This window comes from Syzygium oleosum, unplaced genomic scaffold (assembly GCF_021117445.2).
Source record: "Syzygium oleosum isolate NSW1041296 unplaced genomic scaffold, Sole_v2.1 Sole_v2.01, whole genome shotgun sequence".
NCBI lineage: Eukaryota > Viridiplantae > Streptophyta > Magnoliopsida > Myrtales > Myrtaceae > Syzygium > Syzygium oleosum.
The window spans coordinates 26978370-27121726 of record NW_026607485.1 but is presented as its reverse complement, the minus strand read 5'-3'; the positions used below and the strand labels follow the sequence as shown (position 1 = coordinate 27121726).

The 143357-nt window shown below is 40.4% G+C and overlaps 9 protein-coding genes and 1 long non-coding RNA gene across 13 annotated transcripts; 5 read left to right on the top strand and 5 right to left on the bottom strand.

The window, feature by feature from the left end:
- Positions 1-37539: 37539 nt before the first annotated feature.
- Positions 37540-39863, top strand: LOC115686322 (polygalacturonase 1 beta-like protein 1). The gene is made up of 2 exons (XM_030611574.2): positions 37540-37618; positions 37709-39863. The coding sequence occupies exons 1-2, from the start codon at positions 37565-37567 to the stop codon at positions 39542-39544; spliced, it is 1890 nt and encodes a 629-aa protein (XP_030467434.2). The 5' UTR covers positions 37540-37564; the 3' UTR covers positions 39545-39863.
- Positions 39739-40374, bottom strand: LOC130140797 (uncharacterized). The gene is made up of 2 exons (XR_008818806.1): positions 40110-40374; positions 39739-40023 (listed from the first exon to the last, which is right to left on the bottom strand). It is a non-coding gene; the product is annotated as an uncharacterized LOC130140797 (long non-coding RNA).
- A 6266-nt stretch (positions 40375-46640) lies between these two features.
- Positions 46641-48962, top strand: LOC115686272 (uncharacterized). The gene is made up of 3 exons (XM_030611496.2): positions 46641-46868; positions 47170-47288; positions 48681-48962. Exons 1-3 carry the CDS (start codon positions 46672-46674, stop codon positions 48698-48700), a joined length of 336 nt encoding a protein of 111 aa, XP_030467356.1. The 5' UTR covers positions 46641-46671; the 3' UTR covers positions 48701-48962.
- Positions 48963-53954: 4992 nt separating this feature from the next.
- Positions 53955-65450, bottom strand: LOC115686297 (ubiquitin-like-specific protease 1D). 3 transcript variants are annotated; one of them, XM_056321204.1, is made up of 15 exons: positions 64875-65450; positions 63604-63655; positions 61433-61527; positions 61091-61359; positions 60675-60740; positions 60338-60386; positions 59464-59543; positions 59334-59366; positions 59162-59257; positions 58596-58698; positions 58089-58186; positions 56257-56379; positions 55336-55450; positions 54694-54801; positions 53955-54575 (listed from the first exon to the last, which is right to left on the bottom strand). In XM_056321204.1, the coding sequence occupies exons 1-15, from the start codon at positions 65232-65234 to the stop codon at positions 54405-54407; spliced, it is 1818 nt and encodes a 605-aa protein (XP_056177179.1). In that variant the 5' UTR covers positions 65235-65450; the 3' UTR covers positions 53955-54404. The 3 variants fall into 3 exon arrangements, with proteins under 3 accessions (XP_056177179.1, XP_056177184.1, XP_030467392.2); XM_056321209.1 differs by lacking the exon at positions 59162-59257; XM_030611532.2 differs by lacking the exon at positions 60675-60740.
- A 3932-nt stretch (positions 65451-69382) lies between these two features.
- Positions 69383-72191, top strand: LOC115686303 (probable LRR receptor-like serine/threonine-protein kinase At2g28960). The gene is made up of 8 exons (XM_056308397.1): positions 69383-70061; positions 70179-70229; positions 70335-70445; positions 70554-70667; positions 71072-71290; positions 71380-71495; positions 71601-71786; positions 71946-72191. Exons 1-8 carry the CDS (start codon positions 69383-69385, stop codon positions 72189-72191), a joined length of 1722 nt encoding a protein of 573 aa, XP_056164372.1.
- Positions 72192-74679, bottom strand: LOC115686291 (U-box domain-containing protein 19-like). Its single transcript, XM_030611522.2, has one exon. The coding sequence runs from the start codon at positions 74544-74546 to the stop codon at positions 72477-72479; it is 2070 nt and encodes a 689-aa protein (XP_030467382.2). The 5' UTR covers positions 74547-74679; the 3' UTR covers positions 72192-72476.
- Positions 74680-83716: 9037 nt separating this feature from the next.
- LOC115686292 (U4/U6 small nuclear ribonucleoprotein Prp31 homolog) lies at positions 83717-89494 on the top strand. The gene is made up of 8 exons (XM_030611523.2): positions 83717-84021; positions 84726-84791; positions 85052-85189; positions 86220-87112; positions 87193-87263; positions 87382-87484; positions 87596-87671; positions 89034-89494. Exons 1-8 carry the CDS (start codon positions 84019-84021, stop codon positions 89139-89141), a joined length of 1458 nt encoding a protein of 485 aa, XP_030467383.1. The 5' UTR covers positions 83717-84018; the 3' UTR covers positions 89142-89494.
- Positions 89495-91224: 1730 nt separating this feature from the next.
- Positions 91225-105900, top strand: LOC115686283 (signal peptide peptidase-like 2). 2 transcript variants are annotated; one of them, XM_030611515.2, is made up of 14 exons: positions 91225-91395; positions 93315-93473; positions 93592-93703; positions 93877-93993; positions 95517-95674; positions 95880-96059; positions 97216-97250; positions 97339-97495; positions 99893-99946; positions 100018-100110; positions 102862-103004; positions 104058-104128; positions 105349-105432; positions 105519-105900. In XM_030611515.2, the coding sequence occupies exons 1-14, from the start codon at positions 91225-91227 to the stop codon at positions 105617-105619; spliced, it is 1635 nt and encodes a 544-aa protein (XP_030467375.1). In that variant the 3' UTR covers positions 105620-105900. The 2 variants fall into 2 exon arrangements, with proteins under 2 accessions (XP_030467375.1, XP_056177168.1); XM_056321193.1 differs by having other exon boundaries at positions 97336-97495.
- Positions 105901-111201: 5301 nt separating this feature from the next.
- Positions 111202-114737, bottom strand: LOC115686282 (probably inactive leucine-rich repeat receptor-like protein kinase At3g28040). The gene is made up of 2 exons (XM_030611513.2): positions 112973-114737; positions 111202-112861 (listed from the first exon to the last, which is right to left on the bottom strand). The coding sequence occupies exons 1-2, from the start codon at positions 114538-114540 to the stop codon at positions 111391-111393; spliced, it is 3039 nt and encodes a 1012-aa protein (XP_030467373.2). The 5' UTR covers positions 114541-114737; the 3' UTR covers positions 111202-111390.
- A 10623-nt stretch (positions 114738-125360) lies between these two features.
- LOC115686281 (importin beta-like SAD2) lies at positions 125361-138357 on the bottom strand. Its single transcript, XM_030611512.2, has 22 exons — positions 137939-138357; positions 137449-137584; positions 137255-137342; positions 136866-137015; positions 134149-134311; positions 133818-134002; positions 133550-133723; positions 132571-132716; positions 132379-132502; positions 132083-132263; positions 131236-131395; positions 131063-131104; positions 130862-130980; positions 130585-130783; positions 128811-128942; positions 128137-128240; positions 127867-128046; positions 127587-127726; positions 127362-127501; positions 127067-127224; positions 126292-126418; positions 125361-126200 (listed from the first exon to the last, which is right to left on the bottom strand). The coding sequence occupies exons 1-22, from the start codon at positions 138026-138028 to the stop codon at positions 126040-126042; spliced, it is 3099 nt and encodes a 1032-aa protein (XP_030467372.2). The 5' UTR covers positions 138029-138357; the 3' UTR covers positions 125361-126039.
- Positions 138358-143357: the final 5000 nt, after the last annotated feature.

Genomic DNA, 143357 nt, shown 5'->3' with positions numbered 1-143357 from the left:
GGTGACTTTGACTTTATGGTGAAAGTGAGGTGTGTGTCAATAAACAATTTAAAGGAAAAAAGCAAAGAAATGTCCGAAGAAGTTTTCATCTCACTTACTCAATGGAGACGTTATGAGGAAAACTGCAAAATTTTGAAAATTAAAACTATTTCCTCTTCCATTTCTATGAACACACAAACTGAAAATGAGCCTTTAGATTTCCTTTCTCGACATGAAAAAGAAAATCTAGTCCACCACACGTGAGTTTTAGGATAAAAACAGTATTTATATGTGTGTGTCGCGCAGAGAGCGTCCACGTCTATCTAATTTTGAAAAATATTCCAGCATTCGTTTAGGTGAAAAAAGATGACTAGAAAATTTTATTTCCAATTTTTTCGAATAGATAAAAATATTTTTTTTATCGCAAACTCAAAGCGGCCTATTTCACTATCTTCCATCTACATCAAAATTGCAATTTCTTTTTTATAAAAAAGAAGAAGAATTAATGAGCTTCTAAGTTTATGGAAAATGAGCAAAGATGGACTATGAAAAGCGAACCAGTGAATTAGCAAGAGGCAGTTCCTACATTGACATTTAGAATAATATTGATGAAAAATTTTGGGACCTTAAAGTTAGGTGAGGCAATAATGACAATTATACTGAAAAACTCAAATACGAATTTGCAGTTTTTGGCAACTTCATAAGTATCAAAATGTCGAAAATTGAAGCTAAAGTTTGCTTTAATAATATTTAAAAATCTAAAGTAAAATGCTATTGGTTTGTTGTCACACATGAAATGGTGGGTATCGTTGATAGGTTTTAGCTATATAGTTAGAATTTAGCAACATTTTCCTAACATTTATTGAATATTTTTTCCGTTAACTAAACTTCGAAATCTCGTCGTTACTTTAACACGTCTTGTAAATTTTTTGGGAAGTAGCAAAAAAAATAAAAAAAAATTGATCCTTTTCTCTATTGCTCTCGTTCCATTTTGTTCCCCGTACTTAATTTTGATAATAAATTCGATCCCCGAACTAATTTTTGGGTCACAATTTTAAGGCAAATCTCTTTTTTTCCGCACAAATGAAAATAATAATAAAAATTGGATTGGGTGACAAAGGATACAAATGGGCAACGTGTTATGATTAGTGAAATTCACGACCTAATAGCTGTTCTCCTTAAATGGTCACCGCTTTGATTAATATTGTTGGATGATATGTCTTGGACAGGTTGGTTGCTTTTTAATCTCCATTTATTTCGTGAAAAATAAACGATTTAAAAAATATGATAATCTACAAAAATAATTAGATATAAATTGTGTTGATTATTTCGAGAGATAAAAACGATCATTTTTTAGAAAAATATTTTTCAAATCATTCATTTTTCGTGAAACGGACGGAGCTTTAACTTACGTCATTCGTTTTGTATAGTTTCATTCCATATTGATGCTCCCATGTCGGTCTCCCGACTTCTTCGGCGATTTCAATTTGCATCTCGACGGGAATCCGGAAATTTCTCTTCAAATCAGGATCAGAAATCAGTCGGCGGGTCAAATCCATCACGAAATAAAAAGTAAGAGGGACCTTAATTTTGAACGTGGGCGACAGCACGCGGACCCATCTTGTCTTTTCGAATTTTCTCGTCGATATCAGAATTCTATCACGCGATTAACTCCGCACGCACGCGTCGCCCTTATACAACGGTGACCGCGTGAAACTTCATTTACGCTGCCGACGGACCCAAAACGACGATCGGGAGTCCCCAGAAAATTCATCGACGGGCCCTTCCATTCCCGTTTCACACTAATCATCGGTCCATAGCTGACCGGAGATCGATTGGGAGAGAATTTCCGGCAAACATTCCGGCGATGCAGGAGGGGGGGGTGTTCAGACATTCTAATAATGCACCGTGGAAAATAAAATAAAAAAAAAATAAAAAGGAGAGAGAAAAGAAGGAAATTGGTGGTGGCTTTTGGCAACGTGAGAAAAAACAAAAGCGTGGGGGTGGAGTGTTAGCTGGCGCGTCGAAATCCACGGCGAAAGGGGACGGGCGGGCCAATGGGAGGCCGCCACGTCAGCAGAATGCGGCATCGAGAAAGGAACCCACACCGCCACACCCACCCCCATTTTTATTTTTCTTAGCATTATTGGAAAAGGAATTTATTAACGAGTGTCTCGAAGGCACACCTCGAAATGAGGAAATTTTCCAATTCTGATACCCAGTAATTTTTTTGGTAATGACGCGTATTGTCGGTGTTTAGGTAATCGGGAATCTTTTTCTTTTGACGGGAGCATCGCTCAGATGGTGTCGTTAGACTTACTACTCATCAATGCTGCGGTTGGTAGTAGGGGTGAGCGCGGTTCCAGGGTAGAACCGAGAACCGGAGAACCGGACCCGGTGGGTTCGGTTCGGTTCCAGGTTCCATGGACAGAGGGTCCGGTTCTCGGTTCCCCATTTTTAGGAACCGGTTGTCCGGTTCCGGTTCCCGGTTCCTATAGGAACCGGACCCGGAACCTGGAACCGGAACCTGAAACCGGAACCGGATTGGAACCAGGAACCGGAGCCGGAACCAAGAATCGGGACCAAGAACCGGATGCCTAAAAATTAAAATATAAACTAAACACTTGGTTATTTTAGAAACCCTAATTCCCAAATCCATCATTGTCCCTCCCGCTTCCACTTCCCGCCTCGCTCCGCTGCGCCGCCTTGCTCCTCGCTCCGCTTCCACTTCCGCCTCGCTCCCCGCTTTAGCCTCGCTCCCGCTTCGCCTCGCTCCCGCTTCACGCTTTCGCCTTGCTCCTCGCTCCCGCTTCCGCCTCGCTCTGCCTTCTTCGACGCAGGTCTCGTGATCTCCCCACGCGGATTCGCTCCGATTAGTCGGGCTCGTCGCCGTCTTCCTCCTCTGAAGCTCCGTTGCTCTGGTACGTAACGTGTTTGAACAACCCCTGCCATTCACGCCTTCTCTCTTTGAATTCCCGCTGTTGCTTCTGTTCATCTTTAGCATCGATCAATTGAATTCAGTCACGACGATCGTGTTCGTGCCTGAGTTGCGTGAAATCGTGCTCTTGTGTGCACATTCATCTGGATTCATCACCTAGTAGAAATGAGACGAGGAACAACGATGAACGGATGACGAAGCTGTTCCGAACTTGAAATTCCAGTCATTCGATTTCGATATTCAATCAAGATCACGCTCTTGCGCGCAATCGAAAAATGTAGGAAGCGACTGTGTTGTTCTCTGCTTCGATTTAAGTGACGGCATGTTTGATTCTGTGTAGAGTTGCTGTTGTTGGATCGCTGTTATATCAAGAGAAATTGCGCTTTTAACAGATACGTTTGAATCTGTTGTGTGTGTGCGCTTGTCGAGCGCGTACTTGTGCTCGTGAGTTGCATGATTGCTTGCTCTGAGGAAGTGCTCTCTTTTTCTTATATTTTCATGTGGAAGTCTTAATGTTGACAGTGTAAGTCATTTTCGTAGAGCATGAGAATTGGGGTTTAGAGTTCTTATTAGGAACTTGGACAGAATCAAAATGGATTGGTAAGGGGGATGACTAAGTTGATATCAATTTCTACAGATGAAGCAGAACAAAATTGCAATTAAAAGGCCTTGGAATCAAGTCATTCAATGATGGAAACGCTTCAAACTTAAGAGCTGGTGTTATGATCAGTGGGAATTATTTGATTTATGTGATATTCAAAAAGCAAAGCTACCAATTACCAAAGATGCAATTTGATTTGATAAAATTGTCTTAAGATATAGCAATCACTTTGTTTCACTTCTGTTGCTTTAAATCATCATTACTTTTGTTGTTGCTGTGAAATATAAATTGTATTTTTTGGGCAACTCATGTTTGTTTCCTTCCATACCTCTGTAGGTTGTTATAAATTGCAACATTCTTCTGGAATATGGCTGTCTGCTAGGGGTCTCATCGGTTAGGTGGATGGGTTCTTGTCTGTTCACTTGAAATTAGATGCATTCAGCATGTTATTAGTGGAAGATTATGAAAGCAGTGTCCCGAATGTTCTGAAATTGAAGATGCACGTACGACTCATTTATCATCCATGATTTATCGATCTACTTTTATATATGCTGCAATTTGTTGAGGAGTATGCTAATCCCTCCTTTAAATCAATGTAATCACAGCTTAAATAAGCTTGAGCCACATCCTAGAAATTTTTTGCTTCTTGAGCTCTCTCTGTCTGTCTCTCTCTCTCTCTCTCTCTCTCTCTCTCTCTCTCTCTCTCTGTCTCTCTCTCTCTCTCTCTCTCTCTCTCTCTCTCTCTCTCTCTATAAATATATTTATCGCTGTGTGTGTGTGTATCTTTCACCTAGAAGATACATACTGATGGATCAAATGGTTACTATCCTGTTGTGAATGCTCGCCTCGTTCCCAAATCAACTGCTGAATATAAAATCTTATTGTTGATCCTGGAAATGAGTTCTCCTTTCATTCTCAATTGCAGTTAGCGTGAGTGAAATAGAAGCATTATATGAACTTTTCAAGAAGATCAGCAGTGCTGTAGTTGATGACGGGCTGATCAACAAGGTAATGATGCATCTATTTCTGACCTTTTTCAGAAAGACTCCAATCATGTCCAGGTCTTTGTTGCTTTAACCTTATAATGGGCGAGTTTAAGGGGGAAGTGCGATTTTGTTCCAAATTATATCAACATTTTAATGTGAGCTTCTTTGCTTGAAATTTGATGCTCTCTAATTTCTGCTTTTGTTTTGTTCTGCAGGAGGAATTTCAATTAGCACTCTTTAAGACAAATAAAAAGGAGAGCCTGTTTGCAGATAGGGTAACTTTTTTTACTTAATCTTCTCTTGATTTAGTTTCGTGCTTGCCTTGGTTTTCCTCCTTCTTCACAAGGGCATCATGTTTGAACATTCTTGGACGTATATTTTAAACTGCGACAGAGGAAAAACATCTTGCACAATAAACCAGATGCAAACGTATGGCCTATGTGAGCTGCTGGATTGAAAGATATAATCCTTTTGTTCATTTTTAGGTAGTTTTGGCCTGGATTTATTAAAATAAACCCTACACAAGAAGTGCTGTAAGATTGTGCAATGACGTCCTTACATGCGCTTGTGCTTGTGCTTGTGCATGTGCAGGCACTTCTATGTTCTTGCATGTAAGAGAGACAGACTGTCCAATGTGGATGTCGTAGTCTACCAAAGTTCTGGTGGAAATTGACTAGCTCCATTCCGTCTAATGTGCTTCAAATTAGCTGCACCAGTGGAATGCAAGGGTATTGTGGGTAGTGACGACAGGTTATCCTCTTGGGACAGCTTATCTTACCTCTTTTTTGTTTGCTGGTTGATATGTGATCATTTTAAGTCTAACATCACCTTCTACTCACAATTTGTTTGAACAATGTGCTTTCATTGTTCATGCCATTTTGGATATTTTCATTATCTTGCTGCTTTCCTCCTCAATAATTGTTGCAATTATAGTTTAGTTCTATCCAGGCATTTGTAAACTTGGCATTATATCTCTTGAATATCACATCAGGGCATTGTGTATGTATCATTCAGATGATCTAATATTACGTTTATTTTTGTTTTGTTTAATTCAAAACAAAATAAAAAAAAAAGAACCTGTTGGAACCTGGAACCGACCCTGGAACCTATGACAGGGTAGGTTCCAGGTTCCACGTTCAGACGGGTAGGTTCCAGGTTCCTCAAAATGAGGAACCTGTACCCGAGGGTAGGTTCCAGGTTCCAGGCGGAACCTACCCGGAACCTGGAACCGCTCACCCCTATTTGGCAGGACTGAGGGTCTCTTCCAATTAGGGGAACGGGTCGCACTCAAATTCGAATTAAAGAATCCTAATCCCATCCCACGTGTCTGACCCCCCCAAAAAAAATGTTTGGCCGCTTTAACGCGCTGCGGGGGTGCGGAAAGTCTTAATACATCGATGACTAAAAGGACGTTGGGCATTCGATCGATATTAGCTATATCCGACCGAGAAAAGAGTCAATCGCCAGCTCGCACAGTATTTTTACCAAATTTCGTAAATCAGCATTCATTCGAGAGACCAATACGAACTATAAAGAAATGTCCTTTCAAAATTCACTCGAGATAATCAAAGGGGGCGCAATTGTCGATGGAGGCCCTTAAAAATCGGACCCCCTACTTTCAAGAGCACAGCCTGTGGGAGGAGGGGGGACAGATTAACCATAAACACCTTCAACTGCTCTAACTTAAATCCAGATTAAATGCTACTTTAAACCGCCCCCTTTTTGTTCAGTTCCTCCAGCCTATCCAACTCCCCTCAGCGAAAACCTCATAATTTAAGCCTACTACTACTCCTCCTCCGCTTTTGCCTCCTCGCGCCTACAACAACAACAACACACTCTCACGACACGACACGCACACACAGCTCCGTAATAATTAGCGGGGTTTCTCGCAAGAAGACACAAACAGAGAGAACTGGGTTCCACGAGAGTCCTTTGACATTTCTGCCCGAGTTAAGCCAAGAGAGAGAGAGACTCAGATAATCAAAAGCGTGTTTGGGGAGAGAAAGTCAGTCATGTCTTCTTGACTGGATTCACCACCCCCATCACCACCATCATCATGGTCGGATCACATTCCCTGCATTCTTTACCAAAAGAACTCTCCTCTGCCCCCATCCCCAAACACACCCCTACAGAAAGAGAGAGAGAAATAGCTTATAAATTTCTGGAATAGAGACCACCCAACAATACATCCCTCACCCACATCACACCCACCTCCTCTCATTCACTCTCACTCTCACTCTCCCTCTCTCTCTCTCTCTCTCTGCAAGAAAAATGCGGGTCCAAATCGATTCCGTTGACCTCCTCTGCTTCCTCCTCCTCTCTGTAAGTGTCTTGCTCTCTCTCTCTCTCTTACCTCATGATCATCCGCTATGCGACTCGCATTGAATCTGATTGTCTTTCTTTGGCCAATGCAGGTGGGCCTGGCCGGCGCCGGCGGAGGAGGAGGAGGAGGTGGTCAACGGAATTGATTTGGACCTGCATTTTTCTTGACATTACTTAGACTTTTAAAACGAAGCCTCATTTGTTAAGTGTGCCTGAGATTACTTTTTCCCCACATGATCTTCTTCCTCAGCTCTAGGCGTTTCGAACTCTCTGCCTTATTCGCCTCTTTCTGTCTGCTTATTTGAAGAACTATCATGCTTGCGGCAGGAAAAATTTAGCCAGGAAGGTCACCCTTAGTCTAGGAGCTGTCCCATATTTTTTCAGAATTGCTTAGGGGGTTTTCGGAGAAACATGCTGCTAAACCTACTTTTGGGACTAAATAGGAAATAGCACTGAAGTTTTACCCTTTTGCCTTTTCCATGTGGGCTATGTGATTGTAGGAACTTTCTCTAACCAACCTTTTTTATTGGTGGTTACATATTGAACTTCACCCATATAGAAGACTAATCTCTCTCTCTCTCTCTCTCTCTCTCTCACACACACACACACACACACACACACACACACACATCTTAGCCCACCAACCACCGTCGTACCCCACAGCCAACCTCTACTCCTCTGAGCACCATTCCTTTGTAAAGAAGTCACAAGTTGCTGGTGGAAGGCCCATGAATGACTGACACATGTACCTTGATTAGAGCGCCCACATAGCCCATTCCATATTTATGCATAGGCTCTGTGTAATATCCCCAATTTGGTATTAGTAGGGACCATACCTGTGTAAACTTATTTGCTGCTGTGAGGGTGTTATTTCTATTACGACCCTGGAATGGTAATGTAAATGAAATGCAATATAAACTCATTGTAGTACTAGCACGCAATACCAAGTAAGGGGCATGTTATCTCATGCTTCTTGAAGAACACGGGAATTTTAGTGTGGAAGAGTGTAAGGACTTAAAATTTCAATTTCTTAGAAGTCCAAAGTGATGCATACCTCCTAAACTTGCATTAGTATCCCTAGGTTCTCAGACAACTTTGGAAAAGAGAATTGGAGTGTTTTCTCTCATACTGTTGCCTCTGAAATGCATGTATGCCCTGTTTTGAATTGTTTAAGTGAACACAAGCGTAAATGGAGTCTTTTCTACTCAATCAGCCGCTTCTTGAATCCATATCTGCACTGTTACTTTGTGAAGCATGGTATTTAATTGCATTATCCACTTTTCTGAAGGAAGCTTACCTTGGGGGTGACATCATTTTTTTTTTGTTATGCCATTATCTATCATCGACAAGGCTTGGACAATTTGATGTGGATTATTTCTACTGTGGACTTGGAAATTTAGTGCTCACTAGTGCTTAACTCATTGGCTACTAATTTAATTGTCAATGAGGGAGCAAGATATAGTTCTGTCTAGACATTGGTTTTGAATAACGAGGGAGTCTAAAACCTAGGGGTACACAATTTTCATGTTAGTATATGGAAATTTAGCTTAAAAGTCAAATGAAATTCAAAAGTGCTTTACCTTTTCCTTTTTCTGTTTACATTAATTCAAATGCCATTGCAAGACTTCGACTATTTAGGACTGGCGCAAAATAAGAAGTTTGTGATAAACAGGATGTTCTCCAGTACTTACTTTCTTATCGGGCTTTTAATAATTCATTATAACTTCTTATCAAATTTATGGGAATAAGACAAATGGGTGCTGTGGAAACACAGAAAATTGGCCCAACAATTCATAACTATAACATGCTTGATTGCAAAATCTCAAACAGACATGAAACAAAATAAATTACTTGTGCCATACACTGGAGCATGAGGTATTATTTGGTGCAAAAGAGCTCACTCTGCATGGCAACTGTATTTTCCAAGCAAGATGAAAGATGAGCTTGTACAAGTATAATAAAATTTTTCTGAGATACTAAACATTATCGAGTAAGCTGCAGAAGCTACTTGCGTGCTGTTTGGGTCAAGTTGGGCAACTTGCGTGTTTTAATATTAAAAGTGTCCTAATATTTTACAGTTCTGTCAATTCTGTGTTTTACTTTTGAATTGTCTTTTACTACAAATTCTCTGTCTCAGGAAACAGTATGGTTTCTTCAGGTTAAATAGACATATATTGTTGCAAATATTTTTATGAAAATGATGCATTTATTTTGGGACGGTATTGTTTCTTTTTTTCTTATTGTCCTTTCTGACATACAAGAGTTCCTTTGGCTGTTTCACCACTTTTCACTCTAGAGGTTGAAACAAAAATCCTAGGTTAATACTTTTTCTCTTAAACTGAGACATGAATTAATGTGCACTTGCAATCATATGTTTTGATTTTAACTTCATATGACTGGCCAACAACTAAGCATTATGCTGTCGTACTCTAGCTATGAAGCATTAGTCTGTCTTACTTTCTATTCATCTTTTTTTTCTCTGTTGTCGATGTCCAGTTGACTTGATGGAAGAAGGCAGTACCTTAACCTTGCGAAATGCAAAGATCGAAATGTACAAAGGGTCGATGAGGCTTGCAGTAGACAGATGGGGCCGAATTGAAGTCGACGAACCTGCCAGTTTTACCGTGAAGACTGACAACAATATGTCGCTGGTTGAATTTGAAATGGTGAATGTTGTCGAATAGGGAGTTTTTGTTTTTTATGTTTCTGGATAGCTCCTTCTCCCTTCAGCATATCCAATACATTCAGCACTGACGGAACTTTCGTCCAAGTGGATCCTGGGGCTATTTGCATCAGAATATGATGTAATGTGCCTGTTTTGGCCTGAGCTTTTGCCAACTTCTTAGTCTAGATGTGAGGCTTTTTGAATTAATTATACAATAATATCTCATGAAGTTACAAGTTCCTTGAGAATCTTATCGTGTTCCAAATAGCCCATAATGCTGCTGTCGATGTTTGTTTATGATTTCAAATAGGTTGAGTTTGTTCATTAGAAACTGTACTTACTTTGGTTTGAGTAGTCTTTTAGGGCCAAAACTGAATGCTTAAGCTATGTACTTACCATTATGTGATTAGGCTGCTTTGTTGATAGATACCGTGCTCGAAGCTTGAACCCAGATCGGTTTTCCACAGTCTCGCTCGGCACGGTAAGAGCTAGTTAGGTTCTAGTAAGCACCTACAAGCCCCTTAAGCTTAATTGGCATATATCCAAAGTTGTAGCCTTTTTTATCTAACAGTTTAGCTCCATTTGGGTTTTCTAGAGTTCTTGGTAAATCCTTGTTGAAATGGAATGTGCAAATGTAGCAGAGTCGAACAAATCAGGTGACACTGTGGCAGAACCAAATTATTTATCGTTGGCTGTTCCGTGAGTGTAAGTCTTCTTGGCCGGCGGCCATGGCTGGAGCTCGACAAAGCTCAAGCAGCCATCGTGGAGCTTGGCCGCCAGCAATCTCTCAGCACCTCTTTTCAGTTTTTCTTTCCCTCGGGAGCGAGCACCTCTCTTCGACCGCACCAACTCTCAGCCACGGCAGAGCACCTCCTTTCAGTTTTCCTTTCAATTTCTTTTAATTTTCTTTTTCTAAAATGGCTGATGTAATTGCCACGCTAACACCTCTCTCTTCGAGAAATAATGTAAAAAGCCACACTAGCCTTTTCTTTTAGCTAAACTAACGGATGGACTTGATTGAAACAATTTGATAAATTTTAAGATTTGATCGCAGTTGCATGATAAGTTTTAAAGCTTCTGGTATACTTATTTGAGAGATTTGCATATCTCTATCAGCACCTCCTCCATTCACGAACAGTGGGAAAATTGTCAAAAAAGTCCTAAACCTATTGCACTTTTACCAATTCAGTCCTAAACCTTTTAAGTTTGTCAATTTAGTCATAAACATTTTCACTTTTTGCCAATTCAGTCCTAAACCTTTTCACTTCTTGCCAATTGAGTCCATTTGGCCGGCCGGCGCTGACGTGGCCGCCGGCCGTCCGGCCAACGCTGACGTGGTAAATTTTAAATATTTTTTAATTTTTTTTCTTTTTTTTCCCTTATTTTTTTCTCCCTTTTCCCTCTGGCCGGTCCGGCAACCGGCCAAAGGCACGGGCCGGCGAGGTCAACCTTGCCGGCCTCGCCATGGCTGGGCAAGGTCGAGCCTTGACCAACCATGGCGAGGCCGACCTCACCATCACTGGGCGAGTGAAACCCAGCGACGGCGAGGTCGGCCTCACCATGGCTGGTCGAGGCTCGACCTCGCCTAGATCCGAAGAGGCAGGCCTCACCGTTGTGAAACCCAGCGACGGCGAGGCCGGCCTCACCATAGTTGGGTGAGTGAAACCCAGTGACGGCGAGGCCAGCCTCGCCATGGCTGGGCAAGTGAAACCCAGTGACGACGAGGTCGAGCCTCGCCCAGCCAAGGTGAGGCCGGCCTTGCCATCACAAAACCAAGCGATGGTGAGGCTGGCCTCGCAGCAGTAGGCGAGGCTCGCCCTCGCCAGTGGCCAGTGGGGGTGAGCTTCGCCAGAGGCCGTGCCTCTAACCGGTCGCCAGATCGGCCAGAGGAAAAAGGGAGAAAAAAATAAGGAAAAAAAAGAAAAAATATTTAAAAATTGCCACATCAGCATTAGCCGGACGGCCGGCGGCCACGTCAGCGCCGGCCAGCCAAATGGACTGAATTGGCAAGAAGTGAAAAGGTTTAGGACTGAATTGGCAAACTTAAAAGGTTTAGGACTGAATTGGCAAAAGTGCAATAGGTTTAGGACTTTTTTGACAATTTTCCTCACGAACAATATTGAACAAACGCAATCCTTAGTTCACGCACATTGGGTTCCCGCACACTCAATTGGGATAGGTTTCGAACTCCTATTAGGAATCATCTTGGCACTACAAAAAAACATGAATTTTGCGACAGGGAATTTTTCGTCGCTAATTTGCGACAAACTTTGCGACGGATTTCTAAATTCGTCGCAAATTTGCGACGGAATTATTTTCTGTTGCAAATTTGCGACAGAATTATTTTCCGTCGCAAAAGTCGTCGCAAATTTGCGACGGATTATTTTCCGTCGCTAATTTCGTTGCGACAGAATAATTTTCCGTCGCAAAATTCGTCGCAAATTTGCGACGAAAAGTTGGTCGTCGCTAATTCTGTCGCAAATTAACGACGACTAATTTTCCGTCGCAAATTTGCGACGACTTTTGCGACGGATTTATTTTCCGTCGCTAATTTGTGCAACGAAATTTACCCTTTTGCGACGAAAGTAGCGACGAATATTTTATCCGTCGCAATTTGCGACGGATTTTGCGACGAAAACGGATTTGTTGCTAATTTGCGACGGAAAATTACTTTCGTCATATGCACCCCACCCGTCAATTTCTCTCTCTCGGTACTGATTCCTCACGTCGCCCGCTTTTCTCCCGCCTTCTCCCTCTTTCGTTTCTCTCAATAGTCCGTGCGCGCAGAAATCAATCTCGGTAAAGCTTTTCCAGCGGTAAGTATCGTAGCTAATTTCGTGACTAAACATGCGACTAATACGGTCATGTCCTTTCTATTCATCGCTGAATGCGAAAAAAAAAATTTATTGACTTTTTTTTCTTTTTTTGTTGTAACTTGGTGGCCGGTCGCCGGACTGGCGACCGGCCACCAGCGAGACCTCGCCGGCCATGGGCCTAGGCTGCTCGACCCCCCATGGCCGGCGAGGCCGCTCGGCCTCCCCATGGCTGCCGACCTCGCCGTCGCCCGCATCCGGGCGACGGCGAGGTCGATCGGCGGCCATGGCGAGGCCGGTTGGCCTCCCCGTGATCCGGGCGAGGCCGCCATGGCCGGGCGAGGTCGACCGGTGGCCTCCCCAGATCCGGGCGAGGCCGAGCGGCCTCGCCGGCGTCGGCCACCGGACCGCGGCCATGGCCGAGCCGCTCGGCCTCGCCAAGCTCAGCCGATTCTGGCCGAACCGACGACCGGAGAAAAATATAAGAAGAAAAAAAATTTAAAAAAAATTCAGGAAAAATAAAAAATTATTTAAAAATAAATGTTAAGTGATTTTGTTTTTATTTAGGTACGTGTCCAATTGAAGGTCTCGCAATCCAAGTGAACGTTGCAGTTCTCTTCAAATTGACCACTTTCTGCTATCAAGATTTCAGTCAAATATCTGGGTAAGTCTTCTTTACATGGTAATTTTTTCAATTTCAAAGTAATTGTTGCGTGAAAAACAAAATTTTAATTTTCATAATTTTATCGTTTTAATTAAGAACAGTAGATATGATATTTTAAATATTTTATGAGATTTTTTTATTTTAATACAGACACAATGCAAAGAGACATGACTTGGATGTATAATAAGAACTTACCTGGACGTCGAGGATTGACCGATGAGTTTCGTACTGGGTTGGAACTATTTTTAGACTTTGCTAGTACTAAATATGAGTTCATGGATGGAAATAAGTTAAGGTGTCCGTGTAAAAAGTGCAGTAATGGTAAATTTAATGTGTGTGATAAAGTTAGAGAACATCTTTGTAGATTTGGGTTTACTCCGAATTATTATAATTAGACTTGCCATGGTGAACCATTTATATCTGATGAAGGATATCGAAGAAGTGACCAATTTTTAGTTAGGGAAGAATGTAGCTATTATGACCAATTGAACCCATACGAGAGGATGGTGATTGATGCAACTGGTCAGAATTTTGTTTCAAAATCGAACCATGCAAGTACTAGTTTTACTCATACACTTGAACAAGTGGGTACTAGTCATGCATCACAATTGGAAGAGATATGAGTAACGGGTTTTGATGAGAATGTGTGTAATGGAGCTTTTTCATCTAATCAATTCGAGGAAGTGATGAAAGCAGCAGATGAACCTTTATGGGCAGGTTGTGACAACCATACTAAGTTATCAGTGACAGCAAAACTGTTAAATATCAAGGCAGAGCATAATGTGTCTGCGGATTACTTCAACTCTTTTGTTGAAGTAATGCGGGAAACAATGCCTCGTGATAACATCATGCCAAGTGATTTTTACGATATGAAAAAGCTAGTGGATAACTTAGGTCTTCCGGTTGTAAGGATTGATGTATGTAGGAGGGGTTGTATGTTATATTGGAGAGATGATGAAAATGCAGAATCTTGCAAATTCTGTAGCCAACCCAGGTACAAGATTAACAGGAGGCCGGGTCGTAATCAGAAGCGTAGACCATGCAAGTAAATGTTTTATTTGCCCTTAATCCTCAGATTGCAAAGGCTTTATGCGTCTCAAGCCACTGCTGAACACATGACTTGGCATGCAAATCATGAAACAGAAAAGGGTCTAATGTGTCATTCTTCATATGCAGAGGCATGGAAACATTTTGATGGAACATACCCTGAGTTTGCGATAGAGCCTCGAAACATCAGGTTAGGTCTATGTGCCGATGGATTTGCCCCATTTGGGAAATTAGGAAAAAGTTATTCATGTTGGCCAGTTATCTTAACGCTGTACAATCTTCCACCTGGTATGTGCATGAAGACACCTTATATGTTTTTGACATTGATCGTGATTGGCCCGCAAAATCAGAAAAAGTTAATAGATGTTTATATGCAACCATTGATTGAAGAGTTACAACGGCTATGGGAGGAAGGTGTCCTTACATAAGATGTTTCTACCGATCAAACATTTGTAATGAAGTCTGCTCTTCTTTAGACGATAAATGACTTTCCAGCTTACGGAATGTTATCTGGATGGAGTACAGCTGGGATCTTAGGATGTCCGATATGTTTGGAGAGATCAAAGTCATTTAGATTAAAACATGGAAAAAAGCCAAGCTATTTTGACTGTCACAGACAATTTTTACCAATAAATCATACATTCAGAAGGAATAAAAAAGAGTTCATCAAGAATAGGACTGAAAGAACACGTCCACCATTGAGGTTGACCGGCGAGCAAATTTGGGAGCGGGTGCAGGACTTTCCAACTGTTGTTCAGAACCCTCACGGTACGACTTTTGCGTACGGAAGTACACATAAGTTGACAAAACGTAGTATATTTTGGGATCTACCGTATTGGAAGGCCCATCTTATTCATCATAATCTTGACGTCATGCATATAGAAAAGAATGTTTTCGACAATGTCATAAATACTGTGATGGATGTCACCGGAAAAACAAAAGACAACTTGAACGCAAGAAAAGATATGAGAGATATTTGTGATCGGCCAACACTAGATGTGGATGCAAGCAGCAGGGGACTAAAACCAAAAGCAGTTTATACATTGGATAAGGAGCAGAGGCGAGTTGTTTGTCAATGGTTGAAATCTGTGCGGTTTCCTGATGGATATGCTTCGAACCTCGGGAGATGTGTTGATTTGAATGAATGCAAGTTGACAGGTTTGAAGAGTCATGATTGTCACATATTGATGGAAAGACTAATTCCAATAGCTTTCAAGGAAGTTCTACCGAACTTTGTATGGGGCGCCATTACAGAGTTAAGCAATTTCCTGCATGATATTTGCTCGATAGTGTTAAAAGCGGAACACATGGAAAAACTGGAGAGAGATATTCCAATTATTCTTTGCAACTTAGAAAGGATATTTCCTCCATCGTTTTTTGATTCGACGGAGCATCTCTTAGTTCACTTGCCTTATGAGGCCAAAGTTGCAGGTCCCGTCCAATTTCGAAGGATGTATCCATTTGAGAGGTAATTTTTTTTAAAAAATAAAGTTAAAATTACTTTATTATATATTATGTTCCGATAAGCTTCTTTCTATTGCAACTAGATTCTTATATCATTTGAAGAAAAAAGTGAAGAATAAGGCATGTGTTGAAGCTTCAATTTGTAATGCATATATTGTAGAAGAAGTGACAACATTTGCGTCATACTATTTTGAGCCGCACGTGCAATGCAAGAGGCGGAGAACAGGAAAAAATGATGAGGGCCCCAGTGATCCCAATTGCAAAGCATTCTCTATTTTCAATTATCTAGGTCGACCAAGCGGCACATGTCAGTTTTGTTACTTAACAGGTGAAGAATTGCATGCAGCCCATGCATATATTTTACTGAACTGCCCAGAAGTCGAGCCATACTTTGTGTAAATGTAAATTTGCAAATATATGTATTGTATGTCAAATATTTGCTAATATATAAATGGTATTTATTACTAGGATTTTCCAAACTTCAATGTATGGACTACCACCAAATGAGTTTGACCGTTTGTGCGATGAAGAATTTGCAGCATGGTTCAAAACATATGTAAGTTGCCTATGGACCAAAACCAAGTTATTTAAATTTTATACATCATTTATTAAAATATATAGTATTGACCTTGCGTGTAACCTTGGGTTCACAGTAATCATGATGAACTTAGAAAGCAAGGATTGCTATATCATCTGTCATGGGGTCCACAGTTAAGAGTATGAAGTTGGCCAGCATATTTCATAAATGGATATAATTTTCACACTAAAAAATATGGAATGGGAAAAGTCACAATGAATAGTGGTGTGTGTGTTCGGTCATCCAATGGTGGCAGTTCAAAAGATGATTTTTATGGCTTGTTGGATGAAATCATAGAGATAGAATACCCTGGACCTTTAATGATGCGGGTTGTGTTATTTAAGTGCAAGTGGTTCGACCCCGTCAAAGGAATGAAGGTGCATACGAAGTTTAATTTGGTTGAAATAAATCACAAGAAAAGGTATATGAAATATGAACCATTTGTCTTGGCACAATAAGCAATTCAAGTATGTTATGCATCATATCCTAGTTTGAAACGTGACAAAGCTGATTGATGGGCTGTATGTAAAATCAAAGCACAGAGAAAAATCGAGGAACACTGGAAGGATAGAGCCTATCAACAAGAGGAAGTTTGTAACACGGTTGAAACTGAGGAATATAACATTCCAACTTTACGAGATCCATATGGAGCAAAGATAGATGTGGATCCAACTGAAATTTGCGAATTAAATGTACAAGATGGTTCAGAATCTGATTTTGAGACAGATGATGAAGATGATGCTCATTAAGAAGATGAAGATGAAGATCAAGACGAGAACGAAGATGAAGACGAAGATGAAGATTAAAATTTTTGTGACAAAACACTAATGATGTGTAATTATTATTGCGACAAGTGATATTTTGGTTGTCATAATTATTATTATTGTTCTTGTTATTATTGTTATTGTTATTATCATTATTGTTGTTGTCATTATTGTTATTGTTATTATCATTATTGTTGTTGTCGATTATTCTTATTAATTTAATTGATCGTCGGAAAATTTGTCGCTAAATGACGACGACTCAAATATTATTCGTGCGATGACATTTGCGATATTCTATTTTCCATTGGATTTGGATCGTTGCTAATTTCGTCGCTCATTTTACGACAATAACTTATTCGTGGCTACTGTTGATCGAAGATTTATCGACGGAAGTGAAATTCACGGCAATTTTCCGAATCCGTCGCAAATTTGCGACGGATTCGAAAATCTCCTTTATTTTTGGAATCCGAAATAAATCCATCGGAAATTAGCGACGGAAAAATAATTCCATCGCAAATTTGCGCCGGACAATAATTCCGTCGCAAATTTGCGAAAGACAAAATGTTTCCGTCGCAAATTTGCGACGGACAATATGTTTACGTCGCAAAATTTTGGACGGCCAAAAAATTACGTCTAAAATTTGCGACGGACAAAAAAATCCGTCGCAAATTTGCGACGGAGAAAAAAATGTCTGTCGCAAATTTGCGACGGACAATATTTTTCCGTTGCAAAATTTTGGACGGACAAAAAATTACGTCCAAAATTTGCGACGGAGAAAATATCCGTTGCAAATTTGCGAAGGAGAAAAAAATGTCCGTCGCAAATTTGCGACGGACAAATAATGTCAGTCGCAAATTTGCGACGGAAAAAATGTCCGTCGCAAATTTGCGACGGAAAAAATGTCCGTCGCAAACTTGCGACGGAATGAAAAATCCGTCGCAAATTTACGACGGACAAAAAATGTTCGTCACAAATTTGCGACGGACAAAAAACTGTTCGTCGCAAATTTGCGATGGAAAAAACAATCCGTCGCAAAATTTTGGACTGCCAAAAAATTACGTCCAAAATTTTGGACGGACAAAAAATTACGTCCAAAATTTTGGACGGACAAAAAATTACGTCCAAAAATTGCGACGGACAAAATATCCGTCGCAAATTTGCGACGGAAAAAAAAATGTCCATCGCAAATTTGCGAAGGGAAAAAAATTCCCTCCCAAATTTGTGACGGACAAAAAAATCCGTCGGAAATTTGCGACAGACAAAAAAATCTGACGAAATGAAAAATCCGTCTCAAATTTGTGACGGAGAAAAAATTGTTCGTCGCAAATTTGCGACGGGAAAAAAATTCCCTCCCAAATTTGCGATGGACAAATATTGTCCGTCGCAAATTTGCGACGGACCAAAAATTCTCTGTCGCAAATTTGCAATGGACAAAAAATGTCCATCGCAAATTTGGGACGGGAAAAAAATTCCCACCCAAATTTGCGACGGACCAATGGTCCGTCGCAAATTTGCGACGGAATGAAAAATCCGTCCCAATTTTGCGACGGATTCGAAAATGCTCTTATTTTTTGGAATCCGTCGCAAATTTGCGACGGATCCTTTTTTTTTTATGTCCGTCGCAACCACATTCGCGCACGTTTCAAATTTTTTCACCCGTCTCTCTCTCTCTCCCCCTGCACGCGCACGTGCCCCCGTCACGTCCACTCTTCTTTTCAGACTTTGTCCCTTCTTCCTTTTCTTTTTCTTTTTCTCTTCCTCTTCTTCTTCTTCTTCTTCCCGTTGTCGTCGCTGAGTACCATGGACCATTTACGCCAGCCCGCCGACGCTGCTGTCGCCGCCCGCCCGGCAGCCTCTCCTCGCCGCTGTCGCTGCCGCTATCGCGCTGCCGCTGCTGCCATCCGCCCACACGTGTGCTCGCTCGCCCGGGTGCAGCTCGCCGCCGCCTCTAGCTCGCCCGCGCGCCTCGCAACCGCCCAACACCCCATCAAGCTGCCGCGCCTGGGCCTCGCCCCGAGCTCGCCGCCGCCAACAGCCGCCCGATGTCAGCCGCTGCTTAGCTTCGCTCATGCGAGGTTTCTCGCCTCTACAGCACGGCCACTCGCCGCCCCGCCGCAGCACCGATCAGTTGCCACCACCTGGGCCTCGCCCAAGCTCGCCGCGCGCTGCCAAGCCTGCCCGACGCCTGCCGCGCCCATCTCGCCCGAGCACTTGCCGTCGCTGTCGCCTCCTGGTTAGCCGCCGCCTAGCCACTGCCGCCGCGCCTAACGCCGCCGCTGCTGCGCCGCCCGACGCCGCCGCCGCCCAGCCACCGCTGTCGCCCAACGCCGTTGCCGCCCAGCCGCCGCCCAGCTCCACCGTCGTTTGCCCGGCCATGGCCGAGCGCCTGGCCGACTAGCCACCACTTGGGCCCGCGCCCGCGCCGAGCCCCCCACTGACCGACCTGCCAAAATATTATTATTGTTTGGTTTTTCTTGGCCTTGAACCAAGTAAGCGACTCCCTAAACCCTACCTAGTATAATGAGTATTAATTAGACTTGTTTAGGGATTGTTTAGTGTCGGATTGGTTGGCTAAGTTAAGGGCCGATTTCAGGATTGCATGTTGCTTTGATCGATATTCGCCTAGTTAATTTGTCGATTATGTCGCCGATTAAGCGTTCAATGACGATCGTGTGGTTGATTAAGCGTTTTTTCAGAAAGGGTTAATACCACGAAAAACCCTAAACTGGTACACTTATGACACATTTACCCCAAACTATTTTTTTGACCATAAAAACCCCAAACCCAGACACCCGTGATAATTTTATCTCGAACTATTTTTGACCACCAAAACTCAATCGACACTGCGATAATTTTACCTGAACTTACCACAAAACCCTAAACATATATGTGACAATTTTACCACTAATTAAAATTTTAATATTATTTTTTATTTTTTTCGAATTTTATTTATTTTTTATTCTTTTTTTTTTCATCTTCGACCACCGGTCGGCCGCTGTCCGCGACCGGCCAGAGCGGAAGCCGGCGAGGGCCGCCCTCGTCGGCGTCGGCGAGGGTGACCCTCGCTCGCACGGGGCGAGGGCCGCCTCGCTGACGCCGGGCGAGGGTCGTCCTCGCCCGCCCGTGGCAAGGGCGACCCTCGCCCGACGCAGCGAGGGTCGCCTGCGCGATCCGGCGAGGCGACCGCCGGATCGAGCAGTGGCTCGCTCGCTCGAGCCTGGCGAGGGTCGCCTGCCTCGGGCAAGAGAGACGGCCCTTGCCCGACGCAGGCGAGGGTCGCCCTCGCCAGATCCGGCGTCGGGCGAAGGTAGCCCTCGCCGGCTTCCGCCTCTGGCCGGTCGCCGGACCGGCGACCGGCCAAAGGTTGAAGGTGAAGGAAAAAAAAAAAAAGAAAAGAAAAAAGAAAAAATTCAAAAAAATTCAAAAAAATAATATTAAAAATTAGTTCGGGGTAAAATTGTCACACGCTGCATCGGCCAGGGTTTTTTGTGGTAGATGTTTGGGGTAAAATTGTCACAAGTGTATCACTGAGGGAGGTTTTTATGGTCAAAAAAATAGTTTGGGGTAAATGTGTCACAAGTGTACCAGTTTATGATTTTTCATGGTATTAACCCTTTCAGAAATGCATTAAAATTGATAAATTCTAGATAAATTCATAAAAATTTCCAGAAAATTAAAAAAGTCAGATTTTGGAAAAATATTAAATTTGGTGAATTTTTTTTTTAAAATAAATAAAAACCAAAATTTCAAAATATCACAAAATGGCTTAAAATAACTGTGGCCACCCACTTTGAGTGAAATTTAAATTTTTTTAGTTTCCCAAAAAAATTAAAAAATAATAATAAAATACAAAATTTCAAAACTTTAGAAAATGGCTTAAAATACCTGTGGCCACCTACTTTGAGTGAAATTTAAATTTTTAGGTGCAAAAAAAATTAAAAAATAATAATAAAATAAAAAATTTCAAAACTTCACAGAATGGCTTAGAATACTTGTGGCCACCCACTTTGAGTGAAATTTAAATTTTTTTAGGTGCCCAAAAAAAAATTTTAAAAATCAAAATTTTTAAAACTTCACATAATGGCTTATAATACATGTGGCCACCCACTTTTAGTGAAATTTACATTTTTTTATGTGCCCAAAAAAATTAAATAATAAAATAATTTCAAAACTTTACATAATGACTTAGAATACCTGTGGCCACCCACTTTGAGTGAAATTTAAATTTTTGTAGGTGCCCAAAAAAATAAAAAAATAAAAAATTTCAAAACTTCGCAGAATGGCTTATAATGCCCGTGGCCACCCACTTTGATTGATGATCGTGTGGCCGAGAACGAAGATCATGTGACTGAAATTGATGTTTCATGGTTGTTCTTGTATTTGATGAATTATTGTGTGGTTTGAAAGTGAATCGTGTGGTTAATTATGGCTATTGTCGGCTTAGCATGGCATATCATGCTCATATATTGATGTTTGATATCAAAATGAGTGCGATTCATAGTATATTTGTTCGTAGGAAATTGCACGTCATAAACACTTGGCATTGGCTAATTAAGAGGGAACATTTTCTGCTTCTGAACCAAAATGGTAAGCTTCGTCATGTAGGTCATTATGTGTCCGTAATACGTGTTCATATTTTTTTACATATTTGTCTAACCTTCCTACTTGTCAGTATAAACGTGGAGATTACATGCATAGAAGACCAGCCCCTTCCTCGTCCTCGTCCCCATCCCTTTCCTCTTCCCATGTCCTTTCATCTAACCCTCAACCACTATATGCTGATGGACAATATGGACACGTTGGCCATTCTTCCAACACTCAAGAACATGTTAGGGGACTTGGCCACATGCGAACTGAATCTCCTCCAGTTCCATCTCCTTTAGATCCATCTCCTTCCGTTCCACCTTCCGTTCCACCTTATTATTCAGCGCAACAATCGAATAATGACGGAAACACAGATGAAGAAGATGACCGATTCATGATATGTCCATTTGGAGATTCGTAAGTACTTCATTTTTTTTTTAGTATATGTAATATTTATGGCTTTAGATATGGATGTCAACTGAATTGTCGATGTTGCACAATATCCGTATGTTTGCAGATTTATGGATGCTCCGTTTGTTGTGAAGGAACTGAATAAAATAGTCAAAAACTATTGGATGAGGCAGTATATTAATTACAGAAGTGTTCCACAAGAAGTGAAAGATTTGTGGTGGAATGAGTTCAAGGTAAGTTTTAGATATTCTATTTTCTCACCAACTAAGTTCGGTGTAGTATATTGATGGTCAAAAATGATGTAAAGGGACCAGAACAACTCTTTAGTTTTCGGTACTAAAGGGACCAGATATTTTCCCCGAGATGAACTTAACAAAATCTATCGCCGAATTGTCTGGTGCATGGTGATGGATATGTGACCATCATAATAACTTTCAGTTTTTCTTGTATTGATTGCAGCGGAAGTTTAGGTGGATGAAGAGGAAGAGAACGAAGTGAGAAGAATTTTTCAGAAGAAAGTCAGTAATCACATACGAAATGTGATGAAAAGAGCGAAGATCAAGAAAGTGAAGCCGGCTTTCATTACAGCTGACAATTGGACGGAAATTAACAGAATTTGGGAATTTGAAAAGAGTCAGCAAATCAGTGAGCAGAATAAAAAGAATCGATCTTCTAGTTCTAGTGAAGGGTTTGCCACATATGCTGGGGGCTCTATCAATATTGGGGAGTATCGCAAACGACTGGTAAGTCTGTTAAATAAGTTATAAGTTAATTTAATTCAATTATTCATGTTTACATTTTGTAGGCACATGAATTGGGGACGGAACCGACATTTGCAGCTACATTTGAACGTACATTTCAAAAAAAAGATAAGACATGGACTGGCGATCGAGCAAAAGCTATTAAGGTATGTAAGGTTATACTTTGGGCTTTATGGAAACTAGAATGAAAACCATGAATGCTTTTAATATTTATGGTAGATATATATATATATATATATATGAAGTTATTTTATTTTCATCTATATTGTTAATGTAGGAAAAATATGATGAACTTTTAATGAGCAATGCTAGTGGTAGTGATGATTGTGCTGTGTCTGAGCCATCAGTTGACAGTATGGCATTATGGGTGGAGGCAACGGGTGGGATGAAAAAAGGAAAAATATTTGGGATGGGATCCTTGTCAAGGATGTACATGTCGAATAATGCTGGAACTTCATCATCTAATGCGGCTGGTCGAAGGAGGACACGACATGACGAGCAATTGACCCAAGAAGTGAACCAACTGAAAAATATAATTGTAGAGATGGACGAAGAAATAAATGACTTGAAACAACAAATGCAAATCGTTATGCGACACCTCAACATCAATCGCGGTGAGGTTCCTCCTATACCTCCCGCCAATCCAATAGGTGATGGGCACAATGATGAGCGACACAATGATGCTGAGATTGCTGATGATGATGATGATTTTCTCGGCCCTTTCTAGTTAAAATTCCCAAAATCGGGGGTAAGCTTGCTTCACAATCTTTTATGACATAAGTGCAGTTTCACCCAATATGTTCCTGCCCTACAATTACTTTTTGTGCACAACTTTCTTACAACTAGGTTCTTTGCTTGCGAAAAACTGAAAATTTAGAGATCCCAGGATGACATGCTTGTTAAAAAAAATCATGATATTTGAACATTGTAGAAATACATGCCTTAATTGACTTTGAGTCCTCTCTTCCTGGGAATTGGTGTTGGTAATTCACCTCTCTAAGTCATTAAACTGTTGAATGCTGTTTGGACAAGGATCTAATTTTTCCTAGGTGACAGAAATACGATTTACAAGGGTGAAAAAACTACAGTGGATGTCAAAGTTGACTCATATTCATATGTAAGAACATTGATGTTCGTCCTGAAACGTTTTTTTGTTAACCCTCTTACTTGTTTTTTTATACCTAGTTCCACATCCATGCATAAACACTTCTTTTATATTCTGGACTGATTGAATATCTTTATTTATGTATCCACATTTCATCAGGTGTCGACAAAAGTGACTGCTTTTGGTGTCCTGCCGAGTACCAAAGCTGCCCAATCTTGTGTCTGGTTTGTCGATTTTTCGTTTTTTAAGCAGAATCTATGGTTGTCCCGCCTCCTATGAATGTTTTGAATGTATTATAAGATTGGATATCAAAAAGCATCATGTCAGACTTTGCAACTTTGCATATATCATTATTTTTTGCGGACTAGCATCTTTCCTTCAGTTATATTTTTCAATTATATGGCATTGTGTCTGGTTTGTTCATTTTCTGCTTCTGAAGCGGAATCTATGGTTGTCTCGTGTCCTTTGATTGTTTTCAATGTATTACATGATATTCATTAATGCGTAGCTATTGATATGGACAAGATTTGATGGCCGAAATGGTGTAAAATTTGCGACGAATATTTAGAGACGAATTTTGCGACCGTTACAGTTCGTGGCTAATTTGCGACGAATACATTTTGCGATGAACAAAGTTCGTGGCTAATTTTGCGACGAATTTTGTGACAAATTTTGCAACGAATAAAGTTCGTGGCTAATTTTGCGACGGATTTTGTGACGAATTTTGCGACGAATTTCGTGACAAATTTTGCGACAAATAAAGTTCGTGGCTAATTTGCGACGAATTATTTGCGATGAATTTTGCGACGAATTTCGTGACGAATTTTGCGACGAAATGTGCGACTAAATTAGCGACGAAATTTGCGACGAAATTTGCGATGAAATTTGCGACGAATTTTGCGACGAATTTTGCGACGAATAAAGTTCGTGGCTAATTTGCGACGAATTTTGCGACGGATAATGTTCGTGGCTAATTTGCGACGAATTATTTGCGACGAATTTTTTTCCGTCGCAATTTTGCGACGGATTCAATTTGCGCAAATTGCGACGGATTTTTTCAAATTTTTCGTCGCAAAATTCGCCGCTAATCCCTTGTTTTTTTGTAGTGTGGGTTTGGATCCGAACGAGATTGATTACTAGCACGTACCCATGTGACTGCCATTCCTAGAAAGAGATTGGTTGTCAAGGTGGCGGTCAGGAGCATTAATTCATTGCTCTATAAGTGATTTGATGCCTTTGATAAGGTCCTTAATTTTTCCACTATATGTAATGAACTGATAAAAAGTACATTGAAAAGTCCCAACCCTCGACGACAAAAGCGCTTTTTACCACGCGAACAGTTAGGGTTGCACATAAGAAATATCAGAAGCTGGATGAAGTAAAGAAGCCATCAGAGAAGGTGCGGCGTCAGCCACTTCAATGGGATCTTTTATCCCGGTCGGCGGAGATATTACCAAACGTCTAGCATTCCCTCACACTTGGCGCCAATGAGGGTCGCCGGGCCTCGCTTGTGATGGGTAAGGGTGGGCCATCCCTCGCCGGACTTGATAGAAAAGAAAAAGGAAAAGAAAGAAAGAAAAAGAAAATAAAAGAAAAAAGAAAATAAAAATTCAATTTTTAAAAAATATAAAATATTGTCTATGTCAGCTCCGGCCGTCATATGTGACACTACTGGCATCCACGTTAGCGATTTCCAGTTAAAATTGGCTAGATGGACTCAATTGGCAAAACGTGAAAGTGTTTAGGACTTAGTTGGCACAATTAAAAGGTTTATGACTGAATTGGCACGGATGCAATAGGTTTATGACTTTTTTTGGGTAATTTCCCCTGTATCGGCATTTAAGTGCCGAAGCATCGATATCTCAAAATCTAGAGGTACCCAAATCAATGAATTAGTAAGGTATTTATATGAAAATGACTAGAATAGTCAACAAACAAGGTCGTGCCATGTGACAATCCTGATGTAGGAGGTTAGCAATGGATAGATCGTAACACATCAGAGGGACGCGCGCTAATGATGGTTTGCCACACGTCATGACTCATGAGGACACAAATCAATAGTGGGTTGACGAGTGTCAGGAGGATGCATGCCGAGATCGAGCCAAACGAAAAGGATTAGGGTTAGACCGATCCCATTGAGCTTGCTCCGATTCGACCCAGCCACAACTTTCTAAAACGTGTCTGTCGAACCGGGGAAAAACTCCGGATCCGCCGCTAATCCTAGTTTAATTTTTCCCTCAATGGATCAATGCTCCACGAAACAAAACCAACAACACATCCCCAAACGAAAGGGCCTCTACGATCGCAATTTCGGACAACACTTGCGCCCCGGCAGAATCGACAAGAGAAGCGGAACGAGATCCGTAGATTTATGTCGTTTGAGAATCACGTCAAGGCAACAGAATCGAGATCTGCATGGGCTAGTCCTTCAAGTACCAGCAGAAAGCAACGTAACAGCAGACGTTTAGGTGGAAGAGAATAGCATCTTCTTGCCCAACGTCCTCCGGATCCAATCTCTTCTGTTCTTCGTTTTTGCCCTAGTTTGTATAGAGAACTGAGTTATCTTTTGATGTGCTCGTCCTCTCATTTGCCACATTCACACAAGCTAACATAATCACACAGCTGGAGAGATTCCTTCGAACAAAACAAGAGTAAGAGAAATGATCGACATATTGCAATCTCAACTCGCTAACTCTGCGTCTCTTTCGAATTACTACAACCTTACATCAACTCAAGACACAAGTATTTGATTCTGTTCCTCGTCAAGTTGACAAGGAACGAAGTAATACTGTATAGTATTGAATGGAATTGAAGTAATTTTACGAAGTAATACTATATGGTATTGAATGGAATTGAAGTAATTTTACGAAGTAATACTATATGGTATTGAATGGAATTGAAGTAATTTTATGAAGTAATACAGTATAGTATTGAATGGGATTGAAGTAATTTTACTCTCCATAGTGTATTATATTGCTAGCAATGAAGTCAATTTTTCTCTTTGTATTATTCTATAGATATAGAGGAAGATTTTTACTGTAAATATATCACATTAGATATCATGCGTGATAGAGTCAATTTATGGAGAACTATAAATATGATTACTTTCTCATTCTCGTAGAGTTAATTTGACTACTTAGTACATTGGATATTATTACTAAGTTGATCTAATATCCATAACTGTTAAAAAAATTGATTTTCCTCTGTACTTTCACCTTTTTCTTGAAAGTGCTCTTTAAGTTTTCATTTGGAATAGGAATGGCTCCATTCATTAAAATTTAATGCATTTAATGCGCAAAAGTCACTTTTAGGTATATTTTACTGCTTATTACTTTAGATATTATGACTAAATAGATGTGATATCTATAACTACGTTAATATTATAAAAGAGTACGTCTTGATTCTTTTGAAAACACTTTCTCATTCTCACAGGTCAATTTCACTACCTATTGTCAATAGATTTTCCTCTAGACCTTCACTTTTCTTCGAAAAGCTCTTAGGTTTTCCAATCAGAAAAGAAACGACCCCCATCCATTAAAATTCAATACATGCAATGTGCAAAAGTCACTTTTAAGTTTTATATATTAGAATTAGATTAGATTAGATGTTGTCCATGTGATTGTGTGTAAGTACCCACAAACACAATCATACATACATTGGCCACGTCTCTTTGAAATAAGATTTGTTTATAGCAGTCCATCTCTTTTTAAACTCAAAAGGGTCGAAACAACATCTTCAAGCAATAGGTAATTGGCATAATACATGACGACAAGATGACCCAAGCTTTGCATCATCATTTTTTATTGGTGGGGGGAACATTGTGCTATATCATACAGAAAGCCCACATGACATGGTGCTTTTGTTGGCTATATAAAAGTAAGATCACTAAAGTACTATGAGATGTCGATCGAAACATTAGAAAAGAACATTGAGATCTTGTGGTTTGAGGCAACATCATTAGGTTGCATGGCCCTCCTTGATCTTTACCGAATCGATTGTAATTTCCGGCTTATTGAAGTATTGTATAGAACAGCAGCGACTGCCGATAGAAACCTCACGTTAGTAATTACTTGGTGCATGTAGGACCAAAGGTCGCCCGCATTAAAAATGGATGTGCATTTCCATCGTCACATTGAACTGTTCCTCTCTGCTAAGTGGACGCACGTTCTAGCAAAGAAAAGGCTAAGTGTTGCAACTGTAGATCGTGCAGATGCTCCCACTATTTCTGTAACTCATGATTCTGAAGCCTCACCGATCGTTCTTCTTCTTTTAGGCTACGCTCCATGGACGCTTTCTTTGTCAAGATGATGATAAATCCATGACCATCTTGGTATATCAGTAGAACATGGCACGTTCGGAAGCTGGGCCAACATATCGCACTGATTAACATTGTCAGAGTTTGGTCAATCATTGCCAAGAAAGCAATTTGGCCATTGCAACAATGTAGACAACCAGACTTTCGTGGACGTCCAAACTTTTGGTGTGCATCACATGGGAATAGATAAGTTAAACGCCGTTGTCGATGGAAACTTAGGTCGGAAGTTGAAATGCTATACATGTGAGATTATGGATTTCTTAAGTAGGACTCCATTTGACTTTGTTCATATAAGAAAATGTTTATAGTACTAAGGAGAGGTGGCGGGCTCCACGGATACGTTCCTTATTTTAACGTGCCGGTGCTCGCACTCCTTACATCCCCAAGTTGGAGGACTATCTTCCCACCTGTCCTTCAGAATACCCCCGAACTTTTATGTCCCAGAGTTCAGATGAAATAGTTTTAGGTCTTACTGAGGACCAACTTTATTCATATAAGAAAATGTTTATAGTGACTTGTACTTTTGATTTTTCACTTTTTATTTAAATTTTGCAGCGCATGCATTTTGACTCTTTTTAATCTTAAACTCCTAAAAAATTTCACAATATTTAAAGGTTGAGATGAATATATATAATTTTTGCCTAAATTTTGAGTAATATTATAAATTTTCAGTAGAAAGTAAAAAAAAATAACTTTTGACTAATTATAGGTTGCCACAAATAAATCCTAAAACAAGGCAAGTCAAAATTAATGTTAAGTAAACACTATGGACCCATTTCATATCAACTCTTGATGGATATGGTCGTTTGACTCATCAGAACACATGTGAAGAGCCCGAATCGTAACACATTCTCTCACTGGTGTTTAGTCAATTCTGCTAAGCATTGTACTAATTGTCTTATTGACGTTGTTATGTTTATATCCTGTGTTTGGAAAGCGACTTATTTCAACAAAGCAACTAACAGAAAAACAGACAAAAAACTCTAAACATAAATGCAAAAATACAAACATAGTCTCATTCGTTTTCGTATGTTTGCTTTACATTTTTTGGAAAGTGATGCATGCACATGCATGCATTATGTCCAAACATAATCTCATGCATTTTTGTATGTTTGCTTTGTATTTTCGGAAAGTGATGCGAGCTTTACAAATTTGATTTTGTATCTGAAAGATATGCAAGCTTTACATGTGTCTCGCTCTACACTTTGCTCTCTTTTATTCCCTTTTTTTTGCTTTATTTCAAAAGTAAGTGAGAGGCCTTGCTGAGATACTCTGCAATCTTTAGACGCACATCCTTTTCCTTTGTTTTGTTCATTTTTAAGTTTTTTGGGAAGAAGCACGAGCACGTAATTATCAGGAAAATTGTCGGCAAAACCCAGTAAGGTTTGGTAGAATCTTTCTGAATGTTAACTATTAACTTAACCTAAAACGGCTTGTCCTTTCCCCAATAGATGGCTGTTCTTATCGCATAGCATGTGATCAAGAAGGTGACCATTTGCTTTAAAAATCTTATATTCACAGCATCACATCTAACCTAAGAACTCTCCCCCAAACACAAAAGTTATCTAGAGGCTATTATATCTGCGTACACACGCAGTTTCTTCAGGAAAGTTGTTCTCGGGTTAAAATAAGCAAATGAATATATAGTACTGAGCAAATGTAGAACCGAATGCTGAACTATAGGGGTGAAATGTGTCAAGAATGTGTTGTAAGTCAACATACGTGTTAGAACAGGTTGATGAGCGTCTACTTGTGCCGTCCAACCATATAATTTGATCCGAAACATTTTAAGGAACGGGTTGAGATAATCATTTTGTGATCGGTTCCAAGACATGGGTCAGAAGTCCAACTTGTTTTATGTGGTTTTCAACTTAAAATGAAATACAAGGGTCAACCTTTCGAAACTGTCTTTCTGTCGCTTCATGTGATCCATGTACTGTTTGCTACAAGAGTGATTGGATTAGGGCTGGTGTTCAGTTTGACTGCAGATTCTCTTCTTTAGTCAATTCAATGGAAAAACACCCCAACCATATGAACTGAAACTACAACTTAATAGAGATAAGTGCTAATTTTCGCAAGAGAGACAAATATGGACTCGCTAGCTCAATGTCCAATGTACATGTCAGTGAATCTAGCAATTTGTCTCGGCTGGTCCTTTTGATTTCTGTGTGCCTAAACAGGACGGTCTTATCTATGCATATAGCTAGAGAAAGATGAATATTATACTACATGCAACACAGGGCACAAGGGCACGAATCGTGGGCTCCAGATGCTTAAGAAACCAGGGTTTATGGCCAATATTATCAGGGGGTTTTATCTTCCCTTAAGTTTGACCCGATCTCGGTCTGACATGTGGGAACACTTGAGAGACAAAAGAAGGTCAATGTAGGGAGTGGGGCATTGCACATATTCAAGATAACGATGGGGAACAAGTGCACAAAAACTGATGCTCACAAGTGGCAGTGAGCAGGAGAGACCAGTAGGAATGAACAGAGAGTGAGGGAGGGAGAGAGACCAGAGACAGAGATTCAACACGGTTTGAAGATCTCACTGAGCAGTGGGAAGAGAACTGATTGTTCATATATTTTATTTATTTACTTACTTGTTTATTCTTTTTTTGTTCATTTATGTATGTATTTTATGCATGGAAGTGCAGGAAGGCAGAGAGGTTCTCAGATATTGCAAGCCAGGGTGTCTCACTTACCCCCACCACTGTACACATCGCGCAAGTTGCAACACAAGCTCCTCCATTCTTGCCTCGACTTTCTTCACGTTCTTGTATTTTTCTGAACTTTTAGCTATTGCTCTTAGTCTATGCTCGTTAGTTGCCATCACTCAGAACACTCGCAAGAAATCAAGCAATGAGAAACTCCAGGAGTTCTTTGCTTGGGATCACGGCAAAGATCCGGGAGAGAGAAGAGCGGCAAAATGCGCGTCACTTGTATTTGGTACATGGTTTGCGATGCTTCAAGATTAGATGAGACAAAGTTGGTGAATCTTTGCTGAGAATATGGTGATGTTGTTTGTCTTATCGCAAGGCCGAGACATGGGAGTTCGTAAACTAAGGACGTACATTAAGACAAATGACCATATGGGGTGACGTGCATGGAGCTTCCCTTCCCCTTGAAAGCTGCTGCACATGTCCACCACTCCTTCTCGCGGGTCTCTCAGATTTCCCTCTTGAAATCTCGCAAGTTTGAATGGCATTTTGAATGGAAACTGGAGGTTAGAGGAGTCTTATCACAGTCAATACCTGTAATAATGTTTTTAACAATCAATTTTGCTGGTTTGCATCGATTCTGATAAAGGTGTCTTCTGTAGAGACAAGAGACTTGTCTAGCATATATGAGATTAAAAAGAAAACAGATTGAATATATGTATAACCAATTAAAAAAATTGTGAATTAAGGTGTCGTGCAATGCTGCCACGTGTCATCATTGCTTTTTGCCAAAATAAGGACTAGCAAAAAATAGGATCTGGTACTTTTGAGTGTGGCAGCTCGGTAATAAAGATATCGCCCCAATTCGAATAATGTCGTAGGCGAGCATTTGCTGTGTGATCCTTATGGATGAAATGATAGGAGGTACACGGCTAGCTTACAAAGTGATGTAGAATACTTTTGTTGTGCATTAGACTAGAAATGCACCTGCGCTTCACTTCAGGATAAGTATCTTCAATTGGTAGACTTCATTTATAATCATTTATTAGCTACCATATCACAATAACAAATAATTCCTAACCACAAATATGTATATCATTGCAGGCAATTTTCAAAAGTCTGAAATGACAATTCGGATATTATCAACATGATATTTTTCTCAATGTTTGTCTCAAGATTGTAGAAGTTACAATTTAATATATTAACAATTTCTTTTCTTGTTTGAGGAAATGATATAATGCTAAAGAACGTAAATAAATCCTGTTTTGAGACGAAATCATAGTTTTATAAAAATGAATTGGTTATGATATGTGCTTGATGTTCTTTCATAAAAAATAAGAGCTTGGTTAACTTACAGAATAACATGTTTTGAAAAATAACAATACTCAATAATCTATTCATAACCTACTTTATCAAAATGATATCCATCTTATCATTTGTATGCCATACTTAATATGTACTGTACTCACAGAAATTCAAAAAATAAACATAGAAAAAATTTATTTGATGTCTATATAAATTGGAATGTCCCCATACTTTTAAGGTCAATGATAAGCGAAAGTATTTTTCACATCATCATAAAAAAAAATTAAGGACGACAGGATATCATTCATTCAGTAAGTTACAACATAGATTATTGAAAGATGAATGAATTGTTCCCATACATTAATTACTTTAATTATGCACTTAAAGCTTACATATATAGTACATACTAATGTGCCATATCGATTAGTACCCATGTGTAATTGTATTTCACTACTACCGAATTTTCGATAAAATCTTGCAATAGAATAAGCATAAAAATTATGCACTTAAGATAAGAATACAAACTAACTAATAGAATATATCACAATGGAAACATGTAGTTAGATTGATATGGAATTCATAATGTATTATGTACATATTCGAACGGTAAAAAGTAAGGAATCACCAATGATTCATGAACTGATAATCAATAGCAAATAATAAAGAATAACGATGATTGGATCTATTCATAAATTATGCAAATTCGTGTATCAAAGAGTACGAAAAAAAAAAAAAGGAAGTTGTGTGAAAATATTAATTTGTAAGTAGTAATAGCATGTAAGAAAATGAGTACATATTGAGAAGGAAAATAATAATAGAGTTAAAAAGGCCAGGTCGATGAAAAGAAGCCCGCATGCGCCCTTTTTTGACTCTGTCTACTCAGGATAATTATAAAAAAGGCCATAAGTCTACTGTACAGATGTCAATTCATTCTTAAACTTTTCAATTTTATCAATTTAAGGTTAAACATTTTAACGATTTGTCAACGTAGTCATTCCGGTAAATTTTGATCGGAAATTGCCGACGCGGATGCCGGCCGTCCTGTGTGGTACGGCCGGCTCCGAAATTTTCGCTCGCATTTCAGGAAATGAGATAATTTCACGAAAACAATGCAACCGACACCCTTTCCTTGGAAAAAATCGTGGGGAGGACCGTTACGAGACCACTAACATAAGCTCGAAAAACAACTCAAAAAGTCAAATAATTGCGTTGCATCATCCGTTCTTACACCAAAAGTCAAACATTAACGTTGGATTTTGCTGTTGGTCAGTCCGGCATTTCCCAACGTTCTTCTTCGCGCGCACAAACATGGCATGCGAATCCCCCCCAAAGAATTCAACGACATGGCGAACAAAATGGACCGCCCATCTTTGAAAGCACGCCACCTTCCATCGTCCCTTCCATTCCAATATTCCTGGCAATAGCATGTGCATCAGAACAGCAATGAATGATACACTATGGACCTTGGACAAAAAGAGAGGGAGAGAGAGAATGAACGTGTCGAGGGTCCATATGCAATCATCGCGAGCGACACACGCGAACGGGTCGATCGAATGCCGGCGATTCCGATCCTTCGTGCCTCGTTCATGTTGTCGATGAAGCAAATCGACGACACGACATTGATCGAACGCTGGTATGACATTGATCGAACACTGGTGATTCCGATCGCATGCGTTTGCTTTTTGTGGTAAGATATGGAGTTGGTTCAGTTTTTATAGCTACCTATGATCGTAGTTAAATCAATATTATCGATTCAAAAACATAAGAGTTTGGAGTTCTTTACTCAAAAAGTAAGGTTGAAAAATCTATGTTGGGTATAATTTTATTTATGTAGCGAGTATTTCTTCATAATCATAAAATTATTGTGCAAAGCGACAGCTTGTCCAAGGACTTTTTAAAGGAATTTCGAAAGGCAAAATCGAAAAAAACCTATGGAAACATATGGTATTTTCGTTATTTTGATAAAAATTAGTGGACCCAACTGTCCCCAAACTTAGCAAAGTGGATGTTTCCAAACCTTCACACAAAATACTTTCTTTCAAATTAGGATAGAGTTAAATCATAAATCAGTGCAATTAAATTAGAAATCATTGCAATTGAGGACACTTTCATCGAGGGGCCTAAAAAGTTTTATTGTTTTAATTCGATCCCTTGGGACAGTAGTCCTTGGTAACATTGAAATTCATGCAAAAAGCACATGGGTGTTCCTACTTGCATTATGAGAAAATTGGGTGACTTTGACTTTATGGTGAAAGTGAGGTGTGTGTCAATAAACAATTTAAAGGAAAAAAAGCAAAGAAATGTCCTAAGAAGTTTTCATCTCGCTTACTCAATAGAGACGTTATGAGGAAAGCTGCAAAATTTTGAAAATTAAAACTATTTCCTCTTCCATTTCTATGAACACAAAAACTGAAAATGAGCCTTTAGATTTCCTTTCTCGACACGAAAAAGAAAATCTAGTCCACCACGCGCGAGTTTTAGGATAAAAAAAGTATTTATACGTGCGTGTCGCGTAGAAAGCCTCCACGTCTATCTAATTTTGAAAAATATTCCAGCTTTCGTTTAGGTGAAAAAAGATGACTAGAAAATTTTATTTCCAATTTTTTCAAATAGAAAAAAATATTTTTTTTCAAAAACCCAAAGCGGCCCTTTTCCATTATCTTCCATCTACATCAAAATTGCAATTTCTTTTTTATAAAAAGAAGAAGAATTAATGAGCTTCTAAGTTTATGGAAAATAAGCAAAGATGGATTATGAAAAGCAAACTAGTGAATTAGCAAGAGGCAGTTCCTACATTGACATTTAGAATAATATTGATGAAAAATTTTGGGACCTTAAAGTTAGGTGAGGCAATAATGACAATTATGCTGAAGACTCAAATACGAATTTGCAGTTTTTGGTAACTTCATAAGTATCAAAGTGTCGAAAATTGAAGCTAAAGTTTGCTTTAATAATATTTAAAAATCTAAAGTAAAATGCTATTAGTTTGTTGCCACACACATGAAATGGTGGGTATCGGTGATAGGTTTTAGCTATATAGTTAGAATTTAGCAACATTTTCCTAACATTTATCGAATAATTTTTTTTTTGGTAAGTAGTTTTTATCGAATAATTTTTCCGGTTAACTAAACTCCGAAATCTCGTCGTTACTTTAACACGTCCTGTAAATTTTTGGGCAAAAAAATAAAAATAAATCGATCCTTTTCTCTATTGCTCTCGTTCCATTTTGTTCCCCGTGCTTAATTTTGATAACAAATCCGATACCCGAACTAATTTTTGGGTCACGATTTTAAGGCAAATCTCATTTTTTCTGCACAAATGAAAATAAAAATAAAAATTAGATTAGGTGATAAAGAATACAAATGGTCAAAGTGTCATGATTAGTGAAATTCACGACCTAATAGCTGTTCTCCTTAAATGGTCACCGCTTTGACTAATGTTGTTAGATGATATGTCTTGGACAGGTTGGTTTCTCTTAATCTCCGTTTATTTCGCTAAAAATAAATAATTTAAAAAATAAAATTATCTACGAAAATAATTAGACATAAATTTTACTGATCATTTCAAGCGATAATAACGGTCATTTTTTGTAAAAATATTTTTCAAATCATTCATTTTTCGCGAAACGAACGGAGCTTTGACTTAGGTCACTCGTTTTGTATAGTTCATTCCACATTGATGCTCCCATGTTGGTCTCCCGACTTCTTCGGCGATTTCAATATGCATCTCGATGGGAATCTGGAAATATCTCTTCGAATCGGGATCGGAAATCAGTCGGCGGACCAAATCCGTCCCGAAATAAAAAGTACGGCGGACCTCAATTTTCAACGCGTGCGACAGCACGCCGACCGGAGATCGATCGGGAGAGAATTTCCGGCAAACATTCCGGCGATGCCGGAGGGGGTAGGGGCGACGTAATGGGAAATTGGCCAAATTCGACACGGCATTTGGGGCGTGTGAAAATTGCCAATAGTGCTACCGTCACGAGCTCGTCACCGTGGGCTGTGTGGGGGGTGGCGTTCAGGCATTCTAATAATGCACCGTGGAAAATAAAATGAAATAAATAAATAACATGAAATGATTAATAATTAAATAAAAAATAAAAAAGGAGAGAGAAATGAAGGAAATTGGTGGTAGCTTGGCACCGCGAAAGAAAACAAAAGCAAAAGCGTGGGGGTGTTAGCTGGCGCGTCGAAATCCCACGGCGGAATGGGACGGGCGGACCAATGGGAGGGCGCCACCTCAGCAGAACGCGGCATCGAGAAAGGCACGGGGGTGCGTCCACACCAGGACGCTCGCTCGCTCCCTCCCTTCCGCAGCCCCCACTTCACTTGAATGCTTCTCTTCTCCTCTTGCTTTCTTTTTTCTCTTTTTTTTTTCCCTTCGTTTGGGAAAAAAAAAAAAGAGGAAGGAATTTATTAACAAGCGTCTCGAAGGCACGCCTCGGAAAGGGGAAATTTTCCAATTCTGATACCCGGTTACTTTTTTCGGTAATGACGCGTACTGTCGGTGTTCAGGTAATCGGGAATCTTTTTCTTTTAACGGGAGGCATTGCTCGGACGGTATGGTTAGACTTATTACTCATCAATGCTGCGGTTGGTAGGATTGAGGGTATCATCCAATTAGGGGAATGGGTCGCACTCAAATTCGAATTTAAGAATCGTAACCCCATCCCACCTGTCTGACCCCCCCCCCCCAAAAAAAAGACGTTTGGCCGCTTTAACGCGCTGGGGGGTGCGGAAAGTCTTAATACATCGATGACTAAAGGATATTGGGCTTTCGATCGATATTAGCTATATCCGACCGAAAAAGAGTCAATCGCCAGCTCGCATTGTGTTTACCAAATTTCCCAAATCAGCATTCATTCAGGAGACCAATATGAACTTAGAAAGAAATGTCCGGGGCGCAATTCTCGATGGCGGCCCTTAAAAATCGGACCCTAATTTGAAGAGCACAATCTGTGGGAGGAGGGGGGGAGATTAACCATAAACACCTTCAACTGCTCTCACTTAATCCAGATTAAATGCTACTTTAAACCGACCCCTTTCTGTTCAGTTCCTCCAGCCTATCCAACTCCCCTCAGCGAAAACCTCATAATTTAAGCCTACTACTACTCCTCCTCCGCTTTTGCCTCCTCGCGCCTACTACTACGCCACACTCACACGACACGACGCGCATACACAGCTCTGTAATAATTAGCGGGGTTTCTCGCAGGAAAGACACAAACAGAGCGAGCTGGGTTCCACGGGGAGTCCTTTGACATTTCTGCCCGGGTTAAGCCAAGAGAGAGACTCAGATAATCAAAAAAGCGTGTTGCGTTGCGGGAGAAAGTCAGTCTTCTTCTTGACTGGATTCACCACCCCCATCACCACCATCACCATCGTCAGTCGGATCACATTCCCTGCATTCTTTACCAAAAGAACTCTCCTCTCCTCCGCCCCCATCCCCAAACACACCCCTACAGAAAGAGAGAGAGAAATAGCTTATAAATTTCTGGAATAGAGACCACCCAACAATACATCCCTCACCCACATCACACCCCACCTCCTCTCATTCACTCTCACTCTCTCTCTCTCTCACTCTCTCTCTGTCTCTGCAAGAAAAATGCGGGTCCTAATCGATTCCGTTGACCTCCTCTGCTTCCTCCTCCTCCTCTCTGTAAGTGTCTTGCTCTCTCTCTCTCTCACCTCATGATCATCCGTTATGCGACTCGCATTGAATCTGACTGTCTTTCTTTGGCCAATGCAGGTGGGCCTGGCCGGCGCAGGCGCCGGCGACGGAGATTCCCCCGGCAACCCCTTCACCCCGCGGGCCTCCCTCCTCCGGTACTGGAACAAGGAGATCCCCAACGCCGCCCTCCCCAAGCCCGCCTTCCTCCTCTCCAAGGCCTCCCCGCTCGACGCCGTCGACGCCGCCGCCTTCGCCAAGCTCGCCGCCCGCGGCTCCCTCGCCGACCACCTCCCGGCCTTCTGCGCCGCCGCCGGCCTGCTCTGCTTCCCGGACCTGTCCCCGAGCCTCGAGAAGCACCCCACCGACTCCGACTTCGCCGTCTACAGCAACAAGAACTTCTCCAACTACGGCAACGACCGGCTCGGCGGCCTCGACTCGTTCAAGAACTACTCCGACGGCGAGAACGTCCCCATCGACACGTTCCGCCGGTACAGCCACGACTCCTCCGGCCACGGGGACCGGTTCGCCAACTACGGCCCCGGGGGCAATGTGGTCGACCAGAGCTTCAGCAGCTACGGCGGCGGCGCCACCGGGGGCACGGGCGAGTTCAAGAACTACAACCCCGAGGTCAACGTGCCCAACCTCAACTTCAACAATTACGGCTCCGACGCCAACGGCCGGGCCCAGACCTTCACCGCCTACACCGACGAGACCAACGCCGGCGCCGAGAGCTTCAGCAGCTACGGCAAGAACGGGAACGGGGCTCCCAACAAGTTCGCCGAGTACGCCTCCGACTCCAACGTCATCACCTCGGATTTCAACGGCTACGGCCAGGGCGGCAACGGCGCAAACGACACCTTCGCGAACTACGGTAAGGACGGGAACGTCCCGGAGAACAACTTCAAGAACTACGGCGACGGAGGGAACGGGATCAGCGACGGCTTCGCGAATTACAGAGACCAGTCCAATGTGGGCGACGATTCGTTCCAGTCGTACGCGAAGAACTCGAACTCGGCAAAGGTCCATTTCGCCAATTACGGCAAGTCCTTCAACGAAGGCACGGACAAGTTCAGCGGGTACGGCCAGGCCGCGAAGGGGCAGGAGGTCGAGTTCAAGACCTACGGCGTCAACAACACCTTCAAGGACTACGGCAAGACCGGCGTTCGGTTCGCCCAGTACGCCAACGCCACCGGCGTGGCGGCGGCGGCGGCGGCGGCGATGGTCAGTGGCAGGGCCGTGAATAGGTGGGTGGAGCCGGGCAAGTTCTTCCGGGAATCGATGCTGAAGAAAGGGACGGTGATGCCGATGCCGGACATTACGGATAAAATGCCCAAAAGGTCGTTTCTGCCCCGTTCGATCCTGTCCAAATTACCCTTTTCAACCTCGAAGCTCGCGGAGCTGAAGCGGATCTTCCACGCAGGAGACAACTCGTCCATGGAGGCGATGATGGCCAACGCACTGGCGGAGTGCGAGCGGGCGCCCAGCGCGGGGGAGACCAAGCGGTGCGTGGGGTCCATCGAGGACATGATCGACTTCGCCACGTCGGTCCTGGGCCACAACGTCGTGGCCCGATCCACGGAGAGCACGGCCGGGTCGAAGCACGACGTCATGGTCGGGGCGGTTCACGGGATCAACGGCGGGAAAGTGACCAAGTCCGTATCGTGCCACCAGAGCCTCTTTCCATACCTGCTCTATTACTGCCACTCCGTCCCCAAGGTCCGGGTCTACGAGGCGGATCTGCTCGATCCCAGGACCAAGGCCAAGGTCAACCACGGCGTGGCCATCTGCCACGTCGACACGTCCGCCTGGAGCGCCACCCACGGGGCGTTCCTGGCCCTAGGGTCGCGGCCTGGTATGATCGAGGTCTGCCATTGGATTTTCGAGAACGACTTAACTTGGGCGACTGCCGATTGAACGATTTGAAATTATTGGTGGTGGGTCTTGTGGTGTCTGGATTTGATAATTTGCGTCCGGACCATTGGCTAAAAAGAAAAAAAAAAAGACATTTAGCGGCTGGCACGAGCCCATTTTGTAGTTACCTCAAGTAATTTTTATTGGAAAACTATTATCTAATAACTATTCTCACAGGGATTAAAGTCTAAAATTGCGGGTTCTTATCTTTTTCTTGATTTCACTACTCGAATGTGATGAATTCTTTTTCTTTTTATCTTCTGGTGGATTCCTCCTCGATCATTGGAGGGCTTATAGATGATATGAGCAAGAAGATGTTGAATTTTCTGAGTCTCTCTGAATGCTCTCAGCCTCTTCTTACTCTTGATCATTCCTTTGCTGTTCTGTGAAATGTCCTCTCTTGCTTTTGGGTGTTCCCGTAAATCCACAGACTGTAGAGTTATGTGCTTTTGGCTGAGAATGTATTGCCATGAAGGTTGGTTCTGCTAGAGAACAAAAGGCGAGAGAGAAGAGGATCAGATACAAAATGTTGTGAAGCAGTACAGAGAGAGAGAGAGAGAGGTGAGACCAGCCAATCAGCGGAAATGTACAAAGAACTTGTGGCTGAAAGATGGGGTTGGTCCCGATAGCGCAGCCAAAGCTTTGCTGGTGCTGTAATATAGTATTGCGAGAAAAAGAGTCACGAGACTTTTGTTGTTTTGGGGGGGCATTGCAGCATTTTTTGGCCCTTTTGTTCCCATTTGTCAAAGAGAAGATATGCAATTCTTTTGAGGGCTGCGTTTGAGTTGCAACAGAGCAAGTGCAAAGGGACGGACAGATGAGATTCAGACAGGTGTGGGTCTTATGGGGGCTAGCTTATGATGTTTAGATGTGGATGATGGTGCGTTGAGTCATCTTAAGAGTTGGAACATGGCATCACAGTCGGATTAAAAAATGTACAGGTGGTGACTTTAATTTGGTGATTTGTCCTTCAAGATTTGCTTTGTTCTTTCCTCACTTTTAAGACAATGAAAAGGAGAGAAAGGCGCAAAAAAAAGAGAAGGGGACGGGTGGAACTCTGCGACAGCTTGACCAGGGCCACAATAGAAAGAAGAGAAAGTCATAGCGAGGAGATTGCCAAATCTCCGAGGTTTGCTTTGCCTTGTCAGAGCAACATATAGTCATAAACAAAAGTGAAAGAGGGAAGAAGGAACAAAGCCACTGAAACCCTTCAGTCATGCTTCTTGTACATGTCTGCTTTTGTTGAGGATTGTCGCAAACAAATCGCTTATATTAACACCCAGTTTGCGCGGCTCGTCGAGACGTCGGGGAGATTTCCAATTCAGAAGGTCAGAAATCACCTATCCAAACCCCACCAAGGATATGGACTCGATCGGCTCACGAAGTTTGCGGGGTCTCTGCGACTACTAAATAGAAAAAGCTTCCACAAAATTTACACTCTAAACTTCGATGCGATCTTCTTTTTCTCTTTCTTTTTCTTCTCCTCTCTTTTGAATTGTGAAAACAAAAATGGGGGTTGTTTGGTCAACCTTTTCTTAGAGGCAGGTGAGCAGCAAATTTCTCACTTGGAGGGGCATCCCAATGTGCTGCTAATGGGGTCCCAACTTGGAGCAAAGCATGAGCATGTGAATATTAAACTGTGTATCAATGCCTCTGATCCTCATCCAGTTCCACTGCACTGTGCTTTACATGTCACGACTCCTCATGTGATTAATTAATTAATTTATCGGATTTTTTTTTCCTCTCCCAACTACAATAATCGGGGTACTTTCCAAGAATTTGGTGGGGGGTCAATTCGGATTCTCTTTGTAACGACGCCCCTTGTTCGTTAATTCCAGTAGTTAGTGCGTGAACCAAATCCCAGAATCTTATGCTACGTGTGATTGACAAGCATTTGGAAGGAATCCCAAGACGCGATCGCGTGGTCGAGAGCATCATCTTCTTCAACGTTAGTTACATTGGTTAACCCCTGCGTGGTTAAATTAATCCGAGGGTCGTTGATGGAATTGTATGGTCCGTCCATTTGAAGGAAAACGGTTTTCAGGGGAAATTGTTTTCCGACTCTATGGTGTTTGCATGATGGAATTCTAATCGATTTATGAAGAAAGTTTTTCATGAACTGAAAACAACGAGCTTAAATTTAGGGAAAACGACTTCTCCTTTTTTTAAGAAGGAAATCACTTTCTCTAAAATTATCAAATAAATGAAAATTAAACATTTTCCTCGAAAAATTATTTTCATGGTAAATATTTCTATATCTCGAGGCTCTGTTTATTTCGCGGAAAATGAATGATACAGAGAACATTTTTCTCAAAATGATCGTTTGTGTTGCTTATGAAAATGAATGGACTTCCATTAATTATTTAAAGTGATACAAGCAATCATTTCTAGGAAAACATTTTCTAAATAATTCATTTTTTCTCGAAACAAATGAAGTCTAGAAGTATGATCGCAACCGTTGAATTTCAATTATTGCCGGTATTTCTAATTGTGCAATGCTTATGGTACTAGACTTACGAAGAAATGGACAACCGATGGCGATGGTGGTCATCTCTTTTGCCCATTGAATGTATCTACAATTTGCAATAGCCAAATAGGTCCTCTTTAGCCATCAAACTCTTCGGCTTAGTCCCTTTCTTCTTTTTTTTCATAATTTCATAACACCATAATTGTCTCAACAAGAAATCTTAAAGCTGCCTATCCGAACCCTCTCGTTGCTTCTCGATCTCAAAAGACCCCGATTCGTCGGCATAGATTATGCTTATGCACCACTCGTAAGGATCACTGCAAGCTTTACTGCAACTCGCATTTGGTGGTGCGGCGGCGATAAATTCGCTCGAAATAACCAGTAACTATAACCGATCCGGAACATTCAATTGTAAAGAGGATCGCTCCTCTTTACCCTTGTTACTCTAAAAAAAAATTATATAATATGAATGCCCGTCCAAAAAATCAAAGCAAAGCATGGTGGGTACTATTTTTTAATAGTTCAAATTGTAATTTAGAAGATGAAAACATAGGAAGAGACGCATCGGCAACAGAGACACGCATCCACACGTGAGCTTATAATTCCATCACGGGATTTCTTTGCTTGAGCCACTACTAGGTAGCTTTACGTAGTAAACAATTTTTTAGCGTCATTAATATAAAATAATTTAATTTTCAATGTATTAATTATACATAAAAAATTTATATTAATAATTACATCCTTTTAAAAACCATTTTAGAGCACTCATAAACAAAACACTGATATATCGTTTATGCAATATGATATCAACCCGTGCAGAAGTAGGCCAATTAAGTATCATAGTATTTGAATTTTAAAGGGAAAATGAGCTTGAGTGCATATCTTGCAAACATTATAGTTGGTATTCGTTACACAATGTCCTCCTGTTGTAATATATAAAGAGGACCTTACCTAGAAAATGAATATTGAATATATCAATTTCCCGACGATATCACGGACAAAATCAATGAAAAATTTAATAAATTCATTGTACCTCTTTTCTCGTGATATTGATTGCAAGCCGTGCAATATTTTCTTGGACTATAATTAATTTCATTTCATTAGAATGATCCAAAATAATGCTAATTTATGTGTACTTTTGAAATTATCATAAAACAAAATTAAGGTTGTGATTGGACATCTAGATCTGCTCGTAATATAATCATTACAGAAAAAGGGTGTCGAAAATGTAGAATATGCAAAAAAAATCGATATTTTTAGTAGATGTTACGAAATTATTTTCTTATGAAATATTTGAATTATCGATTAATGAAAAAAATAATTCACCTAATATAACCAAATATCATACATATATTCTAAAAAAATACTTCAAGATCCGAAGCTCTTTGCTATAAGATCTTACAAGATGGATTAGATTCAAATTTCAAAATGAAACACATTAGCCACAAATATAATTATTAATTCGCACAATTGTCCATTGTTAGAATACTTATGCAATAAACAATTTGAGGGTATTTTTGAGAAAAGAAAAAAAATAGGACTGCTATCCCATAAAAAATATAATAGACACCCTTTATTTTATACAACTAGTATAAATAATTTTCTTTTAAAGCCACTTATTTTTCTAGCTAGCTTAGGCTTTTCAGTCAGAGATATCATTATTAGTGGTTATGATTAGCATGACTTTATCTTCTTTGTATTCTTATTTTTGTCATTGGGATTCTTACTACGATATTAAACAACTAATAAAAAATTTAGTTATTCCGAAAAATGAAGGGTAATGATGAGGAAGCTTGTCGTTTATTCACTTTTGCCAATAATCAACGTTATCACTTCTCCAATTTTTTTAAATGGGAAAGAGCACACAGGAGCAAGAATACAGCCTAAGCGCCCGCACTCAAATTTGGTGGATTCTCTAATCATAGGATCCACTTCCTACAAGCAGAGAAGCAACGACATCATTAAGTGAAAATTAGGAATAAGCATGATTCTATGGTAGAACCTAGAATCGAAGAGTCGGATCAATGGAAACTTGTCCGGTTTCAGGTTCCAACGTATGCAAGGTAGTTTACAGGTTTCAAAAATTGGGAAATTTGTTTTGATAGGTAGGTTCAAGGTTCTATGTATTGAAATTTGAAACAAGTTTTTGTGTTTTTCTTGGTTTATATTTTCGTGCGATCACGTAGTATTCCATGGCGTCTAATGATAAGTTTATAATTTGGGACCACTAGTTTGAACTTCCATTTTATTGCTAGACTTTTTTTTTGTTAATGTTTTATATTTTTCGCGTGTCTAAATATAAGTTTTGATTAGTGGATCGTAACAGCAAATGGTAGTCATTAAAGGTGATAATTCACTGTAATTATTCAATTAATAATATATGTAGAACTTGGGTAAATCCTGGAATCGACCCTACTAGGGTATGCAAGGTAGGTTTCAAATTCCAAAAATTCCAAATGGAACCCGTACGAAACCCGTTGGAACATAGAACCGCTTACCCTTAGTGAAAATGCAAAAAACACTTTTATACTTTCCCATCAAAATATAAAACATTTTTCAAATTTCAGAAAATCATAAAAAAAAATTATGTGCGGAACTATGTATCGACATTTGAGCGTCGTGAGAGTTTTGGATCAGATTTGAAAAACCAGTCAACCAGCAAGACGTGCAAAAATTCGAATTAAGTACAGAGAAGAAAGTAAAAGCCAATCCAGACGAGACTTTGCACTATCTAATTCTTTTAATGTACACGATGCGCCTTTCCTAGTTTCATTTTATATATTCGGCCTGATTTCACTCCGAAGTTTAGAAAAAAAAAAGAAAAAAACTACCGTTTTATGTTATGGAGTACAATATGTCAGACTGTAGAAGATGTAAAAAGGTCGGTTTCCTTTTCTCGCGGGACCTCGCGAAACTGGTTAAATAGTTAAAGAGGCGGATCACTACTAAATGTAAACAACAATTTTCCAAGTGCTCGCGTGGGAAGTTTGTATCGATCTTACCTTATCCATGAGGTTAGTGGGACATCTCGGTATCCGAGGTTTTTGCCTATCAAAAGGGGTGCCTCGTCACGATAAAATGTGTAGGCTCCTTTTGAAATCTTCGATATTATATACTATAGGATCCTGAAATTAATGGCGTAAAGTGTAGGTTTTAATATTAGTTAATGCAAATTTTAACAGAGTGTGAAATTGGGGAGGTTTACTGTGATTTAGAAATAGCCTTGAATAAGCATTGGCTGCCAAATCTCTCGCAGGCTTGGTAATGGTTTTGCTTTCATTTCCTTATATTTCTCCTCATTCAAATCGCCTTATTAAATGATGGTAGAGGCGGAATTTGATTAATCTTGTTTTTAAGCAATTCTACACACGTATTGAGATGGGACTCTTAAATCAGTGTATCAAAGCAATGTGACGGATTATAAGGGGACGTTCAAATAAGTTGAGACCATATTCTCCATCCAATAACAGTTTATCGGTCTTAAAATAAACATAGCATTTCTCTTTGTTCTTGAACTAAAAGCTCTAGATAATTTGCTGATAGGTAATTCTACGACTCGCAAGCACTTTTGCTTTGAAATATTCGACCAACTTCGGAGCATGTGCAATATTTGCTCTCTTGTTTCAATATGTTTCTCTTCCTTTTTATCTTTCGACAAATCACAAATTAGACCACTTTTATAAGGCTCCGTTTGTTTCGCGGAAAATGAACGATTTGGAAAATATTTTCCTAAAAATGATCGCTTGTATCACTTACAAAAATAAACGAATGAAAAATATTTTCATCATCAACGAATATATTTAGATATAAATTGTTGTTGGTAGGGAAAAAAACTTTCATCGACTAATTATGTTTAATGAAATAAATGATTATTTTCAAGAAAATATTTTCCGAATCGTTCTTTTTTTTTAAAGAAACGGAGCCAAGATATTTTCTAACTTTGAAACCTTCGGTTGAAGTATAATTAAGGATCGAGATCCTCTCCATTTAGGAGGGAAGCCGAGTGGATAACCCATCAGGCCAAAGGGAAAATTGCAACATATCACCAAAATGTCAAGGGCTAGATTGCAAAAAATCGAAAGGGAAAATGATACAAATGGTTCATGAATTTTGGCTCAACGTGCAATGTGGTCCCTGGACTTTTAATTTATTTTATGTGGTCTCTGAACTTTAGCCCAATGTGTAATGCCGCCCCTAGACTTTTAATCTGTCCGATGTAGTCCCTAGACTCTCGGTACATGTTCGATTTAGTTCGCGGACTATATAAAAATGTTCAATGTTGAATTTGAAGTAATGGAATGACAACATCGAATATTTTCATACAGTTCAAGGACTGCATTAAACATATATTAACAGTCTAAGGACTACATTGAACAAATTAAAAGTTGAGAGACCACATTGCACATCGAACCAAAATTAAAAGATCATTTGTGTCATTATCCGAAATGCCGGGGTGGCAACTTGTGATGAACCAAAAAACTTGGGGGTGCAAAAATATACTCGGGCTTTCTTCGGTCTCTCTTTCACTTCGTCGCCCAGAACAAGCCCGTCGTCGCGCCTAGAAGAGGCCAAAGCCCAGAAGAAGCCACAACCCTCCTTCCCTCTCGGATCTTCTTCCTTCGTCGTCGCAGGTCTCAGCGGGTCGGCTCCGAAGAAGGCGAGCATGGCGGCTACCTGCGCGAAGACGGGTCTTCGGCTCACCTCTGCTTCTGCTAAAACGCTCTTGACCCGTTCGTCGTCGTCATCTCCTTCTTCGTCTAGTTTGTCCTCAGCGACGAGTAAGCTCAGAGGTCTTTCTTCTGCAGCGCCAGTCTCCTCCTCCTCGCGTTTCTTCACTGCCCGACGAGTCGGCCTCTCGAGGTTAGTAATGTCTTTGATCTCGGTTTGCGGGTTTGTTTGTTTTCTTTTTTTGGGTGCGGTGATTGATGCATTGGACAACAGAAGAGTTGGGACACTGGTGGTTTCAATCGTTAAGGCTCATTTTTTTTTGGTGCATTTCGAAATTCACTCTCGATGGAGCGTGATGGGTTGGATGAGAAAGTTTAGTTTCAATGGAGCTGGCGCGTCTTGGTGGACTACCAAGTCAATTGAATCGGAGTTTGTTCTGTCAACTTGGAGATTGTTGGCGAATGTTCATCATCAGATGTTGCTTTTGTCTCAGGCTTCCTGTGGAGTTGGGAGGTGCATTGTCGATGATGCCGTTACACAGTGTTACGGCGTCTGCTTTGTTCACCTCGTTGCTGTGTTTGAGCCGTCACAGTTGGGGTTGTCTATCTGAAGGTAATTTCTCTACTCTCACTGCTGGGTTTAAGCTGTGTTTGTGGCGTTTTTCAATTCACTGAGCGTCTTCATTCTTGTTCTTGAAGTACTTGTATTGTCCCATAATATCACGAATTTCGTCCTGAGATGTTTCAGCTTGGCCTCTGTTTCTTCTTTTATATTGTAGCTAACGTTTAGTGGTTTACACTACCGTGTCATTCATGATGCATGTGCTAAAATATTTAGTGAATCGGACTCTGCCCGGATATAGGAAAGGTTTTTCCTTGAAATGTGGTTTGTGCTTGTGTGTCTGCCGCACACTACGAAGTAGTTGGAATTTAGATTCATGGGTCGTATTTATCATAGATGTGGAGGACCGTGTGTCATCTTCTGTTTCCATAGCAGGACGACATGGAACACGTGCCTTACACGAACATGTATTGCTCTTGTGCTTTCCGTATGGTGAAGTACATATCTTGGCAAGTAGGATTCCATAAACATTGTGGCTGAAGCCTGAATCCCCATTTTCTTTTTCCGAATTATTTTGTTTATTATGCCTCGAGGATGCTTAGCAAGGTTTTAAATTTTGGTAGTGGTCATAGAAGTGGTCGCGTGACTCATATCATGATTCCTACGAAATGTTTGCCAAAATTTCAGACGCTGTGTGCTGATGCATCGCAATGCAGCTTATGCTGTATTCTGTGAAAATGATATAGAATCTTAATGTTTACTCAGTGATGGGGTTTCTAGAATGTTCTTTTTTTTCATCTGACAAGTATGAGAGTGACAGATTTCATGTCTTTGACTTTGGTTTGAATGATATACTCAAAAAGAAGAGAGGGTAGAGATACAAGTATCGAATAATATTGTGATGACCATTACAAATGAGGTTTTGCTTCTTTTGTCATGCTTTGGCTACAAAACAAGTTGAAACGATGCAGCCAATTTCGGTTACTCTAGGTAGTCATCATTGGTATCCTCTATTTATTTAGAAAAAGGTTATTCTGGAAAAACAGGACAACTAGTATTGTCACATTGTTTCCATGATCACTGTCCTGTAACTTCTAGACCTACAGTGCCACTGTTTCTCTGTGACATGCAAATTTCATCTGGAAGCCATATGACAGCTGGTAGCAATGGCGCTACCCTCCACTCCCCAACTATGTTGTAATGGTCTTCATTGCACTACTGCTTGGTGGTCGAAAATTGGAAACTCTGATGAGTTAACTTGCCGATACCAAGAGCAAAAAATAGACACTGTCTTATCTAATGTTTTTCTTCCCTTATGGTTTTCTGATTCCTAGCTCCTACAAGCAATAGAGCTTACTCTTCATATTACTGCCTTTTGTTAGTCAGTGATAGGTTCCACCAATTATATGCTACTTGAACTTGTTTTTTGTTCAATGTTTGCAGGTTTTACCACACCTCTATAACATGGCAGCGTATTTTTCTTCTTCCGAGTTTCATCAGGTTCATGGGGGGCATTAAGACTGTCGATTTTGCTTAAAGATGTTTACTCCTGTCATTAGTATCCAGCCTTTTCAGATTGCAACAGTAATAACCACATACTTACCCCGTCATTACACTTGTTTTGAGCTCTTCTAGGGGATAACTTAAGAGAAGGGAAAAAGAGCATGCCAAAATTATTTTGCTCGGAGGGTTCGGTTTTTCCAGTATTATTTGATGCTTCCAGAATATTGATAGTGTTTGGTTCTTTTCATTTGTCACCCCTTTCTATCTCCGCTACAAAACACCATGTGTTCTTTTTTTGTCTCATAAAAAGGTGCGTGATGAAGGCTTAAGCTATCTACGTGCAGAAGTTTGTCGTTTCATATACCTATGAACTAAAATTCCTAGCCGGCGACCTGCTTCTGATCATTTAAACAGTGTAAGACACACTGTGGCATAAACTGTACAACTGCTACTGTACTGATCATATAGAAAACATGTCCATACTTGTAAACACTTGCTTTTGTATGTAATTAATCAGATAGGAATACGCGACGACGTGTTAAGCATCGACAAGCGGTTGGCTGTTTCTTCCCCTCCCAGCTGCGATGGTCATCAGCATACCATCTTCTCCGTTTCCACGATCTGCTTTTTTTCTCCATTCTCGGCCAAGAAACAGCCAAAAGACCGTAACTTGAATGAGCAAAGCCGTGACTGAATCTCCATAGAACTGTTCGTATAGAAACACAAAGCATGGGTCTTGAGATGGAGAGATGCACGGTGGATTCGGACAAGTTTCGTGGATGTCATAGTTTTTCTCGTTCTTTCCCACTCCGGATGTGGAAAGATAGGACGTTATATGAGAAGCTCCATTGGATGGTTGCGACATCATGATCCTGTCGATTGAAGTTGACGTATGCTGGTGGCGTAACGGTCCAGCGATGAGGGCTGGCAAGGCTGAGAGTGCAATTATTCAGTGAATCTAGTACATGCACTCAAATGAGTTTGGATCAATTGATAGATCTTGTTTTTGACAAGTGCGGGCTGCCACACCTACGCTGTGCAAGAGGTAGAACAAAAGTCAGAGAGTGAAGAGAATTAGAGATAGGAAAAACAAAAAAAATTATTCATACTTCAAAAAATAATTAAAATGTTGTAGGTGAATTTACGCGTCGGCTTTTGCATTTTGTGGAAATATTTAAGCATTTCGGATGTAAGAAAAGTCAAAGTGCGTGGGCGGTGAGACTTTGCATTCACAACACACGAACTCTTTCTATAGCTGTAGGTATAACTCTTTCTATAGCCGAAGGTATAAAATACGTCGTACGTCACTAGATTTCAGTTTCTCGTATATATCAAATCTATAGGGGAAGGATTTCTCCACATATTGTTTAACAAGAACTCCACGTGCATTTACCATAGTTATCTCGTGAAATTTCTTTTCAGGGCATGCTCCACTTACTTTATATACATATATGTGATCACCCATAAAGATGTGATTAATATTTTGTTTTCCTTCTCGTCGTATTCTTTTTCTTTTTATGATTTCTATATCAGAAAGAACAGACATATTATATCTTAAAATAATTTTTCAGCTAAATACATGCTCGATAGATTTTATTTTTGCCCATTTAGAGTAAGAAGTCAATTGTTCTCTCCATGTTCGGTGCAAGAAAAACCGAAATAAGAAACCACCAACTCACGGATTATTAATTTGCCTAAAAAGACGAAGGCTGATTTGGTTGGTTAACTTCAAAAAAAAATTTGTCCTTCAAGCGAAAAAAGAGGCATGGATAGACAAGTTCATCAATGGCACGGCCGAGGCCAATGTCTAACATCATTAAACTTAACTCATCATATAAATATGTGTGTGTGTGTTCCTATGCACGACGAATTATTCATTCACTTTTTGATCGAGATAATAGACTTTCGACTTTCCTATGGTCCGAATATTTTCTCCATATTAATTACCGTGTCGCGAGTCATTAGAGTTAACAAAAGCAACATACGTGATATTCTCAAATAGACCTAGAAATGATAAAGGGAACAAAACGTAATATTCTCAAATAAACCTCACCAAAGATTTGGCAAACCTTACCATAGATACCACAGTTATCAAATAGAGAGACGCAGGACATGATCACAGAGGAAGTTGGAGCTCCGTCGCCATGTATTGTTTTTGGATGCAAGCCAGGCACTCGTGGGAAATCGACGGAAGCGATCTCTACGTGAAGGAAGCGATTGCCTTCGGGGGTTTCGGGACCGTGTTCAGAGGAACTTACAGAGGCAGAGATGTCGCAGGTTGTCGTGAATACTATGCTTTTTTTCCTCAATGCATGTAATTTAAGTGATGGGGTACCTATATACATGATATGATTATCTTTGTATCGTGTAATTGATAGGTTTGATCGTTGATTAGGTGGATGATGAATGTTTTTGAAATTTGAAGTTCAAGAAACCGATATTGCATTCAATGCATTTGAACGTACTGATGTATGCAGAGTCTAGCTTAGTCTAAGAACAATTATCATGTACGGTTAGAAATCTTTGGGATGGCTTATCAATTGATAAATTCTTTGATTCCATGAAAACTTTCAGTCAAGTTTCTAGATGGAAATTCAGGGGGTCGATCCATGTTTCATCGAGAGGTGTCCTTTTGGCGCAGTCTCGACCATCCTAACATTGCTAAGGTAGCTCTCTCTCTCTCTCTCTTTCCAAATAAAATTCACTGTTCGAGGAGCGGGTGATTATCTTGGCATCGTTACCCGACTTTCTTTCGTTCGAAACCTGCTGCTCTTCTTCCTGTCATAAACTAGTAATTCTGACATGCTCTAATCAGTTCATTTTCCTCAGTTCATAGGAGCTACATATGATACGTCGCGTGTCAGATTTAGAGGGGCGAGGCTGATGAATGTATGTTGCATAGTCTCTGAGTATTATCCAAGAGGTAGCTTATCTGATTACCTTTCGAGGCACCGGAGGCTCTCCGAGGACGTCATCAGAAGATTAGCGCTCGATGCGGCGAGAGGGTCGAAATCTTACCCTCGCTAACAATTTTCAAATGGTGTGTTTCATTTGAAACCTTTCTCAATTTGTGTTCGACTGACCCCTGTGGATTTAGCTTCTCTCACTCATAGGTTGAGCTACCTTCATGACAAGGGAATCATCCATGGAGATGTGAAGCCATCCAACTTCCTCGTGGATTCGAATGGTACCCTGAAAGTTACCGATTTCGGCCTATCTCATAGAGCAGCTTATTATGGTTCGTCCGAAGTCGGCGGGACCATGCGTTACATGGCCCCCGAGGTATCGACTTAAATGTAATTCACTTCAATGAGAGTTCATGACTTAAAATGCCCGGTAAGTGTTTTGTGTCCGATATCAGGTCATCAAGGACGGGACGTCCAGCCTGAAAGCAGATGTCTACAGCTTCGGGATCACCCTGTGGGAGATTTGCCACAACAAGATGCCGTTCTACGACGTGAGATCCGAGTTAATCGATCAAGCGATTTACCATCATGTAATCAGCTGTGCTCGGTGACTTGGATACTGACTCATATACTTGTATAGCATAATTAGCTTGGAATCGAAATGGGTTGCTCACGAGTTCGGTTGGTTTTTCAAAAACTTGCAGAAGGTGAGGCCGTTTATATCGAAAAAATGCCCGAGCCAATTCGTGCGCTTGATGACGAAGTGTTGGGATGCAAACCCGCTAAAGAGACCGAGTATAAAAGACGTGGTGCTCGAGTTAATCCCCTGAAGATGCTGCCCACATAGCCCAAGAGGAACAGAAACATGTTCGATGACTGGGTTTAGCTGTTTGTGTAACGAGGGCATATCTCTCCTTGCATCAATGCTAGAAGTGATCTTCTTTTAATGAACACGACGGAGACAGAAATCGAGAGATAATCTGTTGAATTTGATTGTTTCGGGTCTTTTGCCTTTCGGCATCGACTATTCGATTGTGATAGAGGACCTCTCTTGACAAAAATCTTCAAATCTGCAAGAAAGTTTCGCAAAATTTGTCAGTTGCATACACAATAATGGCTACTTGGTTGCTATCTGTAACTGAATTGAGTCTGATGATAATTTCTCTTTTGAAGGTACGTTGCATATTTTCTTAGCTGATGCTTTACACAGGCACTCTTTTCAAGTATTCCCACAACATTATTCTAAAATTGAGCCTGGTCACGTTTGTATTGAAGACCTGATTTTTTGGAATCCAAAACTGTATTGAATGAACTTTACGGAAGTTATTCCATGTGATAATGACGTGCCGATGTAACGAACCAACAAAAATTGAGTGGTTCCAAAATTGCGTCACATTTAATCAAAGGCATACTAAGCGACCAACTTAATTTGTTAGTCACGCTGTGTTAGCCGTGTGACTGATACATCAAATACTTTTCTCCCAACTACAGCTCGATCGATCTGAAATTCTCTCTAGGAAAACCACTTTGTAACCTGATTGACTCAATTAACTCAAACGCGATCGACTCGATCAATTATAACTATAGAGAAGGATCTAGTAAACGACATTGCAAACGAAACATCGAGTTTTCTGTCTTTCCACGTCTTTCAAGCAAAGCGATTTCATATTTCCTTATAACTGCAATCAAATTCCAAAACACACTAAATCACGGACCTATAATTATATATGCTTGTGCAATACGATGGTTAATCTAGCATTCCCGGCCTTAGGAAACTCTTCTAAAGTCAACCTTAGTCACAACATTCATAATGATTTTAGAGTGAGAAACTCATAGAAACAAAAGCTCTAGATTTCAATTACTTGTGATATGATACAAATGAGAGGAAAAGATCCTTCTGATTACGAGGAGATTTCATCTCTCCATCTACCAACTACCAGCATTAATTACAAAAACGCTCTAGAATAGTGTGCATTTCACATATTGCCCTCAAGAATACTATAGAGTACTCAAGAAATCCTAGGCCCTTAAAAGCTTCAAGACTCACCCGATCATTTGGGTCACTTCCTCGATCCATCGTGCCTCGAAACCCCTGGACCGTGACACTTGATTCTCATAAAAAGAATACAAAAATTAGATCAGACCAAATCCTCAAGACTTAATTGCCGGTACTTAAACTGGCTGGTGCCCTTAATTTGAGGCCGAGCAATAAAACTTCTTGACATTTGACTTCCATCTAAAACAGCAAAGGATGAGGAACCCTCAAATTATTATGAACGGTAAACATCCAATGTTGAGCTCCACCAGAGAAAAACAACTGAATGAAATCTAAGCAATATTCCGCGATAAAATGTCCCAGTTTTTCTTTACAAGTCGAGCATGTCTTCAAACTGCCCAAAGCTTACATGCCCAATAAAATTTGGTTGGGGATACCCCTTACGTCTAAATGATAAGAGACAGAATCTCTTTAGCACCATCTATATGTGAAAATTCAGAACATCGCGTTATCCTCCTGTACAAGAGCATGAACAATATGGTACTTGCAAAAAATGGATGAACCAAGGAACACTCGATAACTGGGTCCCAACAGGTGCCCCCTCTTCTCTGAAATTCTGTATTTGGACAATTCCAGGCTATACAAAACTGATTCCGGATATCCTGTACAGCAGAAGATGTTAGTTCGATAAGTAGATGAAGGAAACTAGGACCGAAGCATTTGGATCGGCTCTGTCAGTTGCCCCCAATCAAATGTAAATGATCAAGGATCTTTGATGTCCACACACTCTGCCACTGCCGGGGCTTCATCTGAGTCTGAAGAACCCGAAGCATGTTGACCCTCTGTTGAATCTTGAAATTCTTTCACAAGTAAATTCTGGATTTTCACTCTCAAACCAGAGGCTTCTTCAGGCTTGAACCACTGCTTACCAAACTGAAAACAGAAATGTAAATACATAAATAATGAGCTGAAAATGTTTGCCACAGGTGAGACGAGAACCTCCAGATGTTCATGAATTCCTAAGAGAGAAATCAGAAAGAAAATCCTGTACCATAGCTAAATCCTTCTTTTTCAGCCTATCAGGAGCTTCTTCAGTGAAGCGTTCCATGAAGTGAAGTACGAAGAGACCACAATCATAGTCATTTTTCTGTTGAGGAACCTAGGATGAGACAGAAAAATTATAAAAGGACAAGTCAATCGATAAACAATTTAGAAAAAGTAGGTACCGTCTAAGTTGTAGAAATCGACCCAACCAACTCTCTCGTCCCTTTTATCTTTCTTTTTTTCAAAAGAAACTCCCTAAGTATATATACCCAATTTTAGATAACGGCACACGCTCCTGCAACACCAATGGTTGGAATCAAGGGCTTTCATATTGACTTGGAACAAGTATCATCCACCAAGGAACAGAACCCTGAATTGCAACTTCCCATTTGCTGCAATGAACTATCCCAGACATATTGATGCTTTCCAATTTTGAGAGATTGTATTATTGCCCCTATATCATAACAATCTCCAATTTGTAGTTATTATCAAAGCTTTATGCCTTTTCTACACAGAACGATTCCAGTGAATTTTACATTGAAGAACGGACACTTCTTTTCTAATCACTGTTCTAACCCACGTCACTGTAAATAGCAGAACAGCACAAGCATGAAAAGATTATTGAAAGGTAATCTGGAAAGATATTTACGGCAATTATCTTGTCACCAATTCTATCAGGGAGCACCTCCCAAATCTCTTCTTCAATTAGAAGATCTGAAGGAGCAACTTGTTGCCTCAGATAACTCCATTCTTCAACCAAAAAGCTGCAGAAGCATACTAGGACCTTAGTAAATCGATAAAATATATGCAGACATCCACATAAACAATGGAAAGTATGAACATGGTCCAAATCTAAAACAAAGTACCACTTCCACGTATACAGGAGCTAAGTATAATAAAGTGGGAGATAAACCAAACTCAAAAATTATATCATGCAAATCTCAACATACTTCCAGATGTATTGTGGGCTTAACATGGACATTTTGCTTCGAGAATCTGTATTAGTGTCAATTGTACACCACTGTTAGTCAACTTCACGCATTCATGCAAAGATTGTGAAATGCAATATGGAAGAACCATCTGGCCAGGAAAAAAAAAGGCGCGGAAGAACCAGTGTACATCTCGCACAAATGCCAACATTTCTGCTATGACTTAAAGGTATCTTAGAAACAAAGGATCCGTTGATTCAGAATATGGCCACACAAAATTCAAATGCGCTACCTACACTGAGGGTAACAAAATAAGTCCACAACATATTGTTTAAGTTATTGCCACTACCGAGAATTCTTAAAACTTCTCGGTCAACCTCCAGCAAGCGAGACAACAACACTCATCTCACAAAACTCTACGGAAATTGATATCTCTCTACTACATTGTTCTTATGACTTAGACCAAGGATCATAAACCAATGCTCTCTCTGCATTTGGGAAATGGCATGTACTTCATATTAGATGGCTTCCATACTTCAACTACAAATATTTTGGCACAAAAAAAGCATGAGATGCCACTTCATCTGGAAAATCTGAACATTTTCAATGATGCATCAACCACAGGATTCTTTCAAGCTCACCTTCTAATGTAATCAAAAATTGATCTACTACGATGAAGCCGAAGTGAATCAAGATGAAGTATAATAGGGCCAGAGTGACAATCCTCGTCAGGAATGCAGATAATTGCCAAGCTCCAATGAAGGCTGACAGGATCAAAGGAGATGCATAAATTAGAAATTTCACAAAGTAGAATGTGAAAGAGCAATAATGGGGTCAAGCTACTTCAGTTGCTTCCTCAGGCTCCAAAACGCCAATCACCTAGATAATTTAAATTAGATGCACCAAAGAACGAACAAGTGGCACCATTTAAGCCCTCATGCAATTTAGAGTAAGAAGAATAGGAAATAATGCATAAATCCACATGTATATTAGCAATTTAAAATTAAATAACTCGAACTGAATATAAATTCTACTGTTGAATGCTAATTTATACTTCGGCCCAAGATCGTCCTACTACATTAGCAGCACACCATTTAGACAATACATAAAATGATAGTGGACCAGCAAATTCTCTTTGTTAAATCATCCTACATCTCTTCTCTATGGGATTTCAATAGGCCTTATACCACGTAGTGTCCCCCATTTATCATTTTAAACTTTTTGGTTAGACATTCTAACATGATAGCAGAGCCAACTTCCGCCTCTGGTTTATTTCCGCGTGAGGCTCTCCCTATTCGTCAATTCCACAAGTCGTTCTCAGTCCAATTTGTACGTCAAAGAACGTGTTAAAGCTTCCCACATCGCTTGTCTATGGGGTTTCCATGGCAACATATTCATGTAGTCTCCCTCCACCTATCAGTTTAAGGTTTTGGGTTGGACATTCTAACAATTTTATTGGAACACAGATTATTTGGATGCTGATCATGTAGTTTCCCTGTTTGTAATGTCCTTCACTTTGGACTTATAACTGAAATTGGAGAGAATCTCATATCCTATCCGCCCTTGTTGTGAAGAGGCTATGCTGGCCTGGACCACTCAAACTCATTTTTCAGGAACTGACTCAATTATGTGAGATTGCCAACAACCATATTTCAAATATGCGCAATGTCCAGCCACAATAATAACCAGAGTTTTAATTTCGCATTAGTCTTCTTTCTCTCTTGTACCTTTCAGACAAATCCATTTATCTATACTATCTTTACACTGCCGGACAGGTTAGCCGTGGCATGCTGCTCACCATGAAGGGGACAGGTCTAGGGTGGTCTTTATGTCTTCAACACAGAAAATTATGCAGGAATCATCACAAAAGTCAAATGGATGGAAAGAACCAAATTACCAAATTCTTATTGTCACTAATCTAGATCCAAAAGTCTTAGAGAGTTCATTAAAACACATGGGCAAATGGATATTATTGAGTTTACAGGTGAGTTTCACTTTCATGACTCATTAATAATAATCCTTCTTTTGGCTGGCAGACAAAAACTATTTGGGGCATCCTTAGCCATGCGATAAGTTTCATGACTCATCACTACTAATGCTTCATTCTTAGGTAACTTAACCTCAAGGTATATCCATGGTACAGCTTTCATGACTTGTTACTACTAATGATTGTTTCTTATTTAACTCAACCCTCAAGCTACTAATCCAACCTGTTGGTATTGCAAATATTAAAGGCTGAAACGACAGTTCTTGCAACCAAACATCCAACCACTGGTACTGACGCTCGACCTATGTATCAAGAGAGGTCTAATCTATCTAGGACTCAGTTTTGACAATCAGAACCACATTGAAGTACTAGCATCTTGTGCATATCTTCCTTAAGAACCTGTTAACCAACAACAAAGAGCCTTTACAAAAATCTAAGCAGCAAATTGTAGAAACCTTATTGAAGATACAAGATTATTGAACTTACTCCTCATGTATTGGTATAAAGACATAAGCCTTCTGAAATATGTTCACGCCCTTCCACCACCTTCTAAACTTAACAAAAAGGGCATCTTTCTCCTTTCCCTGCTTATCACATGAAAATCTTTCATAGGATAATATATAGAAACAATAGGGCACCTGAATGCCTATATGAAAGAGCAGATGTCATCATTTCACTAACAAAGAGGGCATTAACCCGAAACAATAATGTGTGGAAAAGGATAAAGAAACTAGTAGGCACCCATACAAGAACTAATGCTCACCTAAGTACCAAAAATCAGTACAAAATTTGGTGTAAAAAAAAAAAGCACTCGAACAAATAGCATAAATATATCTTGTACAAAAAGCCTCCATATTGCTTTAACCAAAGATAGTACAGTCAACGCATAGAGTTAGTACAATCCAATCAACCACAAAGCATGGTAGAAATAATAGATGGACATTCATTCTTCGCAATAAATCCATCAAGAGGAGAAACTGAGGAAAAGGTCACCTCGCATGATAATGCCTCTTGGAGCTTCTTGTAGAAATAAGTATTAAAGAAATGATAATCATGTATTCCTTTATCCGACTCCAAAGCTTGCTGTTGTAGGTATCTAGCCATTAAACCATCAAGAAATTAGTACCAAAATAGAAGGTAACAGATATCACCATAATATCTAGGCAGAAAATCTACACGGCAGAATAGCAATAAGAGGCTATAAAGATTAAAACCACAAATAGGTATACATAGAGAGGACTCATAAAGGAAGTTTGAAGAATATCTGGGAATTATGCATAATTACCGATAGATACAACCAATCAAACAGACCTAAGATAGGAAAAAGAAAAAGAAGTAATGATATTGCTAAATGCCCTGGGGGAACAGCCAATCCTAGGCCTATGCTACGCCAATAACAGCATATGTTTCCCTCCAAAGTTCAAGATTTTGGTTAATTCTGTGGATATCGATAACAAAGGCAACGGAAGTCAAGGAATGTTCTCTCTTTCTTTTCTTTGCTTAATGTGTTTTTCCCTTTTTTGACTTAGAGCAAATCTAAATTTGTTAGAGATACTTACAGAATGTAAAAGTTCATGATAGGTGACGTCAAATAATGCTCGGGAGCAAGGCATTCTATGTCTGCATAACAAATTTCAACGGATTGTGGATCATACCTGGCAAGAGATAATGACAAAAGTTATCTCTAAGTGATTAATGGCAACATTTTCAATAAGAAGAAGAATCAGATACCTTGACGGATAGTAGATTGTAGCGTCTTTCATACTGAAAAAGCACAAAAAAGTCAAATTAATAATATTTCCCACAAAACTTGCCTCAAATAGTAGACACAGAGGAAAAAATACTGGAACAGTTCAATTACCATTCATTCACTCTGTCAACTCCTTCAGTTCTCTCCACTTGTTGACATTCTTCCTCGTCGACAAGAACAACTGTTGGCTCCTGTTTAAAAAGATTACAATAAATAGATTAATTAAAGCAGATAAAAAAGCCTTGAAAAGACCAGAAGAGAACAACTCCCAAGAAATGTTAAATAGTGAACAATGCACAGGCCACAAATACGCTTTGGATAAACTGTTCTGTATGACATTTACTTTACCAATGCAACTTCAGAGACAATAAAAGCTTCCTTTTCTACATAACAACTAAGAGGTATTGACTCGAAATCTTCACCATTCGTGTTTAATAACCAGTTATGCCATAGCAAACTTATCCTAAAATTTTGCTTTCAATATGCCAATGTCACCAGGCATATCATTTTCTAGTATAATAGACCAAAAACTTCTTGTTATGAAACCTCAAGCAAAACAAAGAAAAACCAATGATTTATAATGGAAAATCCCACAGGATTGCCAGCACAGGGACATGTAGAGCTTTTCAGCTTAAAAGTTGCTATAAATCACATGTAAATTAGGGAGATGCCAATATAACTTACCTGTCACTGATTTTCTCCTAAAGATAGTATAAATACTTGATCAACTCAAAGTCTACACACATGAACTGGTTAAGGATCAAATTCAAGCCCTCCGGTTGTGTTTGAATGCAATAAGTAAGAAAGAAAAGATCAAGTATAACAGTTCGCATGCTAATTGTACTTCTTTTACAAGTGAAATATTTATACCAGATATAACCGGGGATAACAGACATACATAAATTGCTTTAGACAAATGACAATCATATCCAAGATATCAGATTAATCTATCTGCAAAGGTGACAAATAAAAAGAATGAGCGTACCTTTTTAGTCTTCAAATCTTTGAAAAGTTGACCATGGAAATCATTTTCCCTACCATTGATTCTTATGATCGTTATGTTTTGGTCAACTCCAAATTGAAAATGATAAATGCAGCTACGAACAACTAATACTGATCAGAGTTAGGCTGGACGCCCAATGGAAGGACTCATACATTCTGGCAGTGCATAAATATGATGCGGCAACTAACCTTCCTGGGTAAACCTAAAGATGTCATTATCTAAGTTTCATCTCTAAGACTAACAAGTGATTGTCACCAGATATCAAAGTAGAATCCCAAAGAAAGGCATCATCTGGTCAATTGAATGATAGCTCACTAACAGTGCTGCAAATGGTGTCAAAAGCAACTGCCGAGACATCATCCAGGTGCAGATAAGGGTCCAGGTCCTACCAGGCATTCCAAATCAAATTGTAACATATCAAACTGAGAACTATTATTAGTCAATCATAGCATCAGCGCTACCATGAAGCAAGGAACTATATTCCCAGTGAATAGTCAAAATATCATCTTCATCAATGTCAGCTCACTTTGGAATTATCAAAATAGATTACGTTCTATATGGTGAAGTAAGAAAAAATTGGCAATTTCAATTTCAAACTATCTTTCCTCAGTGAATTATAAAAATAGACTCATATACTGCAACCATGTCATAATGGTGCAAATGTTTACAATTGACTCTTCCATGTAAGGTAAGGACAAGGAAGAAAAAGCACTATATATAAGCAAAATAACTCACCTTCTGGAATATCGACTAGAAAACATTCCGTCATGACCACGTAAGGTATAAATGGATGATGATCTAGTCTTCCGGTCACCGTTAGGTAAATGATCGGCTCGTTCCACCGAAAGATTTCTTGGTCCCTTAAATGGCTGTTTTCTGGAAGACGTATAAGCACTTTTCCTTTTTCTTGGCGAGATCTTTCCAATGGATTTCTTTATTAGCGGATTTGAGCAAGTCATGCTAGGTGGTTCATTCTTATGCAAGTTGGAAGCTCTACAAGGAGTCTGTGAAGAAAACTCAGTACACAGCTCCAGCAGTATATTAACGAAAAACGTAATTGTGGCAAACCAACCATACTTTGTCCTCCAATTTTTCAGAAAAAATCTTTGCGAACGAGGACTGCAGGGGGGCTGTCAATTGTGTTGTCACTTCTCTTAAGCCATCAGATGCACCTAAAGAAGCACGTCAGTTCCTCGCACGTGTTGTATAAGACAAGACTGATGATTGAAAGATATCATGAGCATAGCTAGCACCAATTACTGTAACTAATTATAAAAAAATTATGCAGTCCACTAAATTTGAAATGAAATCCATTTGACTTGTCTAAGGCTCCACATATGGAAGTTAGAGTAGAAAGAACACCAACATGGTCAAAATGCATTCCTACTTAAGATGTCATATCCCTATTATCTATTCAGCTCTAGCCTCATGCTTCAAACCTCAGAATTCCATAAGAATTTTCTTGCTGTTGTGTTACTTGAACAACCGGAGTATATGAGAAAGTGCAACCTGTAGTCGCAGAATCAAAAACAGATCTGGAAAGCGCACTTCTTCTGGCGAAAATGATGTCTTCTATAAACACTAATTTATCACGGTGATATAAAATATAGATTGAGAGAACACCTCGTGTTATTTGGAGACATCATCTGGCAGGATAAGACAGAATAATGGCACTCCAGCAATGAGCTACAGTCAATAAAAAATTGAACGGAACTTAGCGTCTCAAACTAATGCTACACATCTCCAAGGGTGCTAGTAAAGACAACCACTACATGAAAGAGGGGAAAAACTAACAGAAAGGGAGACAAACACTACCACAAGGCAGAGGAGAAAGTGGTGAGCTGCCTAGGTCTCTGTGGGGAAACCATTAGTTATTCTCTCCTCCTCTAAATTTAATCTTTATCAGCCCCTTATTTGCTCTCAGTTTCCTTTACATCTCAGGATTGTTCTCTATCTCTTTCTATCTAGTCCTCTTTCCAATAACGTAATCTCCAACTTCACCTATGTAGTTTCTTGTATCCGAATTGTTTATTTGTTTGTTCTTCTACCAAAATTTCCACGTCAGTTCTCAGCTTCAGAACTGAGAATTATTATATACTCTCTGCTAATCATTAGGAAGCAGAACTAGCTGAGATAATGAAAAAGTGAATTAACTGGCCAGAAATTTGGTAACAGGTAAAGGTGCTAGGTGACTTGCAAAAAAACAAGCACGAGTAAATTGTAATTTGGAAAATGAAGCAGATGAGATTCTATTTGATTTCACTATCCTTGTTTTGACTAGAGATGGTTCCAGAATGCTTTTGAGTTGCTCATTAAAAGCTTGAATCACGATGTCCCACTTCACTCAAACTCATATGGCTACTATCGCCTTCAACGCTGTACTTTTAGCGTTCCTTTTGCCACTGAAACGCTTTTCAATTGCCAAAATGCACAGCGTTCAGATCTCAGTGCCAACGATGACAACCAAAAGTAAATTCAAATACAAATGGTAATGCCATGTACAAGTCTCAGAAACATGGCCTTTTACCTTTTCTTTTATCGTGTAACTCTTCACTGAGGGTTGGAAACGCAAGGTTTGGGAAAAGTATAAACTATATTAATATCTGATATGGCGTAATCAATGCATAAGATTTTATAATATAAGCAATATAACAAGTTTAGACCACATAAGGTAAGAAGGCTAAGAAAAGAAAGGAAAAAATGATTGACAAAAATCAACATATTTGAGGATGAGAGGGAATCATAAACAAGCCAAAGCCACACATCATAACAAGCTTGGGCCAAGTATCTAATCTTCTACATAACGGCGCACCAGCATAAGAGGTCCGAAAAAATGATTGCAAAAATCAACATATTTGAGGATGAGAGGGAATCATAAACAAGCCAAAGCCACATATTGTAACAAGCTTGGGCAAGTATCTAATCTTCTACATAATGGCGCAGCAGCATAAGAGGTCCCAAAGTAGATCACATTTGTCCTCCAGCATCAAATCCACAGCGCTAAAGATCAGGTAAAAGCATAAGACGCTCTAAGGTTCACAAGCGCACAAAATTTGGCAGTAAGCCACTTCAGTGATGCAATATAAGCATCGGCGCCAATAATTATTCCACCCTCTCAACAAAAATAACTATTCAGAAAAATTATATACACCAATCAACCACCATGGGCATGGTATAACCAAGCTCAAATTTTCGAAAAACTATCAAAAGATATAATAATGATGTCATCAGAACAGCCAAGTCCTCACCATGAGCAATTGCACTAGTGGACTGCGTGGGCTCCTCACTTTCATCAGCATCCTGACAAAGTAAAAAAAGAGAAGATCCGCTCGCTGAGATTGACATGTGCTAAGAACTCTACAGCTATATGGACATCCACATTAACCATAACATAATCTGCTTCATATTACAATTCCATCCAAGCTTAAAGTCTGAATTTATTAACGATGACCAGTATCAAGTTTGAATGTCTTCATTATTACCCTTGTTTAATCATAGCAGCAAATGAAAAACAGTAAATGGGCACAAGGAAAATGATTAACTCTATTTTATTTCCAAGATCATGAGAATGTCCAAAACCAAGTGGCACAGAGCGACCTAATTACATCTCGTTTAGCTGACCACTAAGACAATTGCATGAGAAGAATCAGTTATTCCAAAGATCTTCAAAAATTAAGTCAACCATTTGAAACTTGACCTGGTAATTTGCTCACAACACAACTTGTATTGTTTGCAGATGTTATGTTTGATATCGCGCTAAACAGGCTATCAAGCTAAGCAAATACCCATAATCAAAACTCAAGCTTCAATAATATTTTCTTATCTATCTTAACTTTTCTCACATCATAGCAAGAGTAAAACAAAATAGATAATCAGGATGAAGGAACAATGGCTCAAACAACAAGCAGAAAATCTGAAAAGTTGACTTCAACTCTCAGACTGCATCCTCCAACAGCTACTCCCCTAAAGCATACATGTCTACTGTGAGGAAAATGTCAAATGCAGGTGTTGCCTATCTACAAACGTCGACTTAATGCCACGGGCAAACGCTAAAAAATGTCATCTTTCAATTTGAAAGTAAAAGATTCCGAGTCGTCATAAGGAAAGGAGAATGCTGTCCCTGAGGTTTGAACTCGACCACATCATAGATCCTTCCTACTTTTCATTAACATGAAAAAGGGACTTACTTTGCACAAAAAATTAGGACTTTTCTTGAACTCAGCTCTCGCCGGGTGTATTGAGCAACAGCATTGCGAAATTGCAAGCATAAGACTATAAACCCGTTCACTGGGAGCGCTCAGTAGGTATTGTAAATACGATTTCATTCGGAAAGAGTTAACGACAAAAAGCCCACAACCTTAATCTACTCGATCATCTGCAAAAGGTTTAACGAACTCCACCACAAACTAGCTATTGTCAAAAAAACACACGCCAACCCCACTTCATCGAGCCGTCCAATCTGCTGCCGGGCGATCGAAATCAACATCAAAACCAACAGACAAAGTTTTTAGAGCAAAACCTTCTCGACACGGCGGAGCTTCCTCCGCTCCTGCTCCTCCTCGAGGCGCCTGAGCATCGACCGGAGCTTATCCCCGCCGTCGTGCAAGCGCCGCTGGACGTCTCTGAGGGTGCGGGCCTTGCTGGCGATGGACTCCGCCAGCTTCTGGTCGCTGAGGCCCGCGATCCAGTCGTCGGACTCCATCACGGGAAGAGGGCCTCCGAAGGAGCAGCCGGAGGAGGAGGAGGAGGAGGAGCGCGTGACGATCAGGACCGGCGGGGGGCGGCCGGCGTCGTCGTCGGCGTCGGCGGCGGCGAGGAGCTTGTCCCAGTCGAGGCCGCCGCCGCGGCGTCGTTGTTGTCGTCTCTCCGATTCTTCCATGCAAGCAACGGGGAGATGGAAGGGGACTAGGGGGAGGGGGGCCTTCAACGGGCGAGCGTCGTTCCGTCGGGAGGAGCTTGCGGTTGCGGGGATGGCCGCATTGGTGGTGTCTGCGACTTGGGGGGGGGGGAAAGTGGGGGAAAAACGAAAAGCTGAGAGAGAAACGCAGAAGAAGCGGAGACGATGAACCAGATAGAGTGAAATGGTTCAACAACATTAAATTCATGGAAAATAATAATTGACGTAATATCCTCCAAAAACCCCAAATTGATATAAATTTATCTTAAATTAATTTCTTGACCATAGAAAATTTCAAATCGGTACACACAAATTTAGTCTTCGTTAATTTTCATCAAATAATTGCCGAGTTGGATGATATATGATGTGCTAATTTGGGACTTTATCTCCGTTTGTTATAGGTATACTCGTTTGTGATTTTTCGTTAAAACTAACGGAAAGTCAAATTGTTACAAATGTACCGATTTAGGGCTTTTAGTGATCAAAAAATTAATTTGAGGTAAATTGTTACGAGTGTACCAATTTGGGATTTTCGGTGATCAAAAAATTAGTTTATGATGAATTTATCACGAGTGTATCGATTCCAGATTTTTCGTGATATTAATCCAAAATAAAATTGGTAGAAGTGCAATTACAAAGGCTAAAACTTGGCAGCAATCGAATCCTAACACTTTTCAAACAGTATAGCCAAATCTTAAAATTTATCAAATTGTTACAATTAAATTTTTTCGTTGATTCTGTCAAAACTTGGCTAACAATAATTGCCGACGTGGCCCTTTCTTATTATTTTCTCTCTCCTACTAGACGCTAAAGTTAACTATTAACATTTTTTGCACGTGACCCAAAATGACTCGTTTTGGTGCCTTAGTTAACTTTAGAGCTAGGTAAGAGAGAAAAAATAAAAATAAAAAACCTCTTAATCATTTAGTGTTGGCCAAGCCCTCCACCTTTGGGATTTTTTTCTTTTTTGTGTGCGTTTTTTTATTATTTTTACCCTTTCTTTTTGTTTAGTTTGTCTTTTTGTTTTTGGGAAAACTTTTAGACTTATTTCAACCTAATATAATTAAGATTTTGTGTAAAAAATTAGGATTTGTACCAAAACCATATCGTTTTAGTACTTTAGTTAATTTTAATGTCACATAGGACGTCACGTAGGAGAGAGGAAATAAAAAAAAAATCCATGTCAACATTTTCTGTTAGCTAAATTTAACGAAATGACTTGATTGCATCAACTTGAGATTTGATGCACTTTGTGACAATTTTAGAATTCAATTGTACTTTCTCAACAATTTTTAGGATTTATAATGCACTTCTCCCAATAAAAATTGATAAGAGGAATCCTCAAAAGACCAAAAATATTATTCTTTTTCTTTTTCTTTTTTTTCTCTTTTACCTTTTATATCCCACTTTTTTCATTTAATTTTTCCCTCCTATTTGTTAGAATTACGAAGTACTTCGTTGCGGAAGTTTACCAAAAATCATTCTTTGATTTTTATTAAAGGAAGCAGGTTTTACGCCACCGGATGATGTCCAACCAAACGAAAAAATTAACAGCTTTACTTTGACTAAAACTATACACATGAAAATCGTGTCATAATTTAATCAATGACGAGACTCAGAGAGTACAACTATTACAAACGAATTGAATGTAAACAAATTATGCCAGATTTAATCGACAACACAGCCTGAATATGCTGAGATAAAGATGCACGCCGAAACTTAATCGATGACGCGAATTAGGAAACTAAAGCTAAGAAATATGCCATTGGAAAATAAAAAAAAAATTAATATAGGAAAGTAAAGATACTGAAAGATAGTGTACTTGTTTGATTTGTGCGGGATTCTCTTTAATAAGTGACCAATAGTATTTATAATAGATGTGTGGTAAGTGCTCCCTAGCTATTGCATTTTCCTCAAACGTTTCCATCGATTGTGTGATGCTCTTCCGTTCCCAAAATTCTTGTGCTAACACTTTTACGATCTCTTGATCTTGTTCTCAAGGATTATTCCTTTGAAAATCAACTGTCCCATGATCTTAGTTCCAAGTGACCGTTCCTTCGTCCTTCCATTTCGAAAGTTTCGTGCTCACATTCTCCACGATCTCATATTCTTGCTCTCGAGAAGTTTTCTCAAAACATTAGTGTCAATTGCTCCATGATCTCAATTGCCCAGTACAGAGGTCCTGAGCTTTGAATTACATCTCAACATTTCTTATGCATTCAACGGATCGTACACCATTCTTCGCTCATTGGCACACTCGTTGATAATTGTTAATCATTTGTCATCGTATATCGACAACCGATTGGCAACATTCATCAGCATGTGTCGCCCGATGTGCGTTAATTTCAATTGCTAATACCAATATGGTCATCAATAATGAGTCGCGTGCATGATAATGCCCAAATGCCATGCAGGAGGTGATCCAAGAGCGTGAACTTGTTTACCTACTCCCGCTCTTGAAAGAATTTTCATATCCAACTATGGTATTGCAGAACTGTCTAAAGTTTGAAATATCTTGACGCTGGCTGCAAATGATAAAGTGAGACAAGTTTGGAGCTTCAAAAGTCACCAACAAAATATCTTTGCTTGTCAGGTTAAAGATGTGGACGGCCGTGTTTCTGTGTATTAAACAGCGAAGGAAGATGGAATAAGATGTATCAGACCCCTCTCCCCTCTTCCTCAATCGCAGAGAGGCTCGAGATTGCTCTCGATGGACCCTATGGACCTGCCTCAACCAATATGTTGGTATGATTTGTTAGAACGGATCGTATACTTAGTTTATCCTGTTCGTGCAGAACGGGTTCTCAGATGAAGTATGTCCTTATGGTCAAAGTCATGGGGTCTTTTGGGTTCTAAAATGAGAGTCAAGTTCTCAGGCGACATGAAACGGTTCATCAGCAACCTCCCTTAGTGTTTAGATTTGTTTCACATTATGTTACTTTGTGCCAAAAATTGGAAAGCGAAATTTGAACTTGAGTCTTGATGAATTGCTGTAAATATCTTTACTTCTATGAATCTGTTATGCAGTATGAATTCAGTATGAATGATTTTAGGGAGGGTTTTGCTCGTCATCTATTGTCACTTTTTTCAGTAGTGATCTCACACCCGTTACGGAACGTTCGATTTCAGATATAGCTATGTCCAATCGTGAACGTACGAGCTCACCGTCCCAATTCCGCTGGCGTGCTAGAAGTCAATAAGTCTCTTCGCATGAAGTAGCGCAAATGCCTAAGGCACAAATATACTGGAGATTCGCTTACGACATGGCTCGAACTTGTGAACTCATAAAAGGTAACATGACTCTTTTAACGACTTGGCTACCATGCTCTGTGATGGCCAAAAGTTACTCGTGCGCACTCGTACGTGACTAGTTGTCTTAGATGGCAAGATCCTTTTGAGATGGTGTCAGATCAAAGGGAAAACAAATAATAGAAAGTTGGCAGGAGACGTGAAGATCCACCAAGTAATTTGGGCAGCAATACTAACGTTCCCTTTATCTTCTCTGCTTGTCCTCTTTCCTTGATGGCATAAATGGAACTCCAAAAGTCATCGTGACATTTGTAATTAGTGCCTACAATCTGCATATTCGGCAGGAAACACATCTTTAATCAGAGATTGAAACATCTCATTCCATTGTAAAATAGCATTTCTCGGCCCGGACGGTCTTCTTAGCACTATTGGAATCAACAAATATTATATCAGATAAATAACAAGCTGAGGAAAACAGCACAATTTGGACACCCAGCAACAATCTTCTTCTCCATGTTTGATTAGAAGTAACAGCCAGCCATATGCCTCATTTGCATCTTCAGCTCATGTCCCTCCAAGGAGCTGTCTCTTTCACACAACAATAAGAAATCTGGATAGAAAAGGTTAAAACTTGTCCTGATGGCAACAACTCTTTTCGAGTCCTTGTTAAGGGTGGATACAGATGAGGGGAGTGATAATTTCAAGATACTCTTCTCCCGATCTCCAGCCAAAAGCTATAGCCCTCCTGGATTCTATCCATCATGTTTCCCCTTTAAATTGACCAAAAAGAAGAAAATTTTGGTTTTCTCAAAGTATACCATTGTCTCAATCCTCATCATGAAGCACCTTGTAGATTTTCAGTAGACCAACCCTCCATGACCATGGCTAACTCCTGCAGATTTCACAAACTGGAGAATGAAGAGCAACTCTCCTTTATTCTAATCATATCTGTTGTCTTCACCACGATGAATCTCGTGTCCTCTCAAACTGCGATAGCCAACTGTTCTTTGGATGGTAAAGTCACCCTTTATGATATTAACCGAACTTGCCAAAATGCGAGTTGGGGTGGCTTCATCAACCATGACTGTTGCGGAGTATCCTTTGACGAGTATCTCTACGCTCTAGGCCAGCAGGCGAACCTGACTGGACAAATATTCCTCGGTGCCATGGAGCAGAAGAACTGCTTAGCCTCGATGAATGCTACCGAGTCAAATGTCCTCGGATGTGGAATCGAGAAGCTGACAAGAGGGGCCGGCGGCTGCTCCGACTATTTGGTCACAGATGTGGTGACTCGGCTAGGAGATAGCTTAAGGAACTTGAGGAAGGATTGTGATCTGGGTCAAGATCAAGATGGCTCATCGAAGCAGGGTTGCAGCGCTTGTCTCGCTACGTGGGAGGAGATTGGTAAATCATCCGCTAATGGAACAGAGACAGCGAAACTTGACGCCGATCTATGTCGGTTTGCAGCTTTGATTACATTGACGGGCAAAAAGTCTGGTGATAAAAATTGGGTACGGTCGGTATACAAATGCCTTGGGGAGCCGAGTGGTCTTCACGTAGGTAAAAGTTCTATGATACTTTGAAATAAGTCGATCAGTTATCCATTTTATTTCTATGCTAATGAATATCAATGATAAGGTTTTCACACGATCTAAGCATTTTTTTGAGCCATCTCAGATGAAAAGGACAGTATCAACAAGAAGAGCCCTGGCATCAAATCTAGAACAGGCAAGCTCATGGGGAGGAGTCATTTCGACTGATGATTTCTTAAGGCTTGATGTTTTTCTGTGCTGCAATTGTTTGTTGTAATTTTCTGTTTTGGATGATCCACAGGCCTATGGATTGTAATAGCTGGTCTGGTAGGAATCGTCATAGTTATAGCTATTGCAGCATGGATATGGTTCAAGAAGAGGGTTAAAGTTCGTGTCCCAAAAGAAAAAGAAGGTACTGTTGAAGTCATTTGAAGATCATGCTTAAACCATTTCCTTCATCTGCTCTTTTTTTTAAAATCTTGTTTGCCGTGAATGATTTGCATAGTCTATATCCTGACAGATTCACCAAAACTGCCTTCCGAGGATTCCAGCGGTCTCAAGATATCAATTAAGGAAGTTTATTTGGCAACAAACAATCTCAACCCAACAAAGTTCATTGGCCAAGGCATAGCAGGTAAGAATTAGAGATCTTGCTCTCTTTTTCTTAATCAGATTCATTACATGCTAGCAGGATTGAATAGGTAGAAGAACACATTGCATTCCATCATCGCCAGCAAGAAGACGGCACAAAGCCCTGGTCTTGTGGCAATAAGCGATTCAAATTTTTTTGGCATTGACCTATTTAGGAAGACCATGGTTTTGCTTAATTTGCGGAAAGAAAAGCATTGATAAGAAGGCACAAAAGCCTGGTATCGTCTTCTGCATGCCCTAACTGCTGCTCAGGGGCATCTCCAAGAACATGGGAAAAAAAAGGAACGAAAACCCGAAAGAAAAAACTTGTAAATGAACCAGAAACATACATGAAACTTTTGCACTTCAGAGAAAGTATCCGATCACTTATATAGTCTTTCATGGCAGGCAAGGTGTACAGGGGCATTCTCTCCAACGGTCAAGACGTGGCCATAAAGCACATCATTAGCGAAGGCCATACAGATACATACGTTAGAGAAGTCGCCAGCCTTTCAGATGTCCGGCACCCGAACCTGGTAGCTCTGCTGGGCTACTGTGAGAATGAAGATGAGTGTTTCCTTGTTTATGAGTTGTGCCACAACGGTAACCTCTCAGAGTGGCTGTTCGGTACGAATCGATACCCTGTCCTGTCTATCTGTTCCCCGAGTTATCACGTTAACCACGTTGACCACTTACTGAGATGGTGTGAACTGCAGGAAAAGATAAAGTACTCTCGTGGATCCAAAGACTCAAAATCGCCATTGACAGCGCAAGGGGACTCTGGTTTCTCCACACCTATCCAGAAGGCTGTATTGTTCACCGTGATATTAAAGTGCGTTTCCGAGTTTACACAGCACATGCTTCTCTTATAACCAAATCTCCGTAGTTTTGCTCTGTATTGTCTTTAAGTTTTTATCGTTACTTGCTCAATTCCCAGCCGACAAACATTCTTATTAGTGCCAACTTCGAAGCCAAGCTGTCAGATTTTGGATTATCCAAGGTGATGGATGTGGACCAGTCGTTTGTGAGCTCAGAAGTCAGGGGAACATTTGGTTATGTTGATCCTGAGTACAGAAGGAACCGCCATGTCAATGCTTCAGGTGATGTCTACAGCTTCGGGATAGTACTTCTGCAGCTTCTCTCTGGACAGAGGGTTATCAATCTAAATATGAATCGACCGATGCCTCTAGAGAGAATGGTACGGATTAATGCTTTTATCAAATTCGACAAAGTCATTTTCCCTATGATTAGCTGTCGTATGAATGTGCTTTCTACCTCACAGGCCAAAGTCCTTACGAAAGGCGGTAACATAGCAGAGTTTGCTGATCCAAAACTCAATGGAGAGTACTTGGCCGAAGCTTTTGATCTAGTGCTCAAGCTGGCATTGTCATGCACAGGATTTAAGCAGCAAAGGCCATCCATGGAGCAAGTTGTATCAAGACTAGAAAAGGCACTAGATATGTCGACCGAAGGGAAATCAACAATATCACGTAGCGAGAGAGAGAGGAACTTGGCATACAAAGAATAATAGGAAAAGAAAAAAGTTTTTTTGATTTGATGGAGCATAATCAACTTTATGTTTACAGAGGTACAAGGCATTTTATTGTCAATTACATTGAAAAAGAATCGGAATACAAGGGGTTATTTGTACAGAAGGCTTCATGGGTAAAAAGCAGAAAGCCAATATGACTCAACTAGCTCTTCAAAAATTGAGCTAATTTTGTCAATGCATCACAAAGGATGAAAACAATAAAGCAATATCTACATGACTGATGACCGCAACAAAGTAAAATAATTCCCTCAAAAATTCGGGTTACCAAGCATGGACAGATTGTTCCTGTTGGAAAATTGCAGGCAGCGAACCACAAGATCTTCTTTCAGAAAAATCCTGCAGAAGCCTGATGAGAGCACTGGCCTTCTTGCTTGCGCGAGAAGTGCCCTCGCTCAGTAAGGAATAGAGAGATTGCATGAGAGAGCTACTCTTCACCAAATTGGAGATAACTTCTGCTCCACCATTGATGCACAGAGCCAGCAACAGAGTCACACAATGCTCCCTCCCCACCCTTGAGGTAGAAGAATTCAGAATCCCCATGATTATATACAAAGCACTGGCACGTAAAATCACTGATGTTCCCTCAGATTTCTCTGCTATGCTTGACAGAACAGCCAGGCAATCAATAACGAAATCTTCTCTATCAGAAGACTTCAACTGTTGAACAAGCACCGGGACTGCTCCGGATGCAAGAACCCTCCTGTGATTGCCATGGTGCATTAGAAGCCCAAAAACTGCCACTAATGCGTTCTTCTTGCCACGACTGGTTCCATTCTTGACCATCTCCACTAAAACTGTGATGGTTTCTGGAATTTCCCCAATCAATTTCCTATACTCCTCTATCGAGGCAAGGTAAAACAGTGTTGCAGCTGCATGCTGCCTAGCTTCAACCTTATGCCCATATTTGAGAACCTTCACAACCAATGCCAAACCGCCATTCTTGACGATAATTGCTTTGCTCTTTGAATGCTTCGAGAGATTCAAAAGAGCTGCAATAGCATTTTCTTGGATTGATGAATCCCTTGACGTCAGCAGCTTTAACAAGGGAGGAATAGCTCCAGCTTCAACCAAGCACGATCTATTAAAAATGCTCGTCTTGGCAAGAAGCCGGATCTCATAGGCAGCTCTATTTCTCTCCACACCAGTCCCAACCTCCAGCCTGGAAGCAAGATAGCTCGCAAGCATTTTCATGGCTCCTTCTGCTGCCACACTCCCGGCGAGAACAGTCCTCGTGATATCGCGATTCTTGCGAGCTGATTCAGCAAAAGGAATGCCATTCTCGGAACAGTATTGCTCGATCAACCGCCTAATCGCTGCATTCGGAACAAGTTCCGTGCTTGCAAGCATCTCACCTGTCTTAGGACAAGTGAAATTTCCAGCCCTAAACCACTTCACTATCGAAGCTCTATCATATGTATGTCCTGTGACTGTGGTCACTGGATCGACCATCAACTCGAGAGAAATTGGGCACCGAAAATCATCCGGATTGATGTGATCAAGCACTTTAATAGCATGCTCTTCATTGGATTGTCGATTGGATTCGATGTCGACAACCTTGAAAAGCACGCATCTACAGTAGCACATCAACCCCATCAAACTACTCAAAATCTCCACCTCCCTCTTCTCAACACTCGAAAACTCAAACCCTAATTCAGCATCCAAGAACCTGATCTCCTTATGGCAATCGGTCCAGCTCCTCACACCAACATAATCAAGAACACGCTGTAAAGCACTCCTCTCCGGAGCAATGCCGCACTCAAACCGACTCAAAATCGACATCAAATCGCTAAGCGCTGTCCGATCATCTACATCAACTTCGAATCTCACCTTACGCGCGTGCCTCACGAACAAACCGGCGATCTCCCTCGCTTCGACCGGCACGCCGACGTCCTCCATGGGCAGCACATCCAGCGCCGTCGCCATCGCGCGGGCCGAGGAGCGAAACTGGCCAGCCACGCGCTCCGACTTTACCAGCATCCACGCGCGCGCCCCGTCGCGCGTGCAGTCCTCGAGGAGGCACCGGAGCTTCCGGAGCTCCAGGTGGAGCTCCGAGAGGCCGAGGGCGACGGAGCCGGGCGCGCGCGGCGGCGGCGGCGGCGTGGGGACGACGACTTCCTCGAGGAAGATGAGGAGGTTGGCGACGTTCCGGATCGACTCGGCGGCGTTCCGCCGGTTGCACGCGAAGCGCCCGGACTTGCAGGCGAGGATCGACCTCGCGAGGTCGGCGACGGAGGAGAGGAGGGCGGACGGAGGCGTGCGGTCGGAGGGGTGCACCGCCGGGAACGTCAGCGTCCGGCGAGTCGGCTCGGCGGCGGTCGGCCTCTTGGCCATCGAGCGGAAGAGGATCTTTTTTTGCGGAAAATGATTAAAGAAATGGAAAAAGGAAGGGCGATTTTGTCTTTTTACTTTTCTTTTTTCTTTTTGGCTCGTTTTGTAGTTTTGTGTTTGTCTTGTTTCGGATTAGCTTTAGGAGCTGACTATATATAGGGCGGGAGGGGAAGGACACGTGGAGAAACTCAATTCGTTGTCGGGGGACGGGCCTATCTGAAGCGTACAGTACTTTTCGGCTGGATATGTGAGGACACGTGGCGAGAGGGCAAGCAGGGGGACGGTTTTCCTGGATTGTTCGTGACCTGACTGAGGGAGCGACACGTGGCGAGGGGTGTGTGGTAGGGAAAGCCTCGTGGGACGTGAAGGGATGTGTAGTGGTAGTCTCACGTTGCATCATTGACCAATCATCGCCGACTTTTCGGTATTTTTCTTTTTCTCGCTTGGTATGGTGCGGACGTGTAGCGGATGTATGCATTAAAGAAACTACGGCGATTTCAATAATGTTCATTAGTTTTTACTCTTGTGATTTCATCGATGATTCTTAGAAAATATTACCTTATATAACTTTATTCATTGATACTAATTATCCATATCTCTTCAAATATGTGATCGGTCCGTTTAATAGAGATGAGGGTGAGGATTTAAAATTGCGTTTGCTCGTCGGAATTCGGATTGTGATAGGATGGGATAAAGTAGGATTAGATTTCCGTTGAATATCTTCCGAATTATAGAAAATTCTATAATATGTTTAGTGCAACATAAGATGGGATAAAGCTTTGACACCTAAGTTTGCTAAAAGAAGTCAAAGTATTGGCGTGAAAGTTATTGGGCACGAAAGAACGGAAATGGTTCCAACAAGAAGAGGGAGGTTCTTGATGGGATCGGCAAGGGCGTTGAATTGCTGCGGAGTGGTTTGAAAAGCCATTTCTGATGGTCTTTCCTTGTGGGAGATGGCTAAGCCTTAGAACTTCATGATAAGTTTTTAGTTCATTTTTCTTGTCTCGAGGATTCACCAATCGATTCTAAAGAGCCGAGAGTATAGTAAGAATGCAAGATGTGAAACACTGGCACCGCGGCCTTCTTATCCCATGAGTTGGAACTGCAAGCTCTCGCTCATAGGAAATTCGTCAAAGGTAGTGTCGGTGGGGACGAAGAGGGCGATCTCGATGTCGCCCTTGTTGGCCTAGAATTCTTGGACGACTTTGGAGGCAGCGGCGTTGAAGTTGTGACCCCTGATTAGGGCTTTAGTGATGTTGATGCCAACAGGAGGGCGAGTCTCAAAGGCCACGAGGTCGAAGCCGTAAGGGACGAGGAGGGAATTGACGGTGAGCTCGAACTGCAAGCTCTCGCTCGTAGGCAATTCGACAAAGGCGGTGCCGATGGGGACGCAGAGGGTGATCTTGGTGTTGCCCTTGTCAGCCTCGAATGCTTGGATGACGCTAGAGGTGGCGAGCATCGAGGTGGCACTATTGAAGTTGTGGGCGTCAATTGATGTTGAGGCCCAGAGGAGGGCGAGTCTCGGAGGCCATGAGGCTGAAGCCGTAAGGTATGAGGAGGGAATTGACGGTGAAGATGGAGAGGTTGTCAGGGAGCTCAAGGAGGGTGACGTTGGAGGGGGGAGTAAGCGGTAGGGGAGTGGACAGAGACGGCGCCAGTGGAGAGGTTGTGCGTGATCTTGACAGAGCTGAACCTGTTAAGTAATTTTTTAAATTGCTTTTATTCAATCCAGGTTTATCCCATCTGTATCCCGTATTTGTTATCAAACATTTCATTCAGATATACCCGGGTTATCAGGTTTGGAGGACATTACCAAACACCAGATAGGATAATTTGTTATTCTATCCGGACTCAAATCAAGCTACCAATTGCAGTCTAATTTCTTATTGGAGTCGCATATATGTGTCCTATGTGCGAAAGAGAAATTAGCGTGGGCTTGTATTGACTTGGGCCTTGGGCTGGTCTCGTTATGAGCCCAATTATCTTGGTTATCCAGTTTGAAGCTGAACCGCATTCGTATTCTTCTTCTTTCGCGAAGGTCCGGTTCGCCTCCTTTGCTGCATCCGCTCCGCGGGAATCGTTGCTCTTTGACGCTAGAGAATCAGCTCGCCGGAGAAGGTATCGGCTCGTCGGCGAAGGCCCATCGCTCGCGGCGGAGGGTTTTGGATTTCTCTCGTTTCTTCTGCCTCGTATACTTCGTTTCTGCTAGGGTTTCGAATTTCGATTCCGTCGCTTTTGACTGTTCGCTCTTGAACGTTGTCCTATGGTCAGGGTGGAAATTATTTTTTTGGTCAAAATTATTTATTTATTATTAATTTTCCTAATTCTTGCGCGAGTTTGGTTGGAGGGGAGATCGAAAATCCATGCGCCCACCTCTCTCTCTCTCTTCATTCCTGAAATTTCTGCTTCGATCCTCCTCCCTTTTCGAGCAAGGATGGCGACTTCCTCCCCCCGCCGTCCTTTGTCGCCTCCGATCCTCCTCCTGGCCGGAGGAGTTCTACTGGCGTCGACGTCGGACAACTCGCACGACGACAAGGCCGCCCTAACCTCCCCCTTCTGCCACGACGTCTTCTAATTGGTGACAATTCCCTTCCCTTCTTGGAAGGGCTTTCTCTTGCTGAAACACCCCGGTCTATACCGGGTAATATTATCCGCTTTGGGCCCAATGACCTCATGGCTTTAAAACGCGTTACACAAGATAGGCCACCCAGGCCTAGACCCGTCAAACGGGTGGGTCGGGTCAGGTTTGGGTCGGGTCGAATATGGGTCGACCCATATTCACCCATTTAACCCGTTTTGACCCATTTTCATGCAATGCAAATATAGTGACCCATACCCGAATTCGACCCATACCCGACCCGCACCCGACCCGACCCATATTACTAGAACATATTAATAATTTAGGAAAACTCATACCCATCCATTTAATTCACTTTAACCTCTTCACATGTATATGTTATTAGAATAATGTGCCAATTCTACTCTAATCATAGTCTCGATCGCTTTTTCTTCGAAAAGTGTGACCTCTGTAGTTTCTGAGCAATTTAAAAATTTGCAATTGTAGTTTGAAATCCACACATTATGTGTAGGAGAATGGGTCGAAAGGAAGGACCTCTCTATTGCTATGTGACATACAAACATAAAGAATGAAGAGATTTGGAAGAAGAGCATGCATCGAAGAGTTCGTTCAGCTTCCTTTTGTGACAAAATGCACAAGTAAACTACATCAAAACCCTTCATTACGGCTACAAACTAAGGAATGATCACAATCTCAACAATGATGAGAAAACACCCAGCAGTAGACAAGCCATTCAAAATTTTCAGTTGTAGATATTAACAGGATGTTACAAGAGTTCCTCTTGCCAATGAGCCAAAAAATCACTTGCCACCAAGAGATATAGGCAGTCCTATTAACGTCATAATCGATTATGTGATGATGACACGAGTTCCCCAAACAATGTTACAAGTATGATAGCCAGGAGCAGCCAACAAGAAAGTTGGAAACTCTTAAAGCCAATTCGAAGGCCGCGAGTCCACAATTAGGAGCATCACAACACCCAAACAAGTTGCACAAATTGACCAAGATCTTCAGGCTCAGATTACCAAAATGGGACTATGGGCTTTTACTATTATGTCTACCCCATTGCGAAAAAAAAAAAACCTTAATATTCAGCAAATCAACATTAATCAAGTAAATGATAACCATATCGTTTCATGTAATTCCATATCCCCAATCATTTCATTCCATTCCCTCTTCAGCACATCAACCCCAGCCCACTCCACTGCTGGAAACACAATTCTGCAAATAACTATGCATTGGACATTTCATTCCATTCCTACCATCGCCACCACCACCAATAACATAGTGGACCTCAAAGAAAAGAGGGACCAAAAACATATTTGAAAAATTATTAAGACAATTCACTTTCTTTGGAAAGCAAAGTTCCAAAGAACGAAAAACAAGGACCTTGAAGAAACTTCCCCGCAAATGAATGGAGGTTAGCTTTTCAATTATCTTTTTCCAAGCTCCCGCATCGAAAACGGCACAATCCCAGTAAGCAACCTCTCAAATCGACAGATTGGACAAAAACAATCGTGGGTAAGCAAGTGAGCCATTTTACATGCCACTTAAATTCGTCTTCAACGAACAAAGCATCGAATTTTCAAGAAAACAAAAAGAGCAAAAGAACTGCGATTCACCTCAGCCGAGCTTGTCGCCTTGAGACCGAAACGATCGGGCCAATTGTTGGTGATCGCGACGATGACGGGCCGTCCTCGTCCAAAGCTGGCTTTTTTGACGCGGTCGTTCTTGACTCCCGAGACGCCGGCGCCTTCCCGCCTTCGCCCGGTGGGTCGTCTTGTTCGTTGAAAGGAGATTTGGGTACTTGAAATAACAGAACACGACGAGCGGTGAAGGGCTGCGAGCGACGAGCGGCGGCGCGGCGAGCGACGAGCGGCCAAGGCGACGAACGACGAGCGGCAAAGCGCGGCGAGTGGCGGCGCGCGGCGGCGGCAAGGCGGCGAGCGACGAGCGGTGAAGGAAGCGCGCGGCGGCCAACAAGAAGCGTAGGTTGGGAAGCGTCGTTCGTGGATGGGCGCCTGAGCACCGAGCAGTAATTCGGGTGGTGGGTTTAGAAAATATGGGTTACAATATGAGTCACCGGTGACCCATATTTTAACCCATTTTTTGGACATTATATATTCTCTAACCCATTTGAGCTCATTTTTTAGAAAAGTGAGTTACCCAAATAGATATGGGCTTCCTAAAAATGAGTTATAAAATGGGTACGTGACCCATTTCCCTAAGCTCGGCCGAAGAACTTCGAGAACCCGAAGCTCTTGTCAAGGGCAGTCATAGTCACCCGCCCTAGGCCTCTGCCTCATGCTAGTAAAGAACACAGCATCACTTCCACCTGCACACGTCTGGGGTAGTGGCGCGGACGCACCGCCATCCCTCCTCCCCTCGCTCCGCCGCTTGGCTTGGGTCGTCACACTTGCGATTGGATTTTTTTTTGAAGTGCTTGTTTCGCTTCCGCCGTGGCCTCCGATTGAGCTTTTGGCGGTTCTTGAGCCGCGCCTCTTCCTTGTCGGAGAAGTTAGATTCCTCCGAGCTTCGATTTTCGATCTTTGATCTTCGGCTCCTGATTTGGGGGGCTGCCGAAGTGGGTTGCGTCGACCGCCTGCTTTGTTTCGCTTGTTTGAATTTGCTCCGAGTTCAATTTCCTGGAGCTGCATATTGCTGTTTGGGTAGTTGTGGCTTGGTGCGTTGATTGCCAATAGTTAGTTGTGATTGCTGAGGAATGAGATGGAATTGGACCGAGTAGAGTTAGAGATGCTTGCTATTTGCGTAGAGGAAAATCATAATTAGGATCTAGAATGACGAGGTGTCGCGGCGATGATGTGAGCTTTCTTCGTTGTAGTGTCGAGAGAATTGGAAAAAGCGCGTGAATATCGAATGAGTCTCAATGGAAGTTTTGGGAGATCTGGCATCGGTAATGTGGCCATGTGTTTGTTTTGCTTTAGGAATTAAAGTTTCAGGAAGAAATTTGGCAGTTCTGAATTCGGTTGTTTTTTTCTTTTTTTTGGCTGAAGAAAATAGTTTTTTTTTAGTTTTGTCATTTCTTAGGTTGAAATTGGGCTTACATCCTATAGAACATGGCTCATTTCCCAGGCTAGCAAGGTAGCAGAAGGTGTGTTTCTACAATAGCAATATGGTTGTGTTTGGGAACACTTTGGGGAAAGTCTTTGGCAAAATGCAAAGGACTTTAAGTTGAAGAAATTTTTCAAAATGCAAATTGTTTTGGTAAGTTGTAACTTAAAAGTCCATTGCAAAGCAACTTTGGGTAAAATAGCGTTTGGAAAAATTATACTTGTTGGGCACTTTTTTATTTTTTATTAAAGAAAAGTTGCAACCTTCGTTGGAGCTGGCGAAGGGCCGGCGGCTCTCGAGGGTCGTCTAGGTAGCACGACCTCAGCTAGAATCACGTGTCGCCTCTCTGAGGTCGTGCGAGTTCCCGGGGAGTGCCATCTAGGTCGTGCGACCTCAGGCGGCCCTTGCCTGGGTTGCGTGGCCCATTGCGGCGGTCGTGCGACTCCAGGTGACGGTCGCTGGGTTGCGCGACCACGCCAGCCCCTCTCCGGCCCGTCGCCGTCCACTCACAGCCACACCGGCCGAGGTAAGCGAAGAAGACGATGAACAGTCAAGAGAGGGCAAAATCGGAAAATCAAAAATTAGATGAGGATAGTTTTGGAAGAAATGTTTATTACTTAATCGGTACTGTTGCTTACCAAGAAAGCCAAAGCAGGTGTTCAGGAGCCTTGAGCTTAAGGCCTTTAAATGTAAGGGTCAGTTGAGGATAAAACTTGTGTATTGTTCCTAAGAAACTTTTATATAATTCTTTGACAAGTTTTTCTGGTATGTATCTATGAAGTAAAGATTGGTGACTACTCCAATTGTCTTTCAGTGGAGTCAACATGAATTGCACATGATTATATATTTAGATTATTTACAATTCGAATTTGAGTCATCATGTCAAAGTAAATCCTGATTTGGCTGTTGCTCGGGTATTTTCTGGAACTATTACTTAAAGATGAAATGAAAATTCTTTCAATGCCGTGACAGACATGCCGCAAAGTATTGGTCAGAATTTAACAATGATTATTTTGAGGTTTTTGAGGACATTTGAGGTCTCTTTCGAGACATGTCAATAATTTTGGTATGTGGTTCATGCTATTGTTGTTTGAGGATTGGTGTAACGTGTCCCAGGGAACTAAGATCGTGAGCATTGAAGTCAAGGAACCTAGCTTTGCTTTTGAAAAATTGAATGATGACGACTCCATTGTTGTGGATAAGCAGTTGTAGAATGTCTGTTTTTAAAAGGGATTTTTGGTGGTTTATTCGTATTTGGATACACCTGAAATGGGTTAGCAATCAAAACTTAAAAAGAAATGTAGGGATGTGAGTAGAAACCTTCCTTCATTGATGAGGCTGCAGAAGCTCTAAGACTTGAGCAGGCTTTAATGCTATGACAAAGATGTCTCTTAACGTAAATATATAGGCTCTATATTATGTGAAACAATCAATCTATGCCCTCCATTAAGCGGGGAAGCTATCGTTTTTTCGTGTTACTAGTGTTATTAATACTCCTATGCACCTAACCATATGACATCACCATTTACCAATTCCATGTGTAATCGTGAATCCCTAGGCTGACCAGTTTTTTCTTTTTATCCATCTGGATTTGAAGATACTGATTTTGGTAGTTAGCCAGCAGAATTTATTCTTTTTCTCCCCTTGTTAGGTGAGAATCGAACAAGCTTTGTGAGAATTGCAGTTACACCTGTCAGCTTGAGATCAAGACGTGCTCATGTTTGAAATTCTTGAGATCAAGACGTGCTCATGTTTGAAATTCTTGAGATCAAGACGTACTTATGTTTGAAATTCTTTATTCTGCATGATGGATGATATGGTCATTCTTTTGGGAGGCTGACTCTCTGATATACTGAGTGTAAACTTTCAGGTAAAAGTTGAAAGTTGGGTTAATGGCAGCAAAGGTAAAACTTTAGGTGGCCTAAGTGCAAGATTTGGGGCCTTGCCGCCTTCTGATGCTGAAAAGGGTGTCAAACTACCTCTTGTCTTGTCAAATCCCGCAAACTGCTGCTCAAATTCCTCCACAGAGGTATTAGCTTCCTCATAAAGTGTCTTATTGTGATAATCAATTTGCTATTCATTTGACAGGATTTTATGATCATACTCTTGTTGATATTATCTTTGTTTTGATTTCTTTATATTTTGGCATAAGCCGCGAATGGTAACATTCTGCACTAAATCAAATTCTTGCGAAATTGATTTCGAATTCTTGCCGAAATTGATTTGAGGAGAAATGCATTTGGTAAAACATGACTAATTCTGCTCCGTAAATTGATTTCCGTAACATAAATCCGCTTTTGATTTGTTGATTTTTTTTTGCACCTAAAAAATTTAAATTTTATTCAAAGTGGGTGGCCACATGTATTATAAGCCATTCTGTAAAGTTTTGAAATTTTGATTTTTTAAAATTTTTTTGGGCACCTAAAAATTTAAATTTCACTCAAAGTGGGTGTACAATGGTATTTTAAGTCATTTTGTGAAGTTTTGAATTTTTTTATTATTTTATTATTTTTATTTTTTGAAACTCAAAAATTTAAATTTCATCAAAGTGGTTAATAGATATTCTAAGCATTCTGAAGTTTTGAAATTTTTATTTTTGCACCTCAAAATTTAAATTTCACTCAAAGTGGTCTGTTTAAGCTATTTTGTAAGTTTTGAAATTTTTGATTTTTTTTTATTTTTTAAAAAAAATTCACCAAATTTCATATTTTCCGAATCGACTTTTTTATTTTTGGAAATTTTTATGAATTTTTCTAGAATTTTTCAATTTTTATGCATTTTCCAAAAAATTGCCTTCTGATGCTGAAAAAGTAGTTCAAACTACCTCTTGCCTTTCAAATCCCGCAAACTGCTGCTCAAATTCCTCCACAGAGGTATTAGCTTCCTCATAAAGTGTCTTATTGTGATAATCAATTTGCTATTCATTTGACAGGATTTTATGATCATACTCTTGTCGATATTATCTTTGTTTTGATTTCTTTATATTTTGGCAGCTAAAGGGATCTATTGCTTTAGCCACACGTGGAGATTGTGACTTCACAGCCAAGGCGGAAATTGCACGAGTGGAAAGTGCTGCAGGCCTTTTGGTGATAAGGAATTTGGAGCCTTTATTTGTTCCTTTTTTTCTGCTTTAGTTCCTTGATTCTTCTATACATCTATTGCAATAGCAGCGGAAGTTGAAGCTTAATGAAGGAGTTACGCTTGGTTCAGTCTTGCCCGATATTCATCTATCAAAACATTGCAGTAACTTTCTGAGACGGTTTGACCCTGAAAATGGTACTGCCATGGACATATCAATTCCTGTCGTGATGGTATCGAAGTCCGCCGGAAGAATTCTGAATTCTATGCTAGTTGATGGGGACGAGGTGAGCTTTCTACTGTCTAGAGCATGCTTAAGAGAGATGGGCTTGCAAAAGAAAAGGATAGATGTATGAATGGGTCTTGGGCTTGCAAAAGATGGGTCCGTTTTCCATACCATTAAGCCGAATTAGCCTATTTCCCGGGTATAACAGGATCCTGGGCAGGTGCTCTTCTCTTCATCCTCTGCAACATCTCTAGAACCTCCGTACGGCCTCCCTCCCTTTCCCTCTCTCTCTCTCTCTGTGACCATCTCCATTTCACTTGCCCCCCTCGCTGCTCTCCCGGAGCGCGCCGCAGCGTGTGAACGCGCGCCGCCCTTCCCCCGTTTGACCTCCTCCCCGCTCCATCCCTCCCAGAAAACCCTAATCACGCCCCGTCCCCTCGGCTGCTTCGAGCTCCTCGGCGGCGGCGGCCTGAGCCCCCCCTTCCGGCGTTTTGGGCCGAGGCGCGTTCGGTTTCGAGATCATGGTGAGTTTCTTTGGGCTGTCTTGGCCATTTTGACGACGACTGTTCCCGCAGTCGCGCATGCTCGTTTTTTTTATTTTATATTTTGTATAATTTTTCATTGGGGTGACGACGAACTTGGTGATTAATTGGTTTGTAATGTCTTGCCATGATGTTGCGGATCGACCGCTATTGTAGGGTTGCGTAGGTTTTGAGTGTTGCCAGAATATTTGGTTGAGTAGAAGTTCGGCACCCGTGTCGATGAACTGCCCTTCTGTTAGATGCTTGATGGGTCCGCTGTCGTAGGTGAATTGGTCCGTGAGAATTTAACCTAGTTTGAGCTATGATCACTGTCTGACTTGTATATAGCAATCTAAGTAAATGGGTATGTTTGGCCTTTCGTGTAGCATTCGGGTTCTGTATTGCACCCTGGAGTCGTTTCTGTCATGAATTTTGAAGTTTCACGTGTTATGGACTCTTATCAGTCGAACCAAATTATAGTAGTTGATGCCAAGGATTTCGTGGAACACTAATGGATTTTTTGCTATCTAAGACTTATTACCGCCTTGGAAGTGAAGCTTCTGTCATCTCCTATCTCCTATAGAACTGATTATTTTGGACCAGAGACACTTCAGTTGACTGGTCACTCTGCAGGTTTTGTACAAGTTTGCTAGTTATTTAACTCATGATGATACCTTGCATGATATTGTGTTGTCTGGTGGTTTCAGGCTGCTCTGGCTGATTCTTTCCTTGCGGACCTGGATGAGTTGTCTGACAATGAGGCTGATCTAATTGTGAGTGACTACACTATACTTCTTGGTTTCATTACTATAGGCATCTTGCATTGACTTGGTTACATGCTTTCTTTATGATTTTCTTTGAGGATTCTCATCTATCTGTTTACGCATCTTGAATTATTTGCGCATCGATTAATTCTATTCCCAGCCTTTTTTGGTAGAACATTAGGCAAGCCTCCATTTCTAATATCCAATTATATGCTTAGCTAGTTATGTTCCTTCTCATACGTTGAAATCTGAGATGTTTATACTCCTAGGAAGAAGATGAAAATGATGCTGGAAACATGGAAGAAGATATTGACGGGGAACTAGCTGACATAGAGACCCTCAATTATGAAGATCTTGATAATGTTTCCAAATTACAGAAGTCACAGAGATTCAAAGACATAATGCAGGTTAGTCCACAATCACTGTTTTTAATATATTAGAATAGCCTGTTCTTTGGTCTTGAAAACCTCATTGCTAAGTCTTTCTTTTTCTTATATCTCTTTCGTTCTTTCGTTAATTTTTTTTCTATTTTCTGTTGTTGTTTTCTCTGTGTGTGTGTGTGTTGGGGGGGAGGGGGGGGGGGGGGGGTTAGCCATAGTCTTGTATCGCACAAACTGAACGTAGGGTGACAACTCCTGCTGCTACATGCCAACACATTTCTTCCCTGCCTCAAGGAAACTGAGTGGAGGGTGACAAGTCCTGTTACATGTTAAATTTATTAGCTAATACCCCAATTTTCACACAAAAACCAATGTTTGGCTGACACAAGTCTTTTTTTTTACATTTTCATAAAACAAAATCTTAAGCTAAAACCTTGTTAACTAATTGAATCAAACGCCTTTGTCATATCTGCAGTTATATTAGATATTGGAGATAACTTTACGATGATAATTCCTTGTAAGTCATGTGCAATCATCACATTATCTCCAATTTTCCTTCCCTCAATGATTTCACTTTGATTCAAGCTAACAAGATATGGCAAAATCGGCTTTAATCTTGAAACAAGAATCTTAGTGATGCATTTACCTACAAAATTGCAGCAAGGAATGGATCTAAATTCCATTGTTCTTACAAATATTCTACTTGAGGAGCTAGTGATGTAGCTGTTGCATTTACAAATTCATCATTTGTGTGTATGAGCTGAAAACATCAGTTCTCCTTTTTTCTAATTCACTTTTGTGTTATATTAACTCCTTGTGTATAATTGTTGTTAGTGCTGTCCTCTGACCGAAATGGCTTCATTTTTATGTCACTGGCGACTCATTAATTTCCACTGAAAGTTGGTTTTGGTACTGTATTGCTCCTTGTTTCCTTTAAAGCACGTTGAAATGAACATGAGTATGCTTAAGCTATACGGAGGAATTTGTTAAATCATGGTATTGGTGTCGATATCCAACTTTGCTTGGAAATAATTTGATTTATTTGTGGGAATGGCAGAAAGTGGAAGATGCTCTTCAAAAAGGTTCTGATATCTCAAATCATGGGATGGTGTTGGAAGATGATCCGGAATATGAGCTCATTGTGGACTGTAATGCCCTCTCAGTCGAAATTGAGAATGAAATAATGATTATCCACAATTTTATTCGTGGCAAGTACCATGTGAAATTTCCAGAGCTTGAATCGCTCGTCCATCATCCAATAGATTATGCGAGGGTGGTTAAGAAAATTGGAAATGAGGTGGATTTGACCCTTGTTGATTTGGAAGGACTTTTACCTTCAGCCGTCATCATGGTTGTCTCAGTTACAGCATCAACTACGAGTGGCAAGCCACTTCCAGAAGAGGACCTTAATAAAACAATTGATGCATGTGATCGAGCTCTTGCTCTCGATTCTGCGAAAAAGAAGGTTCTTGATTTTGTAGAAAGTAGAATGGGCTACATTGCGCCAAATCTTTCTGCCATTGTTGGGAGCGCAGTTGCTGCAAAACTGATGGGAACTGCTGGTGGGCTCTCAGCCTTGGCTAAGATGCCGGCTTGTAATGTCCAGCTTCTTGGTGCAAAGAAGAAAACTTTAGCTGGTTTTTCAACTGCAACATCTCAGTTTCGTGTAGGCTACATTGAGCAAACAGAGGTATTCCAGACTACTCCACCTTCTCTAAGAATGCGTGCTTGCCGACTTTTGGCTGCAAAGTCAACACTCGCTGCACGTGTAGATTCTACTAGGGGAGATCCATCAGGAAATACAGGGAGGGCATTTAGAGAGGAGATTCGAAAGAAAATTGAGAAATGGCAGGAGCCGCCTCCTGCAAAGCAGCCAAAGCCTCTTCCAGTTCCTGACTCTGAGCCCAAGAAGAAAAGAGGTGGTCGTCGTCTAAGGAAGATGAAGGAGAGGTCTCTCTTGCTCTTTCAAAAAGTAGCTTGTTTTTCATGAACGTGTGGTTCGATGTGTTGGCTTATTTTTTATTTTTCAGGTATGCAATAACGGATATGAGAAAACTGGCCAACAGAATGCAATTTGGTATTCCTGAAGAGAGTTCCTTAGGTAAAGTTGCCTTTGAACGAGTTTGAGTGATGGGCAGTGTATACTTCGTTTGTCTCCCATTGACCTATTTGTGTGGGGGAAAAAGCTCTCATGATTACATGTATTTTCTCTTTGTCAGGTGATGGACTGGGGGAAGGCTATGGAATGCTTGGTCAGGCAGGGAATGGAAAGCTGCGAGTGTCTATTGGTCAGAGTAAGCTTGCTGCAAAAGTTGCCAAAAAGTATGTTTCTTTGGTCCTCCCAGGACAAGATTTACTTTTGAAAAATTGCCGATCTAGATTACTAATTTTTGCCTCAAGTCAGCTTTTCCTAATAATCTACATCATCTTCAGGTTCAAGGAAAAAAATTTTGGAAGCAGTGGTGCCACCTCTGGCCTTACGTCAAGTCTGGCATTTACGCCCGTGCAGGTCTGTGCCGTCATTTATGGCCAGTAATTTATCAGTGCCTTGGAATTTTTTTCTTCAAGCAGGAAATGATAATTACTGCTTGACATTTAATTCCAGTTTGATGCCAAAACTGAGTGCATAATCATTTCCATCATTAACCTGAAATAAAAAGGAAAGAAAAGATCTGCTCAGTAGCCTCCTTGTTCTCAGCTTGGCAACTGTATGTGGTGGTTTAGTGTTGATCTTGTCTTGGTGCAGAACCAATCAACTCAAGTATTCTCTGAGAGGTTTATCCTCAGATGGGTTGTGCTAAATAGTAATAGTTTCATAGGTACTGCCCAAATCTGACGTGTGACTTGTTAATCGTATTGCAGTGGACATGATGTAATAAATATGCAAACCTAGGTGAATCAATAGAAAACAGGGCTAATTGAAATGCTGACTGTGCATTCTTCCTTGTCCCCCCATACAATTAGATAATGTCTTAGTATGGAGCATTCTGGACTTCATGACAATTATACACCTTGGTTTGGATTCCTATGTGCTGGATTTTTCACTTGGGTTTTACAGTTTTTCTGAGCATTGAGCAGAATCAATTGCGTTGTTCCATCTTTTCCATTTCAAGTAGTGGCGAGACAGTCTTCCATGTTATATCCTCTTTCAAGTCTAATTGATTGATTAATTGTAGGGTTGAAAATTTATATGGTTATTGCCTCTATGTATTTGGTGACATTCTGGGGGTAAACAAAAAGAATGAAAGGAGTAAGTGGAGATGGTCCACCTTATCATTCCAAAACATGGATTTCAATCAAATTCAACATGGAATGCTCTACCCTTCTTGCAGTTGCTTGATTTAATTAAAGCTAATTGTCCGCATAAAAGAGAATTGTTTGTCTACTTACAGACATATACTAAAAAGGAAGAAACACAACCTAAGTCAATGAAAATAGTTTCTCCTTAGGCAAAGTTTTATCCTAAGAAGGAAGAAACAGTACCGACCTTAGATCTTTTAGAAACGTTTGAGTTAATGTAGTTCAAACTTTGAAGCACTAATATAAAACCTTGGTGACAATTTAGTGACAAAACTGTTGTTTTGTCTATGCGTTACACATCTCTTTTACACTGACAGGTTCAGGAGCGGAAGCAAGAGTTATCTTTTGTATGTTTATGCCAAAGACTGGGCCTTGAATAGTAGTTCCCTTTAATTTCTAACATGGCATATACCGATCAGCCTCTTTCTTTTGAGTTTTTATTTATTATCGTATCTCAGTCTTTTAACATTGTAATTGCAAGCAGAAGTTTTCTGGGTGAGTTCCGACTCCAATTTAGTATTTTCCTTGTTTACTTGAATGTTATTATGGAATGATTTTTCATCATCCGCAGGGGATCGAGCTTACAAATCCACAGGCTCATGCAAACCAGCTTGGCAGTGGAACTCAAAGCACATACTTCTCAGAGACAGGAACGTTTTCAAAGATAAAGAGGACTTGAATATTGCATCTTTTTGTATCTGAGTGAAGACTGAACTCAACTATGAGAGTGAGGACTGTGAAACTTACTCTGAGCAATTATGATTCAATTTTCATTACATCAGGGTTACTTGATTTACAATCTTTTGTCCATTGACAGACATCCAACCTTCATGGCTGCGATCACCTGGCGTCCACATCAGTTCATGTTGCGTTTTCTGCTAAATTGTGTTTTGTTTTTCTCCAGTTTAGGTAATGGGTCTGTTTAATGTTTTACGCGACATTAATTCTCCAAGTTTTTTTAGACCTGTAGATCATATTTGCCTATGTGGCCTACGATGGTTGGGTTATAAAGTCGGGTTGTGATTTTCATAATCGTTCGATATTCAATTCATACGATATGAATTGATCTGATTCAACGTCTAATCGGTACCTAACTATTTGACAAATTCACAATCTCTTGAATTGGAAGCGAATGTATCGGATCACTAGCAAATGTATGATTTGGTACGCATCTAACTATCCAAAATGTTCATAAATTTTTTTATATATATTGTACGTACTAGATGATGTAATTTTTGCCATACTTCAGTTCATGTTTTTTTGATTATGACGAGGAAGTACACCTTAGATAGATAAGCCCAAGGCCTATGAAATACCCTACTAACAAAATTGATCACGTTAGACGTCTAAAATCTGAGGGCGTGACTCAAACATGGAACTACCTTAATTGCGCACTTTCCAATTTTCATGATGAATGGAATGACATATAGGGTTGTGAATTTCATATTAGAATGTAATGCGTGATCCCCTTACATGGCCGCCCGTTTAAGTATACTACGTAGTCATGTCTTTCTTGTTTGATTTCATGAGTTTGATGTTGACTTGCAAGTTTTTTGGTGTTAAGACAACCCTAGGTTTGATTCCCTTGCACACCTAGGTTAGGATTTAGTCTTGTTTTAGAAGGATTCTAATCCTTTGCTTTTGCTAATAGCCGTGAGAAGTACATTAGAGTGTCTACTTTCGTGCTACGCTTTTGCCCTTGCCTAAGAATCGGATTTTTCTAGGGAAAGATTGAATCTATATGATTTTTACATTTATGCATATAGGATATAGCATGCATACAAATCAAATTTCATATAGATTAATGAGAAGAGATTGAAAAAGATTGCATGGCACGTAGGGCACCTCGCGTAGATTTGCATTTTAGATTGGGCAATCTAGATTATCTCGTGTCTAATTGATCTCATATCGGGTAAGTTAGGGCCTTGAGGTTAAATCCTAGAATCTTAATTTGCTTCATAAAAGATAATTACGTATAATATGATATTTTTTAACATCATAGCGATAAGTGATTCCTGATTAGATAATTTATGCATGTTGTCTAGGGCTTTAGGCATTTATTACACGATTATTTTAATACACGTTTACTTTTTGTCTCATAGCTCATGGGAGGTCTGTCCTAGGGCTTAATAATGAGGCCTTGTTAATTTTGCCCGATACGGCCCGTGATCTTCACCGTCCTCGTACTTCATTTGCTTAGATATCATTTGATCTTTATTGCTGCTTGATTTCATCTTTCCTGCTTAGCCTTTTTCAATCTTAATGCCCTATGCACGAGAGAGAAAATGATGAAGAAAACCGCGTCACTATTTTTCCGCCGATCAAATTGGGACGGATGCGATTGCGCAAATTCAACAAATTTTAATACCCGATCCCACTTTTCAAAAACTTTCATGATTCGATTGCGCTCTCATGACGAGTTTAGAAGATTCAATAAACCGCGCTTATCCCTAAATAGATCGGCCGAGACATCCACAAGCATGGTGCGCGGGGGCCGTTTTGGTCAAAATCGGATCAACAGCAATATTTAGCAAACTGCGCCCCCACCTAATCTTCTTCTTCTTCTCTTCTTTTTATTTATTTATTTATTTATTATTATTTTTGGGTCGAAATTATTTATTTATTATTAATTTTCCTAATTCTTGCGCGAGTTTGGTTGACAGGGGAGATCGAAAATCCATGCGCCCACCTCTCTCTCTCTCTCTCTTCAATCCTCAAATTTCTGCTTCGATCCTCCTCCCTCCCTTCCTTTCCGAGCAACGATGGCGTCCTCCTCCCCCCGCCGTCCTCCGCCGCCTCCGATCCTCCTCCCCCTCCTCCTCCTCCTCCTCCTCCTCCTGGCCGGAGCAGTTCCGCCGGCGTCGGCGTCGGACACCTCGCACGACGACGAGGCCGCCCCGACCTCCCCCTTCTGCCACAACGTCTTCCAATTGGTGACGATTCCCCTTCCTTCTTTCTTGGGAGCGCTTTCTCTTGCGATGGATTTTTTTTGGAACTGCGTTGTTTCGCTTCCGCCGCGGCCTCCGATTGAGCTTTTGGCGGTTCTCGGGCCCCGCGCCTCTTCCTTGTCGGGGAAGTTAGATTCCTCCGAGCTTCGATTTTCGATCTTTAGCTCCCGATTCGGGGGGCTGCCGAAGCGGATTGCGTCGATCGCCTGCTTTGTTTCGCTTGTTTGAATTTGCTCCGAGTTCGATTTCCGGGAGCTGCGTATTGCTGTGCGGGTAGTTGTGGCTTGGTGCATTGATTGCCAATAGTCAGTTGCGATTGCTGAGGAATGAGATGGAATTGGATCGAGCAGAGTTAGAGACGCTCGCTATTTGCGTAGCGGAAAATCGTTAATTAGGATCTGGAATGACGAGGTGTCGCGTCGATGATGTGAGCTTTCTTCGTTGTAGTGTCGAGAGAGTTGGAAAAAGCGCGTGAATATCGAATGAGTCTCGGTGGAAGTTTAGGGAGATCTGGCATCGGTAATGTGGCAATATGTTTGTTTTGCTTTAGGAATTAAAGTTTCAGGAAGAAATTTGGCAGTTCTGAACTCTGGTTGGTTTTTTTTTTTCGCTGAAGAAAATAGTTTTTTTAGTTTTTTCGTTTCTTAGGTTGAAACTGGGCTTACATCCTATAGAACAAGGTCTTCCTTAAATTTCCAAGGCTAGCAAGGTAGCAGAAGGTGTGTTTCTACAATAGCAATATGTAAGGGTCGGTTGAGAAAAAAAACTGATGTACTCTTCCTAAGAAACTTTTATACAGTTCTTTCACAAGTTTTTCTGGTATGTATCTTTGAAGTAAACATTGGTGACTACTCCAATTGTCTTTCAGTGGAGTCAACATGAATTGCACATGATTATATATTTAGATTCTTAACAATTCGAATTTGAGTCATCATGTCAAAGTAAATCCTGATTTGGCTGTTGCTCGGGTATTTTCTGGAACTATTACTTAAAGATGAAATGAAAATTCTTTCAATGCCGTGACAGACATGCCGCAAAGTATTGGTCAGAATTTAACAATGATTATTTTGAGGTTTTGAGGACATTTGAGGTCTCTTTCGAGACATGTCAATAATTTTGGTATGTGGTTCATGCTATTGTTGTTTGAGGATTGGTGTAACGTGTCCCAGGGAACTAAGATCGTGAGCATTGAAGTCAAGGAACCTAGCTTTGCTTTTGAAAAATTGAATGATGACGACTCCATCGTTGTGGATAAGCAGTTGTAGAATGTCTGTTTTTAAAAGGGATTTTTGGTGGTTTATTCGTATTTGGATACACCTGAAATGGGTTAGCAATCAAAACTTAAAAAGAAATTTTGAAAAGAAATGTAGGGACGTGAGTAGAAACCTTCCTTCATTGATGAGGCTGCAGAAGCTCTAAGACTTGAGCAGGCTTTAATGCTATGACAAAGATGTCTCTTAACGTAAATATATAGGCTCTATATTATGTGAAACAATCAATCTATGCCCTCCATTAAGCGGTGATGCTATCGTTTTTTCGTGTTACTAGTGTTATTAATACTCCTATGCACCTAACCATATGACATCACCATTTACCAATTCCATGTGTAATCGTGAATCCCTAGGCTGACCAGTTTTTTCTTTTTATCCATCTGGATTTGAAGATACTGATTTTGGTAGTGAGCCAGCAGAATTTATTCTTTTTCTCCCCTTGTTAGGTGAGAATCGAACAAGCTTTGTGAGAATTGCAGTTACACCTGTCAGCTTGAGATCATGACGTGCTCATGTTTGAAATTCTTGAGATCAAGACGTACTTATGTTTGAAATTCTTTATTCTGCATGATGGATGATATGGTCATTCTTTTGGGAGGCTGACTCTCTGATATACTGAGTGTAAACTTTCAGGTAAAAGTTGAAAGTTGGGTTAATGGCAGCAAAGGTAAAACTTTAGGTGGTCTAAGTGCAAGATTTGGGGCCTTGCTGCCTTCTGATGCTAAAAAAGGTGTCAAACTACCTCTTGTCTTGTCAAATCCCGCAAACTGCTGCTCAAATTCCTCCACAGAGGTATTACCTTCCTCATAAAGTGTCTTATTGTGATAATCAATTTGCTATATATTTGACAGGATTATGATCAACCTCTTGTTGATATTATCTTTGTTTTGATTTCTTTATATTTTGGCAGCTAAAGGGATCTATTGCTTTAGCCACACGTGGAGATTGTGACTTCACAGCCAAGGCGGAAATTGCACAAGTAGAAAGTGCTGCGGGCCTTTTGGTGATAAATGATGAAGAAGGTAGTGTAATCAGTGCACCATGATGAGGAATTTGGAGCCTTTATTTGGTCCTTTTTCTGCTTTAGTTCCTTGATTCTTCTACATCTATTGCAATAGCAGCGAAAGTTGAAGCTTAATGAAGGAGTTACACTTGGTTCAGTATTGCCTGATATTCATCTATCAAAACATTGCAGAACTTTTTGAGATGGTTTGCCCTGAAAATGGTACTGCTATGAACATATCAATTCCTGTCATAATGGTGTCGAAGTCCGCTGGAAGAATTCTGAATTCTATGCTAGTTGATGGACGAGGTGAGCTTTCTACCGTCTAGAGCATGCTTAAATTAAATTTTTCATGCTGCACATGATATGTCCTGACATTATGTGCTCCCCTTGAAAGGGGGGGGGGGGGGGTGTGGGAGATATAGAGAGATGGGCTGTAAAAGAAAGGATAGATGTATAAATGGGTCTTGGGCTTGCAAAAGATGGGCCCATTTTCCATATCCTTAAGCCAAATTAGCCTATTTCCTGGGTATAACAGGATCCTTGGGATCATATGTGGTCTGCAACCCTTCATGATCCCACGGTCCTGGGCTGTGATCCTGCTTCACTTCGTATTTACCTGCAATTTTTTGAGTAACTTCGATCATTTTAGGGACTTTTGGATTGTCGGATCACTTGCAATCCAAACAACCATGCCTACACAGGGTTGCTTTCATGAGAAAGCTTGGAGATATTACAAATGGGGGAAGCCATGTTACAAACCAGAGAAAACCTAGAGCAGTTTTGACAACACTGGACCATATCATTTGGTCATCCCCAAAACCATGGGTTTTAGCTAAACAAAGAAGAGCTGGGAAGGAGTCAATCAAAAAAAAGCTTCCAATAATCAAAACTATGTATGAAAGCTGGATTCCAATAAATTGATCCACCCTCTGAAAACATATAGTTTGAAACCATCGCATGCTTGTTGACTGCTTGAGAGCTAAAATGAATTTCTTCTACCATCTCCATTTTCACACACAATCCAATGTATAAAAGAGTTCCATCTCTTTATCAAAATTTTCACCAAACAGAATCACATTATGAAGAGAATCTCCATAGCGATTCACTCAGGAGGGCTTGCTTGAAGATAAATAAGTTCTTAAATCTCAATAAGAAGGAGTTTGAATGGTCTTTTTGTGATGTCAACCATACCATCCGAAGGGCTGTACCTCTGGAGCTATTCGATTCTCTTTGAAACTGAAACAGGAATTGGCAATAAAGAGAAAAAAAGAGTTATGACATCCTTCATACCATCCCGAGTGCTTTACCTTTGTAGCTGTTAAATTCTCTTTGAATCCAAAACAAGAATTGGCAATGAAGACAGAAAACGAGTTGGAAGACTGGAGAGATAATCCTTTTTAGAACCGCGAAGTGTATATTTTTCAATCTTCTTGAGGATATCATCCCTAATATTAGTTGATTGAAAAGAAGAGCCTAATGAAAGTCCGAAGTATTACAAAGGAAGAGCCCCAAACCATAACATCATTTGTGCACTTTTCTAATATTAGGATTCCATCCCTAATATTAGTTAAATGAAAAGAAGAGCCTAATGAAAGTCCAAAGTGTTACAAAGGAGGAGCCCCAAGCCATAACATCATTTGTGCATACTTTTCTAATTTTTTCTGCAATTTTGAAGTGAGAGGAAGATTGTGCTTAGTAGCGCTCCTACCAATGTTTCTTAACAATTTTTCCTATCCACTTTCACTATCTAAGCAGGATTACTATAGCTCGGTGTTTAGATATCTTCTTTTGGATGCTCCTGGTGTTTCTAATCACAAATTTCTTTGCAGTGGAGATACTATTATACTCCCCAGATCGCCCACTAGTTGACTTCTCTGTTGTCTTTCTATGGATGATGGCTGTTGGAACGATTGTCTGTGCTTCACTTTGGTCCGATTTCACTGCTGCTGAGCAGAATGATGAGCGCTATAATGAACTATCACCGAAGGTTATTCCTCTTCTTATTTTGAAGCTTATCTCTGGATGAAGTGCATTAATATGGTTTTAATCGATATTGAGTGTTACAGCTGTTTCTTTTCAGTCAGTATGCTTGTCCTTTTTTGCATGTGGACAATAGCAAATTTATTCCATCCTTTGTACCTGTCAACTTGACAGATTGACTATTTGAATATTATTTTTCTTTTGATGGATAGGAGTCTTCAAATGCTGGAATAGCCAAAGATGATTCTGAGAAGGAAGTCTTGGATATAAGTGTTAAGGGTGCTGTTTGCTTTGTCATTACAGCATCAGTATTTCTTGTGCTACTCTATTTCTTCATGTCATCATGGGTCTTATGGGTGCTGATAGTTCTCTTCTGCATCGGTGGTATTGAGGTAATTGCTCATTTATTGTTAGTTGAGTCCTTGAACTATTCATTTTTGTTGTAGAGAACTTTTGAAGTTATGACCGATGCTTAGCATGATTCCTTACCAACCTCTGCGCGAAGTTAGTGGTAGCAGCTGACAATGTGTATTAGATACTCTCTGTGTACCCATAGTCCTCGTCTTCACTTTGTTCTTTATCCATTTTTCTCTGTTTTTTTTCTTTTGGGGATTTTCTCCTTTTGGGGGATTTGGTGGGGGGGGGGGGGTGGGGGGGGTTGGTGAGGTGTGGAGGCAGGATGTGTGGAAGTTGGGGAACTATTGGTTGTAGTCCGTGGAAGATAGTTTGATTCTGCAAAAAGAAACACTAATACATTACTTGATCAACACAACAATCCAGATATGCTGATCTCCAAAGTCATTGTTCCTTAAGTTTGAATTAGTAAGAATGAGGAAAACATTACATGGGAGAGTTAAGGAGAAGTAAATTTGAACAGGTATAATACAATTGGTGGATATAATACGGAGTGTTATCTTCCGTGGAAGTCAGTTGTCTTCCTTTTAGGCCTTATTTCACAGGCATTTTATTTCAAGATCCTCTAAGCTACTATTCAATGCTAATGAAAGTGAAAATATTTATGAAGAAACCAGCAAAGGTAGCTCTACAACCTAACATTAACCCACAACAGTATTGGTGAATATCTGTGGCATTTCTATACTGGGTTATCAATCACGACGATTCTGTCCGTGCTGCTAAAGTTTCTTTTAGTAATCACAACTTGCTTGGCACTCATCACATGTAAAACAAAAATTGAGACTTTTTTCTTAGTCCCCCACTAGAACGTTTAGATAGCTTTGTCAGAGAATTGGGAGATAGTTCTTGCTTTGTTGAGTAATGTGGAGATGGAAATATATACTGCTTCAATTGCTGTAGAGAGGAGATGGAGTTACAGCTCTGTATCCTCAAGGATGATTACCCAAATTTCACTGTCAATCTGCACTCACTGCAATGTGCGATGTTACTATTCTATTGACTAGTCCTTTGTATGCCGGTTTTGTGGTATGTCGATCTTGTTCATCAGTTCATTAGTTTTTCTCAGTATAAGTGGGAGATTGATTATAGTAGTTTGTTATCATTTTTCTTTCACTTACATAATTCTTTTTACAGGGAATGCATTCTTGTATATTGGGGTTAATCTCTAGGTATCCTCTTCATCCTTTAGTTTCGTTATTGAAGATGTTCAATTTCTCTATGTTGATATGCTTACTTTGTCACGTCTTATGAAAGCAGAAAATCCAAAAACCGTAGCCAGAAGATGGTGTGTATACCTCTGATAGGAGAGGTGTCGTTGATCTCTGTAATCGTGCTAGTTTTATGCATGGCATTTGCCATTTTCTGGGCTGTAAATCAGGAGGCTTCCTGGGCTTGGATTGGACAAGATATTCTTGTGAGTTCACTACATTGGACTTTATCTATTTCTTTGTTTGTTTTGCTTGGCATGGGCTGGAGAAAAATGTGACTTGTCATCTTTGATGCTTCATATTATTCGTCTATCGTGTTGCTCTAGAACTTTAAGTGTGCTTACGCTATTCAAGGTTGCTTATTTGCCCTGGGTCCGGCTAAGGATAATCTTTGCACCAATATGGTATGTCATGGCAAGCAAGTTACTAAGCAGATATATTGAATCCTTTGGATTCTATTATCTAATTAATTTCTCCTGGAAAACCTTTTGGGAATGTATGATAATAGCTAGTTCCAAATGAGAAAGTGTTGGACATGTGCCAGTAAATGGATACACGTGTTAATCGGATAATATGTAGATCCAGAAATTCCCATAGAGCAGCGAGACTTAAGAAGTAATTCATGTTCATATAATGTGTTGATAGCAATTGGTGTTTTTCTTTGGAAGATTTCAAAAAGTATTTTGAAGTTTTCATTTACATATCAAAAACCATTTTCACTTTTTAAAAATCTGAAATTTGCATCTCCTCCAAATTGAAAAGACACATTTATCCCCAAACCCTACACCCATCTCTTTCCCCTCCCTCTCTTTCTCCACCCTCCTTACTTAGTCACAAACAATAGGCTCTCTCTCCACCCCTCACTGTTGCTACCTCCATCCCCTGATGCTGCTGCCTCCTTTGCCCCTTGCTGCCGAGCCCCTCACCCCAATGAGCCACCCTCTCTCTTATCTCATAGAGCTCCGGCTTGCAGTCATGGCAAGTCAAGTTTGCATGAGCCGCGTGGTAGAAAGGGATGGGCTTGCGTGAGCTGCAAGATCAGCCCCCCAGGGCTCGCGCGAGCCTGGCTAGCTTCGTGACAGAGCTCGGGGTGTCAATGTGAACTCTGTCACAGAGCTCACTGATCTCCCATGGCGGCAGGCTCCGATTCGGGACTGGTAGGGGGGAGCTGGTGGAGGAGAGAGAATGTGTTAGTATTTATGTTTTTTTTTTTTTGGGTAGGGTGTTTGGGAAGGAAAATGGCAATTACTGTAAATAAGTGAAGTTGTGAGGATGCAAGTTAATATGAAAGTGACAAAACTTAAGAGCTAAGTTGTATTTGATATGTGGGTGCAAATCTCAATAGGCTTTTTATAATTATGCTTTTTTTTTTCGCTTATTGATATTGATATTATTCTGGAAGATTTTTACCTCTATCAATCTTGATATTGTAGTGGATTCACTGCATAAATATTAACTATTATGTGATACACCCTATAAGGTTAATGCTCCTTATTGGTCCCCCACCTCAACTGACTTTATCATACTCATTGGAAAGGATGATGTTTCGTCTAAATTTTTTCATATCCTTACCATAGGTTTCTATAGTCTTATCTATCGTAGAGTTTTAGGTCATTGCCTAAATTGATCAGCAATCTTGTTCAACTTCCTTAGGTTTGTCCTGAACATAGAAATCCAAGTTAACATAAAAGTAGTTTATCACCTAGGTCAGGTCTATTGCGTGAAAACGAACAACCTCAAATTGAGGTTTTAGTTATTGTTGATAAGGGTTAGTACCCCTTTATCATTGCAAAAGCACCTCACAACATGATACCATCATGTCCCTCTTCTAGGCAACAAATTGACAATGGACGATTGGGGAATGATTGATGTATTGACCTTGCCTCTTCGATGGCGAAGGCATTGGGGAATGATGTTGGGCGATGGTGTTGGATGAGATTGATCAGTTTGCACAATGGGCGATTGTTGAAGGTGTAATGGGCTTAGGCTTTCTACACTGTAATCTGCATTGTACAGGTGGCAGTCCTCTGGATTTTTAGGGTTTATCTTTACACAGTGCTTTGGTACCATGTAACGGTGGAAATAAAGACTAGAGAGAACCACGTGTCATTGAGATTGCGCTTAAGTATTTAATCAAAATTATCAATTGCAAACTAGAAAACATGAATTACAGAATATCGCAATCACAAAATATGATATTTACACAGCTTCCTTTATTCCTAACAAGGAGCATCATGTATTTGTGTAAAACAATATTAGAAGTCAATGATTTTACTGCTATGACATGGAGTTCTTTCAAACCTAGATTTTTTGGGGCAGTTGCTTGACAGGTTGCATGTGTCAATACATTTGTCTCAACATAGCAATGCCATGTTTTTTTGTTTCTCATTTTGCTTCACCAGTTAGGTCTACACTTGGAGGCAATGGGGACTTGCCAATAAAGATAATCAGCATACATGTGCTTTTCTTTTGCCTTTTTACCTTTGTTTCTTAATTGCATAACGGTAGCTGGATTCTGCTTTTCCTGTAATGCTATTTGAGATTTGTTAGAGATATATTTCCTCGAAGTGTTTCTTTCCACTTAATTGATATGTTTTCTTCAGGGAATTTGCATGATGATAACAGTGTTGCAGATTGCACGTCTTCCAAATATTAAGGTAGCTCTAATTTTACTCATGTTTTGCACAAGTGATTTCTGTTGCCATACTGAAGATTGTGTTCCAATCAGGTTGCATCGGTATTACTATGTTGCGCATTTCTTTACGACATCTTTTGGGTCTTCCTCTCGCCTCTTCTCTTCAAAGAAAGCGTTATGGTTGTGGTAAGGTCTATACCACTCTTCTAAACCTGTTTTTACTCTTTTAAACCTTAAAGTGTAGGAATCCTGATTAATAATGGCATTGTTGATGTTATGAATATAAAAACAGAAGGTATGTTGAGACTGAAAGATTGGGATTTACTGTAACCTACCTGTCTTTAATATTTTAAAGCTATTTACGAATACACTTCTGTCATTACAAGAGCTCTTGAATTTCCCCCTCAACATGAAGATATATGTCATATTTTCCAAGCTTGTTGCTAATGTAATTCACTTGAGAACTATGGAGAGGCTATGTAGATATGTCAGAAAGCTAACCATTGGACCTCAAAAAGGTTGTTAAATTTCCCTAGAGATTAACTTTCCCTTATAAAGCAAGGTCAATCATAATACGTTTAGGTCTCTAAGGAAACACTGGATCTTAGGCTACAATGTACAGCAGCCTGATTAGTACAAAATAACAGTGCGGGCTCTGTCAGCGTAAATCCCAGTACCTCAACAAGATGCTTCAACCACATCAGCTCAGATGTAGTTGGAGCCATAGCTCTATAACTCTTCATGTGATTATCTATTAGAAGAAAGGTTACTGAACAATTTTGGTCTTCATTAAGTTGACTAATGAGATTTAATTAAAGGAGTATTGTGGGAGATGTAAAGTAGATGAGAAACGCAAGGAAATGGTACAGTTGTTCCAAGTGACAGTAGGTGAAGATATAGGACAAAAATATTTGTGATAGGATGAGCTGTTACCGCACATATGGTCATTGGGGCCAGAATTGAAAATCAATGGCTTAAGAAAGTGGCTGGACTGTGGCGCTCTGTGCTACGAAAACTAAGGAAGAGCTCTCCTGGTGGGCAGCTCAAAGCTTAAAGGATATTATTGCGCTCATCCTAAGAGATAGTGGTAGAGGCAAGAACACCAGAAACAACTCTGACCTGTGGACTTTCATTATGGACACTGAGATTAGTTTTCTGATCTAAAGCAAGTATCCGAGGAGAACAGCTATGTAAATAGTTACAAGTATCTCAAGCGTGACCGAGGTAGTTGCAATGAGTGCACTGTGGAGGGTCACCACAACTACCAGGACCTCCACATTCAAGTCTAGTGGTAATAACTTCAGCTCCACACCCGCCCACAGAACCTGTATATTGTAGCAACAGTATATGAATTGCTCGATATGGAATCACCGATGTTGTCTGCAAATGTAGAGGATATGGACAGCATGCTATGGAAAAGCATTTGGCAATGGTGCGATGCAGGCATCGCCTAAAATGTGCATTCAAATAGGCTGAAGTTCCGGTCAAAAACCATGAAGACAGAGAACTGTACACATCATAACTCGTTGCTCCTGCTGATATAAAAAATTACTGGTAAAAGGCCTAAGGTCATTAAATTCATTATTAATGTCTATAATGTACCAAGATAAGTGCTCACAAATGCTCGATGAAGCTGAAACATGGTCATCGGGCTAGGTTGAAAGGATTGCCACAGTAGATTGAGCAAAATGGAGCATTCACTTTGGGCCCAATTGCCTGATCGGTCTCGGGAATATTAGATACAACTTTGGTAAGATGATCCTCAAGGCTTTGACCAAGGAACTATATTTCAACTGCAGCAAGCCAAGCTGAATAACTTTTTCCCATTTAATTTTTCTGTAGCAATAGTGGGGCTTCCTGGAAGAATGGGAATAACCACACAGGAAGATGTGAATGAGGTGGTAGATGACAGAGTTGATACATCAGTAGCAGGTGGTGACAACTTTGTTTGATCATTTATTTGTTTTGGATTCAGAGGGAGCTCCACCTTAACAGATCGATCCCTAAAATTTAATTACATCAACTGGCGTCAAGGAGCAACGGTTGCCGAAATTTTTCTGTGATGGAGTAGAAACTCGGGAAACAGTGGATTGAAGCTTTGAGAATGACTTTGTAGTCTCAGGAAAAGAGACCAGAAACTAGCTGACCTCATTGAAGTTCTCAGTTCAACAACGATGAGTCGATGAAAATGCTGAGCAGTGACAACTAACTAACCATGACAACTTGCTGGAGATTGATTCTGAGGAGGAGACACATGGTGACGATTGGTCGAAGTCCGACAGCGATGAAGAATGGAGTGAAGTTGATGGCCACAATATTGCACTTGGACATTGGTGGAGCAGGACAATGGATGAAAGCACTTCTCTCAGATGATAGCAGAGTAGGATAAGCGCGATGAAGAATATAATGGATCGATAATACTGGTGGAGATGATCAATGTGATTATGGACGATTAGATTCAGTCTTATTTACGATTAGGGATTCAATTTCTCTTGGCTCTTGGCGGCAAAAGAGATGTACTTGTGCAATACAGGAAGTGGGATATATTTGTACTTCAACCGCAAATCTTGTAATACGTCCCTCTGTCCTTCCTTATCTTGCCTCCATTCTTTTCCCACCATACCAATCCCAACTAAAAGTTTCCTTTTCCATTCCAGATATAGAGCAGTTTGGAGCTACATGTCTTGTAGAAATAAGATGGAAAATTTTCTCTCTCGCATTTAGATGAGTCTTGTCGTGTTTACAATGGTCTTCCCGACTATGGAACGAAATTTTTAACCAACCATGCGGAATCACATCAAAATATGACTGCTGCATGTTTTTGGAAGTTTATTTCCTTGGTACTAGGTTAAGGGGATAGTTTTTAACATTCATTTTGGAAGTTACTTCGGTTCTTATCAGTTTATTTTCTTGAATAATTTCATTCCCCATTTGTAGGTTGCTCGTGGTGATAATAGTGGTGGAGGTTCCATTCCTATGCTGTTGAGAGTCCCTCGGCTCTTTGACCCTTGGGGTGGTTATGACATGATTGGGTTTGGGGACATTCTTTTTCCTGGTCTTCTTGTTTCACTTCTTTTCAGGTAAAGATTTGAAATGTGCTTAATTATACCTTAGGATTGGAAAAAAGTGGATAAAAGGTAGTTCTCCTAATTTTTTCAGGTAAATAGATAAAAAGTAGATCCGACCAAAAAAAAAGAAGATAAAAAGTATTTCTCTGAACTTTTTTATGCAATGAAGAAAATAGTTCAGAACTTATGTCAAGTACATTAGGCATTTCCTGTTAACTATTTGAAAAATCATATGGATGACGTACTAACTTTATTTACCACTCTTTTCATCTTTGTTCATTTACAAAAAAACGTGAATATGCCTTCCATCTTGTTAATTCCCTCAGGGACACTCATCATAACCTTTCCACACTGCTCCTATATGCATATACATGCCTTGTATTATCAAGTTAGTGAACAAATAGCTTGTATACTTCATTTCTTTCAGCATTCACATTTCAGTAACTTAATGTTGGTCATTGTGCTAGTTATAGGCCTGAGTACCTGCTAATGTGAAACTGCATTTGTGAAAGAAAGTCCAAAGTTTTGTTAAAATAATACTCATGTCACATGTCAAGTAGTCTATAGATTATGGTAAAATTCCAAGTTGCTGAGATATAAGAATCTGCTTGCAACTGTTTATAAGAATGTGTCATTTAATAACCTGTTGAACTCATTCTTTTTCCATCATCCGGATGGAGTCGAACAACAAACTGTTGGAGGTTGTCTGAATCCTTGGATTGTTCATTTCTTTTTCCACTTAGGGTCCGTTTGTTTAGCAGAAAATACCCGTTTTGTAAAATATTTTCCCAATAATGATTGGTTTTATCACTTGGAATAATTAGCCAATAAAAAATATTTTCATTTTCGACAATAATTTATGCCTATGATGCTTAAGTAATTATCGACAACTGGTGGATATACTTGCCTGTGATGATTAAGTAATTATTCACTGAAAGTGTCCAGACATTATATTACAAATCCAACAATGGATGTAAAGGTAGCTGGTTCTTACAAATCTTGTGTCAACGTCATGCATGACCGTAAATGCAATCTTTCTGATTATTTTTGAGTTGGTTTTCTCAGATTTGACAAAGAAAATAAGAGAGGTTTACTAAATGGATATTTTCTCTGGAGCACTGTTGGATATGGAGTTGGTGAGTACTTAACAATTTTCTATGTCTCATTATTTGCTGTCTTCTCTCTCGTTGCTTTTATTGTGCTCTAGAGATATTGTATTTCCTTCTCATGTATAATAAGAGTTGGTTGTATTGTCTGTCTTAGGTGAATGAATTTCTATTTCCTGTTCTTTGTGAAGAACGTGTATCATGAAATCGATTTGTGTTTAAATGCTTCTCGAGTCGGTGTTGGTTTTATCCTCCTAGTCACTTTTGCTTTTTCCCTCTGCATCATCCATTTCCTCCATGTTTAAGTGGTTGTTAGTGGCACGCTTGGCTTTTCTCAGTTTGTAGATGTTTTTCAAACCAAACCAAAAATTTTGGCTTGTCATTAGATCATGCTGTGAACTTCCGAGGATAAGGCCGAACTAGATAACAGTGGCTATTTACTCTTACCTAACTTTTTCAGTTAGAACTATTGGCATTTTGGATAATAGAATATAAAATAGCTCCCATATGAAACAGCTGGGACTGGCTTGTTAACTTGGCTTCAGCCTTAGTCCAATCTGGCTGGCTTTGATTGGTGGCTCTCCAAATCAGATTAAATTGGTCTTCAACACTGGTACATTGCTGTCCCGAATCCTGAATGTCCGGAGCTGACCAAAGTAGTAACTTCACCGGAATATTAGCATGGGGGCTATGTTTCTCTGCCTTTAAAGTCGTGAAAATTGCTTCATTCTGCTGGAGCTACTTTAGTATCTTAACAGAATATTCGAAGTAGTATTGTCACAAATGAATAGGGTCCTAGATGTAAACATTTTTAGCGCCTCTCAGCCATAAAAATAAGCTCCGTGGCAATTCGTGCTGGAGAGGTCTGGTTCTGCTTGGAGAAGAATTATATATACCATTATGTTTCTAATGCTGATGACGTCAGCAGCCAGCCTTTCGATCATTATACTGATTGGCACACGAGCTGCTTCCTGTACCAGATTTTACACCTGGCTTTCGAGAAATTGCTTGAAATTCAAGATTATGCTCTCATCTGACATATTCTTCCTCTTTTTCATATTCATATGGGTTTTGTGATCAGATTAAACGCCATCTACTTGTATGACTCCTAATAGTTTTCCTGCAGTTTGGTTAATTGAAAGTTTTTATCTCTTCGTTACGTACACCTGACTACTTGTGATATCGTGGTTGTTTGGACACTGGCATGTACTTTTTACCATCCCTGATGGAGCTTTCTATTCTTTTTGCAGGCCTTTGTCTTACATACCTAGGCTTATACCTTATGGATGGTCATGGCCAACCCGCTCTTCTTTACCTTGTTCCTTGTACATTAGGTACCCAAATGCACGATTCGCTCAACCCATAATGGCTTTCTGCTTGATTGTTGATTAACCTTTTTTCTTTTCTTTTTTCGATCCAGGGCTCTCAATAGTTTTGGCTTTGATAAGAGGAGAATTAAAACACCTTTTGAACTATGGCAACGAGCCATCGCCCTCAGATGATCGTCCAGGGGAAGCTTGAGTGTTTGTACCCGTAGAAGCACCGGCGAGAACGAGGTGTGATGAAAGCTGCTGATACATGTGGAAGCTTATTGGGTAAAGACAACGACTTCCTTCCCTTATGGATATATTATGACGTACATATTCATTGAATAGGGAAAAGAGCACCTCGAAAAGTTGAAATATTGGTCGTAAATATGTTAAAAATTTATTGTAAGATCCCATTGTAATTTCCATCTGGATGTATAAATCAAGACGCAATTGTTATCGCAATGATATTTGCCTTGTTCTTTCTCTTTCTCAGATCTTCGCATTGATCATGTGTAACCCTAAAATCCTATCCTAAGAATAGATCATGCTGAAATCATACTGTGAGAATCGAAATTGGTTTGATCGTATGATAGTTCCATGTTATCTTAGTCTGTGAGCCTTCATTTTATTATCGCATCAAATGATGATCCGTGCGCGGGTCTTAATCTTGTTTTGTGCATCATTCGTGTTTTCATACCAAGCAATCACGACGGCGAATCGACCTTTTCCGCATAACATGACGATGGCCATTTGATGTTAGCATGCAGTTTCATCATATTAGCATACGACCGAGTATCATCGATCAATTTCATGCAATTTTATTATGACAGCCTGTGATAGCAAGTCATTCCGTTCAATTGTGAAGAAAACTGCATTCGATATCCTTCTTTTGTCGGCGTTCGATTTCAGAACGTCGTGCAATTCCATCGCAGCGTGCAATTTCCACACGAAACGTGCCATTTCAAAGCGGCGTGCGATTGCGTCAACTTCGTTCATTTTATGTGTCATAAAATTTTTCCGGCGACCTGCGTGATCACGGCACATTCGATTTAGATGCAATATTCTGTTCATAATGCAATGGATCGCAATGATCTGGTCTTATACCTTGAATTCTATATGACAGACATCGTTAATCAACACTTCAAGAACTCAACCGATGGTATTAAATTCAAAGATGCCAAACTTTTTCAAAAGACGAAGTCGGTTTTATCAATAAATAATTTCTAAATAATTTCAAAAATTATCATGGGATATAGTCACACGCACGGAACTTCCAGTCACAAATCGACGCTTTCGAGGTCTTTACCTCTACAGTCCCGCTCGGACCGATCCCCTCGGTCGATGAATCATTGCTTTAACTTATTTAAACGAGCTTTTTTTACAAATGCAAACACAGCTGAATGCTTCGTTTGTTCAAGGTATAGTCTCTCTCCTTTGGTCTTGTGGTTATTCGCCAAAGGATACCGAGCTTGCGATGGTAGTCGAAAGCCGAGGTACGAAGACTCGCCTTCCCTGGCGAGCATCGCAATTAGCTTGGTTAGGGCACCTCGGGTAACATAGTTTGATCTTTAAAGTTACATTCATAGAAGCGTTCGATCCGAGCATGCGTTAGGGCCAGTTTTTCCAACTAAGACCGTGACCGCTAGCTGCTCACCTTGCCATTTGTCTTCCCTTTTTGTCTCGAGAGCTTGCGTATGCGCCTCGGTTCATGGCTCGGCCGAGGGCTCCATTGTGTCGTTTGAGTTCATTCCCTCATTATTTGTTCTTGATCATGTCCTATTTCGTGAAAGATTAGGACGTGTTGTAGTATATTTCAAGTTATAAGTTGCGTATGCTTGACTCTAAGTTGATTGAGGCGGGTGGGAGAACCGTTCATAGAGGACCGATTTAGTGATGATGATATTTGCTCCTTTCTTTGTTGTCATTCATGTTGTCTAGCTTCATTGCCATAGGGTAATCACATGTTGGAGTTCATTTGTCATCAACATTGTGTCCCGTAAGCATAATTGTTTAATCTTGAACTCGGTTTCCTCGGAGGGTCTCTCGGTTCAGCCTTAATCGCACCAAGCCGTGATTGGCCGGAACGCCCTCTTGCGGCGTCCCCGGCCGTTGTCGCGTCGGGGTGTTTCGCGATTCGATCGGGACCGCATGGAAGACAAACAAGCCTCTTCAACTCGCTATCCAGCACACTTAGTCCACTGGACAGCGGGGCTGTGAGTCCTTATTTGGCTTTTCTGAAGGTCTTGGGGCGTCCATTTCACGTTATTGCATTATTTCCGAGTGACACTTGCCTTTTAAGCCATACCATTATCAAATATAAATAAAAATAACAAAAAAAAATTGATAACTAAAAATTCCAAAAAAAAAAAAAAAACGATCTTGCACTTAATGATAAATTGCATGTTTAGGCCTAGTTTAATCCGTGCCTAATCGTTGCTCATTTTCATTAGAAAGTATATACATTCTTTGCCCGACTTGTATAAGATTTTATTTTCCGCACTTTTACCGCTTCATTATGACGTTGGTTTACTACTTGTGATGTTGTAACTGTTCTTGTGGTTGTTGATATACTCAAATCCTGTTGTGTGAGTTGACAATGCGTGGCCACCAAGATGCGCGTGGTTAGGAATGCTAAAATCGAAAAGATCGTACGAAATGTTCTCGAATAAAAAGGTATTAAATTTGGGTGTTAGATAAACCCCTAGTGTAATTAAGTCCTCGGGCTCTTATCTCTGATTCCATGAGCAAAACGTCCTTCCACATTTTGCTTGACCTCTAAGAGGCCTCTAATAGGTTAATGGAATAGGTTAGGGGCGAAAACATGAGCTTTTCTTTTTCTTTTGGGTTAACGCCGCGAGAAACCCCAAACTGGTACGCCTGTGACAATTTTATCCCAAACTAATTTTTTGACCACCAGAAACCCCCAAAACTGATATACCTGTGACAAATTTACCCTTAGTTTATTTTCGTTAAATTTTACTGTCAAATTGTTTTGTTAAGTGACACATGGCAATTGACGGATGTACCAATTTTATGTTTTACCTTCCGTTTGTCAAAGGCGTACCAGTTTATGATATTTTTTGGTATTAATTCAATTTAATGGAAACTAACGGAGACTAAATTTGTCACAAATATACCAGTTCGGAGTTTTTTATGGTTAAAAAAATTAGTTTGGAGTAAATTTGTCACAGGTGTACCAGTTTGGGGTTTTTCGTGATATTAACCATTTTCTTTTAGAGTGGATAGTTGCTCATACTGAACATGGGGATTTTAATGCTTGATAGTGCTTTCAAGAAGAGCCAATGAAGAGAAGGATAAGAGAATTTGACAGTTCAATAGCAATGTGGAAGAGTCTTCCTTTCAATAGCAATTAGGGTGTACTAGTTTCGCGAAAAATGAATGATTTTGAAATTATCTTCCTAAAAATGATGGCTTGTATCGTTTACGATAATAAATAAACGAAAAAATATTTTCATTATCCACGAAAATATTTAGGCATAAATTGTTATCGATAATGAAAACATTTTCAATAACTAATTACTTCAAGCGATCAATTTTAGGAAAACTGTGTTCTAATTCATTCATTTTTAGACGAAATAAACAGAGCCTTGGTATTGCTCTTGGCAACATGAATGGGAAAGATAATTTCCCTACTTTGAATGGACGGTGTTCCAACAACGACTTACCATCTATCGGTATTAGGCGCGAACGACCCGATCACGCGACTCGACGGGCTCGAGAGGCTGCTCTTGTCAGGCTATATCTCGTCGCAAGGGCCGCGCCAATCTTTCAACAAAACCCGAGTTGTGCAAACTAAGTCATGTTTGCTGTTTTATTGAGCTAAATTTGACTTGGGCAATGTTCGTTCATTGCTACTAAAGTGAGGGGTGGGTACAAATACATGAGGACGCTTTCCTTTGCCTGCTTGCGGAGAGGGCTGTCCACCTTCGCCCAAGCACGGTGGCTGTCTCGCTTTCTTCTTTTCTAATATTTACAGCTTCTTCTTCTTTGTGGTGACTCCCATTTGACACCACATCAGTATTTTTATTATTCAAAATAGAAGGAATCCATGAAATTACTTATTATATTGTTGTGGACAATTTTTGGAACTCGATTATATAATTCGAAAGTTTCAGACGACTTGATTGCACACTTTCGTTACGATTATTTGTTTTTGAGCGCACGGAAAAATCAAATCACTTTTCTTGAAGATAAAATTTCGGGTAAAACCATTTCCTTCAACATAAAGTTTTTCATGAAACAAATACGCTTTTGAGATAACATTTAAAGCAGCCTAAAATGTTAATTGGACCCTAGAGGTAAGTAAAATCCACCTTAATATTGGTGATTATCTGGTTAGAAAACTCAACGTCTTAGTCATGTGAAGTCATTCCTCAATCATGAACACTTTGTTCGGTAGAAAGGTGGCTAGAATATAAATGAAGGGATTCAAATAACTATGAGAGAAAATAAGAGAAGGGGGAGATAGACGGATTTAAATTATGATGTTGTTTCGGATGCTATCGAGAAAAGGAATGGAGAGAATTGCACTATGACACCAATGACCTTTTATGTATTTATAATTTATAAAAGGGAAAATTACCCAATACGTGTACGAATGCCAATTTAGTCTTAAAATTTTTAACTTTGTCAATTTAGTCCTTTACGCGAAATTTCAATGTAATCTTTCCGGTTAATTTTCTCTGAAAATCACTGATGTGACGATCCAATCATTGTCGGCTGTCCAACGCGGCACACTGCCACGTCTGCAATTTCCAGCGAAATTGGCCGGAAAGACTACGTTGGAATTTCGCGCAAAAATTTAGGACTGAATTGGCAAAATTGAAAAATTTAGGATCGATTTGACAATCCTTACAATAAGTTTACGATATAGTAGACAACTTCCCCACTTAAATAAAATTATGGTACAAGTAAGTGAGAAAGAAAATTTTGTTTGTTTAGAAAATCAATCCCTATGAATCCTTCCTCCCATAGACAGACAGATTTGGAGGGTTTTAAAGAACGTACAAATTTAGCTATTCCAAATCGTACCTAATTATTCCTAATCATTTTGCCCTTTTCTCTCCATCTCCTTCCTTCCTTCCGAACAAGACAGCACCTTTAAAATTCCCTCTCTTCCTTCCTAATCATCTCTACCAAACATAATGGAAGCATTCACCTGAAATAAATCTTGATAAAATAATCATTTGATCCCGGATTGCCTTATCCAATCCATAATTATCCATTTTAGGGATAATGACACAAACAGTTCTTGAAATTTGGCTCAATGTGCAATGTGGTCTATAAACTTTTGATTTGTTCAATGTATTTCCGAACTTTAGCCATATGTTCAATGTGGTCCTGGACTTTTGATATATGTTTAATGTAATCCCTGGATTATATGAAAATGTTCAATGTAGTCTCAGAACTTGAATAATTGAAAGGACTACATTGAACATTTCATAGAGTTCAAAGACTAAATTTAACATGTACCAAATGTTCAAGGACAATATTGAACAAATTAAAAGTTCAATTACCACACTGCATATTGGGTTAAAGTTCAGGGACCATATTGAACAAATTAAAAGTTCAGAAATCATATTACACATTTGACTAAAATTCATGGACTGTTTGTGTCACTTTTCCTCTATTTTATCACATGAACTCACGTCAGAAACCTCATGATCCACAAGCTAGAGGGCATTTGGCCCGTGTGGTCTCGGTTCACATGCATAAACTAAAGAGACCTCTTTATCTACGGGACAGAAAGAAACGACCAGCACCACCAATTCATTGGAGCCCATGAAATTCTCTTTTAGACAATAGAAGGCTCGGACAGTTATGTAATACATCTGCAGAGCAGCAACAAAAGTAGGAGACAAGAAAACAAAGAACAATCTTTCATCTATTGAGATGATTTAGTAGGAGGAAAACAGGTGAAGTGTTAAACGCATTACCCCTCAGAGGATGTTCAGACTATTGTCAATATGGTTCCATTCGATGTGGTACTGGGGTCTTGATCACCTGCAGTATCTGCACCACTTCGGCCATGGAAGGCCTGCTTGATGGTACCTGAGAGGTGCATACCAGCGCCAACTTCAGTACCGGCAAGACCTCATCCTCCAGGTACTCGGTCATGCTCGGATCCACGCAATCCAACACATTGCCCTGCTCAAGCAAGACCCTGACATGGTCGCTCAGGATCACCACGTTGTCTTCCCCGTACTCCACCGGTCTCCTCCCGGTCACCAGCTCGAGTATCAAGATCCCAAAGCCGTAGACGTCGCACTTCTCGTTGACCCTCAAGCTCTGGCATGCCAGTTCCGGTGCCACGTACCCTGGCGCGCTCTGGAACCTGTTGCTCATCACGTGCCTGTCCAGCTTGGTAAGGAGTCTTGCCAGCCCGAAATCCGATATCTTGGGACTATTGTTTTCGTCGAGCAAGATGTTGCTGGGCTTAATGTTGTAGTGGATGATCGGTGGGTGGAAAGAATGGTGCAAGTGGGCGAGTCCCTTTCCAACGCCGAGCACGATTTTGAATCGGGTTGCCCAAGAAAGCGGTGGCGAAGTAGGAAGCCTCTCGTGGAGTTTGGAGTGCAGACTGCCATTCGGCTCGTAGTCTGTCACGATCAGTTGCAGCTGCGGAGTCCAATAATATCCGACCAGCGCGTTCAAGTTGGGATGCCTCGCTCTTCCTAGGACACGAACTTCCCGATCAAAATCTTCCTGATATTGGACTATGTTCGATGTGACAAGCCTTTTTACTGCCAACATCCTTCCTTGTGCGCCAAACGGAACCTTGAACACGGTCCCAAACACTCCCTCGCTAATCTCGGAAGCTTTGTTTAGCAAGGAATGGGGGTTGTTCAAGCTAATGTCCGAGGATACCTTCGAGTCGAACAGGATGAGCTTTCCCATAGCCAGGCTCCCAGATCTTGAAGAGCTCGAGCACATGCTTTCCAAGGCGGTATCAACGAATGCAAGCCTTCTTCGGGCAGACACGTTCAGCAGACTAATGGCTATCACTCCGCATGCAATGAGAAAGGCCGCCGAGATCGCGACAATAGCCGAAACAGAGAGGAACATGTGGTTGTGACTGGAACCTTCATTTCTATGCTTATGGCCATCCCGCTGGCCGTTACCGTTAGCATATGGGTCGAGGACTAGGGGCTTCGGGACGTTCATCACGCACGGACCTTTCAATATTGGCGAGCAAATCCCTAAGTTCCCTTGAATAGCACTTTGATCCAAACTGGGGAATATGCCCCCAGCAGGAAGCCTTCCTACGAGCCTATTGTTGGATACATTCACAGCTAGGAGCTCTTCTAACTTCCCGAGTTCTTGCGGTATTTCCCCACTCAGCTCGTTGAACTCCAGCTTTAGAATCTTGAGATTGCTCAACGTCGAGACCAATTTGGGAATGGGACCGCTCAAATTGTTATGGGACAAGCTCCTGCAGCAAGGCCAATCATAGCATCACATCGACACGAAGATAAAAATAATAAAATGAAACGCTGAACCTAAAGGGCAAAGTCCACGTTCAGTGTAGAGTAACTGTACTTACAGCAAGTACAGAGATGAACAGTTCCCAATTTCTTCCGGAATCGGCCCGGTTAATGCGTTGCCGTCCAATTGAAGAATGGCCAAACTACCCGAATCGCATATATCTCCAGGAATCGAGCCGTACAAATCGTTGTTGCGGAAATCCAGCACGGTGAGGTCCTGGAAGTACCCGAGCTCGGGTGAAATTCTCGAACTCAGGCCATTCCAGGACAGGTTCAAGTACCTCAGGTTGGATAGAAGACCCATCTCGGCAGGAATATCTCCGCTCAGATTGTTTCTCGACAAATCCAGGGTGTGAAGAGATTGGAAGAGCCTACTTGAACCCGGGGGGATGGGACCGACCAGCTTGTTATTCGAAAAATCGACTTCCTGCAATCCAAGATCGAACAATTCCCCCGGTACACTACCCGTTATGCTATTATCCCTCAGCCTTATGACCGTTAGCTTGGAACAGTAGGCAAGAGAAAAGGGAATGTTTCCAGATAGCCCATTGTCAGATAAGCTAAGGTACCTCAAAGATTGCAGGTTACCTACCGACGTCGGGATCCTTCCGGTGAACTTATTGCCCGAGAAGTCCAAGTATTGAAGTTTACTCATATTACCAATCCAATCGGGGAAATCCCCGGTCAGCATGTTATTCGCTAAGCTGAGAGAAACGAGGAAGTATAGATTCCGGAGCGACGCGGGCAGTGCCCCTGCGAGGAGATTGTCGTGGAAATCCAATGCGGTCAAGTGCGGGCACAGTCCTACATCCGCCGGTAGCTGACCTGCGAAACGGTTCCCTCCCAAGAGGAGCTCTTTCAGGTTGTGTATGGCCGAAACCCCCGCCGGGATTAGCCCAGAGAGCATGTTGTTCGAGAGATCCAGTACCCGGAGTCTTCGCAGAGTCCAGATTCCCGAGGCGAAATTTGGGTCGCCGGAGAATTTGTTGCCGGAGAGGTTAAGGCTGTTGAGGGTAATGCATTTGGCCAAACTGCTGGGAATCGGCCCTTCGAGCATGTTCCCGGCGAAAGAAACGACGTGGAGCGAGGAGCAGCCGTCGAAGAGGCTGTCAGGAAGCGGCCCTGCGAACGAGTTCTCGGAGAGATCAAGGAATCTGATCGAGCTCATGTTCACGAGAGAAGTGGGGAAGCGACCCGAAAGGCCATTGCGGCTGAGGTTGAACCTATGGAGGCCACTTGGGAGGGCAAGCTGCGGGCTGATGCTGCCGGTGAAGTTGTTGCGCGACAGCGAGAGCACCTTGAGGCGATCCAACTTTTCGAGGCCTCTCCCAATCTTGCCCGACAGGCCTAAGCCGTCAAGCGAGACCTCGGTGACTCGACCGGTGACCGGGTCGCATTGCACGTATCTCCAGGAACATGGCGAGGTATCGTCTTCGCTCCACGAGCCGAGATACGAGGCGGGGTCGGAGAGGTCCGACTTGAAGACGATCAAGCCCAACACGTCGTCGTTCAGCTGGACGGGGACGTCGTCGCCGTTCGCCGTACGGCCTCCGAAGTACGCCATTGCCATTAACGAGACCAGCGCATACAGCGCAAGAGGGAGACATCCCATCGTCCGGATCACCATCTTTCCGTCTGTCTGTCTCTCTGTCTCTCTCTCTGTGTGTCTCTCTTCTTCTCTGGTTATCAAGTTAGCTTCAGCTTGACCGGAAAAGCATAGCTCATGTGATGCAGCAGTCGAGAACCAAGTGTTTGAGGATGAAAAACGATATTACTGTGCTCACGAGAGAGAGAGAGAGAGAGAGGGAAGAATATGGGGTCGGTAAAGTCCAAGTTTGGAAGGAATGAGTAGGGTCATCAATCAAACTGTAAAACACGGCAGATGCATAATTTTTTTTCTCTCGCGGATTCCGGCCCAAAACCCGTACGAGCGATTCAAATATCAAATTATTTACGGTTTTCATTATAGCCATCTAACCTATACCATATTCATAATCTGAAAAAAAAAAAAAGACAAAGGGAAAATGATATAATTATTCCCTGAACTTTGACCCAATGTGCAATGTGGTCCCCGAATTTTAAATTATTTAATGTGGTGCTTGAACTATAGCTAAATGTATAATGCCGTTAATGAACTTTCAGTTTGTTCAATTCGGTCTATGGACTAAAACAACATTGAACATTTTCATATATTTCAGGGACTAAGTTTAACATGTACCAAAAGTTCATGGGCCACATTAAATAAATTAAAAGTTCATTGCATATTAAGCTAAAGTTAATGGACCACATTTCACGTTGGGCTAAAATTCAGGGATTATTTATGTCATTATCTCAAAAACAAAAGCACCGCTAAATGTAGGACAATCTGCTTGCAAAATTACTTTTGTACGTTTAAAAAACCAACTAAACGAAGAAAGTTGCACCACCGATCCTAAATCCAGAATGCAATGAGTCTAAGAGTTTGCATAGCAACGTTTCTGTTCCCAGAAATAATTTTTGATTAGAAATAGTTAACTATTTATGTTTCTTGGAACAGTTTCTGAGCAAAAAATAGCGTTTAATAACGGCACAAAATTTCTATTCCAGGAATAGAAAAAGAATATAAACGCGTTTAGGGCGCGAATGATCCATTTCTATTCCATGGACGAGTTTCTCCCTTCTGGGCTACCGGCGGAGGACGGCGGGTGGCGGCGGGGGGCGAAGGACTGTGGTCGGTGGTGGCAGAGGATGGCGGCCGGAGGCAGTGGAGCACGGCGGTCAGCGGTGGAGCACGGCGGTCAGCGGTGGAGCACGGTGGCGTCGGGCGGCGGTGACTGCAGCGGGGGGTGGCGGCGGGAGGTGGCTGGCGGCGGAGGGTGGCCAACGTCGGTCGATGGAGCATGGCGGCCGGTGGCGAAGGATGGCGGCCGATGGTGGGTGGCCGCCGGCGTCGGGTGGCCGAGGCGGGAGGGTGGCCGGCGGCCGAGGGCAGCCAGCGCCGGGTGGTGGCCAGCGTCAGGCGGTGGAGCACAATGGCCGGCGGCGGAGGATGGCGGCCGGTGGTGGGTGGTCGTCGACGATGGAGGACGGCGACCGGTGGTGGGTGATCGCCGGTGTCGGGTGGTTGGCGGGGGGAGGCAGCCAGCGCCGGGTGGCGGTCGGTGTCGGGAGATGGAGCACGGCGGCCAGCGGTGGAGGACGGCGGCCGGTGGCCGGTGGCGACAAGCGTCGAGCAGCGGAGGACAGTGGTCGACGACAAGAGGCGGCCGGCGGGCAGGAGGCGGGCGGCGGGCGGCGGCGGAAGGCCGGCGGTAGGTGGCGACGAAGGATGGCGAGAGGCGGCAGTGGGCGGGTTGTGGCCGATGGATTGTTTCTTGTTTTTGGAGGATTCCAGAAAAAATCGTTTCTTGTTTTTGTTCCAGAAACAAAGAAGTAGATTTTTTTTGCTTTTTGTTTCTGTTCCAAATCTATTTCAGGATCACTTTTTTGTTCCAGAAACAAAAAAAGTAGTTTTTTTTTACTAAACGGATTTCTGTTTTTTTTCTGTTCCAGGGAACAAAAGAACAGAAAAACAAAGAAACAGAAATGTTACTAAACAGACCCTAAATCTTCCTATCGGTTCAATTAAGTCTTCACTTTTATCAAAAATACGATCAGATCGTGAAACTTATGTTTAAAAGTGCAATGTAAGGATATCACGTAGGCGATATTTTGAGTAGGCGGTATTTTGAGTGGCGCGTAGACATTTTCAGATATTCATTGAAACGATGGAGAGGTCTAAAATCATCGACAAGATTTAGAAAGGCAGGGAAGGTTTTATGTTAGTTTGAGAGATGGACCCAGGAACCAAGAACGAGAGAATTCTGAGTCCTTAGTACATGTAAACATGTGGAGGTTCGCCCCAAGTACGGATAGAAACCCAAGGCGAATGTTGAGCGAGTCCGTGAAAGGACAGTGCGAGGAGAGAGGGAGAGAGAGAGAGAGAGATAGAGACACAGAGGCAGATACCGAACAAATTGGTCCAACATGGGTTTTCTGACAGCAATGCCAACCGCGCATATCAAGGCTACTCCTTCCCTTGTCCGGGAGCTGATGCAGCAAGGAGGGCAAGCCTCGCTGTGACCTTGCCTTGTCGCTTGCTCCAGCCACTACTTGTCTCGTCCCTTCACTTTCCGCCTCATCATCATGAATAAATAATTCAGACCCTTCTCTCTCCAGCCCCCCACCTCTCTCTCTCTCTCTCTCTCTCTCTCTCGATCTCTCTCGATCTCTTTGCATTTTCCCATACAGTTCGAAATCCGCGACAGAAGAGTACAAAAACACGCTCTGCTGCCGAACCACACCCCCCCGTGATGAAACAGTACAAGAGGCACGAAATTGGCGACGGCAAACAAGCCTTTTTTCCCCCCACTTGGAGTTGTTCCTAACGAGAGTGAGATACTTTTGAAACGAAGGCCCTTTTTCTACCTTGCTTTTGAAGTTTGGAAGGAACAGCAGCATAAAGGCGCTCTGCTTTTTCTGTCTCGTTGCCTTTGGCTCGTAACTTCTTGAGCTTTTTATTCTCACCTTGGTTTTTCCTCTTTGGTTAAGTTTGGCTTGCCTTTGATCCCTTACAATCCCTTAGTATAGATGTGGTCCCTCAACTTTGTCTTAATTTATATTTTTTTTTCTGCCACATTGATACCCTTCGATTTGTAGAATGATATAATTTATTTGGTCACCCCGGCATATCTTCTAGAAAAATTGACCATTTTTACCAGCAAAATTTACATACTTGTCAACGATAGTAAAAAATCAATGTGCACATTCTATAGCTCTTGCATAAATTGCGATTGCCTCGCTCAAAATATTTTACAAATTGGGAGGACAACATCATATAAAAAGTACACGGAACACATTGCAAAAAAAACACAGATTAAGAAACACAATCGTTGTAGTGAATGTTAAATACTAATTTGATTAAGTCCACACATATTGAGAAAAATGATCATGTACATTGGTTGGTAGAAGTAATGTCACCTGAAAATTGACTTAGTCTATCAAATTCAATAATATATATATGACAAATTAGGGATTGCTAGGAAGGTGGTTTTGGCACAAACTTCCCCTCCACTGTTTCCATTCTCTTTCTTTTTATTTTTCAAAACAATATAAGAATTAATAAAGCTTAGTTTTTTTTCCTTTTTACTCTTTATTTTATTACTTTTTACATCTAATTAATGAAAAAAATTTGATTTTCAACTTATCTTTTACGCATAAAGGTGTACTTTAATTTGTTTTTATTTTTGGAATCTATCCATTAATGTACCATTTATGAGTTTATTATGCAAATATCAAATTTAGGATGAAAATTTGGAATATGATGATATTATGTTTGATATTTAACAATGGCATTCTTTTTTACAGGAAAGATAATGATGTTACAATAATTTAGAGGAGAATATTACATAAAAAAATTTAGTTTTTTTCGTGGCATTGCGCGGGCCTCATTCTAGTAATATCTATAGCGGTGCTCAACCCACCTTTGAATAAGAGGTGAACATGTGACTCTATAAATGTGTGCCAAATGTACCTTCAATGTCTTCATGTGAAAGTGCCCTTTGATTATTCCAATTTTGCCCTTCAAGTCATTTTTCTCTAATCTTTTATTATCAAATCAAAGTTTCTATGTTTAGTTTCCTGATGAGTAGAATAGTGTAATAGGGACTTTTAACATGTATGTTATTTTATTAAGTCTCCTTATCTTTTTAAAATATCTTAAAAATAATCAATTGTCAATAGAATATATCGTTTAGAATAGAAAAGCATAAAGGGCATCTAGCTCTACTGAAATGGCCAACATGCATTGAAATTCTGAAAACAACATACCAATATCGACTATTCCTTTATCATTTTACATTGATGTATAGTATTCAACTTTATAATAATCCTATACTTTAATATAATTGTAATCAATAATATGTGATCCACTATAATGTAATTATACAAAAAAAATATTTTTGGCATTGTCCATTAATTTCATTTTATTTGGATAGAATAGTATGGAATGAAATAGGAGATGTGAAAGATTACAAGATAATCTTGAAAGATAACTAGAAATTATTACTTCAAGTTAATCTAGCCATATAGCTTTGTGAAGTGATAGGATGGTTTACATATTCTATAAAAATGCCCTAATTTATCTTTCTGCAATATAATTGATTTTACTTTCTCTATGTAATATGAAATATTTCTTTTACTTTTTATATATAATCATATAAAGAATTTACTGATTTAGTTTAGATAAGTCATATGACTTTACTAATGTGAAACTAATGCATTTCTTCACCGTTTCATAAGTAGTCCGAGCTATTGATTTTGTTCTTGTTTTGTGGCGGATCTCCTGCTTTGAATGGTTTTTTGCTTTCGTTTTTCATTAAAAAATGACACAAAATCATATTACGATGGAAGGATGATTCTAGGTAAAAAAGAATTTGGGGGAAATTGATATTGATATTTCCTAAATTTTGGCTCAATGTGCAATGTCATCCTTGAACTTTTAATTCTTTCAATGTGGTTTTTGAACTATTCACAAATGTTTAATATAGTTCTTGAACTCTAAATTTGTTTAATTTAGTTTCTTAACTTTCCATGACAAAGTCAAATCAACCATTCGATACTATTCACAAGATTTCATAATAACACTATTGCCTAGATTTTAGAATACCTTTTCATTTTAATCATTTTCCCAAATAAACAAAAAGGATGATATCTTTCTACTTTTTTGATCTTTATAAATATTATGATTGTTCCATTTAAGTAAATTTTAATTATGAATATATAATAGTAAAAGTATAACCTCATTTAGAGTTATATTGGGTTGTTATTCCTACTAATTTAAGTATAAGTTCTTTTCATAAGGATGTCTAGAAATGATATTAATTTATCTATAGAATCTAGTACTTATCTTAATATAAATCTCATTCCTTGTTTTAGATTAATATAAGTGCGAGTATCAACAGATAAATTTATATTGTTTTTAGATATTCTTATGAAAACACTTAGACATAAAATAGCAAGAATATCTGCCCCATACAACTCTAAATGAGGTTCTAGTTTTCCTATTATAGAGATCATGAGATAGAATTTACTTAAATGTAACTATCGTAATATTTGTAAATACCAAAATTGTAAAAAAGTAGTAAAAAGATAGCATATTTTTTTTTATTGATTTAGGAAAAAGGATTGAAATGAAGAGATACTCCAAAATACGGGCAAATGTGTAATTATGAAAACTTGTGAATAATATGGAATGGGCCGATTTGATTTTGTTGGAAAGTTAAACAAATTGAGAGTTTAGGGATTACATTGAACATTTATAAATAGTTCAAAGATAAATGAATTAAAAGTCTAAGAATGCCAAAATTTAGGGACTACTAAAGTCATTTCCCCTTTTGGAGGAGCAAACAAGCTACTAATTGCATCACTTATCGATGACGTTCCTCAGTAGACCGTTTAGTGCACGAATATTAGCGTGTTCTCGTAATTGGCAAGCTATATGTCGGTTTTTTTCAATGAGAATGACGTCAAAAAATATTGGAGAGGGACAATCGGTGCAGCTAGCTCTTCTAAGTGTTACTCTAAAGGTCACATCCAACCGTTACAAAATATGGTATTTGAGCTCTAACTACTCTGTCAACCACAAGGTATACAAGCCTTTCACCTAGCATAGTCATTAGTTGGCAATATGTATTAGGGATTATGACATAAATAGTTCTTGAATTTAAACCTAATGTACAATGTGATTCCTTAACTGTAAATTTGCTCAATGTGGTTCCTAAACTTTTGGTAGATATTTAATTTAGTCCATGTACATTGAACATTTTCATACAGTATAAGGACTAAATTGAACATGAACTAAAAATCCAAATACCACATTGAGCAAATTAATAATTCGGTGATGACATTGCACATTAAGTTAAAGTTTAGGGATCATATTAAATAAATTTAAGATTCAGGAATTATATTGCACATTGAATCAAAGTTCAAGGATTATTTGTCATTTTCCCCGCGTGTTACTAGCATGGACTGCTCTTTATATCATTCATCTGCACATGATATCGATGCAGACCTTTTTTGTGTCATGGAATCTGTAGATGTTCGGGCAGTACTTTTTGAAGGATGAAAGGACATGTTGCTGTAAGTCTTGTTTTGCGAGTAAAGAGTGGCGAAGGAATGCTCGAAAGGAATGGGTTGTCCGAAATTCTTGATGTACGGAGAAGAGGTTCGAGAGTCAGGTGGACAGGAATTGCCCCAAAAGTTGGCGCGTCCAACTGCAGATTCCGAAACGGGCCCATTTTAGGTTTCGCATGATTTTCTTTTTAAAAAAATAATAATTACAAGAGAAACGATAGCATAGACCGTCAATATGACAAAAATTTTAGTGGACCGATCTTATGTACCTCAAACCAAAGGTGAATAAAATCGATTAAAGTGTTACTTACACCGGCGATGTATGTTCCATCTTTCCAATAATTATTAGGAGAATTAAAACTTGCACTGCAGTTAGGGCTGCCGATGGTTCGATTCGGGTCGGATTTTCGTGATACCTAAACCGAATCGAAATATTTAGGTATGTGTTCGTTGCAACCTGAACCGCATTTGACCGATGCCCAAAGGTAGTAATAGGGCCCAAGCCGAGCTCGCCCAGACCACAAACTTGCTAATTTAATACTACACTTTTCGATTGTGCCAATTTAATCTTAAACCTTTTGACGATTTGCCAATTTAGTCATAAACCTTTTTAATGAATTGTCAATGTAGTCCTGCCGGCTAATTTTAGTTGGAAATCGTTGACGTGACGGTCCAATCGACACTGGCAGTCCGACACAGCATGGTTGGTGCTAACATGAATAATTTTTTAACTTTTTAAAAAAATTCTTATTTTTTATTTTTTATTTTCTTTTTCATTGAGTCTGCAGGGCCACCAGCCACTGGTCAAGGGTCGGCGACCTCTGCTGGCCCCTAGGTGAGGGCATCGTGGCCCTCACCGGATTTGGCGAGGGCTCGTTGCAGCCGGCAAAGGCATCGAGAGCCCTCGTGGGTCATAGCGAGGGCGTCACGGCCCTCGTCTGCCTTCGCTATGGCTGGCGAGGGCTCGCTACACCGTCGTCGGTCTTAGCGAGGGCACACAAGCCCTCACCCAGGGGCCGGTGGAGGTCGTTGGCCCTCTGCCAGTGGCCGATAGTCCATAGGCACAATGAAATAGAAAAGAAAAGAAGAGAATAAAAAATAAAGAAATAAATCGTAATTTTTTCTTTAGAAAGGTAAAGAATTATCCACATTAGTGTCGGTCGCACCACCATGCCATGTAAGATGGCCGACGCTGACTGGACCATCACGTCAGCAATTTCTGGCCAAAATTAGCTAGAAAGACTACATTAACAATTCATTAAAAGGTTTAAGACTAAATTAACACAATTGACTGGTTTATGATTGAATTGACAAGTTATCAAAATGTTTACGGCTAAATTGGGAAAATTAAAATGTTTAAGACTGAATTGATCGTCGCACAATAAATTTAGGACTTTCTGGACAATTTTCTCTGAGTATATGTCACTTGAAATCCAACATTTCCACAAATTAATCCCGGTAGCACTGTTGACAATATGTTAGCATTGCACCTAGAATTCTCATTTTCCCTCATAATTAGAAGTGAAATGTGTGAGATTTATACTTTTTTTGTGTTTGATAAATTAATTAAATGGGAAATTATAAAAGTGGTCCTCGTATTATTGTCGTTTACTTTCGGTCCCCTTATTTTATCTTGTGACAAAGTTGGTCCCGGAATTGTTATTTGGAAATTGAATGTTCCCCACTTAAAGTTAAACGCAAAACGCCAAACAAACACCGGAGAACACGCCCTGACGCGGAGTAAACAAATTAAAACTTGAGAAAAAATTACAAAATTGTTCCCTCTATTATATAGTCTTCGTTCAATTTCGGTCCTCGTACTTTATTTTTTCGTAGATTTGGTCCCTCAACCAATCAAATTCGATTCTAATTTTTGGACAAATTCCATACTTTCGTCCAAATGCAAACAAGGAAAAAGCCAAGTGATGATGATTTATAGGGAAAATTTCAATTTGCGGTCCAAAGTGGGGCCATTTTCCCAAAATGGGGTCCCAAGTGGACTTAGTGCCAAATTGGTACCCAAAGTCCTCAAAAAGTGTCAAATAAGAGTCTGGATTGCCGGCCGGCCAAAATACCCGCCGGCCGGCGATCCCGCGACTGTTCCGGAGAACGGAACAGTGTTTTTATTTTTTTTTTCCTTTTTTCTGTTTTTTTCTTTTCCTTTTCCTCTTTGTTTTTTTCTCCTTTCCCTCCGCCGGCCATTGCCGGGGCCGGCGGAGGTCGCTAGCCTCAGGCGGAGGCGGCCCTGGCCGGCGAGGGCGACCCTCGCCCGACCCTGGGTCGCCCTCGCTTGGGCTGGGCGGGCGAGGACGATCGTCGCCAAATCCGGCAAGAGCATCCCTCGCCGGATCTGGCGAGGGTCACCCACGCCCGCTCGACCCAAGCGAGGGCGCCTCGCCCGCGCCGGCGAGGGCTACCCGGGGTCGGGCGAGGGTCGCCCTCGCCGAACAGCGGCGAGGCCGCCACTCTGGGCGGGCGAGGCGGGCCGCCTCGCTGGGCGGGCGGGCGTGGGCGACCTCGCATCCGGCGAGGGATGCTCTCGCCGGATCGGCGAGGTCGCCCTCGCCCACCCGGCCCGAGCGAGGGTCGCCTTGCCCTCACCGGCGAGCGACCCTCGCCAGGCCACAGGTCGCCCTCGTCGGCGTTGGGCGAGGCCGCCCTCGCTGGGCGGGCGGGCGGGCGACCCTCGCCGGATCCGGCGAGCATCCTTCGCCGGATGCGGCGAGGGTCGCCCTCGCCCGCCCCAAGCGAGGCGGCCCTCGCCCGACAGCCGGCGAGGGTGACCCTCGCCCTGCCCTGGGTCGCCCTCGCCGACCAGGGCCACCTCCGCCTGAGGCTAGCGACCTCCGCCAGCCCCGACAATGGCCGGCGGAGGGAAAGGAGAAAAAAAAAAGGAAAAGGAAAAGAAAAAAACTGTAAAAAGGAAAAATAAAAATAAAAATACTGTTCCGTTCGCCGGAACAGTCGCGGGATCGCCGGCCAGCGACCCAGACCCTTATTTGATACTTTTTGGGGACTTTGGGTACCAATTTGGCACTAAGTCCACTTGTGACACCATTTTGGGAAAATGGCCCCACTTTGGACTCCAAATTGCAATTTTCCCTGATTTATATGTGGCATCGCGTGATAATTAGTGCAAAAATTGAGGATCGTTGAGTATTCTTTTTAGGGTATTTGGGCAAGTGCATTAGACTGGAGAATTACGACTCTAGGCTTGTATCCTTAGTTTTTCCATTATTGATTATGCTTGCCGTCACATGTTGTCGCCGAGATTTAGACTCCATTTGTTTCGTAGAAAATACATAATTTAGAAAACATTTTTACTTAAAAATAATCGCTTGTATCATTTACAAAAATTAATAAATGAAAAATATTTTATCGTCAATATAAATGTCTAGACATAAATTGTTGTCGATAATGAGAATATTTTTCATTAACTAATTATTTCAAGTAATACAAGCAATCGTTTTAAAGAATATTTAATCTAAATCATTCATTTTTCGCCAAAAAAAAAAAACATTAATCTGATTAAATCTGTCGCAAAAACAATGTACAGGTTTTCCAAATTGAACATGACCAACTATACAAGCATCATTTTTGCAATTGCTCCTTAATATTTTCAGTTTTCTATTCTAATGTCAACATCACTTGTTCATATTTGGCACAAGTCACATCATTTTCTGTCGACTTTTGGACGGAAATACGAATTCGTCCTGAAGTCGCGATTGGAGTTATAAGTTGAGGACCGAATTCGCGACAAAAAATATGAGCACCCGAACATAATAGCAATGGTGATACCATTTTGCAATTTCGGAACTGTTAGTCGAAGATTGTTGAAGGAGGGCCGCCGCCGGAGCCTCGACAGAGACTCTGCGCCTCGAAGGCATTCGCAGCAAACTGACTACTCAGTATTCACTATCTCATACAGAATTTTCGAACCGAAGTAGCCATCACTCCATTCGACTCGACTCAAAACACCGAGGCAGAAAAAAACGAATGAGCTGAGAGAAAAAACACCAATAAAACAGTAAGCAGTGCCAAGATTGCTCTCCAAACAAATCAGCTGCTTTCAACTCTCTCCATCTGGGCAGCTACCAAGAAATGAAAACAAACTGGTTTTTGTCACCCCATGTCCAAGAACTGCGTTCTACGCCTTTTATCACTCCACAAAGCTTACTATTGGACTGTTTTTTTGCCGCGAATCCTAATGTATTTTAGAAGTCCGGTCACCAGAAACGTGTTTTCGGGCCAACCAACTGAAGAAGAAATGAAAAGAGAGGAGAAAGCTCCCCAACAGGAACAAAATCCATTCCTCCATCGACTGACAGGTGACAAAGAATACAACTGTTTTACAATAAGCAGGAAGCTTACCCTCTAAAGCCCTCTGCGAAGATAAAACGCCAAAAAGATCCAAAACCAATATAAACCGACAACGACCGATGCGTGATTGCTAACGACTATACCCACAAAAAATTTTTCTCGAAAGGGAAATAAAAAATGAGGGGGCTAACTCAGCACCCAGAAAATAACAATTGAGGCCACCAGACCATCCCCTGTATACAAAAGAACAAGACGAACTCTTCCACTCACCCCGGGAGAGTAGTTGCCATGCCTCGCAAGAGAGAGGGACTCTCTGTCCCATTTTATGACACAACAGTTTCTTCAACATTGCTGAGATGAGCCGCTCTTATTAATGTGATGGCAAAACCCACCCGACTGAATACTCCCAGACACATACACTGAGAAAAGCGGCAGCTGCCGAATTCTCTACAACTTTAGGAGGTGTAAGGGCTTCAAAACTCGAACCTCTAGGGAGCACTCTCACTGACCTCAATGACCGAGAACCATCCAATTGGAACAATCACTTCATAGGGATTTGCAAGAACTCTCCGTTTCCCACAAATGAGAGATCAAACCAAAGAAAACTTGAGACCAAAGAGCATTTCTCTGAAAAACGAGGGCATCTTGCCTCAAGTCATGACACAGGGGTGGCGGAAGCTTTCTCTACCTTCTCTTTTTCTATTGCTGCTCTCCTCTGCTCTGCATGTTGTGCAACCCCATTGGCGAGTGCTTGATAATGAAAGTCCAGGGTCTGCGTGAGGTTCTGGAACCTCATCGGGTTTGACATTTGCATGGCTAAAAACAGAAAGGAAATGTTTAGAACAATGTCTTCTGCGATAAAATAAAAATGGTGTCCAATTGCCAAAGAGCACTCTCTTCCACTAACCTTTGACCATGTCAACGAAGAATATGAAGGGGTCAACCTCATCTATTGGTGACTGCAATTCTTCATCGTCGCTATAGTCATCATCAGAGTCATCGTCGTCTGAGTCATGTGGACGGAATGCCTTTGCCTGCATGATCAACATTGGTCTCCATAAGAAAATCTAAAGACCACTTTCAAAGAAAGTTCAGTCCATCATGATTTTTAATTTAAATCTTGTGGTACTTTTGAGTTCTTTTTATAAGCCGAAACACAAGAAACTTGCACAACATATAAATCTTGACACGTATCTCATAATTACTTGGAGTTCAAATAATATTATAAATTTTAACAGGAAAGCAAAAAATACTCCACGTATCTTTTAGTGGAAACAAACAAGCCCATATAATCTTTTTTGCCATGGCAAATATATGCAGTGACTGATTACCAGAGAAAAGGACAATCACCACTATATTCCTTTATATTTGTAGTATGGCCACATGGCAGGATCTAAAAAAATTCGAAAAACTTCCATCCTACTTTCCAATGTTTAGCAGTAACTGTAGTCCTCTACCACATAGACGCTCACCCCTAGACCTTTTCCGGTTGAATGATTTAAAGATTCAGCAACCATTCAAGGGAAATCCATGAAATTCCGAATAAGATAAAAACAAAATGGCACCGCAATTATATCCAGACATGAATATATCAACACCTCCTCTGAGATTTGGAAGTCTGAGTCAGGAATGGAGCACAATCAGACCCAGCAAGGAAAGATCGAGTTAAAGTACAAATGTACCTGTGCTGCCAATTTCTGGAATCTGATGCTATCAGCTTCATCCCCATCCTCGGCATCAACACCCATCTCTTCAGACCCATCAACTTCATCGTCTTCGTCATCTGTTTGGAAACCATCCATTTCATCATCATCTTCAGCCTCGTCCTCCTTTTCAGCTTCTGGGGATACAAGATAGAAGAGGTAAAACTTGCAGAACCACCGTAAATGCCGGTAAAAAAAAACCAGATTGTATCGAAGATTGTAATTAACTATATAGGGAAAAAGGAGGATCAGACAATTATAGAGGATGTGAGACCTGCAATTTGATCTTTGTATTTAACTAACAGATCAAGTGTGGCCTTAAAAACACGCCCCAAAGCCTCCTCTGGTAATTGATCAGCAGGAAGCGCCAGTAGAGACGTTAGGCCCAAGCAGCAGACTTTCTTGTCATGTTCTCTGTATTACGAAAATCAGTAAAATGATTGATCCATCCGACATAAATAAGGAAAAAATTCCAAGAAAGATGTTCACTGACGATAACCTTTTGAAATTAGCCAGAAGGCCGCTTTTTTTAACTTGTTGCAGCATCTGGAACCACAGACTGAAGATTTCTGTGGCAATACCCAGCTTTTGCAATATGCTGAGTGTCAAGCCCACATTGTAATAAAGAGCATTGGCAATCTATAAGAAACATATAAAAACACAAGTTTTCATTAAAGATAAGAAAGGAAATAATATGAGACAACATGATAACAGATAGATGGTAGGAAAAAGAAAGATCCATCTAGTCAAAGAAACGATATTTATCCTCAGCTCCTCACCACTTGAATGAGAAGACATTTTAAGTAGGATTTCTCAGTACGCCGCAACCGCTCAACAGTGATTCTGAGATATGGCTCAACCCAATGATCTACCTGACCTTTGCAGTTCTGGAACACTACTTCAATGAGCTTTGGAGCTGGCTCAATGTCACTGTCTTCTAGGTTTTTGTCAGCCATAACCTACTCAAGAAAATAAAGAACACCCAGAACTATTAGAAAGGCAAAAATAATTATACAACAGAGACAGCTTAGCATCTAAAAGGTACTCACAGATGAAATCATATTCCACAGACTTTGCTGATAATCGGGATCCTTGCAAGCCAAGAAATGTCCAGTTCCTCTCGAGATGTAGTTGTCCAAAGGAACTAGTATATCTGCTCGATACAAATGTAGTAAGAAATGCATACATGGAAGTTCATTCCATGGGTTTGACAGCTTTTTAACACCAAAGCGAGCTGACATACAATTTATGCAGCCTCTGATGACAAATATGTCAGGACCACAATGATGATTAAACCTTCTTTTTTCCCTAACAGTCGGTCATAATTCCCCTAGACCATTAACCCATTTGCTTCTAATGCCTTATTAGGCCTCTATAATTCCCTTAAGACAGCATAAAGTAAGATCTTGACAATGGACATTGAGATAGTCATTTCCCACATACTAATTAAATCAAATGATACTATTTTCTTATCACTAATTGAACCCATACCAAGGCACTTAAAGCATACAGAGTTAAGCATACTATTGAGTTCTTTATTTACCTTTCAAGATGAACAGACAAGACACTACTTAACCCAAAAATAAAAGTATTTATTGAATTAAGACGTGAGACATAAGTAAAGGAATTTCATACAAGATCAAATGGAGAATAGTGGAAATGCCAAATCACACCAAGCAACTCAATGACCCAAGATATCAAGAACAAATGCTAAATTACTTACTAGGAAAGAAATCGATTGCCCAATTTGCGAGTGCATCCATCATCAATGGCCAGAGAGTCCACATATCCATTGATATTGTAGGTGAATAGAAGGTCATGTAAGACACAATCTCCAAAACTTCTTCAAAAACCTCTGTCGAAGTACAGTGTAAGACACCGTCAGTAAATGTAAGTATTCAGTATCATGGACATTACATAATAATGTCATCACTCAGTGGCTCATTACTTACAATTTAAGAAAAATAAACCTGCTAAGAGCATTTCTCAAGACAGAAAAGGACAAATAATTTGCAGGAAATATTTGAATCATCCAAGAAAACTGCTCAATGTGATTGCCAAATTGAAGGTATCTTTTCTCAACACAGTGGTCCATATTTCAAGAGTTACCCACAATGAATCCAGCAAGATGGACACGAAACTCTTAGGCATCAAAGTGAGGAAAAAAAATGACCCTGATATTTCACAAATGCATAGACTAGTGTGAACTTCAAGAGCACCAACCAATCAACTACATCCACCGGCAACAAGTCCACAGGTTGAACCTTGGATAAATGAGGAAAGTCGGGGTTAGTCTTCACAAAGATCTCCACACAGTAAAAAAGAAGCTCGGTATCATGAGAAATGCCGGACTACCAAATTGGAACCTCTCTAAAAGTCACTCTAATACTTCTTTCTATTACATACGTGAAGCTCTAAAACACGTAAGGACATCTAAACAAGATCCTTCACCCAGCACACAACAGGAAGAGGCAGAGAAAGAGAAAGGGGTCGGGCACGGGGGGAGGGGGAGAGACGATTTCAAAAGTGTCACATTCAACAAAATTATCTGAACTGGAAGACAAGATATATGCTAGGCCTACTTTTCGTTAAAACATCCTCCACCTGGATTTCAATGGTGGATAGTAATTAAAACCACATATCTAAAAGAAAAGAATCTTTTGCCAGTACAGCACTAGCTGAACTTTTTGGTCCACCAAATGAGGAAATATGAAGTTCGTTTAGAGAGATAGTTTAAGATCACCAAGGTTCCCCATGAGAGAGAAAAGGTACAATTGTGAAAGCCAAAAAGGTACTAAGTGACTCCTGCCCTTTTTGCTTGTCATCAAGAAAAACTAACAAAAGAACTGTTTTACCGGGATAAAAGTAAGTATCTATGGTTATTCTAATTTTCACGTATTATGCTTTCCATACTTCAAACTTTTTGACATATATCATGGATCAAACAAAATCCTCCGCACATTGGACCCAATGCATAAACAAATCCCATTTCCTTAGAATGCATGATGCATATGAAGAAAATTAGCAACCACTAAGAAACAAAATCCCCACCAGATATCAAAAGGCAAGCAAGAAAGACATTATGCAAAACTACTTATCACAAAAATGTATTACTTAAATATACATCTTACAATGCTTAAGCAAGTCTCACAGTATTCACAATATTTTCAAAGTGCAGTAGTTTTTTTTTTCTTCAGTTCAATCTTGAAATGATAATCATGATATCTCGCAAATATGCCTCGTTAGCACTGTGAATAATTAGCTCGGGTGTTGCGATTGCACAAACAATAATCTCTTGATATTTCATAAAATAAATTACTTCCAGAAAATCAAAACCCCATTATAAAACTATCATTGATAGAAATATACAGTTGTAGTTGGGAAATAGAATGGATAGATCCATAGTGTCAAGCAAAAAATATACGCAAGAAAAAAGAACAAAAAGAACATAAGGTAACATGGCAGCCAAAAAAGTCGGCAAGAATCAGCATATCCACCTTGTCCATCGGTAGTCAACATTTTTCGCATTATGGGCAGCAAAGTTGGTTCAATTTGGATGAAGAGGTGAGGAAGCCTGCTCACAGACTCAAGGATCGTGCTTATGGCACGCAAACAACCAACAGCAGCCAGAGCACCAGGATCATCACCTTCATCATCAGCTTCTGCGGAGTTCATACACCTCCAGAATGCAGAAGCCTGTCGTGAACTGTGTGATCAGTATTTCAAGCAAACAAGAAAAACAGCAGTGAAGAAAACCTAAACCAGACTCATTACCAAATTCTGGCATAACCCAAGAGCATAAGGTGCCATCTCCTCCCCAAATTTGTCGACAATTGTCTCCAATGTGAAAACAAGATCCTCATTCTCAACCTCATTCATTAGCTTAAAAAACTCTGCATATCCAAGCATCAGAGGCAATTAATAGAACTCCATATTGACTTCAGACAACACAGAAAGGTTTTCAATACCACATACCGTCAAGGAGCTGTGGAAGGATTGGACGGATTTCATTCAAGTCTGATTTCCAGGCAAAATACAATTTTCGTAAGCACACTTTTCAATAAAATGGACAAGGAAAGAGAAACAAAAAGACACAAGGAAAAAACTGTGAAAAAGAAGAAGAAAAGACAAATATGCAAGCAACGTACCTCTACAAGCTTCAACAAAAGAACGCAATGCAAAAACTGAGTCAACACGGACAGGGAGCTCAGGATCCCGTAGCCCAGAAACAACACTGTGCAAAGCCTTCCGGAAGTTGTTAGGATCAGAAAAATTGATATGAGCATACTGTCCAGCAACCCATGCAGCCTATAATACGAATGAGACAAAAGGAAAGTCATTAAGGGAACCACAGAGGTAAACAAAGTTCTAGAGCCTTTTGAAAAACTAAGCAATGCACTCGAATAAAACAAGATATATAGTAAACTCCAAATTTTCTTTCACCTGGACAATCAAAAAGGGATCCCCAGCAAGAACTTCACTTCATCAATACCAATAAATCCACATTCTTAAGGTACAAAAAGTGAAGAAATTATCATGAGTTTCTTCTATTAATTTCTTCTATCAAACTTTTCCGATTAATTGGCCCAAAAGCTCCCAGGAAAAATAGTTCTAGCCTTAACAAGGAACTGCGAAAACAACCTAAAAACTTACAACTCCAAGGCTTCAAGTTGCCGCTTACCTAGAAAAGAATATGGCTCCAGGTACTAATTAATGACAGCAAAACAATGTTTAGGAGATGTTTTCTCACCAGCTAGGCATCATCTATATAAATCAAGTACTATTCCAAACTTCATCAACTCACTATTTGTTACGAAGAGCATTTATCAAATAAAGAGTTTTCAAGTATCTTTTCAATTTATTATGACAAGAATGCAAAAGCACATAGCTAGGAACAAACCTTTGAAACAAACCTTAGCTGACAAGGCCTAATAAAAAGTGAGAAAAATAAAAACTTTCCTTGAAGGAAAAGTAGATGAATCCAATGAAACAAACCTTAGCTCTCAGGTGCCCGACAGGACTGCTAAATTCAGGGAATACGTGCTGCACCAACATTCTTTCTAGTTCAGCCTTGTATGGTTCAGTTTGCTTCAATTTATCACAGAGTGCTCCAATAGCAAGAAGAGCGCCATCTTTTTGTCGATAGGGTTTATATTCCACGGGGGATTCATCATATCTGGCAAGAGACATGGGACAACGAACATGTCAAACTTGATGCCAGTGGTCAGACATACATAACCACTCCTAGTGGTGTCAAAGTAGACATGGAAATTTATTAAATTAGAAGTTACCTCTTAAATATCTCCACAATGAATTGGATGAACTTTTGTAGATTATCTTTTCCACGTTTTCTAACCAACTCACTGACAAAATCCATGGATGCAGTTCTTGGACTGTAAAGATCTTCGATGATATCTACATGAAAATGCAACAGGTCAAGCACACAGAACAAAATTATCAATCAAACAATTTGGAAGACTTACCATAACCCTTCCGCACATACTCATGAGGGTCCTCATCCCAAAGTTTCTGATCATTGTCATTGAAGCACATGAGGGGAAAAACAATCTCAAATAGAAGAACTTCAAGTCTTGGTTGCAGCAAATGGTACATGCTGTTCTTGGAGATACTGCAATCCAAAAATAAAGTATAGTGGAAAAATCAGTGTCAGATCAGGGCAGAATACTGTCTTTACTCCTCATGCAATGAGCATATTTAAATCATAAGCTTTAACAAGGTTTTGGGATGAATATAACACATTAAAGAATGCGCTCAATTGAAAAAGGCTTCTAGATACTAAGTTATCCCCCGGAAACTAAAGTATGCACATCAGCCCAATAACCACTCGTGGTCAGAACTTGAGTTCGTGAGCTCTTCCCATAAGTAAAACAGTAACATCAAAAACCAAGTCTTAATTCACTAAGACGGGTCAGTTATATCAATCCCATTGCATGCATTGTGCTTTATCCTCTGTAAGACCTTTATAAGCTCTAAACGCCACAAATCTTTCCTTATCGTCTCATTCCAAATCCTACGCCGTCCCCTGTCCCTTCTAACCAGCATTTCCATCCCTTGCTCACATCTCCTTACCGGAGCATCCAAAGGTTTCATTAAACATGACCAAACCATATCACAACCTTCTCTCATCTTATCTTCGATTTGGGCAACTTCTACGTATGTAGTCCTTCCGACATCTAATTACACAAACTTAATCGAAAATGGGAGAAGCACCAGCTATTTGAATGGCAATTTAAAAGACTATAGCCACACTAGATTTCAACATATCAACAACCAGTAACCATTGATTCACCAGAGCAGACTCATCTTGCACTCCGCAGTCATATCCAACAAACCATATATTTCAAGCTCTTTAGTTTCACAGCAATATTACTTAAAAAACTAACGGATTAGAGCAAAGATGTGACAATGCAATATGTATATGCAAGATACTATTAGTCCAACCTGTTGCTGAGATATTGAAGAATGAGATTTGTAACTCTGTCAGGTAGATAACCCCCAGCACGAATAACATTCAACAAATTTAAGTGGCACTCCAATATTTTTCCCGCATAGTTCTTCTGAAACATTTGAGCAAAGGCCTTATTTTCAGGGTTCTGAAGCTTAAGATCTCCAAACCTGTAACATGAGAGGTGAAGTTTTAACCGGAATACAAATCGCCTTAGAAAATACGTTGATCATTTCATGAACTTACTTCAGATGGAATACTCACCGTGTGTACAGCCTGTTTAAAATGTGTACTGTCCATTTCTTCACCTTCCACCAACCCCAAGATTTCCTAGTCTCTGGATCTACTGGCTGGCCTTCAATGGGAACGGGTCTTTCCAACACATTTAAGAAAAGAATCATCCAAGCATTAAACACATTTGGATCAAATAACTGCTTTGGAATTTCCAGCTGCATTTGACATAAAGATGTAAGAAGATTGTACAAGGTCAGCCAAATGAATCAATATCATCTAGAGCAGTTGAAGTATGCACTTCGATCAAAGTCACTAACAGAGAATTTTGCCTTATCTAAGAAACGAAGGCCCAAGGACATACATAAATAGAGGACCAGAATATTTTGCAAATGAGCTTTATTAGATCTGCCACTTCCAGCGATGGATTGACAATCTGGACAAGTCTATTAAAGATATTGAGCAGATGAGGGAATGTCTCTTCAACAATGCGATAAACGGGTGTCCTCTCCTCGTCAGACTTGAACCTGGCAAACAAAACCTCAGATAATGTATGAATAATACATCAAACATCCCGGGCAGATGGGAATCATGAATAAGCATCATAACATGACTTAGGATGAATTGCTATGATGCCTTCGAAAGGATAAATCACTATTAAGAAAGCAGTTCGATGTTACCGACATAACCAAGACCGTCAAAACATGTTCATGAAAGAAATGAGTAGCGGTGACAACCACAAAAAGATTAAATTAAACAAGAGATGCAGGTTGTACCAAATTTATAATGTTGACAAAAGAAAGAGGAGCATGAAGATACAACAAAATAATCAGAAAGTATTCTTTAAGAGCAACATTTCCAACACCAACTTGACTTGTTTTGGTTTCTCAAGTAAAGAAAATTTAAAGAAGGAAACCTTCACTCATACAGTACAGAATCGACTGTCTTGCTCAAACATCATATTGTTGAGATTTTACACAGGAAGATGTATAACCTGACCATTAAATATGCCATTGATTAATCAACTGTGTCATCCTCCCATCACCTTGTCGAATATTGATTCGTCTCCCTTGTCATCACACCAAACTGAATCTAATGCATATTTATCCAAAAAAATTCCATGAAGTTCACAAAAATTCCTTAAAGACGCAACTAAGATTGTGATATATTCACAAAAAGAAACTATGACAACGAGAATCTAAGGGTTGATTTGATCTGCCTATGGTTTTAGTTCAGAAAAGCTAATTGATCTATCATGAGGTACAAAATACGTTGCAAACTATCCTTTTCTAAAACATCCATTTTCGAAATGTAACTGCAATACCAGCATATCTACCTTTTTCAGGAAATTCCGGAAACTGATGAGCTGATGCCCAACCCCTTCTGCTCCCAATGCCCACCTAAGACTATAAACCATTTTTTTGGTTTCTGTGTCTTGTGCCAACCTTATTTTGCCTAAATAAAAGTCCAAATAAATCTGATCTCTTCAACAAATAAGTCCTGCTGAATTGATTGTCAACTCTGTTTTCACTAAAGAACATATTTCCACAGGGACATACAAGGGACCTCACTTGACCAATCGAAATCATCTCTTGATGATTGCACTATCATTACTAGGCTTGAATTTGCAAGGAGAGGTAGAGTCTACCAATCTTTTTGATAGATTTCCACATGTTTGACGTATCAATGATGCAACTTTAGATAAGGTAAGAATTTCCTACTCTGCATATGACAAACTATTATAATTTTGTAGCATCCTAATATCCTACTTTGGGTAAAACAGGTACAAAGAAAAGTAGACACTAAGTTCAGCCGTATTTGTTATACTTACTATGGATACTTTAGACTTTCCCATCAAAACAATAATGCTAAATGACAAATTTCACCCGACTCTAGATGAGCATGAACATATTCTTTCAAAGATATACGGTCTGGGTTTAGACCAGAACAGTTTGGATCACAAAATTTATATTTTAATACTTGTTCCGTCACCAGCACTATGCTAGCTATTGCTGCCATTGCGCAGCAGCATTTCCACATTATTCAGCCACCCACAACCATGATCTCCATATACCAAAAATGCTAGCACCATCTTTCACTTGCCACATACACAGTCGGCCAAGTAGCGTTCTCTTAAGTTCTCAAAAGAAACTACCACATACTAAACTCATCTTGAAGGAACTCATTTTAAGAGCTAAAAGTTCAACGAAATCACTTTCAAAGTCATCCACCTTTTCTCCTACAACCATGCACTTTACTGAACTTCTAACCCTCTCAATCAAGTCATTAACTTTGATTTCACTTTCAATCAAGTCCAACAAGCTATCAGAAGGAATGAGGGAAGTTGGATGACTACAAAAGATTGGACATAAAAAATCTTTAACAAACTGTCGATGTTCTTGATTAGAGTAATTCCAAAATGAGAAACAGCTTTCATTAGGAATTAGGATGATTAACAATTACAGTAAATCGAACTCACTCAGCTATCATAATCTTTTAACGGGAATTCGGAACTTTCTAAAAAGCTTAGTTGATAAATTAACACATGAAATCCCAATCCACCACATCATGCAAGTTCATGATGCACTTTAACCATCACAGAAAATTCGACGATCATTGGAACAACAAAATCCACATATACTCATGGTTGAGACCATGAGTGACGAGTGTGTGAGCATTCACATACATATCATTTTGGGGTGAGGTATACCACAATTTCAACCTTTAACTACCCTCCCCACTGTTAAAGAAAATTACAAAGAGTAAAATGCCGCGACTACAACTCCACGGCCCACTTCGCAAAAATATGCATATCTAAAGGAAGCATAAGCTGGCACCATGTAGGAATGCAAACGAGCTTCCCTTGTTCTCAACTAGCCAGAACATCTTCCAAATGAATAAGCGACTACACTTATTCTAGAGAGAATGGTGAAACTCATACACTAATTCATAATCCCAATACCCCTTCGAGGAAGAAATCAGAGCGGAATGGTATCTGTGCGTTGATAAATGTTATCAACACAAATTATGCCAAAAGAATTAGGTGGGAAAATGTCCGCATCAGAAGATTAATGTACGTACTCATATTCTCTTGCGAGGATCCTCAACACAAATAAAGCCCCATATACTTGTTGATCTTGCAAGTTGTGCTTAACCCAGTCAAGTAGGCGGGGCCACTGCTCTGGATAATCGGCATGAACTATCGTCTTTAAGCATTCACCAAGCTGCACCCTGCGCATCTAAGTATAGATTAGCATCTTGAACGCTGGATTTGGAATAGCACTAAAATATTAACAGAAGAAAATCCATAATGACCTTTCCTTTTCATAATTGTGATGTTGATATGAGAAATAGCATCAGAAAAGAGATGAAGTATACCAAAAACTTCTTCCTCGCTAATGAATAAAAGCAATGGAAAGAGAAGAATAAGAGAAAGCTAATTTAATCATCAAACATAAGAGGAACCATACCTCAGCAAAGGGGGAACTTGAGCAACAAATACTAGAATGTGATCTCGAACCATATCTTTATCGGTCTTCAAGATCGGTTGGTGCTTATCTACATTTTAATTTCACACAACCATGAGCAGAAGGGGACACAAATCTAACCGTGCAGCAGCAAAGAACCCAATCTAATCAACCAAACCAAAGGAATGGAAAAGTACCGGGCTCATGAGGGGACCAGTGCTTAGCAATGAAGTTTTTGAAATGAATACTAGCAACCTGCCGCACAGCCATGTCGCAATTAATGTCCACGATGATCTGCAACGACCTCACTAGATGCTGCGGCGCGTATTGGAACTGCCGGAGGACAACACCCCGAGAGAGAGAGAAGCAATTCATCAAAACGACGAAGAGACATATCCAACAAAAGCCCTCAAATTATCGAGAGTCGAAAAAGGAAGCGAACTAAAAATACACTCAATCCGCAAGCAAACCGATCCCCATCACCACTCGAAACAGTAGAGTCCGCCAAAGTACGAACGAAACAAGAAGCGCCCGCTTAAACAGCAACGGACGGGGGAAACCCAGTTACGATCGGAAGACCGATGATTAGAGCTAAGCCAAACGCTCCGAAACTCAATTCAGGCATCCAAGAAGCAAGAGCGGGCGGGAGCGCCAAAACAAACGACGAGACGACGACTTGAGCCGAACCTGGTTGAGGCTTTGCTCCGCGGCCTTGCGCTCATCGGGGTTGGGACTCAGCGCGGCCTGGAATATCACGGTGAGCCTCGGGAGATCCATGGCCCCGAGCAATTACTGCCGAAGGATCAGGCGGCGATCGAGGGGGAGCCTCCGAATCGAGCTACGAAACCGCAAAGCCGATTGCTCTCCCCGATTGACCGACCAACCGACCGATCGTCGCTCTAATTGGGCGCCGCGCCTCTCGTCGCCGGAAGCCGGGCGGCGTCGGCGGCGGCGGCGGCGGCTGGGAGAGGGAGAGGGAGAGGGAGAGCGAGGCCGACCTCCGCCGTCGCCTCCGCGATGCTTAGAGAGAGAGAGAGAGAGACTGTGCGCGGAGAGGAGAGAGAGAGAGAGAGCTAGAGAGAGAAGGGGAGGGAGAGGGGGACAGGGAAGAGGAGGAGGAGCAGGAAGGAAGGAAGCAAGGAGAGAGAGAGAGAGAGAGAACGGGTATTTAAATCGTTAGGGTTTACGGTTGTTTAACTAAACCGTGCGTATTTTATTTGCACGTTCTTGTCAGCTTCTCTCTTCTCCCTTCCCTTCCCTTCCTTCTCGCAAGCGCTTTCTTCCTCTCCCTCCCCCTCTCTTTCCCCCTGCACGTTCGGACGAGGCCAAAACGGCGTCGTTTGGGCCACGCGAGTGCATGTATCGCGCGTGATTGGGATCGGAAAAACGACCCCGTTTAACTCGTCGTGTTAATCCAGTTTCTTTTTTAATATTAATTGCGTGGCCCAGACTCGACCCGATTAGGTTCCGACCTGAACTCGCGCACACCATTCGCGTCTTGAGCATATTTTGTTTGGTTCGTTCGTTTTTTTTATTTATTATAATATGGAAATGGACTAAAGCCGGATGAAAATATTAATGTCAAACCACAAGTAGTCAATTACATGTTTTTCAAATTTATTAATTCAAATAATTTGAGACGTAAATTTCATGTCAAATTTATTAATTCAAATAATCACGTGTGCAATAAAGTAAATGTCACGAGTTACATACAATTCAACAATCAAATGCACATAGATGAACAGAGAAATTTCATGATGTGCAAATACCACATAGTAGCTCACCGATATACATAAGTGATTATCTATTTCATACTTGTCACTGGCCATAACTCATCTTTGACAAACGAGGTATCGTCACCAACGGAATTATAAATACATCTTTGCCACGCCTCTCAGCCCACCCATCACGGGTATACTCTACATTAACGAGGATAAATATCCGCATGATGATGGTATTTCCATTATATCACATCTCAGTCTACACAAGCCTTCTTATTTTGTGTATCAATCATAAGACTTCATGTCCTCTCGACCTAGTAGAATCCTATCTCTAAATTGTAGAACATCTGTCTTTTTCCAGAGTCTTTTACATATACTCATGAAAAGAAGTTCGCTCTTTGGCATATAGGCCGTGGGTTTTCATCACATGGCATTATTAACATGCAAATCACCATAACATCACAACTGCCACGTACATTTCAAAACCAGATTTGCAAATAACCTCGTACTGGCCTCTTGGCATTTTCCGTATCAACAATGGAAATTATTGTCTATTTATAATCATTTGCAAACCCACTTATAAACAATCAACATTTGGTACATATCATCCTCGCGTGCAAATCATTGGTACATAACAAATAATACATATTTTCAAAAATCATATTTATGAGTAATAACACACTCATCTCTTGGTATTTTTCATAAAAACAATGGCAATCAAACAATTATGTGCACTTGAACATCTAAATCTTTTGCGACAAAAAAAAAATCTAAATCTTCATCCTCTAAACGCCATTTCATCATCTTTTTAGAGAACTTATGCAAATTCACAAATCATTGAGTTGGATTTTTCTTAGACGATAAACATTTCCATACTACGTAATTCATATAATTTCCATTTCTAAAGCCATGCTTGATTGAATACGCCTTAATCATGAAATTAAAAAAAAATTCCAATAATTCAGTGTTTCTAGAATTACATAATTACCCTAATACAAATTTTCAGTTTACAATTTTTACCCTTAATGTTTTATCTTCACTTAATCAAGCCATATTAATTAAACTAAATATCAAAGGCTATTAATTTGTTATCTAAAACATATGAACATTTTATTTACACTATAGACATGCCACAGACTTTATAAAATTCCCAAAACAAGCCACTTTTAAATTAATTGTGTAATTAAGTCCAAATTTGACTAGTTATATAAATTGTCTAGCTAAAAATAACTTAACTACCTTATCTCAATTTCTAATGCTGTGAACAGCCCCTCAAATTTCCAATTATTGCATATTAGTCCACTAACTTGGAGAAATTACAAATTTGCTCCTAAAACTGAAAAACTAGTTGTTTTGAACCGGTTTGATTTCTTTTAATTAATCTTAGTAACCCACTAATTAACACTTAAAACCATAAAATATCACTATTAGAAGAGCTAATGGTGATCGATTCTAGGGTGAGTTGGTTTTCACCTGGGAATGGACTGGGAATTGGATTTCATAGGATCTGTTCCCAGTTTGTAGAACCAGGACCTGACCCTATTCACCTCAGAACCAATGGTGTCTTTTCTTTTGGTTTATTCCATAAACATAATACTTGCACAATGCATTATGATGGTGTATGCCAGATATGGAATTGTTTGAAGTACACAAAAGGTCATTATAATAAAAATCTGAACATTGACATTATAATTGACAATTGACATAATGACCAAATTATATGCTCTTTTTGGACTATAAAAAATGAGTTACTTAGGGTGCGTTTGGTAACCATTTTATTCCCGAAAATAATTTATACTCAAAAATGATTTTTTTTATTCCATTCCCGGAAATAATTTATAAGCATTTGAAGGCATTTAGTAATTGTCTAAAATTTCTATTCCTGTAATAGAAAAAGAACAGATATGCATTAGGTAACCGTACAAAATTTCTTTTTATTAATAATATTTTGAATTTTTTAATAGTTTTTTCTCTTTGTTTTCCTTTTTTTTTCTCTTCTTTTTTTCTTCTTCTCCTTCCTTGGCCCATGGCCAGGTCGCCGGCACTGGCGACCGGCCACAGGCCAAGGCCGGTGAGGGCTGGATCCTTGCCGCCACCCTCGTCGGATCTGGCGAGGGCGGCGGCGCGGGTCGCCCTCGTCGAATTCGGAAAGGGTGACCCTTGCCCAGGCCGCGAGCCGCCCTGCCGATACGGCGAGGGTCAGAAGGGCGACCTCGCCGATCCGTGAGGCGACCCTCGCCCGATCCGGTGAGGGCGGCTCGCCCGGGCCATGAGGGTCCAGTCCTCGCCCTCACTGGCCCTGGCCTGTGGTCGGTCACCATACCGGCCACAAAGAAGAAGAAGAAAAAAAATTATTTTTCACTTCTAATTCTGTTCCAAAACTGATTCTGGGAACAAATTTGTGCCCGAGAACAAAAAATTTACCAAACAGATTTCTATTCTTTTTTTGTTTTCGAAAACAAAATAATAGAATCTGTCACTATTTGGCAAGTTACCAAACGTATCCTTAGAATTTTCAAAAAAGGCATCATATTGTATTTGAATTTATTGAGAATCCTCTTCCATCGAGCATTTGGGATTTGGTGGATATGAATCAGTATCACATTGCATATTGAACTCACACTTTCCAGCAATTTTAGAACAAAGCACATCTTAGTAAAGTATTTCTAGGAAATTGCAAGCACATTTCAAAACAAGCACGTCCTCACCATAATGAACCAAATGGCAACTACATGGCATGTTTAGTGTCCACTCCAAGTTAAATACTGGCTGACGTGAACAAACAATCAATACTCTGCTAATGTGAAACAACAATATCAAGTAAAGAGTTGGACAAAATATGCCGAGTCAATTTCAAATGTATCATAGTCCACATTTCATAACACACGTGAAAAAGAGTTTGCCATAAAATCACAAGAGCAAGCAAAGTAAATTAACCAAGGAAAAATGAACACAGATCTCTTGTTCTCAAGAATTAAAAGGGCAAGCAAAATGGCCTTGAGAACTCAAGCTTTGAATCCATAATCAACTAAGTCTACAAAGGATCCACAACCCATCTCCAACTTAAAGCTTGATCACAACATTCATCAATAAAGGATTGCTCCAAGTTCCAGCTACCTAAAAGCAAAATAAACAATAAATATATATATGATCACTCAACATTTGTTCTAAATTAGATTTACTAGAAATAAAACACAAACAATTAATAGAAAACCTCACCACGTATATTCCTTCCGCTTCAACCTGTAAACACTACCTATCATCAAAACACAACACATATTTAACAAAAAGAAGAGATTAAATAAAGCATTTTTAAGGCCATTAGCTAGAGAGTGAACTTAGGCTTAGGTATAAAGCCTAACTGCTATATATTGTTGTATGATTTATCTTTATTATTCATCATCTGCTCTACATGTTCACTATCATCACACACGCTAATCAACATTTTACATTATCTCCTTTGCTAATTGTTATGTTATTCCACAAAAGATTTTCAGTATCGTCACTCAACCTAGTTGACCCCACTTCTATGTTGTATTGTTAACCTCAACAACAATTGGTTAAAGAGGCTATCACATGCGATCGATTATCCAAATCCACCTCCCAATCGTGACTACCCATGACTTATTAATTAACAAAATAATAATCAATAATCACAGTGCACAACTTGTGTGGCAGCACATTGAACCGTTCGGTAATTACTATCAATAAGTTCACTCAAATTCTAGCGATTCAGAGGTTATTATATGCATCACACACAATTGGTCAAATTGGGCTCAAATTAAATGAAAATCCATCGTCCATGTGGTAAAGTAACATCACTAAGCATGGGCCAAATAATTCAAAACAAGAGTAAGGAGCGGGCTCAACACATCAACCAACACTTAAAAACAAAATCCTGATTTAGGCCTTAACCTTCTGAAGGTGCCAGCTTTTAAGATATGTCCTAAGCCAGTCTAATGTGATTCAAGTTTAATGGGCCAGATATGGTTTTAAAGCTTAGGTTGTCTATTTTATTTCTCATGATAAATGCATTGGAAGTCTTAAAATTTCTTACGAGAGTGCAATTAAGTCTAAAAACTCTCAAAAAATGCAATTAAATCCTAAAACTTGTCACGAAGTGAAATTGAATCATAAAATTTTTAAAAAGTGCAATCAAGTTCCTAAAAATTGTCAAGTTGATCCAATTAATTCTTTTCTTTGGTTGCATTTTTTGAAATTTTTAGGACTTGATTGCACTTTTGTGACAAGTTTTAAAATTTGATGGCACTTTTTAAATGTTGTAGGAATATATTGCACTTTCGTAACAAGTTTTAGGACTTTATTGTAATTTTTGAACGTTTTATGATTTAATTACACTTTTATGATAAATTTTAGAACTTCAA

Coding starts and splice junctions, on each gene's coding strand:
- LOC115686322 (XM_030611574.2), top strand. CDS start 37,565: ATGCGGGTCCTAATCGATTCCGTTGACCTCCTCTGCTTCCTCCTCCTC. Junction 37,619..37,708: donor GCTTCCTCCTCCTCCTCTCT/GTAAGTGTCTTG, acceptor TGGCCAATGCAG/GTGGGCCTGGCCGGCGCAGG.
- LOC115686272 (XM_030611496.2), top strand. CDS start 46,672: ATGGCGGCTACCTGCGCGAAGACGGGTCTTCGGCTCACCTCTGCTTCT. Junction 46,869..47,169: donor CGACGAGTCGGCCTCTCGAG/GTTAGTAATGTC, acceptor CTTTTGTCTCAG/GCTTCCTGTGGAGTTGGGAG. Junction 47,289..48,680: donor TTGGGGTTGTCTATCTGAAG/GTAATTTCTCTA, acceptor CAATGTTTGCAG/GTTTTACCACACCTCTATAA.
- LOC115686297 (XM_056321204.1), bottom strand. CDS start 65,234: ATGGAAGAATCGGAGAGACGACAACAACGACGCCGCGGCGGCGGCCTC. Junction 63,656..64,874: donor AGCTCCGCCGTGTCGAGAAG/GTTTTGCTCTAA, acceptor TTACTTTGTCAG/GATGCTGATGAAAGTGAGGA. Junction 54,576..54,693: donor AAAAGAAGGATTTAGCTATG/GTACAGGATTTT, acceptor TTCTGTTTTCAG/TTTGGTAAGCAGTGGTTCAA.
- LOC115686303 (XM_056308397.1), top strand. CDS start 69,383: ATGGCTAACTCCTGCAGATTTCACAAACTGGAGAATGAAGAGCAACTC. Junction 70,230..70,334: donor TGGCATCAAATCTAGAACAG/GCAAGCTCATGG, acceptor GATGATCCACAG/GCCTATGGATTGTAATAGCT. Junction 70,668..71,071: donor CATTGGCCAAGGCATAGCAG/GTAAGAATTAGA, acceptor CTTTCATGGCAG/GCAAGGTGTACAGGGGCATT.
- LOC115686291 (XM_030611522.2), bottom strand. CDS start 74,546: ATGGCCAAGAGGCCGACCGCCGCCGAGCCGACTCGCCGGACGCTGACG.
- LOC115686292 (XM_030611523.2), top strand. Junction 87,485..87,595: donor GCTGCAAAAGTTGCCAAAAA/GTATGTTTCTTT, acceptor CATCATCTTCAG/GTTCAAGGAAAAAAATTTTG. Junction 87,672..89,033: donor TGGCATTTACGCCCGTGCAG/GTCTGTGCCGTC, acceptor CATCATCCGCAG/GGGATCGAGCTTACAAATCC.
- LOC115686283 (XM_056321193.1), top strand. CDS start 91,225: ATGGCGTCCTCCTCCCCCCGCCGTCCTCCGCCGCCTCCGATCCTCCTC. Junction 93,704..93,876: donor GGTGATAAATGATGAAGAAG/GTAGTGTAATCA, acceptor AAAACATTGCAG/AACTTTTTGAGATGGTTTGC. Junction 95,675..95,879: donor ATAATGAACTATCACCGAAG/GTTATTCCTCTT, acceptor TTTGATGGATAG/GAGTCTTCAAATGCTGGAAT.
- LOC115686282 (XM_030611513.2), bottom strand. CDS start 114,540: ATGGTGATCCGGACGATGGGATGTCTCCCTCTTGCGCTGTATGCGCTG. Junction 112,862..112,972: donor TGTTCATCTCTGTACTTGCT/GTAAGTACAGTT, acceptor GCCTTGCTGCAG/GAGCTTGTCCCATAACAATT.
- LOC115686281 (XM_030611512.2), bottom strand. CDS start 138,028: ATGGATCTCCCGAGGCTCACCGTGATATTCCAGGCCGCGCTGAGTCCC. Junction 133,724..133,817: donor TTAAACAGGCTGTACACACG/GTGAGTATTCCA, acceptor CTCATGTTACAG/GTTTGGAGATCTTAAGCTTC. Junction 128,047..128,136: donor TGTGGAATATGATTTCATCT/GTGAGTACCTTT, acceptor TTTCTTGAGTAG/GTTATGGCTGACAAAAACCT.